Raw genomic sequence first — 116208 nt, forward strand, 5'->3', positions numbered from 1 at the left:
TCCTGATGAAGGTACGACCCAGACGTTCAGACACACCTGCGTCCAGGCCATTCACTTACTCTGTGTGTGCGTTAGAATGCAGATCTGGCAGGAATCCCTGACGCCGGGGCCTCTCAGGATGCTGCCGCTTCCCCGGCTCCTCTGTGCCAGACCGGTCGTCCCTTCCATCGCTCTTCACACCTGTCCAGGTAAACATGGAGGTGCTGATGTATTCGCAGAGGAGTGAGGAGTCATCGGTTTGTTTTCCTGCAGATACAACAGCTCGGTGGTGACGACCAGGAGGATCTACCAACCCTGAAGAATGAACTTAAGCTTTTTTCTTCATCATTTCTTCTATTTGTCTTTGATGATTATAGAATATTTTCCCTGCAGACATGAAGAATGTTGCTTATATTTGTTGTCACGGTGACATTAAACAGTTAAATTATCACTAAAATGTAATTTACTATTTAGTTTTATTGCTACATGACCGATTAACTAACAAAGACTGGATGAAAATCCGGATTAAATAGTTTTAGATGGATTATTAAGTCATTTTAACAAGATCAACTCCTGACTGGGAATAAACTCCAGAATGAACTCAGCCTGGACTGGAGCGCGGGACAAATCTCCATGGAAACCAAACCAAGGAGGAGTTTGGGGATAACTCCAGTTGTGGGCTTTGTAGATTTATATTGCACTATAAAGATAATAAATAAGGAGTCCCTGCTGTTTGCAGAGAGGGGGTTTATGTTCAGACACTGTTCCAACCTGCTCCTTACAGGACCAATCTCCTCATCCCTCCTCTGACACTAAAACACATTTTAACAGCACAGAACTGTCCTTACGCCTCCTGATCAGTTCAGGTCAGTTTCATTAATAATCATCATCTGACTTTTCATCTCCAGCAAGTTTTCATTGTTCTGATCAGCTGTTTGGTTCTGCATCTCGCTTCTCCCTCTGACTGCTGGTTTCCCATCAATCTAATATTTAAACTAGACCATAACTAAAACCCACGTCACGTGTTGAACATCATGTTTGATCATCTTTAGTTTGTTTCTGCAGATTTATCTGCTTTTGTTTCCAGAACTTTCTTATTTCTTATTATGTCTGTGGACGCGACCCCACGCAGCATGGGAGCTGCGTGATGACGTCAGCCCGAAATTAAATCATAAAATACTTGATAAACTGGAGAATCAGCGGCCCACTGGGAGTTCTCCCAGTCCTCCCATTAGAGGACTCTGGTTGTTGAGCTGGTTGGTGCGCGTGCTCGTGCGCGTGGCTGCAGCTCAGAACAGAACAAGAGCTGTTGTTCTTCATGGAAATGTTGCTGCTCGGTGTCACCGGCACCAACAACAACCACGTGCACGCGGCGTCCTCTGTGCTGCACGCGCCGCTGACTGTCCGCGTGCGTCCTCATGCATCCGTGCTCGACAGAAAGAGCCTTTAATGTTCCGGATCTGCGGGTTTTCTTTGCTTTTAGAGGAAAAACATTTAAATGAAAACAGAAACTGATGAGAAACTTTTCCCTCCTCGCGCCGCGCGTAACGGATACAGAACCGTCCCCCCCTCCACCGGTCCGGGGGGGGTGGAATAATGAGTAGATCTCCGCGGTGCGTCCTGGCGCTTGCGCGTTCCAGACCCCAGCAGAGCATCAGAGGTTTTCAGACCACTTCACCCTGAAGTCGCGGTTCTGCTGGAGGCTGTCCTCATGTCCGGACAGAAACCGTCTCTGAGGACCGGCGGCTCCGCGCAGAGCCGCTTCCAGGTGGATGTGGTGTCGGAGGCTCTGGCCCCGGCCCCTGGTCTGGCCCCGGCTGATGGCCCGCGGGACGAGCTCAGAGGCCGCTTCAGGGTGGGCTTCCTGGACCCCGGCGCGCTCGGCACCGCCGCCGACATCGGACTCCCTCCGGACGTGTTCCACGAGCCGGACCCGGCCAGAAGCGACTCGGTCAGCCTGCATTCCACGGGCACGGGGCACACGCACGTGTCGGACTCGCACTCCAACACCTACTACATGCGCACCTTCGGACACAACACGATCGACGCGGTGCCGAACATCGACTTCTACCGGCAAACCGCGGCGCCGTTCGGGGAGAAGCTCACGCGCCCGTCGCTGTCGGAGCTGCACGATGAGCTGGACAAAGTAATATTTCAGCTGTTTTAATACTTCTATTATCACTTCTCTCCATTTTTCTTAATTATTTGACATTTTGTTTTGTCATTTTAATGTTTTATTATTTCTGTTTATTTTATTTCATCTTAAATATTTCACTTAATTTTATATTTTATTATATGATTCAATTATTTTTATTTTATTTTATTTTTAGTTTTGATCATTTCAGTAATCAATTATTCATTTTATTTATTTAAGTTTGTCTTATTGATGCCATTTTAATTTTATTATTTCATTTAATTCATTTTTTAAAATATTGTCTTATAAAATTGTTCTCTATAATTGGCTCTTTTTTTACAGTTTTATATTTTATTTTTATTGTAATTTTTTTCTTTTATTAGAAATTTTTTAGATTTTTATATTATTTTATTAAACTTTTATTAGTTTAATCTGTTTTATTTCATTCTTATTTTTGGATTCGTCTGATTTTCCAGGAAAACGTTCCGATGACTCAGAGTCCTGTTAAATAAATGAATAATTAAATCCTGAAATGTTTCAACTGCTTTAGATTTATAAGATAAAGAGAAAATAAAAATGATCTTCATGTAAAACCTGACGAAGCTGCAGATCAGGGGTGTCCGGCGCCAGTCCTCCAGGTTTCCCTGCTCCAACACACCGACTCAGATCAACCAGACATTGATAGGCTGATGGAGCTATTATATCCAGGTGTGTTGGAGGAGGGACACGTGGAAAACCTGCAGGACAGCGAACAACCCTGCTGCCGACATTAAAGTCACTTCTTGTTTCAGAGCCTCGATTTAATCAATAAAACTTTATTTTATGTTTGTTTGTTTGTTTTTTTTAAAAAACTTGCTATTTAAAATCATTATTTTCTTCCAAAAGGTGATAAACTGAAAAAGTTCAGATTTAAGAAAGAAAAATGATTTTCCTTCAGTCATAAAACAAACTTGTTCTTCAGGTTTTCTTCTTCTCTCGATGATCTGCAGGATTTATTAGAAGGAAAACGTGGTCAAGTTTCTCCTCTTCTCTAAAACAACTCAGTCAAACATTAAACTTTGTTTATCTGACAAGTTTCTGAGACGTTTTGCATCATTTTATGTAAAAACTTTGCTGTCTGATGAGTCTCTTCTGCCCCTGGTGGACATGTTGGGAACTACAGTCATGTTTACACATCGTACATTTATAAACAGTAAATAAATAAATATTTATCTGATATTTATTCATGTTTAAGGTCCAGTTCAGTCTTTTCACTTTTTTAAATTCAGTTTTCAAAGGCTTGTATCCATTTAGCTGTAGAAATCACACATTTTTGTTCTAGTTCTTTTTTTAAAAAACTTTTTGTTATTTTAATAATATCTGAATCTTCTTTGGGTTAAAGCTAAAAGTCTGTAACATCAGATTTGGTGGAAACTTGTGAATTTAAGTGATCCAAACTGAACAGCAACATGTTTCTGCTGCAGAATAAAACTCGTATTTAAAACTTGGTCATTTAGCGTCATTTCCATCTTTAACTTTGTGTTTCTGGTCGTTTCTGATGATCAGAAAGGGAAATCTGAACAGGACGAATGAAAACTGCTTTTCAGTCTGCATCCTGAAGGAGTTATGTTGCAGACATCTCGCAGATTTCAGCGCTGGTTTCTTCTGGTTGCCCCCCCACCAGGAGCCGTTTGAGGACGGTCTGACCGGCGGAGAGGAGCCGTCTGCAGCCGAGGAGGCCGCGGCCCTCATGGCGAAGGAGGCGAAAGGTGGAACCGTCAAGTTCGGGTGGATCAAAGGAGTCCTGGTTGGTTTGGGGAAGATGAAACAAAGTCAAGCTCGCGCAGATGTTGGCGCAGATGTTGAGGTTTTCTGCTGTTTGTGCGACAGATCCGCTGCATGCTGAACATCTGGGGTGTGATGCTCTTCATCCGGATGTCCTGGATCGTCGGACAGGCTGGAATCGGTGGGTAAAGATAAGACGGTTTCGTCCTGCAGACGAGTTTTTTTTAAATCAAACTCAGTGGACAGATTAATGTGTTCGTCATGTGTGTGTGATATATAAAGTGGTGTGTGTGTGTGTGTGTGTGTGTTGTCGTCCACTTACCGCACAGTCCAACTTTTATCAGGACTACAGGTCCAGGACCATTTCTGAGTTGTCCTTCTCTGTCCTCATCCTCCCACGTTTCACGTCGCCATGTTGTTCAGTCAGTTCATCCACCAGGGGGCAGTGCTGAGCTCACAGTCCACTTCCACGTTCTGACACCAGTAGCGGTAACGCACCGCGACAAGAAAACCACAAAACTTCTGCGTCTTCTTCATTATTTATTTATTTATTTATTCAACGGTCGTCTCCTTCTCGTTCCTCTTCTTCTTCTCTGGTTTGTTTCTTTCTCCAGTTGCTTGTCAGCAGCTCCACACTGCCCCCCGTGGTTCCTGGTGGTATTGCTCCATTTTCTGCAATAAGTGACGGATAGCTAAGTTCTCAAAAATGGACCAAATAACGTACGTAACCGACACAGGAGACATCTGAAACTGATGCTTGTTGATTTTCTGGTACTGAAACAATAAATCTCTACTTGAGAATAACGTTGTTGTTGTTTACATGTTTATGAAGTTTGTTATATTCAGGACATTCAGACTGATTTCCAAAACCATACATAAAAAGAGTTCATGATTACGTGTCTCTTATGTTCATTAATGAAACCGTAACAAAAGAAACTGAGGCATTAAACTCACCTGCTGGTGGAACTCTTCATGGTTACCGATGATGAGACGACGTACATACCTGTCCAGATCAGGAACTTAAAATACGGGAAATTCTCTGGTAACCGCCCAGAGCGTTGTGGTGTGAGTAGGAGAAATGTCGTTCACCGTACATTCCCGATCGTAATCGGGAGCGGGGGCCTACAGTTCTTTCATTTTGGGAAATGAAGTTAAATGGTTGCTGAATGTTTATTCTACACAGGAGTGGGGTTTGTTTCTTCATATCAGTGTATTTATTTACTATATCACAATACGGGAGACTTACAGGAAAGTAAAGATACAGGCGGACGTTGGGAAACGGGGGAAAATACGGTAGTTTCCCAGCCAAAACGGGAGACTTGACAGCTAGGGGCATGTCCCCGGCCGATTGGACCGATTCTATCATCTCCCATCTTCTGTCTTCACATCGTTCTGACTTTAACTTTAAACTGAGCTGAGCTTAACAAACGTTTGCTGTTTTGTGTGGAACAGGACTCACCATCGCCATCATTCTGATGGCCACCGTGGTCACCACCATCACCGGACTGTCCACCTCTGCCATAGCAACCAACGGCTTCGTACGAGGAGGTGAGATTCTACCGTCTCAGAGCTTCAGGAGAGTCCACAGCATGTTTTTCTGGTTAGCATGCAGAGTTAAAGCAACGTGTTTTCACCTTAGTCATCACACAGATCAATAACAGAGACACATTTTTGTACTTCTATCCAGAAGAAACTTTATCCTGTTATCTGTTTGTGGCAGCCACTATCACATCTTACATATCAGATTTACATGTACGGTCAAACTCTCCAGGTGCATGTAGACCAGGAGTGACCAGTCCTGCAGGTTTTAGAGGTTTCCAGACTAACTGGCCAACGTGTTGGGGCAGAAGTTGATAACAAGCTGTAGAGAACTGCCATTCTGGAGGACCAGGGACGGACACGCCGGATCTTGACCGTCCGCTTGAAGGAACAACTGTTTCTGGAGCCTTAAAACGAGGACAAACAGACTTAGAACTCCTTTTATCCTGAAATACACGTTCTAAACGCTGCTTGTCCTGAGAACTAGTTCCTGCAGAATCCGAGGATCAGACCGCCGACGTCTCTGCATTCGACTGCTGCCAAGTTCACACTACATCTGACCCCTACGGTCCCTCCTGCAGGTGGTGAGTCCAGAGGAACAGGGCAATGTTACCTTTTCAGGCTAAACCCAACCAGGTACCGCCTCCAGGCTGGGCTCTAGAAGAGATCTAGGCAAGAAAAACCTGGATCCATTGTTTTTACTCATCATCGGGGTTCTTTGAGCCACGCTTGGTCTGTCCCCTAGAGACCTGTTTGCTATGGGGGACCCTACCCTGGAAGACCTAGCTCTTCAGGACGATCTTCGGGACCCAAGGAAGACCCAGGACGTGTTGAAGAGATTTCCTCTCTTGGCTGGCCTGGGATTTCTGTCGATCGATGTGAATGAGGAGCGAGTAAAACGACAGGAGGGGGACTTGGTGGTCAGGGTCACTGGCAGTCACTAGCAGGAGGCCATGAGGACTACCCGCCACTGAGCTGCTGATCTTATAATTCAAGGCAGATTCACCTTTCTTAAAGATGCTCTACAGAACTCAGCTGAAACACCACGCAACATCCTGGGGGAGAAGGTAGTGATGTGGTTTCTCAGCTCCAGGACACTCCAGATTAGCAGATATTAGATGCTGCTTCAAAGTCCAACAAGTTCAGAATACAGAGTTTCAAGATCGGAAAGGTACGTTTCCAACGTGTATGGCCATCGCTGCTCCTTAAAGTTATTTCTCTCAGATCTGGTTTCCTACCTACAAACTGCAGAAACAAACGAGACCAGATATCAATCTCATTGTTGTTTAGGATCAGCATGTCTGAGGATTTTAGGCAATCCACCTGACCAATGAAAAGCCTGATCTGTGTTTGCAGACTGGAGCCAGAAGGACGTGATTACGGGGGTGTCTGTAAAGTCTTAGCAAGCATCCATTCTGCACTCTGAGGGTCTGAACACGTCTCTGTTATGGACTGGCTGACCATCTGTTCAACAGCCTGTTTTTGATGAAGCCTAGTCGAGCAGGGTGGAATTACTGATACTACACCTGCAGTAACTCTTAATGAGCTCCAGCTGACACGTTAAAACCTTGCCTTCCAGGAGGAGCGTACTACCTGATCTCCAGAAGTCTCGGACCTGAGTTTGGAGGGTCTATCGGCCTCATCTTCGCCTTCGCTAACGCAGTGGCCGTGGCTATGTACGTCGTAGGCTTCGCCGAAACTGTCGTGGAAATGCTCAACGTAAGAAGTTCTTTAGCTCCTAACCCAACCGTCTGCGGAGAACGGATTTAACCTGGTTGTTTTTCTGCAGGATGTCGACGCTCTGATGACCGATGAGCTGAACGACATTCGCATCGTTGGGTCTCTGACGGTCATCCTGCTGCTGGGAATCTCCGTGGCTGGTATGGAATGGGAAGCCAAGGTAGGCCTGAAAACCACTGAAGTCCCCTGAAGAGGTTTTTAGAAGGTTTTAGTGTAGATCTGTGCAGTCCAGATGCCATAAAACATCAGAAATGTGTCACATAAAAAGTCAGATTTGGGCCATTTTGGTCTCCTGTGTGAATGCAGGCGTATGGATGGATGTGATGAGAAAAACTGTTAGTTTCAGACGTATCTCTATGTGTTCAACAGTCACAGATCTTTCTACTTTCTACTTGCAATTCCTCTTTTCAAAAGTCCTTGTTAGGCATTGATGTAAAGTAGCAGTCAGACACCGAACATGCGACTGGGACTGTCGTCAAGTCGGGAGTTACAGACAATAACAAGGAATATCTCCCCAGAAAACAGACCAACTTCCTGTAAAACAGCTTCATGTGAAGCGGAGCTCAAACCTCCGTAATTCAGCTTCCACGAAAAAGAAAAATCGTCCCGACAAGCTACGATTCTGTTCAGTTTTTGCAAAGTAACGGCGATTTGTCCGAAATTACGACAAAGTACAACTGCGATATGAATGGTGTTTCATGAACAAGCCGTGATTTTCATAAAATCTCGTCAACATGATGAGATTTTCTGAGAATTACGGCTTGTTCAGGTATCCAGGTAGTTTCAGGGTTTTGCTCTTTGTTTGTCTCTACCTGAAATGAACTGGTCATGTGACCCTCAACGCCACACCTGGCAACCTGTAAATGTGAATAAGTGTTTTGTTACACATGTTTTCACATGGACACATCTGGACAACCTCCTCCTGAGCGCGTAGAAACCTTTTAGTGATGTTTGAGAGGATTTTCTGAACGCAGGTGTTTCTGTTGGCAGTTTTTGCTGCAACGTTTTGAGCAGTTCAAGGAGCAATGGAAACAGAGGGTTGTTTGTTTTTACTGTTTGAGGAAGTTGTGTTTGCATCCTCCACCTCAGGCTCAGATCGTCCTCCTGGTTATCCTGCTGGGCGCCATCGCCAACTATTTCATCGGGACTTTCATGCCAACTGAGAGCAAAGAGCCAAAAGGATTCTTTGGTTACAACAGTCAGTCTGCGTCCTTCATCTTCTAAAAGCATTGTCTTCTTGTTTGTAAAACAACACGAATGAGTCCGGCTGTGTTCTGGTTCTCCGTCCCTGCAGCTGCCATTCTGGTGGAGAACTTTGGTCCAGACTTCAGAGACGAGGAGACGTTCTTCTCCGTGTTTGCCATCTTCTTTCCTGCAGCCACTGGGATCCTGGCTGGAGCCAACATCTCCGGTGACCTCACGGTGGGTTTGCATGGTTGTGTTGTATAAAAGCAAGGATGTACATGTCTCATTGCATCTCTTTTTGCTAAAACACAGTTTACCAATGCAAAGGCAAGAGAAGCAGATATTTACATGCATTTATTCCATGAGTTGATTCCATGTTGAGGCTTCACCTCGCTGGATAGTTTAACCACAAAACAAACGTTCGCGTCTCAGACACTTGGTTCATCATTTAGCAGCAGCTGCACAGAGAGTTTACTCTCTAAACACTATAAATCCCACACTATTTGAACACAGAACATTTGTGTATATATTGAAAACACAATATATACAACATTTGTTTATACAATTAATACAATATATACATTTACCAACAATAGAGTTGTTGGTAAAACCCTGAACTTGTTGACATCCATTTTAGGTTTAATAGGTCAGGTTTACCTTCATGACAACTGTGGGGGGAGTGGAGTTTTTTCTAACTCGCCCGTTTAAAAGTAATTTAATCTCGAAGTTGGGCATATTTAGGGGCGTGTCCTTTTGATTGACAGGTACCCCATCGCCCGCTTAAAGTAAGAAGAACGTAGAACAACCGTGGTTTTTAGCCGGTTAACAACGAGACTTAGCTTCAGCCCGCTAACCTCCGTTAGCTGGTTAGCTCCTGTTATCTCCGGGTTAGCTCGGTTAGCTCTTAGCTACAGAATGTTTGGAGTTCGCTCGATGTCAATCATCCACCATGACGCTCACAGCCCCCCTCTCAGCTCCACCTCTTTGCCCATATTTGTATTTTCCGGGCGAGACGACACGCATGCCCCTGCCAAGATGGTGATGGTAGGAACCGCCCACCGAGCTTCAATTCTGCTCTTCAGAAACCTACGGGTGACGTCACGGAGGCTCCGCCCATCTTTTATATACAGTTTATGTTTTAGACTCAGGACCAGATTCTTTTTTCTCTTTTGCACTGTAAAAATGGTTTTAGTATATTTAAATGTGTGAAAAAATAAAAAAATGTTTGTTTTAGTTCAGTTTGAAACTTTTTTATTCACTAATAAAATGTTGACAGTAAATGTAAACATCACCACGTCTCCATCTGCAGGATCCTCAGTCTGCGATTCCCAAAGGAACGCTGCTCGCCATCCTCATCACAGGACTCACCTATGTGGCGGTGGCCATCTCTACAGGTTCACGTTCACCAGTCTGGCCTCCAAACCTGACACTTCTCCCCCCTTTTCTGCTACAATCGGATTCTAACATGCGAGTTTAACCTCAGACTGACTTGTTGTCGTCCCTCAGGCGCCTGCATTGTGAGAGATGCAACCGGCGACCACAACGACACGGTGAGCGACACGGTGAACTGCACCGATGCTGCCTGCACGCTAGGCTACGATTTCTCTATCTGCAAGGAGGGAGGATGCCAGTACGGCCTGATGAACGATTTCCAGGTAACTGTCCCAGGTAACAGATCGTCCAGGTTGTGACGGTGGGGAGGACCATCAGGGTCCAGGACCTGCTGGACCTGCGGAACAAGCACAGACCTGCTGGATCAGCAGGAATAATGCAACAACTTACATTCTCAGACCGTTTAAAGAATCTAGTTTGGTCCGGTAAACCCTTGGCAACCGTACCCTCCCCTGGAAGGCGGCCTATCAGCCGGACGGCGATAGATCCGGGGATTCTGACATCACATCCTACGTAACTACGTAATAGTATGTTGTCATAGCAACGCAACACATTCCTTTAGTTATAAGGAAGAAGAACGCGACCCAGCCACGTGTCATGTGGTTTTAAGCAACGATAAATCCACTGTATATTTAAACATGGAGGCACACAGGAAATGGTTTCAACCAATCAACAGAAAGCAACGTGTCAAGCTCCACCCTTTCGGTTCAGATGGGTAAGATAGGGAGCAGTTCTGGTCGGATACTCCGGAGCCTTGACCAGTTCCTCCTGCAGAAACGTAAAAAGAACTGAGCCGGATCGGACCTGGTGGAAACGGGACTGTTGTCCAGGATGAAGACCAATAGCTGAGCTCTTTGTCCTCCATCACGCTCGTCTTGGCAGAGCAGCGAGACGTCGCTCTGCTGTCAGGCGATGGACAGACGACTTAAAGCCGACACAAAGAGACCAGAAGCCAAGAAGAGAAACGAAAAGACGACAACATGCAACATGTGAAGTCTCCTCCATCGCTTTCCTCTTCATCTGAATCTCAGCTTGAACTTCAGGAAGTGGTCTTCATCATGTCTACATGCTGCTGCGTAGCAGGAAGCGGAACAGGTGGACCAGTGGGAGCATCTGTAGCATCTTCAGACCAAAGGGCTTCCTGAGAAATAACGAACTGTAAAGAGAATCTGGGAGTTTACAGTCAAACATTCAGAAAAGTTCAGGAATGTGTGTCACATAAAGAGCAGCACACACTGGCAGAGAGTGACGTGCACCCACACCCACAGCCATTGTCTTCTGTGGAAGCCTACACAGTGGCGGTGATGCCGTGTCAGGATGCAGCTCTGTCCCGTTTCCCACAAATGCTGCAGTTGGATCCCGTTTGTCTGAACGATCCAGTTTCCTTCAGCTTCATCGTTACAAGCCGACTGCACTGCCTTCAATGCAGCGTGAAACTTTACTGGTTGGAGACAAACTTGTTGAAGTGGTGTTGTGGTTGTTTTAGGCTCACATGAATCAGTGATGCTGCTTCTCTGGATGAGGATGCAACATAGATGCTTGTCTTTCTGTACGTGAGAGACGGAGCTGTTCCCGAACAAAGTGCAAAGAGCAGCAGAGATAATAGCTGCTGTTGTTTCCAGTCACAAGGTCCTCGCTGCTCGGATCTGAATGAGAGCATTGACCATCCACCTACACGCACACACACGCACACACACACTGCTTACTGACACTGATATCTCTGGATTGTTGCACAAACTGCTGCATTGCCACACGCAGAATCAGCTGCTCTTGTTTTAGTATAATCTGCTCTGTAAAGACGTGAATCATCCTTAAAGGAGCAAATGTCACCTCCGTGTTGGACAGCTGACCTCTGACTTTGTTTTTATACATTCAGCGTCTCTGTCCACACTGAGGGACAGGTTAACCTGAAAACACCCGGTCAGCAACACGTTAGAAACTAATATTAACCCTGGTTCACCGTGCTACCTTCAGACAACAAAGCAGTTTCACAAATTCATGTCTTTGAATAACTGATTACTTTAGAAGACGAGTTAAATGGTTTAATATAATTTTTTCTGAGTTAAATAATGAAAACTTGTTAAAATGCAGCTGGAAAGTTACATAGTGTTGCCTTCAGGGAACATTGAAACATGTTGGAACCAACATGCTTCATGTTGCCTTCAGGGAACATTGAAACATGTTGGAACCAACATGCTTCATGTTGCCTTCAGGGAACGTTGAACTAGAGGGAACCAACATGCTGCAGGAAATGTTGGTTTTCATGTTTATCGAAAGTTTAATGTCAGAATATTTAAGATAAATTTTTTCTGATTTTCATGATTAAACAGAATAAATGATGTCAGTGCAGTAACTTCCTGTTCTGTAGGACATACAGTCGTTAACAGTTTCAGGTCCGGCGCCAGGACCCAGTTTCAGGTTAGGTCATTGATCGCTGTGGGTCTCACTTATCAAGTGAAGTTTAAATTAATAAGAAGCCAAATTATAGCTTCGTGATTTAACATTTATCACACATCAAATCAGATTAGATTAAAGCAGATTTTTGGTATTCTATCTCTAATCAATTAAAGAAAAAAGCTGACATTTGGTGTAAAATATGATAAAACTGACAGATAAAATAGAAAATTTGACATTTAATTCATGATTAGTAAATAAATTTAAGTTATGCCGAGCAATAACCAACAATCTTAATGAAACAACGACCTGAGACTGAGACCAGTGGTGTTATGAGCGCTATGGATCCTATTTCACACAGGATCTCTGTTTTCGTACTCTGTGTTTTTATTCCAGGTGATGAGCCTGGTTTCTGCCTTCGGACCTCTGATCACAGCAGGAATTTTCTCAGCCACTTTATCCTCGGCTCTGGCTTCGCTAGTCAGCGCGCCCAAAGTCTTCCAGGTCGGAAACTAGCCAGATTAATACATTTTTCTTCCAGCTGTTTGCCACCACCTGCCAGCTTTGATGCTTCAGTTGTTGGTTGTAAAGTCTTTTTGTTCATTTGGTGTAATTTCCCTCCTGGAACTCCACATGTAGATACTGAACAACAGGGGCCCAACATGGAGCCTGGTGGAACTCCACATGTAGATACTGAACAACAGGGGCCCAACATGGAGCCTGGTGGAACTCCACATGTAGATACTGAACAACAGGGGCCCAACATGGAACCTGGTGGAACTCCACATGTAGATACTGAACAACAGGGGCCCAACATGGAACCTGGTGGAACTCCACATGTAGATACTGAACAACAGGGGCCCAACATGGAACCTGGTGGAACTCCACATGTAGATACTGAACAACAGGGGCCCAACATGGAGCCTGGTGGAACTGCACATGTAGATACTGAACAACAGGGGCCCAACATGGAGCCTGGTGGAACTCCACATGTAGATACTGAACAACAGGGGCCCAACATGGAACCTGGTGGAACTCCACATGTAGATACTGAACAACAGGGGCCCAACATGGAACCTGGTGGAACTCCACATGTAGATACTGAACAACAGGGGCCCAACATGGAACCTGGTGGAACTCCACATGTAGATACTGAACAACAGGGGCCCAACATGGAGCCTGGTGGAACTCCACATGTAGATACTGAACAACAGGGGCCCAACATGGAGCCTGGTGGAACTCCACATGTAGATACTGAACAACAGGGGCCCAACATGGAACCTGGTGGAACTGCACATGTAGATACTGAACAACAGGGGCCCAACATGGAGCCTGGTGGAACTCCACATGTAGATACTGAACAACAGGGGCCCAACATGGAGCCTGGTGGAACTCCACATGTAGATACTGAACAACAGGGGCCCAACATGGAGCCTGGTGGAACTCCACATGTAGATACTGAACAACAGGGGCCCAACATGGAACCTGGTGGAACTGCACATGTAGATACTGAACAACAGGGGCCCAACATGGAGCCTGGTGGAACTCCACATGTAGATACTGAACAACAGGGGCCCAACATGCAGCCTGGTGGAACTCCACATGTAGATACTGAACAACAGGGGCCCAACATGGAACCTGGTGGAACTGCACATGTAGATACTGAACAACAGGGGCCCAACATGGAACCTGGTGGAACTGCACATGTAGATACTGAACAACAGGGGCCCAACATGGAGCCTGGTGGAACTCCACATGTAGATACTGAACAACAGGGGCCCAACATGGAACCTGGTGGAACTCCACATGTAGATACTGAACAACAGGGGCCCAACATGGAGCCTGGTGGAACTCCACATGTAGATACTGAACAACAGGGGCCCAACATGGAGCCTGGTGGAACTCCACATGTAGATACTGAACAACAGGGGCCCAACATGGAACCTGGTGGAACTCCACATGTAGATACTGAACAACAGGGGCCCAACATGGAACCTGGTGGAACTGCACATGTAGATACTGAACAACAGGGGCCCAACATGGAGCCTGGTGGAACTCCACATGTAGATACTGAACAACAGGGGCCCAACATGGAACCTGGTGGAACTGCATGACATCTTTGGGTGGCTGTTTAGTTACCAACAGATATTAAGTAGCTCCTGTACTTAAGTACGATTCAAACCAGTTCAATTGGTAGAAATAGAAACCAGAGTTATGTAAAAGACAGTGTTGGAATGTGGCAAAGTTCCAGTACTTTCTTACTGTATTTCAGTATGTTTTTTATGTGTCTGTACTGAAGTACATTTAGTTGTAGATACTTTAGGACTCAGGCTGATTCTCTAAAACAGTAATAAAAATCTAAATAAGATCTGTTGTTATTGCAGGCGCTCTGTAAGGACAAGATCTATCCAGGACTTGGTATGTTTGCGAAGGGATATGGGAAGAACAACGAGCCTCTTCGTGGTTACGTCTTGACCTTCTGCATCGGCCTCGCTTTCATCCTTATCGGTGCGTTGGAAACATTTGTGAGAGAGCAGAGAGAACTTTTTAAACCGTGAATCTTACTGTTTTTGTCCACCAGCTGAGTTAAACATCATCGCTCCCATCATCTCCAACTTCTTCCTGGCTTCGTATGCTCTCATCAACTTCTCGGTCTTCCACGCCTCGCTGGCCAACTCTCCAGGTACAGAATGGTTCTGGTCCCGTTGGGGGACCTGAGTTAACTTTTATATTCGTGATTTATTTTCTTAGAGCAGTCAATCCTACTGGGTTCATGGTGTGATGCTGGATGATGTTAAAAAGCTCCAGAAGGTTCTCACAGTTTCACTTTAACAAGTAAGAACCTGTAATGTTCAGGTATCTGTAAGAGAGGACAAAGCTATGAAGGAAAAGGTGGATTATTAACGTAACTGTTTATTCAGTAGTAAAGTTCTCTGAGCCTCGGGAACTGGTCTCAGTTCTGGTCCATTGACGTCTGCTTCACTCGGCTCTCTCCACAGGATGGCGCCCCAGCTTTAAATACTACAACATGTGGGTGTCTCTGGCCGGGGCCATCCTGTGCTGCGTGGTCATGTTCGTCATCAACTGGTGGGCAGCGCTGGTCACTCTGCTCATCGTGCTTGCCCTCTACATCTACGTCAGTTACAAGAAACCAGGTAACAACATGATGATGGCTTATCTTTCATTGTAAAACCCTGGCAGATGGACGGATGGACAGAAGGATGGAAACCCAATGAAAGGCTTAGGTTTCTGTTTTGTTTGTGTGGAAGTGTGTGTGTGTGTGTGTGTGTGTGTGTGTGTGTGTGTGTGTGTGTGTGTGTGTGTGTGTGTGTGCTAGTTTCCAGAATTGCCTTTGATTCTCCAAACCAGGAACGCTCTGACAACCACAGTAAAAGTTTCTGCAGTAAACAGATATTCTGGCCATCGTGTCAGACCAATGTTTCCGCTGCCTGAGAAGATGAAGAGATTCCTTCAACAAGCGACTTGCCTCCCAAATCAGCATGATAGACTTAATCCTGACTCCCCAACACACACACAGATACACACACAACCTTGTTCTTTTAGATATTATATCATATCATATATTTACACTTCATAATTTATATCGCGTATGAACATTTATTTCGTGTTATTTCGCTACATCATAAACTGCAGCATTTGGACTTTATTACATTGTAATTCAACATATTTTGCTGCCGATACGTTTATAGTTTATAATCTATGATAAATACATGTTGCTTCCATGTCTGAATCTTTCTACGTGAAGCTCTGAGCTAAAACAAATCCAGTATTTTGCAATAAAACGCTGATTTTTTGTAATCCAACTGTTCTGGCTGAGAATCTGCAGTCAACAGACCCAAACGGAAGGAATCCGCTTTGTGTTTCCTGCAGATGTGAACTGGGGTTCGTCCACTCAGGCGCTGATCTACAACCAGGCTCTGACTCACTGTCTCAGCCTGACCACCGTTGAGGACCACGTAAAAAACTTCAGGTTTGTCTTGTTTTCATTTCCTCTGTGACTGAAGCTGCAAAGACACCGAGATAGTCTGCCACCAGAGGAGGCGCTGCATTACTGAAGGACAAGACGAGACAACCAACGAAGAAGAAAACTAGTAAATCTCATGGTTAATCCAGAACAACTTTGTTTTCTGATAAAAAAACATCTAAACATGGAGCTCCATCAGATCCTGCCAGTCTCAGCTTGATCACATTGTCACCAGAACTTTTAGTGTTCCATTTTATTTGATTCCTATTTTCAGATTTGGACAAAGTACGTTTGTAAATGCAACAAAACCCATTTCTTTTACACTTTTGTGATATACTTCTAGATGGACACGTCTGAAAAACCACCTCGTCAGAGCTTTTTATTTATATTTGACCTTTTTTCCATTAGCAGTCTTTTCATTGCGATATTTAGGTTTTGTGCATTTTGGCGGGAAACAGAAATGCAGCGCGTAATTCCACAAACATCTCCAGACTTTATGTAACCAAAAAGCTTGTTAAAAGCACTGGAATGTGTTGATTCTTGGTGTTTCCAGACCACAGTGTCTGGTCCTGGTTGGTTACCCAAACTCCCGTCCCGCCCTGCAGCAGCTGGTTAACTCTTTCACCAAGAACGTCAGCCTCATGGTCTGCGGACACGTCAGGATCGTACGTACCGTCTGATGCTCTCATGTTTCCATGCCACGCTCTGCATGCTCTCCAAGCACATCTCCCTCCTGCTGCAGGTGACCCGTCGGCCCAACTTTAAGGAGTTGTCTCAGGATTACGCTCGCTGTCAGCGCTGGCTCATCCGGAAGCGCATCAAGGCCTTTTATGCTCCGGTTTTTGCTGATAACCTGAGACATGGAGCACAGCTGCTCCTGCAGGTATGAAAACCGTGATGTCCACCTCTGATCTCACAGTTCAAACCAGAAATACTTAACTTACATCATTTGTGGATGAAATTGTTCCATGATTAGCAGAATAATTCAGACTTGTTTCCTTTAGGCTGTTGGTTTGGGTCGTCTGAAGCCCAACACGCTGGTCATGGGCTTCAAGAACAACTGGGCCGACGGGGACATGAGGGATGTGGAGAACTACATCAACACCATACAGTAAGGACGGACATGGCCTTAAAATGTCCATCCATCCATCCATCCATCCATCCATCAATCTATCCATGCCTTTATCCATCCACCCACCCACACACCCGCCCAACCATCCATCTATCCATCCTCCACCCAATCTTCCATCCCTCCCTCCCTCCCTCCATCCATCTTTCGCTATGTGAATAAAAACCAGTTGAAGTCTCAGCAGGTCTTGGTCCTGAATCCAGGTTTAGAGTTTTTCTTCCATGAGGTCTCTACTGGTTGGATTCTTTATTCTCCAGTAAAACGTGATGATGAAGCTGCTGCTTCTGTTACATAAAATATACGAGTTTAATCCTGTTGTTTCGTTCCAGTGATGCGTTTGACCTGCAGTTTGGGGTGGTGATCCTCCGGCTTCAGGATGGACTGGACATCTCTCACATCCAGGGACAAGGTACACTCTCCTTTTAGTAAATTACTCATTTTCCACCTTTTCCATCAGCTATGATGCCATTTTAAAATGTTTGAAGGTTTTTTTATTATTATGTGAAACAGCAACTAAATAAACATAATCTAATATAAATTAAATATCTATCAGCTTTAGGAAGTTCTGATAAATATAACTATCATAATAAAAAGGACGTGATGGTTTTACTATTAAAATAAACATTCAGAAGAGTGTAAGCTTCTTTATGTCATCATCTGTCTCGTTGCTGCTCGGTGCTGATGAAGTTTCATGAAGCATTTACAAACAGACAACATGTCAGGAATGATCCTGTAACTGGAGGAAAATGTAGAAATTCTGAGTAAATAAGACTGAATCTTTGTAATAACTTGACGATACTGCACCAACGTCACATTTATGCTTTTTAGATTAGAAAGTTCAGAACTGAATTATCTGATTTTAAACACTAAATAAACTTAAAACCAATATTTCCTGAAGCATGTTGGGTCCAACATGGCTCAGTGTTCCCTGACGGCAACATTATCCACATTTTAAACAAGTATTTATTACCTAATTGACTAATGAACTATTAGAAATAAAGATATACTCCTGTTGAAGTGGGAAAATGTTTTTTCTAGATATAAGAAGGCATAAAATTTTCCTTTAATAAATAAAAAAAAAAAAAATCAAACTTCAGTTTGGCTTCCTGAGAGTCATGTGACCAATTAAAGCATTGCTATTGGTTCCCTCTGGTTTCCCTCCTTTTTGAAAGTATTGCATCATCCAAAGAGATGCATTTAGCAAATTTACAAACCTAAAACTATATGCACTTTCGTAGTAAGAGTTGTTTTTAAAGCTTCAGATGGGAACAGAAACAGTAAATGAATGAAACAGAAGAGTTTCAGGTTAGCGCTGAACTGTGAAATTCCCGCCCAGATGGACAGATCTTACTTGGTTTCTGTTGCATGATTAAGATATTTTTCTGCATAAAATCCAGTAATGAGAAGATCTTTTTCTCTGCGTCCCTGCAGATGAGCTGCTGTCGTCCCACGAGAAGCCCCCAGTCAACGGGAAGGATGGTATCATTTCCATCAGTGTGGTTAAAGATGCAGATTCGGACTCCTGTCCTCCAAAAACCGCCATCAACCAGAGCAGCCCGCTCATCATCAGAGGTCAGCATGGCGTTTCAGTCTGATGATCCCAGATCCAGAATCCAGGAAGATTTAAGGTCTTTTTTGCACTTTATTTAGGTTTAAAGTGGAACCTGAAGTGAGGAGCAAACAGCAGATGTTTTCATACCATAACATCCTTTTCTTTCAGTTCTGTCCATCAGCTTTAAAAGCACACAGCATCAAAATTACTCCCATCTCACGTTGAAATCGTGTATAACATTTAAACGAATAATGCAGAAGTCAGAGACATGACACATACAATGAAATCTGCTTCTCCTCTGGTGGAGCTGCAATGTTACCTGGTTCCAGTAGCTTCCATAGTTGCGGTAAACACCAGCTAACTGTAGCGGTAAAGCCGGACTAAAAGTTGGGGGGTAGGCTTTAAAAGCTGTGTTTACAGTGACCCTAAAAGCTGCTAAAACCACATAAACATACACTTCTGTAGCAACAAGGCTGCTGTGTTTTAGCAGTGTTATGCTGCGATGCTAACGAGCTACACTGTCGAACAAAACCCAATGAAAACAGTTAGCTTTAGGCGAACTTATCTGTGCAGGCGACTTACCAGAGGGTGGAGGGTTAACTTCAGCATCCCTTTTAACATCTTTCTCCTCCTTGAGCTCCTTCCTCCTGAGGAAGGCTAGTCTGATGATGATGCTCCAGTCACGCTGACTTTGAGGTTCCCGTTTTCTCTTTCCTGGTTTCCTGAAAACGTCTCCTACATTTCTAAACGACAATTGAACATATTTTTGTTACTGAGGTAGTAAGCATCTCTCTGGCCTTCCCCTCCAGCATTTTAATGATTATGTGTGCTGGTTTGCAGGGAAAACGCCTTCTTATTCCACATTGTTGCTATTTGTCCCATACCGGCTACTGTAGTTTCAGCATGGCCGACTGTAATGACACAAGACCAGAAAACAAACTGCATTTGGCGTCAGTAGCCATGTTTTCGTTAACAGTTATTCGGAAAATAAAAGTTATATTTTCTAAAATTTTGGCAAAGCCCAAGGTGTTTTCATTAAATGGTGTTTTGTGCAAAAAAGGTGTAAGTCTTATAAAATCTCATTTGCGAGAATACGTACAGCGCCATCTCAACCTGAAATGAACTGGTCATGTGACGCCCTACGCCACGTCTGGTGAAAGGTAAAAGTGGAAATAGTGTTTCCACTACACTTTAGTGATAAACTTTTACATGGACACATCTGTCCATGTAAAACTGTCTCATGAGAGTGTTTAATGGTTTTAGCGACACTTGAGAGGTTTTTCTAATCGTAAGATTTTCCATTAGAAGTTTTTTTTGTGATATTTAGATTTTGTATAATTTGAAGGGGTGATGGAAATGGAGCTAATGTATCCACACCGCAGTCTGCATTGTTGTTTTCAGCCTGTTTACTTTGATTGGAGGAACGATAAAGAAGCACATTCAGTTTATCCAGCTACATTCTCTCTGAACTCTTTTAGTTTTATAGACAGAGAAGTTTTTCTGTTGCAGGTCTGTAGACGGTTTAGAGACAGTCCTGGAAGTTCAAACAGCATCTTTACCTGCTTATGCTGCATTTAGCTGACGTTGAAGGGTTTAATAACCATTTAATAACAGTCACATGACTGAACTTGTCTGCTGACAGACGGTAAATCTCCTCTGAGTCTGACGGATCAGCGTCTGCTGGAGACCAGCCAGCAGTTCAAGAAGAAACAAGGCAAAGGAACCATCGACGTGTGGTGGCTGTTTGACGATGGAGGTCAGCTTCTACACGTTCAGATCAATCTTCTCATAAATCACATATATGAGCATGTTCCATCTCAACGGCCTGATGGAGAGACGGATGAAAGCGGTTTAAAGAAGCAGAGTCTTGTGTTTGCAGGTCTGACTCTGCTGATCCCCTACCTGCTGACGAACAGGAGTAAGTGGGGCGACTGCAGAATCAGGGTCTTCATCGGGGGGAAGATCAACAGGATTGACCACGACCGTAGAGCGTGAGTCCCACAGCTGCTTCCTCAACATCTGTTGACTATCTGTTGACGCCACGTGATGATCACCCCGTTTCCATGCCAACTAAAAATCTGATCAGGTTCCTGGAGTTCAGATGATAAAAAATACAATCTGAGTTGCACCAATGGGCCATGAGGGCTGTCATTTCAACAGATGACACAAGAGATATTAATCTGAGAAACGCGGTTGCAGTGCAACCTCCCACCACTTGGTGGCAGTAATCTGTCAGCTAGTTGTACTACAACACTTTTTTTATAAACTGCACCAGGAAAATGGTGGTCTGGCTTGCTTTGTTGTGCCCAACAATTTGCTTTGCCAATAGGACCTTTATGGATATCAGGCCCCTCATAACAATTTAAGTCTCATTCTTAATTTTTAACTTTGACAAAAGCTGAATTTGTATATTGATGCAGGACCTGACAAGTGGGTTTGGGGGGAGAAATAAAGGAGAAGAAAGGGAAAGAAAAAGAAAGAAACAGAGGCAAAGGGTATAGGGATAAACCAGACAGAAATCAACAGTTTGAGATGTTCAGTCTAAACCAGATAAGCAGCTGCTAAACCTGTAAGGAAACAGAACACCACCTCCGACATTAATTCATTTATTTTCCCAACCACTTAATCCAATTCAGGGTCGCGGGGAAGCTTGAGCCTATCCCAGCAGTCTTTGGGTGAAAGGCGGGGTACACCCTGGACAGCTGACCAGTCCATCGCAGGGCCCACCTGCAATATCTTCAAGAAAACAAAACATTGTCATGCGAACTTAAGACAGACAAGCTCTGAAATAAATTCATTCATCAAAACACATCCGTACGAAGAAAACATGAACATAGTTGGTGATTAAACTCACAGGATGTCGGAGTGGTTGGATCAGCATCGTAGACTGTATTAAAGATGGGCGGAGCCTCGGTGACGTAAAAACAAGAGGAAGTAATGTCACAACATGCGTGTATATGCTGAAGTTATTCTGATAACAGGGCCAACCGCATCAGCATATGGTCCCACAAGGGGTCTGAGGATCTCATCTCGGTACCTAATGGCAGTCAGGCTACCTCTGGCGAGCACATGGAGGGCTGTGCGGTCCTCCAAAGAAATGCCCCCCCACACCATTACTGACCCACTGCCAAACCGGTCCTGCTGGAGGATGTTGCAGGCAGCAGAACGTTCTCCAGACTCGGTCACGTCTGCCACATGTGCTCAGTGTGAACCTGCTTCCATCTGTAAAGAGCACAGGGCGCCAGTGGAGAATTTGCCAATCTTGGTGTTCTCTGGCAAACGCCAAACGTCCTGCATGGTGTTGGGCTGGAAGCACAACCCCCACCTGTGGACGTCGGGCCTTCATACCACCCTCATGGAGTCTGTTTCTGACTGTTGGAGCAGACACATGCACATTTGTGGCCTGCTGGAGCTCATTCTGCAGGGCTCTGGCAGTGCTCCTCCTGTTCCTCCTTGCACAAAGAAGGAGGTAGCGGTCCTGCTGCTGGGTTGTTGTCCTCCCACGGCCTCCTCCACGTCTCCTGATGTACTGGCCTGTCTCCTGGTAGTGCCTCCATGCTCTGGACACTACGCTGACAGACACAGCAAACCTTCTTGCCACAGCTGGTATTGATGTGCCATCCTGGATGAGCTGCACTACCTGAGCCATTTGTGTGGGTTGTAGACTCCGTCTCATGCTACCACTAGAGTGAAAGCACCGCCAGCATTCAGACCAAAACATCAGGCAGAAAGCATCAGAACTGAGAAGTGGTCTGTGGTCTCCACCTGCAGAACCACTCCTTTATTGGGTGTGTCTTGCCAATTGCCTATAATTTCCACCTGTTGTCTATTCCATTTGCACAACAGCAGGTGGAACTGATTGTCAATCAGTGTTGCTTCCTAAGTGGACAGTTCCATTTCACAGAAGTCTGGTTGACTTGGAGTTACATTTTGTTGTTTAAGTGTTCCACTATTTCTGCCTCTTTCTTTTAATTTCTTTGTGCAGGTAAAATCAGAACATAAAAATGCTATTTGATGCAGAAACCTAATAACTTGTGTTTGTTACCAGGATGGCCACGTTGCTCAGCAGGTTCAGGATCGACTTCTCTGATATCAACGTACTCGGAGACATAAACACCAAACCCAAAAAGCACAAGTAAGACTCATTTCTCTTTGCATGTGGGGTAAATGGTGATGGATATCTGACCTTCAGCTAATCTACTGAATCTACCATTGCTAGAACCCTGATCCAACCCACCTACCATTGCTAGAACCCTGATCCAACCCACCTACCATTGCTAGAACCCTGATCCAACCCACCTACCATCATCAGAACCCTGATCCAACCCACCTACCATTGCTAGAACCCTGATCCAACCCACCTACCATTGCTAGAACCCTGATCCAACCCACCTACCATCATCAGAACCCTGATCCAACCCACCTACCATCATCAGAACCCTGATCCAACCCACCTACCATTGCTAGAACCCTGATCCAACCCACCTACCATCATCAGAACCCTGATCCAACCCACCTACCATCATCAGAACCCTGATCCAACCCACCTACCATCATCAGAACCCTGATCCAACCCACCTACCATCGCTAGAACCCTGATCCAACCCACCTACCATCATCAGAACCCTGATCCAACCCACCTACCATCGCTAGAACCCCCCTACCATCATCAGAACCCTGATCCAACCCATCTACATTCATCAGAACCCTGATCCAACCCACCTACCATCATCAGAACCCTGATCCAACCCACCTACCATCTCTAGAACCCTGATCCAACCCACCTACCATCGCTAGAACCCTGATCCAACCCACCTACCATCATCAGAACCCTGATCCAACCCACCTACCATCGCTAGAACCCTGATCCAACCCACCTACCATCATCAGAACCCTGATCCAACCCATCTACATTCATCAGAACCCTGATCCAACCCACCTACCATCATCAGAACCCTGATCCAACCCACCTACCATCTCTAGAACCCTGATCCAACCCACCTACCATCATCAGAACCCTGATCCAACCCACCTACCATCGCTAGAACCCTGATCCAACCCACCTACCATCATCAGAACCCTGATCCAACCCACCTACATTCATCAGAACCCTGATCCAACCCACCTACCATCATCAGAACCCTGATCCAACCCACCTACCATCATCAGAACCCTGATCCAACCCACCTACCATCGCTAGAACCCTGATCCAACCCACCTACCATCGCTAGAACCCTGATCCAACCCACCTACCATCATCAGAACCCTGATCCAACCCACCTACCATCGCTAGAACCCTGATCCAACCCACCTACCATCATCAGAACCCTGATCCAACCCATCTACATTCATCAGAACCCTGATCCAACCCACCTACCATCATCAGAACCCTGATCCAACCCACCTACCATCGCTAGAACCCTGATCCAACCCACCTACCATCATCAGAACCCTGATCCAACCCACCTACTATCACCAGAACCCTGATCCAACCCATCTACCATCATCAGAACCCTGATCCAACCCATCTACATTCATCAGAACCCTGATCCAACCCACCTACTATCACCAGAACCCTGATCCAACCCACCTACCATCATCAGAACCCTGATCCAACCCACCTACTATCACCAGAACCCTGATCCAACCCCTGAGGCATTCCAGTTCTCAAGAGCCACCGTCTTGTAGGTTTTAGATGTTTCCCTGCTCCAACACTTTTGATTTAAATCTAATGGATCCATCAGTCTACTGGGTATTTTCACAATGACTCCTTCATATGAATAAGGTGTTTTGGAGCCTGGAAACATCTAAAACAGGGGTTACCAACTCCGGTCCTCGAGAGCTACCATCCTGCATTGATTCCCTGCTTCAACACAGTTGAATGAAATGAAAAGGTTCTCTAACAACTTGTCATCTTCTGTACCTGCCTGTTGATGAACCATTGATTTAGGGTCAGGTGTGTTGGAGTGGGAAAACACTAAAATCTGCAGGGTGGTGGCTTTCGAGGGTCGGAGTTGGTGACCCCTGACCTAAAGCCTGCAGGACATAGCCAAGGTTCCCCACCACTGGTCCATCACTGGTTCTAGATTAGGTTGATTCTGCAGCTTAATGGTTTTCTGACTGCAGAGTAGAAAGCTGGAAATCCTCCATCTCTGTTTTTAAACTGACGTTTTGAGACAAACTGGACATCCTGAGTCTATCATGGATGCTGATGTGGACCAGATCTTCATCACGTTCCCGTCTTTGACACTAAGGACACATTCACATCAGCCTTTCTGATACGAATCCAAGTCCGTTTGCTCGGTTCGCATAGATACACCGCTCTACAACTGGGCCCAAACTATACCGGACTTAGTCCCCAACCGGACCGAGTCCCCAATCGGACCGAGTCTTCAATTGGACCAAGTCTCCAATCGGACCAAGTCTCCAATTTGACAGAGTCCCCAATCGGACAGAGTCTCTAATCGGACCGAGTCCGCAATTGCACCGAGTCTAGTGGATAATCCTGATGTGAATGCACCCTAAAGCTGACATGTTTAGTTGTGGAATGTGTCGCAGGTCTTCAGCATAGAAAGTCCAGATTGTTGTGGGAACTTTGTCGTGAGTTTGAAAAAGTTTTAAATCTTGTTTGCAGTAAACTGACCTTTAAGGAGCTGATCGAGCCGTACAGGCTGAAGGAGGACGACATGGAGCAGGAGGCTGCAGAGAGGCTGAAGGCCCAGGAGCCCTGGAGGATCACCGACAATGAGCTGGAGCTGTACAAGGCCAAGGTCAGTCCGCGTACCGAGCCTGCTGGCCAATCAGGAAGCAGGAAAAACCACATCAACTTGTTTTTCTTTTTTACTTTCAGACCAACCGTCAGATCCGACTGAACGAACTGCTGAAGGAACATTCCAGCTCGGCCAAACTCATCGTCATGTAAGAACTTTGTTTCTTTTCACCATCTTCATCATGATTAATGAATTCCTGTTTGTACAAAACCAGGTCAGTCAGCTGATCGATTGATAATCTATACATGTTTATTAATCTATAAAGTCTAAAAGAAGCAGGATGTTTTCACCGCAGACCTTACTACACTGAGGTCTGGAACTGGACTGGACCCAGACAGGACCACACTGAGGTCTGGACCCAGACTGGACCACACTGAGGTCTGGACCCATACTGGACCACACTGAGGTCTGGACCCAGACTGGACCACTCTGAGGTCTGGACCCAGACTGGACCACTCAGAGGTCTGGACCCAGACTGGACCACACTGAGGTCTGGACCCAGACTGGACCACTCAGAGGTCTGGACCCAGACTGGACCACTCAGAGGTCTGGACCCAGACTGGACCACACTGAGGTCTGGACCCAGACTGGACCACACTGAGGTCTGGACCCATACTGGACCACACTGAGATCTGGACCCGGACTGGACCCAGACTGGACCACACTGAGGTCTGGACCCAGACTGGACCACACTGAGGTCTGGACCCAGACTGGACCACACTGAGGTCTGGACCCATACTGGACCACACTGAGGTCTGGACCCAGACTGGACCACACTGAGATCTGGACCCGGACTGGACCCATACTGGACCACTCTGAGGTCTGGACCCATACTGGACCACACTGAGGTCTGGACCCAGACTGGACCACACTGAGATCTGGACCCGGACTGGACCCATACTGGACCACTCTGAGGTCTGGACCCAGACTGGACCACTCTGAGGTCTGGACCCAGACTGGACCACACTGAGGTCTGGACCCAGACTGGACCACTCAGAGGTCTGGACCCAGACTGGACCACACTGAGGTCTGGACCCAGACTGGACCACTCTGAGGTCTGGACCCAGACTGGACCACACTGAGGTCTGGACCCAGACTGGACCACACTGAGGTCTGGACCCATACTGGACCACACTGAGGTCTGGACCCATACTGGACCACACTGAGGTCTGGACCCAGACTGGACCACTCAGAGGTCTGGACCCAGACTGGACCACACTGAGGTCTGGACCCAGACTGGACCACACTGAGGTCTGGATCCAGACTGGACCACTCTGAGGTCTGGACCCAGACTGGACCACACTGAGGTCTGGACCCAGACTGGACCACTCAGAGGTCTGGACCCAGACTGGACCACACTGAGGTCTGGACCCATACTGGACCACTCTGAGGTCTGGACCCAGACTGGACCACACTGAGGTCTGGATCCAGACTGGACCACACTGAGGTCTGGACCCAGACTGGACCACACTGAGGTCTGGACCCAGACTGGACCACACTGAGGTCTGGACCCAGACTGGACCACTCAGAGGTCTGGACCCAGACTGGACCACACTGAGGTCTGGACCCAGACTGGACCACACTGAGGTCTGGACCCAGACTGGACCACACTGAGGTCTGGACCCAGACTGGACCACTCTGAGGTCTGGACCCAGACTGGACCACTCTGAGGTCTGGACCCAGACTGGACCACTCAGAGGTCTGGACCCGGACTGGACCCATACTGGACCACTCTGAGGTCTGGACCCATACTGGACCACTCAGAGGCCTGGACCCAGACTAGACCACTCAGAGGCCTGGACCCAGACTGGACCACTCTGAGGTCTGGACCCATACTGGACCACTCTGAGGTCTGGACCCAGACTGGACCACACTGAGGTCTGGACCCAGACTGGACCACACTGAGATCTGGACCCGGACTGGACCACACTGAGATCTGGACCCGGACTGGACCCATACTGGACCACTCTGAGGTCTGGACCCATACTGGACCACTCTGAGGTCTGGACCCAGACTGGACCACACTGAGGTCTGGACCCGGACTGGACCCATACTGGACCACTCAGAGGTCTGGACCCAGACTGGACCACTCAGAGGTCTGGACCCAGACTGGACCACTCTGAGGTCTGGACCCAGACTGGACCACTCAGAGGTCTGGACCCAGACTGGACCACTCAGAGGTCTGGACCCAGACTGGACCACTCTGAGGTCTGGACCCATACTGGACCACTCAGAGGTCTGGACCCAGACTGGACCACTCAGAGGTCTGGACCCAGACTGGACCACTCTGAGGTCTGGACCCAGACTAGACCACTCTGAGGTCTGGACCCAGACTAGACCACTCAGAGGTCTGGACCCAGACTGGACCACTCTGAGGTCTGGACCCAGACTGGACCACTCAGAGGTCTGGACCCAGACTGGACCACACTGAGGTCTGGACCCAGACTAGACCACTCAGAGGCCTGGACCCAGACTGGACCACTCTGAGGTCTGGACCCAGACTGGACCACACTGAGGTCTGGACCCAGACTGGACCACTCTGAGGTCTGGACCCAGACTGGACCACACTGAGGTCTGGACCCGGACTGGACCCATACTGGACCACTCAGAGGTCTGGACCCAGACTGGACCACTCTGAGGTCTGGACCCAGACTGGACCACACTGAGGTCTGGACCCAGACTGGACCACTCAGAGGTCTGGACCCAGACTGGACCACACTGAGGTCTGGACCCAGACTGGACCACTCAGAGGTCTGGACCCAGACTGGACCACACTGAGGTCTGGACCCATACTGGACCACACTGAGGTCTGGACCCAGACTGGACCACACTGAGGTCTGGACCCAGACTGGACCACTCTGAGGTCTGGACACAGAATAGACCAGATTGAGGTCTGGACCCATACTGGACCACACTGAGGTCTGGACCCAGACTGGACCACACTGAGGTCTGGACCCAGACTGGACCACACTGAGGCCTGGACACAGAATAGACCAGATTGAGGTCTGGACCCAGACTGGACCACACTGAGGTCTGGACCCATACTGGACCACTCTGAGGTCTGGACCCAGACTGGACCACACTGAGGCCTGGACACAGAATAGACCAGATTGAGGTCTGGACCCTGACTGGACCACACTGAGGTCTGGACCCGGACTAGACCACACTGAGGTCTGGACTCATGCTGAACCACGTAGACCTCCTCCTGTCGGTCTGGTTCCTATAGTCAGGACAGGGTCTGGACTTGTACTGGACCCTGTAGACCTCCTCCTGCCAGTCTGGTTCCTACAGTCAGGACAGGGTCTGGACTCGTGCTGGACCACGTAGACCTCTTCCTGTTGGTCTGGTTCCTGCTGTCCGGACCGGGTCTGGACTTGTGCTGGACCACGTAAACCTCCTGTCGGTCTGGCAGACCAGATGCTGAGTGATGTGTGTGTGTGTGTGTGTGTGCAGAAGCATGCCTCTGGCCCGGAAAGGCACCGTCTCCAGCGCGCTGTACATGTGCTGGCTCGAGACCCTGTCCAAAGACGTCCCCCCGCTGCTGCTGGTCCGAGGAAACCACCAGAGTGTCCTCACCTTCTACTCATAACATAAACACCATCAGGCTTTTGGGTTTTTATTATTAATAACAGAATAAACAGATTCTTTAACAACCTGTTTACTGAATGAGATTAATGACAGTAAATATCTGATCATGTTTATTTATAATAACGATGCTCATCGTTTCGGATTGTGTGCTGCATTCAGGTGTCCTGTCATTAGTAGGACTATTTTTTTCATTGGTAAAACATTGAGTTACGTTAACTTCATTTTGTAGATTTTATTAAAATATTAACTGAACCTGTCTTTGGATCATTTACTATTCTTCCAACAGAGGACGTTGCAGCAAGTTCAGACCCAGATTAGACCGTGGAATTTAATCCAGTTCATTGTAGTCTAGATCCACATCAGAATAACTGTTCGTCTAATGTCACAATATCTATTGTTTCAAATTTCACGAGTTTAAATCGAATAAATGTGGTTTTCTTTTCATAACTAGAACTAAATATGATAACCATGAGGGATTATTTAATAATTATGACCAAATATAATGTTTTTTAACTTTATACATTTACCAAACTGAGATATTTTAACCAACATATTTAATTTTAAAGAAGAGCAAATGGGCTTCCATATGATCGTGATGTAAACTTTAAAATAAAAAAAGGAAACAGAAAGTGGGCAAGATTTTATTGACGCTCTGAGATACAACAGGAGTTGGTGTGCGTGAACGCAACACCGTTCTACTAAACGCCAGCGGTCCTTGAACGCAACTCGCCACCTTTACTCCAACAACCGGGTCGGAAAGGTGGGTCGGCAGGACACACGTTTAAGCAGGTGAGTCTTTTCCGAACCTCCAGCGGAACCTGGACCGCTTCGCCGGAGTGGACCGGGTCGAACTGCCGGGTTTTTACCGGAAAACCTGCCGCGGTCCGTCCGCGGTGTCCCGGCAGACGACGCCGTTCCTGCTTGCGTTTATACAGCTTGATCCGGATAGAAGACAGTAGAAGTCTGAACTGCTTCGTTCTGGGTTTACTGGAGCTTCAAACATTCCCAGTTTTTCACCAGTTTCATCTTTCTAACCAGTTTCATCTGGTCGCCGCGTTTTGTAACCGTCAATGACCTGGTGGGCGTGGTCACGTCATGATTGACAACATTGTGCTCCAATAGGAGAGGAGGAAGAAGATACTTTTCCTCTTTACTTTCTTTAAAGGAACTAAACGATCAAAATCAAATATGAATAAATATGTAACTTAATAAATATGTGTACTTTAAAACTTTCTAGTTATTCAGCTACTTTAAGAGTCTTACATTATAGTTTCTATATTTAACAGTATTCTTTAAAAGAATTGAATTTCCCTTTGTGGATTAATAAAGTATTTTTCATTTAATTTCATTCTACATTATAAAATGACGAATAATCACAATATAATAAATACTGATGCTGTTCATGATAATATTAATAAAAATAATTAATACATGCATTAATAAATACATACAAATACTGATGCAGACAATATCCTCCAGAAATATCAGTCATGAAGGAAATAATTGTCTGTTTGTATTTTTTTAAATTGATATTTGTATTAATTTGTCAGATTATTAAATCACACCAGATTTATTATTTCACCCACATAGATTTGATCATTATAAATCAATAACTTTATTTTTTATGGAAATTTTATACCAAGTAATACAAAATACTTCACACAGCAGCAATAAAGTCAAGTGAAAATAAGGATTAAACTGTGAAACAAATAATTGTTTATGATAGTTTGAATAAATGTTTGGGGGTTTTGCCTGAAGCTTATTGACAGATATAAGAAAATAGTAAAATAAAATTTTTTTATTTTTTTTTTATTTTTAGGATTTTTAGCTTAAATGAAGCAAACCAGAGAGGTTAGCTAGCTAAGACATGGCGTCAGAGCTGCGTGTTGTTACCTGATGTTGTGTTTACCTGATCAGAACACCTGGGATAGCCAACGTCCAGCCCACATGACCAGCCTCCAGCTCACTGCCAAGGAGGAGGTGCTGGAGAAGTTTCTGGACGCTGCAGCCAGAGGAGATCTGGACCAGGTGTCCACGCTGCTCGTCCACGCCCCCTCACTCATAAACCAATCAGGATACAGCGGCTGGACGGCGCTGATGCTCGCGGTGCGGAACGGACACTACGACATGGCGGAGAGGCTGCTGTCGCTCAGGTACGAAGTATTTTTACCATCCTCGAGTTCTGGTGTCGTCATCATCATCATCATCATCGTCATCATCATCATCACATGTCAGAAGGAGAAACCAGTAGAACCATAAAGACCTCCTGGTACCGGGTTGTCCTCTCCGTCAGGACCTTCCGGTACCGGGTCGTCCTCTCCGTCAGGACCTTCTAGAACCGGGTCGTCCTCTTCGTCAGGACCTTCTAGAACCGGGTCGTCCTCTCCGTCAGGACCTTCTAGAACCGGGTCGTCCTCTTCGTCAGGACCTTCTAGAACCGGGTCGTCCTCTTCGTCAGGACCTTCTAGAACCGGGTCGTCCTCTTCGTCAGGACCTTCTAGAACCGGGTCGTCCTCTCCGTCAGAAACTTCCGGTACCGGGTCGTCCTCTCCGTCAGGACCTTCCGGTACCGGGTCGTCCTCTCCGTCAGGACCTTCTAGAACCGGGTCGTCCTCTCCGTCAGAAACTTCCGGTACCGGGTCGTCCTCTCCGTCAGGACCTTCTAGAACCGGGTCGTCCTCTCCGTCAGAAACTTCCGGTACCGGGTCGTCCTCTCCGTCAGGACCTTCCGGTACCGGGTCGTCCTCTCCGTCAGGACCTTCCGGTACCGGGTCGTCCTCTCTGTCAGGACCTTTTGGTACCGGGTCGTCCTCTTCGTCAGGACCTCCTGGTACCGGGTCGTCCTCTCCGTCAGGACCTTCCGGTACCGGGTCGTCCTCTCTGTCAGGACCTTTTGGTACCGGGTCGTCCTCTCCGTCAGGACCTTCCGGTACTGGGTCGTCCTCTTCGTCAGGACCTTTTGGTACCGGGTCGTCCTCTTCGTCAGGACCTTCCGGTACCGGGTCGTCCTCTTCGTCAGGACCTTCCGGTACCGGGTCGTCCTCTTCGTCAGGACCTTCCGGTACCGGGTCGTCCTCTTCGTCAGGACCTTCCGGTACTGGGTCGTCCTCTTCGTCAGGACCTTTTGGTACCGGGTCGTCCTCTTCGTCAGGACCTCCTGGTACCGGGTCGTCCTCTCCGTCAGGACCGCCTCCTGTCATCTAACGTCTTCTTTGTCTTCTAGCTGTGACCAGTTCTGTGTCAACGGCTCGTCTCAGACCGCCTATGACATCGCCCGGTTCTGGGGCCACCGACACATCGCCAACCTGCTGAGCCGAACGGACGGCGCCAGCCAGCATGTTCTGCCGGGCAGCGAAGTCGTCCCGCAGGAGAACTACTTTGGCCGGGAGACGCTGGACCGGCTGAGCGGGAAGAGGACGGATGAGGTCTGGCTGGAGGCCAAGCAGAGACACCCAGAAACGGTCTACCTGCTGTTCGCCAACCTCAGCCCCATGCTCGCCAGATCCGAGGCAGGCGAGGGAGAATGGGTACGTCAGGACAAACGTTTCTGGCCTGGAAATCAGCCTTTAGCTGCAGGTCCGTACGACCCTGGTAGGCAGCCGGAGAACATGTAGGAGTCCCCGAGTCCGGTCCCGCAGACCTGCTACCCTGCAGCTTTTAGCGCTCCATAAAACACCAGAATCAAAGGAAAGTCTCGTTTCCAGGCCTCTGCAGAGCTGAACGGGTTCCAGGAGGGCATGGATGCGTTATAACTCGCCACCGTTTGAGCTTAATGAGAACAGAAGTCAAACGGTGGCGAGTTACTATCAGGGTTAATGGGAAAAACTGGACTTTCTTTCGCCTTGACCAGCGTAGCTCAGAGTCTCAGCTTCTTCACGGCCGAGATTCGCTTTAAGCCACTTATACTCGGGACGTGAACAACATTTGTTTGAGGGTAATTTTTCTTCTGGATTTTGAGCGAAACCTAAAGTGGAGCGGGAACAAAATGTAGAGGTGGGGCTGGACTTTGCAGCTGCGGCTAGAGAACAGAAAACGTTCTAACTTTACTCACCAAGAGTCCGCAATGCCACCAGAAAAGATGCTAAATGTTTTAATGCTCGTTTTGTGTTTAAACTCCCTGAAGGGTCTGAAACGTCGCCGAGTATCGCGCCGATGTGGCCAAGTTAGCAGCGAACGTAAAAGTGCATCAGTGTAAACGCCGTACCAAGAAGTTGTCCACGACAAACGTCCCGCAATTGAATGCGTTATTTCTTTTAGCGCATTTATTTTTTTGTAATTAATTTAAGGTAAGAGCACTGTGGCCTCACGGCAAGAAGGTCGCTGGTTCGATCCTTGGCTGGGGCAAGGTTTGGGCCTTTCTGTTTGCATGTTCTCCCCGTGTATGCGTGGGTTCTCTCCAGGTTCTCCGGCTTCCTCCCACCGTCCAAATACTTTCTTCCTCCTCTAACAGGGCGAGACGCGCTTGTGTCGGTTCAGACACGATGCCGTTCAGGACCTCCTTCTGAAACCTGCAACCATTCTCATCTTCCTTGGAGTGGAGAGAAAGAAGAATCCCTCATCTTCCTCCCGGTCTCAGACAGAAGACGGCCCCCAGGAGCCTCCGGCGTGGTTCGCCTTCAACACAGATGAAGATGCTGCTGAACTCCTGAAACGCTGCAAGGAAAAGAACTGCTTCTTCCCCAAGACCCCCACCAGAGACCTGCTGAAGCTCAGCGAGGACGAAGCCGGTGAGGAAGACGTGTCTGTCTTCATACTGCTGGTCTGGTTCTGGTTCTGACCCGGTCTGTCTCTTGTTCCAAGGCGTGGTGGCTCAGGCCCGATCGGTTCTGGCCTGGCACAGCCGCTACAGCTTCTGTTCCACGTGCGGCAGCAGCACTCGGCTGGAGGAGGGGGGATACAAGAGGAGCTGCCTGAACTCCAGCTGCAGGAGTCTGCAGGGGGTCCACAACACCTGCTACCCTCGAGTCGGTACGAAGTCCGATCCCGATCAGAACGGTGCTTCACGAGCTGAAACATCCACAGAAAGTCTGAAGTGGTGAAAAGTTCAGAGAAATCCATCGTTCCAGAAGTCAGATTCACATTTCTGCACATCTGGTCCGAAACACTGTGAAGTAAAGGTCATGTCCTCCGAACCGCTCCGGGTCAAATTAGTGGAGAAAATAAAACCAGAACTGAGTTATTAAAACATCTGGAACGTAGAAAATCTTGCAGAGCATCTCCTCGTCGCCACAGCTGCAGTAAGACGACGCAGCAAGCTGAAAACTAGTAAAGTCTGATTTCTCATCCTCAGGACGCTGCAGGAAGCTGCAGGAAGCTGCAGGAAGCTGTAGGACGCTGCAGGACGCTGCAGGACGCTGCAGGAAGCTGCAGGAAGCTGTAGGACGCTGCAGGAAGCTGTAGGAAGCTGCAGGAAGCTGCAGGACGCTGCAGGAAGCTGCAGGAAGCTGCAGGACGCTGCAGGACGCTGCAGGAAGCTGCAGGAAGCTGTAGGACGCTGCAGGAAGCTGTAGGACGCTGTAGGACGCTGCAGGAAGCTGTAGGACGCTGCAGGACGCTGCAGGACGCTGCAGGAAGCTGCAGGACGCTGCAGGACGCTGCAGGAAGCTGCAGGAAGCTGCAGGACGCTGCAGGAAGCTGCAGGACGCTGCAGGAAGCTGCAGGACGCTGCAGGAAGCTGTAGGACGCTGTAGGACGCTGCAGGAAGCTGTAGGACGCTGCAGGACGCTGCAGGACGCTGCAGGAAGCTGCAGGAAGCTGTAGGACGCTGCAGGACGCTGCAGGAAGCTGCAGGAAGCTGTAGGACGCTGCAGGAAGCTGTAGGACGCTGTAGGACGCTGCAGGACGCTGCAGGAAGCTGCAGGAAGCTGTAGGAAGCTGTAGGACGCTGTAGGACGCTGCAGGAAGCTGTAGGACGCTGCAGGACGCTGCAGGACGCTGCAGGACGCTGCAGGACGCTGCAGGAAGCTGTAGGACGCTGCAGGAAGCTGTAGGACGCTGCAGGACGCTGCAGGAAGCTGCAGGAAGCTGTAGGACGCTGCAGGACGCTGCAGGACGCTGCAGGACGCTGCAGGAAGCTGTAGGACGCTGCAGGAAGCTGTAGGACGCTGCAGGACGCTGTAGGACGCTGCAGGAAGCTGCAGGAAGCTGTAGGACGCTGTAGGACGCTGTAGGATGCTGCAGGAAGCTGTAGGACGCTGTAGGACGCTGTAGGACGCTGCAGGAAGCTGTAGGACGCTGCAGGAAGCTGCAGGACGCTGTAGGACGCTGTAGGACGCTGCAGGAAGCTGTAGGACGCTGCAGGACGCTGCAGGACGCTGTAGGACGCTGCAGGAAGCTGTAGGAAGCTGTAGGACGCTGTAGGAAGCTGTAGGAAGCTGTGGGACGCTGTAGGAAGCTGTAGGACGCTGCAGGAAGCTGTAGGACGCTGTAGGACGCTGCAGGAAGCTGTAGGACGCTGTAGGACGCTGCAGGACGCTGCAGGACGCTGTAGGACGCTGTAGGACGCTGCAGGACGCTGCAGGAAGCTGTAGGAAGCTGCAGGACGCTGTAGGAAGCTGCAGGACGCTGTAGGACGCTGCAGGACGCTGCAGGAAGCTGTAGGACGCTGTAGGACGCTGCAGGACGCTGCAGGACGCTGCAGGACGCTGCAGGACGCTGTAGGACGCTGTAGGAAGCTGCAGGACGCTGCAGGACGCTGTAGGAAGCTGCAGGAAGCTGCAGGAAGCTGCAGGACGCTGTAGGACGCTGCAGGACGCTGTAGGACGCTGCAGGACGCTGCAGGACGCTGCAGGACGCTGTAGGAAGCTGCAGGAAGCTGTAGGAAGCTGCAGGACGCTGCAGGACGCTGTAGGAAGCTGCAGGAAGCTGCAGGACGCTGTAGGACGCTGCAGGACGCTGTAGGACGCTGCAGGACGCTGCAGGAAGCTGTAGGACGCTGCAGGAAGCTGTAGGAAGCTGTAGGACGCTGTAGGACGCTGCAGGACGCTGCAGGACGCTGTAGGACGCTGCAGGAAGCTGTAGGAAGCTGCAGGACGCTGCAGGACGCTGTAGGAAGCTGCAGGAAGCTGTAGGAAGCTGCAGGACGCTGTAGGAAGCTGCAGGAAGCTGCAGGACGCTGTAGGACGCTGTAGGACGCTGCAGGACGCTGTAGGACGCTGCAGGACGCTGTAGGACGCTGCAGGAAGCTGCAGGAAGCTGTAGGACGCTGCAGGAAGCTGTAGGACGCTGTAGGACGCTGCAGGACGCTGTAGGATGCTGCAGGACGCTGTAGGACGCTGTAGGACGCTGCAGGAAGCTGTAGGACGCTGCAGGAAGCTGTAGGAAGCTGCAGGAAGCTGTAGGAAGCTGCAGGAAGCTGTAGGACGCTGCAGGACGCTGTAGGACGCTGCAGGACGCTGTAGGATGCTGCAGGAAGCTGTAGGACGCTGCAGGACGCTGTAGGACGCTGCAGGAAGCTGTAGGACGCTGCAGGAAGCTGTAGGACGCTGCAGGAAGCTGTAGGTTGCTGCAGGAAGCTGCAGGACGCTGTAGGAAGCTGCAGGACGCTGTAGGAAGCTGCAGGAAGCTGTAGGAAGCTGCAGGAAGCTGCAGGACGCTGTAGGAAGCTGCAGGACGCTGCAGGACGCTGTAGGAAGCTGCAGGACGCTGTAGGAAGCTGCAGGAAGCTGTAGGAAGCTGCAGGAAGCTGCAGGAAGCTGCAGGACGCTGTAGGAAGCTGCAGGAAGCTGTAGGAAGCTGTAGGAAGCTGCAGGACGCTGTAGGACGCTGTAGGACGCTGCAGGAAGCTGTAGGACGCTGCAGGAAGCTGTAGGTTGCTGCAGGACGCTGCAGGACGCTGTAGGAAGCTGCAGGACGCTGTAGGAAGCTGCAGGAAGCTGTAGGAAGCTGCAGGAAGCTGCAGGACGCTGTAGGATGCTGCAGGAAGCTGCAGGAAGCTGCAGGAAGCTGTAGGAAGCTGCAGGAAGCTGCAGGACGCTGTAGGAAGCTGCAGGACGCTGCAGGACGCTGTAGGAAGCTGTAGGAAGCTGCAGGACGCTGTAGGATGCTGCAGGAAGCTGCAGGACGCTGTAGGATGCTGCAGGAAGCTGCAGGAAGCTGCAGGACGCTGTAGGATGCTGCAGGAAGCTGCAGGACGCTGCAGGACGCTGTAGGAAGCTGCAGGAAGCTGCAGGACGCTGTAGGACGCTGTAGGAAGCTGCAGGAAGCTGTAGGACGCTGCAGGACGCTGCAGGAAGCTGCAGGAAGCTGTAGGACGCTGTAGGAAGCTGCAGGAAGCTGTAGGACGCTGCAGGAAGCTGCAGGACGCTGCAGGACGCTGTAGGAAGCTGCAGGACGCTGCAGGACGCTGTAGGAAGCTGCAGGACGCTGCAGGAAGCTGTAGGACGCTGCAGGACGCTGCAGGAAGCTGCAGGACGCTGCAGGAAGCTGTAGGACGCTGCAGGAAGCTGCAGGACGCTGCATGAAGCTGTAGGATGCTGCAGGAAGCTGTAGGACGCTGCATGAAGCTGTAGGACGCTGTAGGACGCTGCAGGACGCTGTGGGAAGCTGTAGGACGCTGTTGGAAGCTGTAGGAAGCTGTAGGAAGCTGTGGGAAGCTGTAGGATGCTGCAGAACGCTGCAGAACGCTGTAGGACGCTGCATGAAGCTGTAGGACGCTGCATGAAGCTGTAGGACGCTGCATGAAGCTGTAGGACGCTGTAGGACGCTGCAGGACGCTGTAGGACGCTGCAGGACGCTGCAAGAAGCTGTAGGACGCTGCAAGAAGCTATAGGATGCTGCAGGACGCTGTAGGAAGCTGTAGGAAGCTGTAGGACGCTGTAGGACACTGTAGGTCGCTGCAGGAAGCTGTAGGACGCTGTAGGTCGCTGCAGGAAGCTGTAGGACGCTGCAAGAAGCTATAGGATGCTGCAGGACGCTGCAGGAAGCTGTAGGACGCTGTAGGACACTGTAGGTCGCTGCAGGAAGCTGTAGGACGCTGTAGGTCGCTGCAGGAAGCTGTAGGACGCTGTAGGAAGCTGTAGGACACTGTAGGTCGCTGCAGGAAGCTGTAGGACGCTGTAGGACACTGTAGGTCGCTGCATGAAGCTGTAGGACGCTGCATGAAGCTGTAGGACGCTGCAAGAAGCTGTAGGACGCTGCATGAAGCTGTAGGACGCTGTAAAACGCTGTAGGATGCTGCAAGAAGCTGTAGGACGCTGCATGAAGCCGTAGGAAGCTGCAGGACGCTGTAGGAAGCTGTAGGACGCTGTGGGACGCTGCATGAAGCTGTAGGACACTGTAGGACGCTGCATGAAGCTGTAGGACGCTGCATGAAGCTGTAGGACGCTGTGGGACGCTGCAGGACGCTGTGGGACGCTGCAGGACGCTGTAGGACGCTGTAGGAAGCTGTAGGACACTGTAGGACGCTGCAGGAAGCTGTAGGACACTGTAGGTCGCTGCATGAAGCTGTAGGACGCTGCATGAAGCTGTAGGACGCTGCATGAAGCTGTAGGACGCTGCATGAAGCTGTAGGACACTGTAGGACGCTGCATGAAGCTGTAGGACGCTGCATGAAGCTGTAGGACGCTGTGGGACGCTGCAGGACGCTGTGGGACGCTGCAGGACGCTGTAGGACGCTGTAGGAAGCTGTAGGACACTGTAGGACGCTGCATGAAGCTGTAGGACACGGTAGGACGCCGTAGGATGCTGCAGGACGCTGTAGGACGCTGTGGGACGCTGCAGGACGCTGTAGGACGCTGTGGGACGCTGCAGGACGCTGTAGGAAGCTGTAGGACACTGTAGGACGCTGCATGAAGCTGTAGGACGCTGCATGAAGCTGTAGGACGCTGCAGGACGCTGTAGGAAGCTATAGGATGCTGCAGGACGCTGTAGGAAGCTGTAGGACGCTGTGGGACGCTGCAGGACGCTGTAGGACGCTGTGGGACGCTGCAGGACGCTGTAGGACGCTGTAGGAAGCTGTAGGACACTGTAGGACGCTGCATGAAGCTGTAGGACACGGTAGGACGCCGTAGGACGCTGTAGGACGCTGTAGGAAGCTGCATGAAGCTGTAGGACGCTGCATGAAGCTGTAGGACGCTGCAAGAAGCTGTAGGACGCTGTAGGACGCTGTGGGACGCTGCAGGACGCTGTAGGACGCTGTAGGAAGCTGTAGGACACTGTAGGACGCTGCATGAAGCTGTAGGACACGGTAGGACGCCGTAGGATGCTGCAGGAAGCCGTAGGACGCTGCATGAAGCTGTAGGACGCTGCATGAAGCTGTAGGACGCTGTAGGACGCTGCATGAAGCTGTAGGACGCTGCATGAAGCTGTAGGACGCTGCATGAAGCTGTAGGACGCTGTAGGACGCTGTAGGACGCTGTAGGAAGCTGCAGGACGCTGCATGAAGCTGTAGGACGCTGTAGGACGCTGCAGGACGCTGTAGGACGCTGCATGAAGCTGTAGGACGCTGCAGGACGCTGTAGGACGCTGCATGAAGCTGTAGGACGCTGCAAGAAGCTGTAGGACGCTGTAGGACGCTGCAGGACGCTGTAGGACGCTGCAAGAAGCTATAGGACGCTGCAGGACGCTGCAGGATGCTGCAGGACGCTGTAGGACGCTGCATGAAGCTGTAGGACGCTGTAGGACGCTGCAGGACGCTGCAGGACGCTGTAGGACGCTGCATGAAGCTGTAGGATGCTGCAGGACGCTGTAGGACGCTGCAGGACGCTGTAGGACGCTGCATGAAGCTGTAGGACGCTGCATGAAGCTGTAGGACGCTGCATGAAGCTGTAGGATGCTGCAGGACGCTGTAGGACGCTGCAGGACGCTGTAGGACGCTGCAGGACGCTGTAGGACGCTGTAGGACGCTGCATGAAGCTGTAGGACGCTGCATGAAGCTGTAGAATGCTGCAAGAAGCTGTAGGACGCTGTAGGATGCTGCAGGACGCTGCAGGACGCTGTAGGACGCTGCATGAAGCTGTAGGACGCTGCAAGAAGCTATAGGACGCTGTAGGACGCTGCATGAAGCTGTAGGACGCTGCATGAAGCTATAGGACGCTGTAGGACGCTGCATGAAGCTGTAGGACGCTGCATGAAGCTGTAGGACGCTGCAAGAAGCTGTAGGACGCTGCAGGACGCTGCAGGACGCTGTAGGACGCTGCATGAAGCTGTAGGACGCTGCATGAAGCTGTAGGACGCTGCATGAAGCTGTAGGATGCTGCAGGAAGCTGTAGGACGCTGCAAGAAGCTGTAGGACGCTGTAGGACGCTGTAGGACGCTGCAGGACGCTGCAGGACGCTGTAGGACGCTGTGGGACGCTGCAGGACGCTGTAGGACGCTGTAGGAAGCTGTAGGACACTGTAGGACGCTGCATGAAGCTGTAGGACACGGTAGGACGCCGTAGGATGCTGCAGGAAGCCGTAGGACGCTGCATGAAGCTGTAGGACGCTGCATGAAGCTGTAGGACGCTGTAGGACGCTGCATGAAGCTGTAGGACGCTGCATGAAGCTGTAGGACGCTGCATGAAGCTGTAGGACGCTGTAGGACGCTGTAGGACGCTGTAGGAAGCTGCAGGACGCTGCATGAAGCTGTAGGACGCTGTAGGACGCTGTAGGACGCTGCAGGACGCTGTAGGACGCTGCATGAAGCTGTAGGACGCTGCAGGACGCTGTAGGACGCTGCATGAAGCTGTAGGACGCTGCAAGAAGCTGTAGGACGCTGTAGGACGCTGCAGGACGCTGCAAGAAGCTATAGGACGCTGCAGGACGCTGCAGGATGCTGCAGGACGCTGTAGGACGCTGCATGAAGCTGTAGGACGCTGTAGGACGCTGCAGGACGCTGTAGGACGCTGCATGAAGCTGTAGGATGCTGCAGGACGCTGTAGGACGCTGCAGGACGCTGTAGGACGCTGCATGAAGCTGTAGGACGCTGCATGAAGCTGTAGGACGCTGCATGAAGCTGTAGGACGCTGCATGAAGCTGTAGGATGCTGCAGGACGCTGTAGGACGCTGCAGGACGCTGTAGGACGCTGCAGGACGCTGTAGGACGCTGTAGGACGCTGCATGAAGCTGTAGAATGCTGCAAGAAGCTGTAGGACGCTGTAGGATGCTGCAGGACGCTGCAGGACGCTGTAGGACGCTGCATGAAGCTGTAGGACGCTGCAAGAAGCTATAGGACGCTGTAGGACGCTGCATGAAGCTGTAGGACGCTGCATGAAGCTATAGGACGCTGTAGGACGCTGCATGAAGCTGTAGGACGCTGCATGAAGCTGTAGGACGCTGCAAGAAGCTGTAGGACGCTGCAGGACGCTGCAGGACGCTGTAGGACGCTGCATGAAGCTGTAGGACGCTGCATGAAGCTGTAGGACGCTGCATGAAGCTGTAGGATGCTGCAGGAAGCTGTAGGACGCTGCAAGAAGCTGTAGGACGCTGTAGGACGCTGTAGGACGCTGCAGGACGCTGCAGGACGCTGTAGGACGCTGTGGGACGCTGCAGGACGCTGTAGGACGCTGTAGGAAGCTGTAGGACACTGTAGGACGCTGCATGAAGCTGTAGGACACGGTAGGACGCCGTAGGATGCTGCAGGAAGCCGTAGGACGCTGCATGAAGCTGTAGGACGCTGCATGAAGCTGTAGGACGCTGTAGGACGCTGCATGAAGCTGTAGGACGCTGCATGAAGCTGTAGGACGCTGCATGAAGCTGTAGGACGCTGTAGGACGCTGTAGGACGCTGTAGGAAGCTGCAGGACGCTGCATGAAGCTGTAGGACGCTGTAGGACGCTGTAGGACGCTGCAGGACGCTGTAGGACGCTGCATGAAGCTGTAGGACGCTGCAGGACGCTGTAGGACGCTGCATGAAGCTGTAGGACGCTGCAAGAAGCTGTAGGACGCTGTAGGACGCTGCAGGACGCTGCAAGAAGCTATAGGACGCTGCAGGACGCTGCAGGATGCTGCAGGACGCTGTAGGACGCTGCATGAAGCTGTAGGACGCTGTAGGACGCTGCAGGACGCTGTAGGACGCTGCATGAAGCTGTAGGATGCTGCAGGACGCTGTAGGACGCTGCAGGACGCTGTAGGACGCTGCATGAAGCTGTAGGACGCTGCATGAAGCTGTAGGACGCTGCATGAAGCTGTAGGACGCTGCATGAAGCTGTAGGATGCTGCAGGACGCTGTAGGACGCTGCAGGACGCTGTAGGACGCTGCAGGACGCTGTAGGACGCTGTAGGACGCTGCATGAAGCTGTAGGACGCTGCATGAAGCTGTAGAATGCTGCAAGAAGCTGTAGGACGCTGTAGGATGCTGCAGGACGCTGCAGGACGCTGTAGGACGCTGCATGAAGCTGTAGGACGCTGCAAGAAGCTATAGGACGCTGTAGGACGCTGCATGAAGCTGTAGGACGCTGCATGAAGCTATAGGACGCTGTAGGACGCTGCATGAAGCTGTAGGACGCTGCATGAAGCTGTAGGACGCTGCAAGAAGCTGTAGGACGCTGCAGGACGCTGTAGGACGCTGCAGGACGCTGTAGGACGCTGCATGAAGCTGTAGGACGCTGCATGAAGCTGTAGGATGCTGCAGGAAGCTGTAGGACGCTGCAAGAAGCTGTAGGACGCTGTAGGATGCTGCAGGACGCTGCAGGACGCTGTAGGACGCTGCAAGAAGCTATAGGACGCTGTAGGATGCTGCAGGACGCTGCAGGACGCTGCAGGACGCTGTAGGACGCTTCAAGAAGCTGTAGGATGCTGCGTATTGCTACTTTCATGCCCGACTGAAATAATCAGCAGAACCAGAGAAATGTAACAGGATACGTCAGAATCGTAGAGCTAAAGGTTCTCCACCAGGGGGCAGAAGACATTGTGTAGCAAAGTTTTTGCTTTAAACTATAAAATACGACACTTTATACGTTAAATGCGAAAGATTTAAGAGGCATCATGCTGCTGTTCTTCCTGAGAAGGCAGGACGTCCGTTTGTCTCGGCGGTCTGATGTCCAGGCCCGGTCTCAGATACGAACCAGTCAAACAGGACGTGCGGAGGACGTTCTGGTGTTTCCACTGATTCTGTCTGTTTGCAGACCCGGTGGTCATCATGCTGGTGGTCCATCCTGATGGAAACCAGTGTTTACTGGGGAGGAAGAAGATATTCCCTGCAGGAATGTTTTCATGTTTAGCTGGATTTATAGAGCCCGGTAATATACACACACACACACACACACACACACACACACACTTCGGCCTTTAACCGCGACTTGTCGGAAGTGTTGAGGCCTTGTGATGTGACGTGGCTGCAGGGGAGACGATGGAGGAGGCGGTGAGGAGGGAGGTGGAGGAGGAGAGTGGCGTGAAGGTTGGTCCGGTCCGGTACGTCTCCTGCCAGCCCTGGCCCATGCCCTCCAGCCTCATGATTGGCTGCCTCGCCATCGCCATTTCAACCGACATCAAAGTGGATAAGAGCGAGATCGAGGAGGCTCGATGGTTTCCAAGGCAACAGGTAAAACCCAACCATTAAGACTAAAACCAGTAATAAACAGGGATCACAGAGGAAACGGTCTGGAATGTTTTCACATAGACGAACCCGCAACAGGCGACGAAACGACGGTGAGTTTTCATCACGAAGGAAAATATGTTCCTTCCTCCAAATCTGAGACCATGGTCCTCACCCGGAATAGGGTGGATTGTCCTCTCCGGGTCGGGAGTCAGGTCCTGCCTCAAGTGGAGGAGTTTAAATATCTCTGGGTCTTGTTCACGAGTGAGGGAAGGATGGAGCGTGAGATGGACAGACGGATCGGTGCGGCGTCTGCAGTAATGCGGGCTCTGCGCCGGTCTGTCGTGGTGAAGAAGGAGCTGAGCCAGAAGGCGAAGCTCTCCATTTACCAGTCGATCTACGTTCCTACCCTCACCTATGGTCATGAGCTGTGGGTCGTGACCGAAAGAACCAGATCTCGTATACAGGCGGCTGAAATGAGTTTCCTCCGCAGGGTGGCCGGGCTCTCCCTTAGAGATAGGGTGAGGAGCTCGGTCATCCGGGAGGAGATCAGAGTAGAGCCGCTGCTCCTCCGCATCGAGAGGAACCAGTTGAGGTGGCTCGGGCATCTGGTCAGGATGCCTCCTGGACCTCCCTGGTGAGGTGTTCCAGGAACGTCCCTCTGGGAGGAGACCCCGGGGAAGACCCAGGACACGCTGGAGGGATTATATCTCTCGGCTGGCCTGGGAACGCCTCGGGACCCCCCCCGCAGAGTTGGCAAATGTGGCTGGGGAGAGGGAAGTCTGGGCTTCCCTGCTTAGGCTGCTGCCCCCGCGACCCGACCCCGGATAAGCAGCAGAAGATGGATGGATGGATGGAAAATCTGTTTGTCTGCAGTTTTACTAGATTTCCTGACAATTCAGAGAGTTTAGTTTTAAAGAGGAAATAAACAACTGGAGCCTAAATTTAGGCAAAGGTTTGTTTGGTCCACATTTACTGTGGTTATGACCGCGGGACTTATCTGGGGATGGAGAACTGGTCCACACTTCCTGTACTGGGGTAACTGGGGCTCAAACATTGTGTTTCTGTGTAGATTCAGTCTAATTTCTACTCTAAACTTTCCTTCAGGTGATTGACTCATTCAGAGGAACCCATCCTGCCTTCGTCTTCCCTCCCAGACAGACCATCGCCCACCAGCTGATCAGACACTGGATTGGGATTAACGCTAACCTTTGACCTGAAACCTTCATCCTCCATCAAATGGATCTGAATCTTCGGTTAAAACAAGCTTCCTACACTGCAGTTTGCCACGTCAGACGCTGCAACAGGATGAAGAGAAGAAGAAATGTTAGAAAGTAAAATAGAGAAAACTGTCATCTGCAAACAGCAGCAGCTTATTTCCTCCAGGAAGTTTAATCATATTTATAAACTAAAACAGCTTTCACAAGATGAGAAGCAAAATGTACAATGAAGTTTTCCTGATTAAACTCAGAACCCAACTATGGATCTCCATCTTTCCACACCAGCATGGATCACCAGTATCACCAGACCAGTTTGAATTATAAACTAGTTTCTAGCTAGTCGCTCCTGTTCATTTCTAGGAGATTTTGTCCCTTTGCAGCTAATATGATGTTGGCATTCAGCTACATAGCACTGCTAATCTGGTTCTATGCTAGCACTTGATTAGCTTTAAGCTAATGCTGGGAAACCATGTTGTATAGTTTTCAGTGAGTGATTTAGAGACGACACATCAACTCTGTCCATCAAGACTTTACCATTGGAGCTGAAAATAAGCTGTTACGGTGCTTAAACAGTATCTTAACGCTGACTAAGCTAGCACTACATGATCCAATTTCATTTAAACAGATGGCTAGCAAAGATGCTAGCTGGTTGGAAAGTAGCGACAGTATAAAGATGTGGGGAAATACATCCTGTCACCACATTCTGTAGAAAAATATGTAAGAAAGACGAGGAAGAAGATATTTCACACTTTTTAGTAAAGATGAAGAAAACAGATTGAAATAATTCAGTGGTTTACATAAAACATTAAGGCAAGACAGCAGGAAGCAGAAACGGCATTAAAACAAATGTAGTGTGTAAACTACATTTGTTTTAACCAGTTAGGCAAGTTGGCCGGGTAGACAGAGCCTGTGTTTATTTTTTTATATGTCCAATGCCTTCCTCTGGTAAGTGTTAAAGGGTTTTCTCTTTTTGTTTTTCTATGTACTAACAAAATATTGTGAATGCAAGTATTAGCCCTGAGTCCTGTTCATTCTGGACACTAGCCTGTAGATTGGTGGTTGCATCTGGGGGACTAGTGTTATCTTAACATTACACAAACAAATTAAACTAATTAAATGAACATAAAAGTTAAAAACAAAAAAAAAAACAAGGAATAAAAGTTCCTGTGTGGAAAATCAACATGTTTTATTAAAAAGCAGCAGTTTTTACCTGATTTACAGCAGCAGAGTTTCAGCGGACCTGCAGGTTTCTGGGACTTTGCTTCAGAAACTGAACCAGGTTTAGTTCTGGATCTGGGACCAGAGTGATCTGGTTGGAGCAGAACAAACCAGAAGATCTTGAATGGATTTTTGCCCCGAAGCGTTTGGAGCGGACAGGAAGGAAAGAACTGACTGTAGTTCTATGATCCACTTTCCTGGTCTTAGTGAAGACTGGACCACCAGGGTTCTGGACCAGCTGCCTGACCCAGAAGGACCAGATCACAGTTGTCTCGTCTATTAAAGATAAATGCAAAAATCCTTCCCAGTTATCAGTCCTTTAATCCTCCAGATGTTCTTTTTTTTTTTTTTTTGTCTTGTCCAGCATTAAGGCAGCAGAATGATGGTCTGGATGTTCTGCTGAGCAAATTTCCTCTGCCAAGGGAAGCTTTATAGATATAATGATCCCCTTGACTTTCTGAATTTTTATTTTATTTCTATATTTATTTTGTATTGTTGTTTGAATTGTAGAGTTTGTACTGCTGGACCAGAGAGGACAGATGAAAGACAGAAAGAGAAAGGAGAAAAAACACCTCATAAGAAAAGTGAAAGAGATAAAGGGAGAGAAAAAACCCCAAAAAACTAAAAAATAACCCAAAAACAAAAAGAAAGAAAACAACCTACAGATGTATACACACACACACATACATATACACACACACACATATATATATATATATATATATACACACACACATATATATACATATACACATACATACATCCAGATGTTCTTTAAGTGATGAAAGACCAACTAAATCAGTTTGAGCCCAGGACTACACCCGATCAATACAGCTGATCAGTACTAGGATCGGACTATAGTCTCCTAGTGAGATTGTTATGTAGATTTGTGAGTCATCAGCGTAACTATGGCAACATATTTAGTTGTTTTTCATGATCTCGGGGCGAGGAGGAGCCTGCAGATGTAAAACAGCAGAGGATCCAAGATGGAGCCTTGTGGAACTCCATGTTTGTTTGGTTTCACTCAGATCCAGACTAGCGGTCAGGACTCTGCGACAAATTCACAGGTCAGGAACTAAGATGTAAACGTTTTAACATCATATTTTCTGTATTATTGTTTCATTGTTGTAAGATCTGCAGCTCTTGGTGCAGGAACGCAGATGCAAATGAGCTGGTTAGCCACGATCTAACGTGCCATCATCTCATGTTCATCAGCATGTTCTGCTCCAATTTCACTAATAAATACAACAAAAGAAATCATTTTGATGTCATTTATAGATTATTGTTGCTAAAACATGTTTATTTGAACAAACTTGTCTTCCTCAGAAGAATATCTGGAGTTTAAGACAAGATGAAGCATCCCTCCTGTTTCTGCAGGTTTATCATGGTTTTTTTGCTTTGCATGAACTACCTGCACCTGGTGGGCGGGGCTAAGGTTTTAACAGGAGCTCAGGTGTCTCACATGAGATGCAGGAGGATTTCACCTGACTGGAGAAAGTTGCATCAAAGCAGGAGTCGCCGTCACTCCGGAGATCAGACCATGGTTCATCAATGATCAGCAGAAATGTTGCCACGGTGATCAGCAACAACACAAAAACATTCGGATAAAATTAATCTTTACAACACAACAAATAAACACAACAAACACTCTAGTATTTTTAAAACAAGTTCAGCAAACATGCAGATTTCTGTCCCAGCTCAGAAAAGTCAGGAAGAAAAATGGGCGGAAAAACAAAACAAATCGTTTCATAAACAGAATAAAGTAAAAATCTTTCCTGTAAAGTTTCTATCTTCATCACTTTTCGTGTCACAATTCTTCACAGAAAACAGTGAAAACATGACAGCAGTTGCAAAGAAGCAGTAAATGGTACACGAAGCAAAATCTGGAGATGGAAAACAACTAAAACTGAATGTAAAGTAGACCTGAGTCCAGGAAGTAGACCTGAGTCCAGGTAATAGACCTGAGTCCAGGAAGTAGACCTGAGTCCAGGTAGTAGACCTGAGTCCAGGTAGTAGACCTGAGTCCAGGATGTAGACCTGAGTCCAGGTAGTAGACCTGAGTCCAGGAAGTAGACCTGAGTCCAGGAAGTAGACCTGAGTCCAGGATGTAGACCTGAGTCCAGGTAGTAGACCAGAGTCCAGGAAGTAGACCTGAGTCCAGGATGTAGACCTGAGTCCAGGAACCTGACCCTGATGACCCAACGGAGCAGACTGGTTCTTACGGAGCCAGAAGGTTTTACCGGACAGGAAGTGGTGTAAGGAATGAAGCAGAATACCATAAAAGAAGGACGGTAGCGGTTCCGCTGGACCTCTGAGTTCACGCCGTACTGACTGCCTTCTCTTCTTCTGTGGTTTGTGCTGTGCAGCAGCTGTTGGACAGATACTCGTCTTCGCACATCAGATAGGAGCTTCCAGCTTCGAGTTTTCTCAGAAAAGTCATCTGATAAACGCTGCCGTCCAGGATGTCCTCAGACGTCTCGCTGCGTTGCGAAACCTGACACGCGTCTTCCCCTTTCTGAGGAAAGTAGCCGTTAGCTTCCCGCTGATTCAGAACGTTTACGGCCTGTCGGCTCATCTCTGAGTCCTGCTCTGTGATTGGTGGAGCTTCACAAACCCGCACCGTGTCCAGCCTGATGATGGACATCTGGACCATGATGCTGCTAACTGACAGCGAGGACGTGTCCTCACGCAGATCCTCCTCTGATGACAGCGGATCAGTCGGATGGAGGATAATCAGACTTTTCTCTCCAAGCACCTGGAAGTCCTCCAGATCCAGGATCTGGGGCTCTGCAGAGTCCTGTTGACGGACGGAGGAACGGGTAAATGTCCTGAAACCACCAGAGAGGACAAGACTGCAGGCATCTCATCTAAAACCAGCATTTCATGCGTTATTGTTGTTTCTGCTTCATCTCTGCATCAGTTTTTCTTTTGCCAACTTCATTTTGATATTGAAACATTTTAACAAACTAGAAGAAATTTTACTTTATTCATTTTATTTGTATTTGTTATTTTCAAACTATTTATTTTTATATCTGAACAGTTTTTTTTTGTCTTGTCCAGCATTTAAGCAAGCAGACTGATGTTCTGGATGCTGTGTTCTGCTGAGCAAGTTTATTTTGCCAAGAGGAACTTTTATAGATGTAATGATCCCCTTGTATTTCTTGATTCTTATTTTATTTTTCTATTTGCTTTGGATAATAGCTTGTATTGCAGAGTTTATGCTGCTGGACCCGACCGGAAAGGACAGGGAAGGGGCAGAAAGAGAACAGAAAAGAGAACATAGAAAACAAAAGAAAGAGATCAATGCATACACGTATATGCACATACATACCCACCTACATATATATGTATATACACTCGCATATACAGTATATATATACATATATACATACACACACACACACACATATATACATACGTATATACACACACACACATATATATATATATACATATATACATACATATACACACACACACACACACACACACACACATATATATATATATATATATATATATATATATATATATATATATATATACACACACATATCCATACACATACATACATACATATACATACATACATATGTACACATGTACACACACATACCCACCCACACACACAAATATATACATATCCATACATATACATACATACATATGTACACACACATACCCACCCACACACACAAATATATACACCCACACAAGCCAACTCTAGAGTCATGGTCCCTGTGGAGAGCAAAACCATTGACAATCAGGAGGACCAGAAACTAGCAAGTTAAGTCAAAAAGACAGAAAGAGAGCTACCTGCTGTTAGTGAATAAACTTGCTGGATGACTCAGTGACTGTGACACATGCAGAACATTCATGCAGAACATTCAGAGTGGAACGTGTTCAGAGAAGAGTGATCATTCCAACGTGACCCCGCCCGCCTAGGGCTAGAGGCAGGCCAGGAGAACCCAGAGACCCGGGTAACCGACAGTCACCCCCAGGTACAGATCCCAACCCCCCCACTCCAGAGCCAGCCATGCATCCGCCCAGGAGGTGGCGAAGGAGGGCCCCAACCAGAGTCCCCCGCAGTCAGGGGGAACAGGCCCCAGCAGGCCCAGGCCGGCAAGGGCCGATCCCGCCGGGCACCGGCCACCCAGGGCAGACAGAGCGCAGGCCCCAGGGCCCCAAGAGCCAGAGAGCAGCCCCCCACCCCCGCAGTCAGGGGGAACAGGCCCCAGCAGGCCCCATCCCTCTACTTCTACCCAACCACACATGCCCCACCAAACACCCCTCCACCACCCACAGCCCCCCCTCCAAACTTCACCCTCACTCACACATCCCATTCCGCATATACCCCCCCCCACACACACACACACCCTCACTCCTCCAACACAGACACACCCCATTACATACAACCCACCCACCAACATACCCCTCCACACACACACACACACACACACACATCTACTCATCCGCACACATCCCTATCCCTTCACCCCCCTACCCACCTATATCCCCAACCCTAATCCCCCCCCAGCCATCCCACCATCCATCTGTAACCCCATACACCCGCTCCCACACATCCTCACCTCACCCCTCCATCATGTCCCATGTGAGATACCTCAGAGGGGGCAGAGGACAGGATGGCCCCGATCAGGGCCCCCATAATTGCCGCCCACCACTCCCAGCGTCCCCCCCACCACTCCACAGATGCAGCCGACCCAGCACCCCCCCAGGGCCGGCGACAACCCTCCTACAGCCAGGCCAGCCCAGACTTAGGTCTAATGGATGGCACTCTTCCCCCACTCGTACCCCCCCCCCCCCCCCCCCCCCCCCCCCCAGTAAAGCCCCGAGAATAGGGGCATGAGAGGACCCTATCGCCCCTGCCTCCCCCCCGCTTATGACTGATTGTGAAGTATGTATTAGTTGCAATTAAAATTGAGGGAAGTGCCACGCGGTGTTGGGAGAGGGACCACCTAAGCAGCCCTGCCCACCATACACCGCATGCCCTTCCCCCTAATCATGTGAGTTGTCAGTGTTTTGGTGTTTTGATGTCTAAGTGTAATTAAAACTGGGAGGTGAGCCGAGGCTGGGTGCAGCGATCAAGACCACCTTGATGGCCTTTCTCACCACCCAGCGCCACATGCACACCTCCCAATACCCTGCCTGTGTGTGATGGGGAGCGGGGAGGAAGAGGGGTTGAGGGATTTAAGTCTGGAGGAAAGTGAGCTTTCCTCCAGAAGGTGAGCCGCCCACGGCACTAGGCATGACCCCCCCTCCTAGGGCCTCACAAGGACCAGGACAAGCCAGGGGCAGCCATCCCCGTAACCAGAGCCTTCGGCGACTCTAACCAGAGAGTCATCACCGACCCAAGAGGGGACCAACTCACTGGTCCCCTATATCTGAACAGTTTTTGAGGGGTGGCAGAGGCTCTGGTGGTAAAGCTGCCTATCTTGTGACCCGTTGGTCAGTGGTTTAAGGCAGTTTGAGGTGGTTTGAGGCGATTCGAGACGATTCGAGGTGATTTGAGGCGATTCGAGGTGGTTTGAGGTGGTTCGAGGCAATTCAAGGCAATTCAAGGCAATTCAAGGCGGTTGGAGGCGGTTCAAGGTGGTTTGGGGCAGCTTGATAGGGTTTGAGGCGGTTAGAGGCAATTCGAGGTGGTTTGAGGCGATCTGGGGCGGTTGGAGGCGGTTCAAGTCCTGCCATAATAGACGTAGGGGGATTGTTTTATGGTTGTCCTCCGTGGGCCGGTCCCAAACCCAGATCTCGTTCTCCGGATCCAGGAGACGGTCCCGATTCCCGGATCCAGGAGACGGTCCCGATCCCCGGATCCAGGAGACTCGATCCGACCTCCAGATCCAGGAGATAGATCCAACCTCCGGATCCAGGAGACGGATCCGACCTCCAGATCCAGGAGACTCGATCCTCCTGTTTGCAGATGATGTGATTGTGTTTGTCTCTTCAGCATGAACCAGACCACTTCAGGTTGGGATCCATAAGGTTTCTGCGGTTATTTTTTACTTTTTTTAGCTACTTCATTTTTTGTCTGTTTTTAGTCCTTCCATGTCTTTATTTATGGTGTAACTTTTTTTATTTATTGTTGCTGTTATTGATTTATATATCGTTTTTCTGTGGATCCCATCAGCAGACGTTGAGTTTTCTTATTTGTTTTAAATAATTTTCAGCCTGTTTTGCTGCTTGTTTGGTTCAGAGGATGATCCAGATATAAAATCAGATTACCTGACGGCTTGGATCCATCAGCCACCGTCCTGCCAGGCTTCCTTTAGGACTGGAAATGGGCGGGAAGAAGTAGGACTTGTATCTGTACAGGAAAATTACACCCAGTCATCTGGAGGAAGAAACCCATCTTTCTTCTTGTTTGGGCAGATTTACAAAGTTAATAATAATTTCCTGACAACTTTTAGCTGGACAGCAATAATCTGGAGTATAAATAAACTACATGGAACTGGGTTATAACTGGACTAAGATTAACTGGATTGAATCGACTGATTAGTCAGTCCTCTACGAATCAAACCGAAATGAATCAAGCCAAACTGAATCAAACCAAACTGAAACAAACCGAACTGAATCAAACTGAACTGAATCAAACAAAACTGAATCAAACCAAACTGAATCAAACCAAACTGAATCAAACAAACCTGAATCTAACAAAACTGAATCTAACAAAACTGAATCAAACAAAACTGAATCTAACCAAACTGAACCAAACCAAACTGAATCAAACCAAACTGAATCAGACAAAACTGAATCAAACAAAACTGAATCTAACAAAACTGAATCACACCAAACTGAATCAAACCAAACTGAATCTAACAAAACTGAATCTAACAAAACTGAATCACACCAAACTGAATCAAACCAAACTGAATCAAACAAAACTGAATCAAACAAAACTGAATCTAACAAAACTGAATCAAACAAAACTGAATCAAACAAAACTGAATCTAACAAAACTGAATCAAACAAAACTCAATCAAACTGAACTGAATCTAACCAAACTGAATCAAACAAAACTGAATCAAACAAAACTGAATCAAACCAAACTGAATCTAACAAAACTGAATCTAACAAAACTGAATCAAACAAAACTGAATCAAACAAAACTGAATCTAACAAAACTCAATCAAACAAAACTCAATCAAACTGAACTGAATCTAACCAAACTGAATCAAACAAAACTGAATCAAACAAAACTGAATCAACCAAAACTGAATCACACCAAACTGAATCAAACCAAACTGAATCAAACCACACTGAATCTAACAAAACTGAATCACACCAAACTGAATCAAACCAAACTGAATCAAACAAAACTGAATCAAACTAAACTGAATCTAACAAAACTTAATCTAACAAAACTGAATCACACCAAACTGAATCACAACAAACTGAATCAAAACAAACTGAATCAATCAAAACTGAATCAAACAAAACTGAATCAAAACAAACTGAATCTAACAAAACTGAATCACACCAAACTGAATCAAACCAAACTGAATCAAACAAAACTGACTCACACCAAACTGAATCAAACAAAACTGAATCAAACCAAACTGAATCTAATAAAACTGAATCACACCAAACTAAATCAAACCAAACTGAATCAAACAAAACTGAATCACACCAAACTGAATCAAACAAAACTGAATCAAAACAAACTGAATCAAAACAAACTGAATCTAACAAAACTGAATCAAACCAAACTGAATCTAACCAAACTGAACCAAACCAAACTGAATCACAACAAAACTGAATCAAACAAAACTGAATCTAACAAAACTGAATCACACCAAACTGAATCAAAACAAACTTAATCAAACAAAACTGAATCAAACCAAACTGAATCAAACTGAACTGAATCTAACCAAACTGAATCAAATCAAACTGAATCAAACAAAACTGAATCTAACCAAACTGAATCAAATCAATCTGAATCAAACAAAACTGAATCTAAAAAAACTGAATCAAACCAAACTGAATCAAACTGAACTGAATCTAACCAAACTGAATCAAATCAAACTGAATCAAACAAAACTGAATCTAACCAAACTGAATCAAATCAATCTGAATCAAACAAAACTGAATCTAAAAAAACTGACTCACACCAAACTGAATCAAACCAAACTGAATCAAACCAAACTGAATCTAATAAAACTGAATCACACCAAACTAAATCAAACCAAACTGAATCAAACAAAACTGAATCACACCAAACTGAATCAAACAAAACTGAAACAAAACAAACTGAATCAAAACAAACTGAATCTAACAAAACTGAATCAAACCAAACTGAATCTAACCAAACTGAACCAAACCAAACTGAATCACAACAAAACTGAATCAAACAAAACTGAATCTAACAAAACTGAATCACACCAAACTGAATCAAAACAAACTTAATCAAACAAAACTGAATCAAACCAAACGGAATCAAACTGAACTGAATCTAAAAAAACTGAATCAAACCAAACTGAATCAAACTGAACTGAATCTAACCAACCTGAATCAAATCAAACTGAATCAAACAAAACTGAATCTAACCAAACTGAATCAAATCAATCTGAATCAAACAAAACTGAATCTAAGAAAACTGAATCACACCAAACTGAATCAAACAAACCTGAATCAAAACAAACTGAATCAAACAAAACTGAATCACACCAAACTGAATCACACCTAACTGAATCACACAAAACTGAATCACACCAAACTGAATCAAACAAAACTGAATCTAACAAAACTGAATCACACCAAACTGAATCAAACAAAACGGAATCAAAACAAACTGAATCAAACAAAACTGAATCTAACAAAACTGAATCACACCAAACTGAATCAAACAAAACGGAATCAAAACAAACTGAATCAAAACAAACTGAATCTAACAAAACTGAATCAAACAAAAGTGAATCTAACCAAACTGAACCAAACCAAACTGAATCACAACAAAACTGAATCTAACCAAACTGAATCTAACCAAACTGAATCAAATCAAACTGAATAAAAAAAAACTGAATCTAACAAAACTGAATCACACCAAACTGAATCAAACAAAACTGAATCAAACCAAACTGAATCAAATCAATCTGAATCAAACAAAACTGAATCTAAAAAAACTGAATCAAACCAAACTGAATCAAACTGAACTGAATCTAACCAAACTGAATCAAATCAAACTGAATCAAACAAAACTGAATCTAACCAAACTGAATCAAATCAATCTGAATCAAACAAAACTGAATCTAAAAAAACTGACTCACACCAAACTGAATCAAACCAAACTGAATCAAACCAAACTGAATCTAATAAAACTGAATCACACCAAACTAAATCAAACCAAACTGAATCAAACAAAACTGAATCACACCAAACTGAATCAAACAAAACTGAATCAAAACAAACTGAATCAAAACAAACTGAATCTAACAAAACTGAATCAAACCAAACTGAATCTAACCAAACTGAACCAAACCAAACTGAATCACAACAAAACTGAATCAAACAAAACTGAATCTAACAAAACTGAATCACACCAAACTGAATCAAAACAAACTTAATCAAACAAAACTGAATCAAACCAAACTGAATCAAACTGAACTGAATCTAACCAAACTGAATCAAATCAAACTGAATCAAACAAAACTGAATCTAACCAAACTGAATCAAATCAATCTGAATCAAACAAAACTGAATCTAAAAAAACTGAATCAAACCAAACTGAATCAAACCAAACTGAATCAAACAAAACTGAATCTAACCAAACTGAATCAAATCAATGTGAATCAAACAAAACTGAATCTAAAAAAACTGACTCACACCAAACTGAATCAAACCAAACCGAATCAAACCAAACTGAATCTAATAAAACTGAATCACACCAAACTAAATCAAACCAAACTGAATCAAACAAAACTGAATCACACCAAACTGAATCAAACAAAACTGAATCAAAACAAACTGAATCAAAACAAACTGAATCTAACAAAACTGAATCAAACCAAACTGAATCTAACCAAACTGAACCAAACCAAACTGAATCACAACAAAACTGAATCAAACCAAACTGAATCTAACAAAACTGAATCACACCAAACTGAATCAAAACAAACTTAATCAAACAAAACTGAATCTAACCAAACTGAATCAAATCAATGTGAATCAAACAAAACTGAATCTAAAAAAACTGACTCACACCAAACTGAATCAAACCAAACTGAATCAAACAAAACTGAATCTAATAAAACTGAATCACACCAAACTGAATCAAACCAAACTGAATCAAACAAAACTGAATCACACCAAACTGAATCAAACAAAACTGAATCAAAACAAACTGAATCAAAACAAACTGAATCTAACAAAACTGAATCAAACCAAACTGAATCTAACCAAACTGAACCAAACCAAACTGAATCACAACAAAACTGAATCAAACAAAACTGAATCTAACAAAACTGAATCACACCAAACTGAATCAAAACAAACTTAATCTAACAAAACTGAATCAAACCAAACTGAATCAAACAAAACTGAATCTAACTGAACTGAATCAAATCAAACTGAATCAAACAAAACTGAATCAAACAAAACTGAATCACACCAAACTGAATCAAAACAAACTGAATCAAACAAAACGGAATCTAAAAAAACTGAATCAAACCAAACTGAATCAAACTGAACTGAATCTAACCAAACTGAATCAAATCAAACTGAATCAAACAAAACTGAATCTAACCAAACTGAATCAAATCAATCTGAATCAAACAAAACTGAATCTAAAAAAACTGAATCACACCAAACTGAATCACAACAAAACTGAATCAAACAAAACTGAATCTAACAAAACTGAATCACACCAAACTGAATCAAAACAAACTTAATCAAACAAAACTGAATCAAACCAAACTGAATCAAACTGAACTGAATCTAACCAAACTGAATCAAATCAAACTGAATCAAACAAAACTGAATCTAACCAAACTGAATCAAATCAATCTGAATCAAACAAAACTGAATCTAAAAAAACTGAATCAAACCAAACTGAATCAAACTGAACTGAATCTAACCAAACTGAATCAAATCAAACTGAATCAAACAAAACTGAATCTAACCAAACTGAATCAAATCAATCTGAATCAAACAAAACTGAATCTAAAAAAACTGACTCACACCAAACTGAATCAAACCAAACTGAATCAAACCAAACTGAATCTAATAAAACTGAATCACACCAAACTAAATCAAACCAAACTGAATCAAACAAAACTGAATCACACCAAACTGAATCAAACAAAACTGAAACAAAACAAACTGAATCAAAACAAACTGAATCTAACAAAACTGAATCAAACCAAACTGAATCTAACCAAACTGAACCAAACCAAACTGAATCACAACAAAACTGAATCAAACAAAACTGAATCTAACAAAACTGAATCACACCAAACTGAATCAAAACAAACTTAATCTAACAAAACTGAATCAAACCAAACTGAATCAAACTGAACTGAATCTAACTGAACTGAATCAAATCAAACTGAATCAAACAAAACTGAATCAAACAAAACTGAATCACACCAAACTGAATCAAAACAAACTGAATCAAACAAAACTGAATCTAAAAAAACTGAATCAAACCAAACTGAATCAAACTGAACTGAATCTAACCAAACTGAATCACAACAAAACTGAATCAAACAAAACTGAATCTAACAAAACTGAATCACACCAAACTGAATCAAACAAAACTGAAACAAAACAAACTGAATCAAAACAAACTGAATCTAACAAAACTGAATCAAACCAAACTGAATCTAACCAAACTGAACCAAACCAAACTGAATCACAACAAAACTGAATCAAACAAAACTGAATCTAACAAAACTGAATCACACCAAACTGAATCAAAACAAACTTAATCAAACAAAACTGAATCAAACCAAACGGAATCAAACTGAACTGAATCTAAAAAAACTGAATCAAACCAAACTGAATCAAACTGAACTGAATCTAACCAAACTGAATCAAATCAAACTGAATCAAACAAAACTGAATCTAACCAAACTGAATCAAATCAATCTGAATCAAACAAAACTGAATCTAAAAAAACTGAATCACACCAAACTGAATCAAACAAACCTGAATCAAAACAAACTGAATCAAACAAAACTGAATCACACCAAACTGAATCACACCTAACTGAATCACACAAAACTGAATCACACCAAACTGAATCAAACAAAACTGAATCTAACAAAACTGAATCACACCAAACTGAATCAAACAAAACGGAATCAAAACAAACTGAATCAAACAAAACTGAATCTAACAAAACTGAATCACACCAAACTGAATCAAACAAAACGGAATCAAAACAAACTGAATCAAAACAAACTGAATCTAACAAAACTGAATCAAACAAAAGTGAATCTAACCAAACTGAACCAAACCAAACTGAATCACAACAAAACTGAATCTAACCAAACTGAATCTAACCAAACTGAATCAAACAAAACTGAATCTAAAAAAACTGAATCAAACCAAACTGAATCAAACTGAACTGAATCTAACCAAACTGAATCAAATCAAACTGAATCAAACAAAACTGAATCTAACCAAACTGAATCAAATCAATCTGAATCAAACAAAACTGAATCTAAAAAAACTGAATCACACCAAACTGAATCAAACAAACCTGAATCAAAACAAACTGAATCTAACCAAACTGAATCAAATCAATCTGAATCAAACAAAACTGAATCTAAAAAAACTGACTCACACCAAACTGAATCAAACCAAACTGAATCTAACCAAACTGAACCAAACCAAACTGAATCACAACAAAACTGAATCAAACAAAACTGAATCTAACAAAACTGAATCACACCAAACTGAATCAAAACAAACTTAATCAAACAAAACTGAATCAAACCAAACTGCATCAAACTGAACTGAATCTAACCAAACTGAATCAAACCAAACTGAATCAAACAAAACTGAATCTAACCAAACTGAATCAAATCAATCTGAATCAAACAAAACTGAATCTAAAAAAACTGACTCACACCAAACTGAATCAAACCAAACCGAATCAAACCAACCTGAATCTAATAAAACTGAATCACACCAAACTAAATCAAACCAAACTGAATCAAACAAAACTGAATCACACCAAACTGAATCAAACAAAACTGAATCAAAACAAACTGAATCAAAACAAACTGAATCTAACAAAACTGAATCAAACCAAACTGAATCTAACCAAACTGAACCAAACCAAACTGAATCACAACAAAACTGAATCAAACCAAACTGAATCTAACAAAACTGAATCACACCAAACTGAATCAAAACAAACTTAATCAAACAAAACTGAATCAAACCAAACTGAATCAAATCAATCTGAATCAAACAAAACTGAATCTAAAAAAACTGACTCACACCAAACTGAATCAAACCAAACTGAATCAAACAAAACTGAATCTAATAAAACTGAATCACACCAAACTAAATCAAACCAAACTGAATCAAACAAAACTGAATCACACCAAACTGAATCAAACTGAACTGAATCTAACCAAACTGAATCAAATCAAACTGAATCAAACAAAACTGAATCTAACCAAACTGAATCAAATCAATCTGAATCAAACAAAACTGAATCTAAAAAAACTGAATCACACCAAACTGAATCAAACAAACCTGAATCAAAACAAACTGAATCAAACAAAACTGAATCACACCAAACTGAATCACACCTAACTGAATCACACAAAACTGAATCACACCAAACTGAATCAAACAAAACTGAATCTAACAAAACTGAATCACACCAAACTGAATCAAACAAAACGGAATCAAAACAAACTGAATCAAACAAAACTGAATCTAACAAAACTGAATCACACCAAACTGAATCAAACAAAACGGAATCAAAACAAACTGAATCAAAACAAACTGAATCTAACAAAACTGAATCAAACAAAAGTGAATCTAACCAAACTGAACCAAACCAAACTGAATCACAACAAAACTGAATCTAACCAAACTGAATCTAACCAAACTGAATCAAATCAAACTGAATAAAAAAAAACTGAATCTAACAAAACTGAATCACACCAAACTGAATCAAACAAAACTGAATCAAACCAAACTGAATCAAATCAATCTGAATCAAACAAAACTGAATCTAAAAAAACTGAATCAAACCAAACTGAATCAAACTGAACTGAATCTAACCAAACTGAATCAAATCAAACTGAATCAAACAAAACTGAATCTAACCAAACTGAATCAAATCAATCTGAATCAAACAAAACTGAATCTAAAAAAACTGACTCACACCAAACTGAATCAAACCAAACTGAATCAAACCAAACTGAATCTAATAAAACTGAATCACACCAAACTAAATCAAACCAAACTGAATCAAACAAAACTGAATCACACCAAACTGAATCAAACAAAACTGAATCAAAACAAACTGAATCAAACAAAACTGAATCTAACAAAACTGAATCACACCAAACTGAATCAAACCAAACTGAATCAAACTGAACTGAATCTAACCAAACTGAATCAAATCAAACTGAATCAAACAAAACTGAATCTAACCAAACTGAATCAAATCAATCTGAATCTAACCAAACTGAATCAAATCAAACTGAATCAAACAAAACTGAATCTAACCAAACTGAATCAAATCAATCTGAATCAAACAAAACTGAATCTAAAAAAACTGAATCAAACCAAACTGAATCAAACAAAACTGAATCTAACCAAACTGAATCAAATCAATCTGAATCAAACAAAACTGAATCTAAAAAAACTGACTCACACCAAACTGAATCAAACCAAACCGAATCAAACCAAACTGAATCTAATAAAACTGAATCACACCAAACTAAATCAAACCAAACTGAATCAAACAAAACTGAATCACACCAAACTGAATCAAACAAAACTGAATCAAACCAAACTGAATCAAAACAAACTGAATCTAACAAAACTGAATCAAACCAAACTGAATCTAACCAAACTGAACCAAACCAAACTGAATCACAACAAAACTGAATCAAACCAAACTGAATCTAACAAAACTGAATCACACCAAACTGAATCAAAACAAACTTAATCAAACAAAACTGAATCTAACCAAACTGAATCAAATCAATCTGAATCAAACAAAACTGAATCTAAAAAAACTGACTCACACCAAACTGAATCAAACCAAACTGAATCAAACAAAACTGAATCTAATAAAACTGAATCACACCAAACTAAATCAAACCAAACTGAATCAAACAAAACTGAATCACACCAAACTGAATCAAACAAAACTGAATCAAAACAAACTGAATCAAAACAAACTGAATCTAACAAAACTGAATCAAACCAAACTGAATCTAACCAAACTGAACCAAACCAAACTGAATCACAACAAAACTGAATCAAACAAAACTGAATCTAACAAAACTGAATCACACCAAACTGAATCAAAACAAACTTAATCTAACAAAACTGAATCAAACCAAACTGAATCAAACTGAACTGAATCTAACTGAACTGAATCAAATCAAACTGAATCAAACAAAACTGAATCAAACAAAACTGAATCACACCAAACTGAATCAAAACAAACTGAATCAAACAAAACTGAATCTAAAAAAACTGAATCAAACCAAACTGAATCAAACTGAACTGAACCTAACCAAACTGAATCAAATCAAACTGAATCAAACAAAACTGAATCTAACCAAACTGAATCAAATCAATCTGAATCAAACAAAACTGAATCTAAAAAAACTGAATCACACCAAACTGAATCAAACAAACCTGAATCAAAACAAACTGAATCAAACAAAACTGAATCACACCAAACTGAATCACACCAAACTGAATCACACAAAACTGAATCACACCAAACTGAATCAAACAAAACTGAATCTAACAAAACTGAATCACACCAAACTGAATCAAACAAAACGGAATCAAAACAAACTGAATCAAAACAAACTGAATCTAACAAAACTGAATCAAACAAAAGTGAATCTAACCAAACTGAACCAAACCAAACTGAATCACAACAAAACTGAATCAAACAAAACTGAATCTAACCAAACTGAATCTAACCAAACTGAATCAAATCAAACTGAATCAAACAAAACTGAATCTAACAAAACGGAATCACACCAAACTGAATCAAACAAAACTGAATCTAACAAAACTGAATCTAACAAAACTGAATAAAAAAAAAACTGAATCAAAACAAACTGAATCAAACAAAACTGAATCTAACAAAACTGAATCTAACCAAACTGAATCAAACAAAACTGAATCACACCAAACTGAATCAAACAAAACTGAATCTAACAAAACTGAATCTAACAAAACTGAATCACACCAAACTGAATCAAGCCAAACTGAATCAAACAAAACTGAATCAAACAAAACTGAATCGAACAAAACTGAATCGAACAAAACTGAATCAAAACAAACTGAATCAAACAAAACTGAATCTAACAAAACTGAATCAAAACAAAACTGAATCTAACAAAACTGAATCTAACAAAACTGAATCACACCAAACTCAATCAAACAAAACTCAATCAAACTGAACTGAATCTAACCAAACTGAACCAAACTAAACTGAATCAAACCAAACTGAATCAAACAAAACTTAATCAACCAAAACTGAATCACACCAAACTGAATCAAACAAAACTGAATCACACCAAACTGAATCAAACCAAACTGAATCAAACCACACTGAATCTAACAAAACTGAATCACACCAAACTGAATCAAACCAAACTGAATCAAACAAAACTGAATCAAACAAAACTGAATCTAACAAAACTGAATCTAACAAAACTGAATCAAAACAAACTGAATCAAACAAAACTGAATCAAACCAAACTGAATCAAACTGAACTGAATCTAACCAAACTGAATCTAACCAAACTGAATCAAATCAAACTGAACTGAATCTAACAAAACTGAATCACACCAAACTGAATCAAACAAAACTGAATCAAACAAAACTGAATCTAACAAAACTGAATCAAACAAAACTGAATCAAAACAAACTGAATTGAACTGAATCAGAGTTTTGTCGTTGCTCACATGGTCCTGGACAGGATTGAGATGGTCATCACGGTGACGGACAGCAGCAGCAGAGGAATCACTGCCGCCACAGTGGGAACCTCATCTGGACAAAAACCACTTCCTTTAGACTCAGTAGCAAACTAGAACCACACTGGTACCAGTCAGTTACTGGAACCAGGCTGGTACCAGTAACTAGAACCACACTGGTACCAGTCAGTGACTGGTACCATGCTGGTACCAGTGACTGGAACCAGGCTGTTACCAGTCAGTTACTGGAACCATGCTGGTACTGACTGCTGTCCTGATTTCAGGCTGTGGAGGATTTTTATCATCTTTTCATGTGAACTCACCAAACTCAGTCGCGACTGTCAAGATGTTTCTAGAAACCTCATCAGCCAATAGGAGCAGAGAATACTCTGTGTAGGGCGTTAGACCTGAGAAGGTGTGCTGCGATTGGTCCGGCCACAGGGACACCGCTGGAAAAAGACGATTCCCTTGTTTCTACAGACGTGTGATAAACATGTGGGACATCGCAGGAGGAAACTTACATCGTCTGTCAGAGTCCCCTCGTAGCATCACGCTGTAAACGTCCACTCTTATTGGACCAGACTTCCGTTGCCACGCCCACATGATGGTCACCGTCGTCTTGGTCACGTTAATGACCTTCAGACTGACCGCCTCCATTAGAGCTGAGGAGACAAACAGGGTCAGGTCGCTAGGAGACAGGTCAGAGGTCAGCTGACCTCTAAAACCAGGTGATGGGATGTTTACCTCCCTGCTGCAGACTGGCGGACAGAGTCTGAGGAGGTCCAGTCTGCCGGCTGTAGAGCGGGAACACGCTGACCATGTAGGACTCGTCAGGATCCAGATCTGGAAAGACCACACACATGCTGGACGACAAAGCAGACCTGAGGACGTCTTCAGGATCGATCTGAGGACGGTTCTGCAGACCTGAGGACGGATCCGTCTTTAGATCCACAGACCTGAGGACGGTTCTGCAGACCTGAGGACGGATCCGTCTTTAGATCCACAGACCTGAGAACGGTTCTGTAGACCTGAGGACGGATCCGTCTTTAGATCCACAGACCTGAGGACGGATCATTCACAGCTCTTCAGAAGACTGTCCATTTGTGGTCCAGAAGGACCGCGGACCTGCAGGTTTTAGATGTTTCCATAAATTGACAGATATAATTCCAAGAACACGGATCTCCGGGTCCATTAGTTGTCCACATGATCCGATCATCAGAGTCTGGAAAACATCTAAAACCTGCAGAACCTCATGGAGCAGAAAAACCTTTATCTGATTCAATTCAATTCAATTCAACTTTATTTATATAGCATCAAATCACGGCAATGCCATCTCAAGACGCTTTACAGACAGAGGGGAAAACATAATGAAGGCCAATTCATAACAGCCTATATAAGGAAACCAACAGATTGAGTTGAGTCCAACTCAATCTCCCATCCTGAGCAAGCACACTGGCGACAGTGGGAAGGAAAAAACTCCCTTTTAACAGGAAGGAAACCTCCGGCAGAACCCGGCTCAGGACAGGCAGCCATCTGCCTCTGCTGTGTGGGGGGAAGAGGACAGAAAGACAACAGACAACAGGAACTGCTACTCCCGGCCAGGGAGACCTGCTGAGACAGGAGACATACATGTTAATGATGCAACACTGTTATGGGGGGGGGGGGGGGGGGGGGGAATAAGAGAGAGACAAAGAGAAAGAAGCTCAGTGTATCAGGAAATGTCCCTCAGCAGTCTAAACCTATAGCAGCATAACTAAGGGATGCTAACCATCCCTAGCTATAGGACTTATCAAAAAGATAAGTCTTCAGCCTAGTCTTAAAGGTGGGGAGGGTGTCTGCTTCCCTAACACTAACTGGGAGCTTATTCCATAAGAGAGGGGCCTGATAACCAAAGGCTCTGCCTCCTGCTCAGCTCTTTGAGACTCTAGGAACCACAAGTAAGCCTGCAGTCTGCGAACGAAGTACTCTGCTTGGTATATAAGGAACAATGAGGTCTTTGATATATAGTGGTGCCTGGTTGTGGAGGGCTTTATATGTAAGGAGAAGGATTTTAAATTCTATTCTAGATTCAACAGGCAGCCAATGAAGAGAGGCTAAAACTGGAGAAATATGATCTCTTCTGCTGGTTCTGGTCAGGACTCTGGCTGCAGAATTCTGGATCAGCTGAAGGGTTTTCAGGGCATATTTAGGACAGCCCAGTAATAGAGAGTTACAGTAATCTAGTCTCGAAGTAACAAAAGCGTGAACCAGTTTTTCTGCATCACTCCGAGACAGAATGTCCCTAATTTTGGCTATATTACGTAAATGAAAGAAGGCTGTTTTAGTAACCTGCTTAATATGTGGACCAAAGGACAGGTCAGGGTCAAATATTACTCCAAGGTTTCTCACTGTAGCACTGGAAGCTAAAGTAATGCCATCCAGGTTCATTACAAAACCGGAAAATTTAGCTCTGAGTTTTTCAGATCCAACGAGAATTACTTCAGTCTTATCTGAGTTTAAGAGGAGAAAATTTCTAGACATCCAAGTCTTTATGTCTATGAGACAATTTTGTAGCCTATTGGGCTGATTTGTTTAATCTGGTTTAAAGGATAAGTATATCTGAGTATCATCTGCATAACAATGAAAGTTTATTCCATGCTGTCTAATAATTTTGCCTAAAGGGAGCATATATAGCGTGAAGAGTATTGGTCCAAGTACAGAACCTTGAGGAACTCCATGACTTACTGTAGTTTGGGAGGAGGACTTGTCATTTACATGAATAAACTGAAGTCTATCAGATAAATATGATTTAAACCATCTTAACGCTGTACCTGTAATTCCAACCACCTGTTCTAGTCTTTGTAACAGAATGTTATGATCGACTGTATCAAATGCAGCACTAAGATCAAGCAGGATAAGTACGGACACAAGTCCTTTGTCTGAGGCCATAAGAAGGTCATTAGTAACTTTCACCAATGCCGTCTCAGTGCTATGATGAGCTCTAAATCCTGACTGAAACTCCTCGCATAAATTATTTCTGCTCAGGTGGGCATGTAGCTGAGCGGAAACTGTTTTCTCCAGAATTTTGGACATAAACGGGAGGTTAGATATAGGTCTATAATTTGCTATCACCTCTGGATCCAGAGATTGCTTTTTAAGTAAAGGCTTGATTACAGCAGTTTTAAATGATTGTGGTACATATCCTGTCACTAAAGACATATTGATCTGATGTGGATAACAAGACCTGTTGGAGAGAGAACCTGATGGACCGAGAGACGGTTTAGGTCAGGACTTACGGTCCACCGTCAGGACCTTGTTTCCATGATGATGGGTTAAATCATCAACTGAAGGACAGACAGGAGAAGAGGTTCAGGTCCTGATGGAGGTTTTCCTTCCTGGTTCTGGTTCTGATGGAGGTTTTCCTTCCTGGTTCTCGTCCTGATGGAGGTTTTCTGTCCTGGTTCTGGTGCTGATGGAGGTTTTCCTTCCTGGTTCTGGTCCTGATGGAGGTTTTCCTCCCTGGTTCTGGTCCTGATGGAGGTTTTCTGTCCTGGTTCTGGTCCTGATGGAGGTTTTCCATCCCGGTTCTGGTCCTGATGGAGGTTTTCCTTCCTGGTTCTCGTCCTGATGGAGAATTTCCTTCCTGGTTCTCGTCCTGATGGAGGTTTTCCTTCCTGGTTCTGGTCCTGATGGAGGTTTTCCTCCCTGGTTCTGGTCCTGATGGAGGTTTTCTGTCCTGGTTCTGGTCCTGATGGAGGTTTTCCATCCCGGTTCTGGTCCTGATGGAGGTTTTCCTTCCTGGTTCTCGTCCTGATGGAGGTTTTCCTTCCTGGTTCTCGTCCTGATGGAGGTTTTCCTTCCTGGTTCTGGTCCTGATGGAGGTTTTCTGTCCTGGTTCTGGTCCTGATGGAGGTTTTCCATCCCGGTTCTGGTCCTGATGGAGGTTTTCCTTCCTGGTTCTCGTCCTGATGGAGAATTTCCTTCCTGGTTCTCGTCCTGATGGAGGTTTTCCTTCCTGGTTCTGGTCCTGATGGAAGTTTTCCTCCCTGGTTCTGGTCCTGATGGAGGTTTTCCCTCCTGGTTCTCGTCCTGATGGAGGTTTTCCTTCCTGGTTCTGGTCCTGATGGAGGTTTTCCTCCCTGGTTCTGGTCCTGATGGAGGTTTTCCCTCCTGGTTCTCGTCCTGATGGAGGTTTTCCCTCCTGGTTCTGGTCCTGATGGAAGTTTTCCTTCCTGGTTCTGGTCCTGATGGAAGTTTTCCTTCCTGGTTCTCGTCCTGATGGAAGTTTTCCTTCCTGGTTCTCGTCCTGATGGAGATTTTCCTTCCTGGTTCTCGTCCTGATGGAGGTTTTCCTTCCTGGTTCTGGTCCTGATGGAAGTTTTCCTTCCTGGTTCTCGTCCTGATGGAGGTTTTCCTTCCTGGTTCTCGTCCTGATGGAGGTTTTCCTTCCTGGTTCTCGTCCTGATGGAGATTTTCCTTCCTGGTTCTCGTCCTGATGGAGGTTTTCCCTCCTGGTTCTGGTCCTGATGGAAGGCAGCAGGGTGCACGACGCGGGACTGGACAGGTTTTGCGGATTGTGGTGTCTGTAGGAGACAGGAACCGGTCTGAACCGGATCCAACAGGAAAGTCCGAACCACACTGCGTGTTCGCGTGGTTGTGAGGAAGTTGTTCGTGTCTTTGCAGGTAGACTCGCCGGTCTTAACCCGACACTTCAACCGATGTGGTAAACACAGCTGATGTCACCTTTGTGCGTTGCCCCGAGCAACCGGCTGTCTGACTGAATCATGTGACCTTCTGGGATCATGTGACCTTCTGGGATCATGTGACCGTATGGAGTCATGTGACCGTCTGGGATCATGTGACCGTCTGGGATCATGTGACCTTCTGGGATCATGTGACCGTATGGAGTCATGTGACCTTCTGGGATCATGTGACCGTCTGGGATCATGTGACCGTCTGGGATCATGTGACCTTCTGGGATCATGTGACCGTCTGGGATCATGTGACCTTCTGGGATCATGTGACCTTCTGGGATCATGTGACCGTATGGAGTCATGTGACCTTCTGGGATCATGTGACCGTCTGGGATCATGTGACCGTATGGAGTCATGTGACCTTCTGGGATCATGTGACCGTATGGAGTCATGTGACCTTCTGGGATCATGTGACCGTCTGGGATCATGTGACCTTCTGGGATCATGTGACCTTCTGGGATCATGTGACCGTATGGAGTCATGTGACCTTCTGGGATCATGTGACCTTCTGGGATCATGTGACCGTATGGAGTCATGTGACCTTCTGGGATCACGTGACCTTCTGGGATCATGTGACCATTTTAGCTGCTTACACACACAAACATCATGGTGAACAGTCAGACCTGGTACTGCCACGCTGGAGGCGGTTACGTTGCCAACTCTGAACCAGCGGCTGGAAGACAGACTCGTCTCCGACCGCCACCGAACGATGACATGGGAGAGAGGCGGGGCGGAGGGTGGAGCGCTGGGAAGCATCCACTGGACCTGCAGCGTCTTGTTTCCCGGGAAACAGCTGGAAATCCACAGGTTTCTGATGGAGGGGAGGGCTGCAGGACACAGAAACCAGATTAACAACGTACATCCTGACAGAACCGACGTTCGGACTGAAACCGTGTGACAGGAAGCTTCTATCTGAACATCATGTTTCCAAACCGCTGCTTTCTGCGCTGATATGAAACTCAAACTTCTGCAGGAAGTTGCACAACTGCAGGAGTTTCTGCTCTACGTGTCTCACCGCGTTCTAAATCATCACTGAACTGATAAGAAAATACCGTAAAAGTAGCAGAAAAAAAGTTTGAGTCACAACCAGAACTAAACCCGACCAAGAGGAAAAAATCATAGAGATGATGAGCTGATGGAGAAATTATTATTATTTTTCTGTTTAAAATTGGTTTTATTAGAGAATCATGTCTGGTTTAGTGTAGAAGATCACCAGCACGCCCCATGCATACAGAGATTCCTTCTGATTCTCTGAATCTGTAAATATTTTACTAGATGGTGGGATCCTCCATGTCTGCACAGCTTTATGTTGACCAATATTTTCTAAATAATTTAAAATTTAGACCCATTTCTTTTGCAGATGGTGTAACGACTGTCCAGCTGTCCCTTCTGAGGCTCCGCCTCCAGCATGCAGCCTTGTCCCCCGCATACAGAGATTCCCTCTGGTGGGAATTTCTGTGTCTGAAAATCATTTATCTGATATTTTAGATTAATTTTGTCTCAAACTGTTGAAGTTCTGTAAATCGTTTCATCTGAAAGACTCTGAAATGCACCGTTTATACCCAGTCATGGTACCGACCTGTTCCCAGTTAAACCAGTCCCCTTACTGACCTGGTCCCAGTTAAACCAACCCATTCCCAGTTAAACCAGTCCCCTTACTGACCTGTTCCCAGTTAAACCAGTCCCCTTACCGACCTGTTCCCAGTTAAACCAGTCCCCTTACCGACCTGTTCCCAGTTAAACCAGTCCCCTTACCGACCTGTTCCCAGTTAAACCAACCCATTCCCAGTTAAACCAGTCCCCTTACCGACCTGTTCCCAGTTAAACCAGTCCCCTTACCGACCTGTTCCCAGTTAAACCAACCCATTCCCAGTTAAACCAGTCCCCTTACTGACCTGTTCCCAGTTAAACCAGTCCCCTTACTGACCTGTTCCCAGTTAAACCAACCCATTCCCAGTTAAACCAGTCCCCTTACTGACCTGTTCCCAGTTAAACCAGTCCCCTTACCGACCTGTTCCCAGTTAAACCAGTCCCCTTACCGACCTGTTCCCAGTTAAACCAGTCCCCTTACTGACCTGTTCCCAGTTAAACCAACCCATTCCCAGTTAAACCAGTCCCCTTACTGACCTGTTCCCAGTTAAACCAGTCCCCTTACCGACCTGTTCCCAGTTAAACCAGTCCCCTTACCGACCTGTTCCCAGTTAAACCAGTCCCCTTACCGACCTGTTCCCAGTTAAACCAGTCCCCTTACCGACCTGTTCCCAGTTAAACCAGTCCCCTTACCGACCTGTTCCCAGTTAAACCAGTCCCCTTACCGACCTGTTCCCAGTTAAACCAACCCATTCCCAGTTAAACCAGTCCCCTTACTGACCTGTTCCCAGTTAAACCAACCCATTCCCAGTTAAACCAGTCCCCTTACTGACCTGTTCCCAGTTAAACCAGTCCCCTTACCGACCTGTTCCCAGTTAAACCAGTCCCCTTACCGACCAGTGTTGCTGCATGAGATACTTACTGGTCTGTGTGTGTGATACTTACTGGTCTGTGTGTGTGATACTTACTGGTCTGTGTGTGATACTTACTGGTCTATGTGTGATACTTACTGGTCTGTGTGTGTGATACTTACTGGTCTGTGTGTGTGATACTTACTGGTCTATGTGTGATACTTACTGGTCTGTGTGTGTGATACTTACTGGTCTGTGTGTGTGATACTTACTGGTCTGTGTGTGTGATACTTACTGGTCTGTGTGTGTGATACTTACTGGTCTGTGTGTGTGATACTTACTGGTCTGTGTGTGTGATACTTACTGGTCTGTGTGTGTGATACTTACTGGTCTGTGTGTGTGATACTTACTGGTCTATGTGTGATACTTACTGGTCTGTGTGTGATACTTACTGGTCTGTGTGTGTGATACTTACTGGTCTGTGTGTGTGATACTTACTGGTCTGTGTGTGTGATACTTACTGGTCTATGTGTGTGATACTTACTGGTCTGTGTGTGATACTTACTGGTCTATGTGTGTGATACTTACTGGTCTATGTGTGATACTTACTGGTCTATGTGTGATACTTACTGGTCTGTGTGTGATACTTACTGGTCTGTGTGTGTGATACTTACTGGTCTGTGTGTGATACTTACTGGTCTGTGTGTGTGATACTTACTGGTCTATGTGTGATACTTACTGGTCTGTGTGTGATACTTACTGGTCTGTGTGTGTGATACTTACTGGTCTGTGTGTGTGATACTTACTGGTCTATGTGTGTGATACTTACTGGTCTATGTGTGATACTTACTGGTCTGTGTGTGTGATACTTACTGGTCTGTGTGTGATACTTACTGGTCTGTGTGTGTGATACTTACTGGTCTGTGTGTGTGATACTTACTGGTCTGTGTGTGATACTTACTGGTCTGTGTGTGTGATACTTACTGGTCTATGTGTGATACTTACTGGTCTGTGTGTGTGATACTTACTGGTCTGTGTGTGTGATACTTACTGGTCTGTGTGTGTGATACTTACTGGTCTGTGTGTGTGATACTTACTGGTCTGTGTGTGTGATACTTACTGGTCTTTGTGTGTGTGTTTATCCTGAGCTGTGCAGCAGGTCCCATGCTGGCTGCGCTGAAGGCCCGAATGCTGACGGTGCAGTTCCCCTCCTCCACCACCAGGAGCACCGTCGCCTCTGTGACGTTTTCCATCTTCCCACCTGGACTGACGGTCACCTCGTATCCAAGGATACGGCTTTCAGGGTCCAGAGGCTGAAAAGAGAAAAGCGCAAAATCTTCACCACTGATGTTTATTCCTGCTGTAAACATGTTTATTTCTTCTGTAAACATGTTTATTCCTGCTGTAAACAATATTTATTTCAGCTGTAAACGTGTTTATTCCTGCTGTAAACAATATTTATTTCAGCTGTAAACGTGTTTATTCCTGCTGTAAACAATATTTATTTCTGCTGTAAACGTGTTTATTCCTGCTGTAAACAATATTTATTTCTGCTGTAAATGTGTTTATTCCTGCTGTAAACGTGTTTATTCCTGCTGTAAACATGTTTATTTCTGCTGTAAACGTGTTTATTCCTGCTGTAAAGATGTTTATTTTTGCTGTAAACGTGTTTATTTCTGCTGTAAACATGTTTATTCCTGCTGTAAACATGTTTATTCCTGCTGTAAACGTGTTTATTCCTGCTGTAAACATGTTTATTCCTGCTGTAAACATGTTTATTTCTGCTGTAAACGTGTTTATTCCTACTGTAAACATGTTTATTTTTGCTGTAAACATGTTTATTTCTGCTGTAAACATGTTTATTCCTGTTGTAAACGTGTTTATTTCTGCTGTAAACGTGTTTATTCCTACTGTAAACATGTTTATTTTTGCTGTAAACGTGTTTATTTCTGCTGTAAACATGTTTATTCCTACTGTAAACATGTTTATTTCTGCTGTAAACATGTTTATTCCTACTGTAAACATGTTTATTTCTGCTGTAAATGTGTTTATTCCTGCTGTAAACATGTTTATTCCTGCTGTAAACATGTTTATTTCTGCTGTAAATGTGTTTATTCCCGCTGTAAACATGTTTATTCCTGTTGTAAACATGTTTATTTCTGCTGTAAATGTGTTTATTACCGCTGTAAACATGTCTATTCCTGCTGTAAACATGTTTATTTCTGCTGTAAACATGTTTATTCCTGCTGTAAACATGTTTATTTCTGCTGTAAACATGTTTATTTCTGCTGTAAACATGTTTATTCCTGCTGTAAACATGTTTATTCCTGTTGTAAACATGTTTATTTCTGCTGTAAATGTGTTTATTTCTGCTGTAAATATGTTTATTCCTGCTGTAAACATGTTTATTTCTGCTGTAAACATGTTTATTTCTGCTGTAAACATGTTTATTTCTGCTGTAAACATGTTTATTCCTGCTGTGAAGTTGGTCTTTTTAACATGGGAGTCTATGGGGATTTGTTCTGTTTTGCAGCCCCTAGTGGATGAAGGGGGATCTGCAGGGTTTGGTGCTTCCACATAGGCTTCACTTTTAACTGCTGGAGGTTGCCGCTTGGTGTCCGCACTAATAGCTTTTCACAAAGCTGCTGGAGGAACGGTTACTAAGGGCGGAGTTGACCCCGTTGCTATGGATGATGTAATGTTTCCTGACTCTGTGATTGGCTGGGTCGGGTCTTTCCTAGGTCTCTGTCAGAAAACTCATGACAGAGATGCAGGATGCAGATAAAGATATGAAATATAATTTAGGCATTAAGTGCTTTGTTTTTAAACTAGATTAATTAGATTCCAAGAATTAGATTAATTTCTCGCTGGTTATTTTTATTCGCTCATTCTTTCTTCTTTCCACACGTTTCCTCAGGAGGAAGAGCTCATGATGAAGAACATGATGAAGAAGGACGAAGTAATGACTTAAAACTCAGAGATTGACCTTCCACATGAGATGAAGTCGAGTAGATCCTCCAGGTCCAGTTTCCTCCAGTCTGTAACACATGTTTGAAGGTCTGGATGGAACTGGGAAAGAACCAGGATGAAGTGTAAACTGGAAGTCGCGTCTCCAGAACCGGATATGTGGATGTGAACATTCACCTCTGTCCAGCGTCTCCGCGGTGACGTCGGCGCTCCAGTCGCTCATCCAGCTGAACTTCCCCCTGCAGGCCACAGCGGCTCGGTACACGGTGAACGGCTGCAGCTCGCCGATGCTGTACTTTATCATCTGATAATGGACGTGTACGGGGATGGAGTCCTGGACCTGGAAACAGATAAACCTGAGTCTGGAGGTCTGCAGGCCAGCCCATAAAAAGATGAACTTTCTTTTACCTTCAGTTCAGTGTCAAAACAAAAGGAAGTTAAAAAAAAAAAAAAGAAAACATCCTTCCTCATTTCAGAAAGGCAAAGGATTATTTTCTGATGAAATAGTAAAGTTGAGAAGAAGAATATGCTGAGTCATCAGTTTTACACATCTTCACCTTCAGCTCAAAATTTCTCCGTTAATCTGCTGAAAAGTACATTCATCTGTTGGAAATATTTAATCTGAAGTTGGAATTTTATACTTTTTCCTTTCAGCTTTTATGTTTTGATGGATTTTCATGTAAAGCAGCTTGTCGTCAAACTTTTATTTTATTGTAAATTTTGCTGTTTGCTGCTTCGTTTTACTGCTTTACCTTCTGTAATGATTTAATTTTCATAAAAATACTCAAGAAATGTTTTGGAATTTCTTAAAATTTTCCAAAATAATTTCTAAAAAGTTTCAGAAATTTCCCAGAAGTATTCCTGAACTGTTTTAGGTTCACCTGAAATATTCCACAAAACGTTCTTGAAATATTCCTGAAATTATTCTTGACATATTCCAAAAACATTCCATAAATATTCCTGAAATTTTTCTTGACATATTCCAGAAATATTCCATAAATATTCCTGAAATTTTCCTTGACTTATTCCAGAAATATTCCTGAAACGTTCCTGAAATATTCCTGAAATTATTCTTGACATATTCCAGAAATATTCCAGAAACATTCCAGAAATATTCCTGAAACGTTCCTGAAATATTCCTGAAATTATTCTTGACATATTAAAGAAATATTCCAGAAATGATCCAGACATGTCCCTGGAATATTTCAGAATTTTCCTGGAAACGTTCAGGTCCGTGGCACGTATGAACACATTTGTTCCACAAGTTCTGTGGAGCGTTTCCACACCGTCTCCATCCTGTAATCCCACAGCGTGTTCTCTATGGTGAGAAAACCTTCCACCGTATCGGAAAGTATCTAAAAGGTGACCAATGCGGATGCGACCTGGGTCCACGTGGAGGTGCTGGTGGGTCTGTAGCGAAGCCAACAGCTGCCGGGAATGCTGCTTCTCCATGACAGCACCACTGAGTCCTCCGTGGAGCCAAGTACAGTTAAAACCGGCTGAAAAGGTTTGACTGAGGAGAAGAAAGAAGAAGATGGAGGTTTGATTTTCATTTGAGCTTTCTGTGCTACTTATCCATCAAAGAGGTTTGGAGGACTAACATGCATAATACAGAAAAACTGAATGAGGCTGAGACCAGATCTCGGTCCTGGTCACGTGGTTCCTTATCCTGGCTGTCACGTTGAGGGTGGCGGCTGGATTAAAGATGCTCTGACATGATGAGACTGTATTCCTGCTGAAGAACAAAAGGAAACAGACGAACGTTAACATGGAGATGTAAATGTGAATGCTGAGCTGTGCTCACCTAGTGAAGATCAGAGAAACTCTGGACTCGGTGCTGGACTCTGGAGTCCAGCCACATGTCATGGATCCGGTCCGGTCTGCATTCTGGTAGTAACATGACATGTTCAGGGTCTCTGCAGGAAAGCAACCAGAATTAAATGAATAAAAAATACTTCTGAATTTTTCAGCTCCATGCTGATTTAATTTAGCTGTTATGGTCATATTCCAGATGATTTTACACACCTCTCACACCCATTTCCACCACTTAAAATATAAAAATCTCATAATTATGAGATTAAAAAGTCCTAATACGAGTTTAAAAGGAGACATGTTGCATGCTTGTTCGTCTGCAGCTAAGACAGAAACAGAGAATATTTTTATTCAGCTCATGAATATTGTGCCTTTTTTTTAGTAAGTTGTGAACACATTGAAGAGTATTTGAGAAGCTGCTTAACTAATGATGAAATCCTTGCTTTACTGAGTTTAAGAGGAGAACATTTCTAGTCATCCAAGTTCTTAGCAAGTAACAAAACAAAAGCATAACAGCAAGGTTAAGACGCAACTAAATAAATAAAAGTACTTTAATAATACCAGAAAAAGCTAAAATAGAATTAGTTAAATATAACGTTTATGTAGAAATATTTGTAGAAAGCTGTTAGCAAGATGACGCTAACTCAACTTTTTATTCACTAAATCGACAGCAGTCACATTTAGATCCCTGTTCATAAGCACAATGTATGAGATGATGCTAACTCATCTTTGCATTCAGTTAAGCCAGTTGGATTTCTGACTGGGAACTCAGATCACATTACTTCCAAGTACATACTCAACAAGTACTCAACACAGCATGAGTTTGGACAGCATAATGAGCATAATGATGCTAACTCATATTAGCATTCAGCTAGCTGACAGCAGTTAGAAGTTAAAGAGCTGTTAGCATAATGAGCAAGATGGTGCTAATTTATGTTAGCATTCTCTATCGTTTACATGGAGCATTTTTTATCTGATCTGAAAGACTTTTTTATCCAATTGAAAAGTTTCTGCGCATGCTGGAACTACTTAAAGGTTACGTTCATTATGGGTTTCCAGGCAAGACTTGAAAAATGGCGGCAGCCGAGCGGTAACTTTAACAGATACTGTGCTGTTATTGGAAACTGAGCAATTCAACGGTCTGAAAAGGTTTGCAGAATGTTGCTGAGAACAGGAAAGTTAATTTTTTGGCCATTAGCTTTCAGCAAGAAGATTAAGTGTCTGCCATTCAGTTATTCCACATATGTTATTGTATATTTTAAGCGTAAAGGGACAATAGGTAATATTTAGGTTTAGACTGATTTTGTTTTACAACATCTCAGATGTAAAATTGTGAGGTAACTGAATTTATTGAGAATAAAGAACGGTGTGTGTTCTCACGCTGCACAGATGAAGATGTTGGGGGGCTACAGTCTGCAGGGTCGCTGACACACACATGGTCATCTTCATCGCACAGCATCAGCTGACTGCCGTTCACCGTCACCTCTAACAGACACAGAAAACCAAGTTTTAGATCCTCTTTATTTCCCCGCAGCGTCTTCAGCAGTTTGTTTTTATGACGTGTTCACCGTGTTCCAGGCTGCAGACCAAAACACACACAACTTTGACCTGATCAATAAAACTTACAGATCAGAGAAGCAAAACATTAAATACCTGCTGCTGATTTAACCCTTTAGAGTCCAATCCGAGAAAAGGATGGGGACAAAAGTCTCATTTTTAATATAAATATGGAGTCTTTGTTTGGCCCTTTAATAAAAAGTAAAAGCAAAGGCAAATTCTGTATTATTACAGTTTATTCTGGAATATATAAAAATGATTGTAGTGCTAATGGTGTCTCCCAGTTGGCAGAAAAGCAGCATCTGATTGTGTTCAACACGGTTTCTATTGAAATTTTTAACATAAAATGATTTTAAAACGTCTCAGAAACTAAGAGAATAAAGCAAAACCTAAATAAGAAAACACTTCCTGAAACATCAACATCTTAAGTCCACACAAATATCTCAAAACTGAAGTATGAGAACTGATTTATAAATATAAATTAAAATTTAAAATCAAAGACATTTTGCATTAATCTTTCTGTAGTAAATCTGTTAAATCAGAATCTTAATGTCTTTTTATGGAGGCTTTTGGTAAACTCACCCAGAGAAAATGCAACAGAAAAGCAGCTCATCATCATCCAGGTAAAAGACCAAAGGTCCATGTCTACAGGTAAAAACTAGCCATGCACCCAGATCAGCTGCACATCTGATCAGCTGTGTGCTGAAGGACCTACAGGACTGGCTGGAAACCACGTCGGAGGAGTGGCGGTGAGCTCGGTTCCCTCAGACTGGAGCTGATCAGGAAGTTGCTCTGCTCATGTAAACAGTGGCGGCCGCCACCACACCGTCATGTCAGACAGCCAGCACACAGCCTGCCATGAACCAGATGACTGCAGAGAGAAAAGCCGCCAGTGTGGAACACCTGCTTTTAAACTGTGTTGACAGAAACTGGCTTTTAGGAAAGCTCCACTCAAATATTAAACAAAATGAAGAACATGTCACATTACAAACTGTACATCACATAGATCACATGACAGGATCATCCTGAAGCAGGTGGTGCGTTCAGGTGCAACAAGCCAGCATGGTGGACCAGTTCTACCTGCAAAGTTCTCACTGACAACTCGTCCAAGAGCAAGAAAGACGTGTTTTAATAAAGCTTTTTTAAAAAAACAGAAAGCGTAGCAGACATCTTATCAGGTATTGACCAGCTTCTGTCCCAGGAACTGATCATGTGTCTGAATAAATTCACATGTAGTTCAATTTCAGACCGCTGTTGTCAGATGTCCGTTTCTCAAACTTTGCAATGTTTAAACACCAGTTAGAGCTGGTGTTTATCAGTTGTCCTCATCATGCTGTTCACATTTTGACATCATGAGACCAAGACGACACCTAACAATGGAACAACAGTCCCTTGCCATTGCCATGCTTCAAACAGGACGTTCTCAGACAGAAGTGGCCACTGAGCTTGGAGTGTCACAGAGTGTCATCAGCAGGTTGCAACAGAGATATGGAGAGACTGGAAGAGTCACAGAAAGGCCTAGAAGTGGACGTCCTTTGGCCACATCCCGTGCTGATGACCGCTACATTGTGAACACTGCCCTGAGAAACCGGATGATGAATGCCACTCAACTCCAGGCACGTTTAAGAGAGGTGAGAGGCACCCAAGTGTCACGTCAGACCATTCCAAACCGTTTCCATCAGCGTGGTCTGCGTGCTAGACGACCTGCACGGGTACCTGACCACACCACCAGGCACAGGCATCATCGTCTTGCATGGGCCAGGGAGCATTTACGCTGGACGAGGAACCAGTGGGCCTCAGTGCTGTTCTCTGATGAAAGTCGATTCACACTGAGCAGAAATGATGGCCGGCAACGATGTTGGAGACGTCAGGGAGAGCGCTATGCATCAGCCACTGTTGTCACCAGGCCAGCTTTTGGTGGTGGCGGTGTTACAGTGTGGGCAGGGGTGTCCACTTGGTACAGAACTGCCCTACACTTTGTGAATGGTACAGTGACAAGCCCATACTACCTGAATAACATCATTAATCCAGTGATTGTGCCCCTACATGAACAGCACAGGCCTAATTTCATCTTCATGGACGACAATGCTCCTGCTCATCGAGGCCGCATCATCAGGGAACGGCTGTTGGAGACTGGTGTACCTCAAATGGAATGGCCTGCACTCTCTCCAGACCTGAATCCCATTGAAAACCTGTGGGATCAGCTGAGCCGTCGTGTAGAGGCTCGAGACCCTGCACCCCAGAACCTCAATGACCTGAGGGCTGCCCTTCAAGAAGAGTGGGATGCCATGCCTCAGCAGGCAATAAGTTGCCTTGTGAACAGCATGAGACGTCGTTGTCAAGCTGTAATTGATGCTCAAGGGCACATGACCAGATATTGAGACGTTCAAATTTTTTGTTGTGGTGTAACTACCATTGTTGTTACCTTTTGTGTTGAATGAATTTTTTGAGATGAGGAAATCAGTAGTGCATCCTTCTACTTAAATGTCTTACTTTTATGATATTATATCACTGTAGCATGAACATATTGCATTTTTCATAAATTTCACCTGAAAGCCAAATATCCCTAACTTTTTGTGAGTAGTGTATATGATTTAGAAACAAGTTTTTCTTTGGATCTGATTAAACTAGTGTGAACACGCACCGGTTCACCAGAGATTCTGAGTCTCCAGAACGGAGCCAATTCCAGAACAAGGGCCGTGTCCAAAAGAATTTAGTGAACTAACAGCGGCTAGAGGTTGGAGAGCTGTTAGCATAATTACCACAATGAAGCTCAGTCATGCTAGCGTTCAGTTAACTGACAGCAGAGGTTGGCGAGCAGTTAGCATTATGACGCTATAGCATGGCAGCGTTAACTGACAGCAGAGGTTGGCGAGCAGTTAGCATTATGACGCTAAAGCATAGCAGCGTTAACTGACAGCAGAGGTTGGCGAGCAGCTAGCATTATGAGGCTAAAGCATTGTTGCGGCTTCCTTTTCCTAAAGCCGCTGAGAGGTGTTGGGTCCTGTAATGTTGGTGGCGCGCTTCGTCCTTCTAAAGAGATGGATTCAGTTGCGTTTAAGATGGTTTATTTTTCATAGGATCGGCATATCTTTACATTTACAGAGAATGTGCTGTGATGACTTGACAGAAAATAAACCGGAATAATATTGAAGTAAAGTGAAAAGGGAAAAGCAGTCAACAAAAATTATGGCTACCCGGCTGCCTTTCCCAAAACATTTCCCCAAGTGAAAGTGCACCTTTTAAAACTTTGTGCCAACTTTGTGCACTTACACTTAACCACACCCACACACACTAACACCTGTATACGCCCCAGAATACATGTCTTCTATAAGCATAGTAGCGTAAACTGACAGCAGAGGTTAGCGAGCAGTTAGCATTATGAGGCTAAAGCATAATAGCATTAACTGACAGCAGAGGTAGGTGAGGCATTAGCACACAGATGCATCCGTTTCAGAAAATGCTTTTATTTATGATTATATAATAAATGTGATAAATGTGAAGTCTTTACTCTGTTGTACCGCTGACCTCTTGTGGTAGAGTGGGGAATTACATGTTTGAGCACTGAACAGATGCTAGTTAGGGTAAGTACTTCCAGGAAGACAGGAAGGACTAGAACGAGGCTGCATGGTCGCAGTGAAGTGTCTCTTGTAAAATTCAAGAAAATTTCCGAGCGTGTTTTCATCTTGTGTCCAGTAATGTCTGGTCTGTTTCACTTCCCCAGTATGTGATGTCGACCTACCTACCTACCTATCTATTAATTAATCAAATTCAGGCTTTTTTCTCCTTCTGGTTGAAACTGATAGTTAACTTTTCTTTTAACACCTTCACCACGTGTTTTCTACTCACCACATCCCCCGATTTTAATTTCACAACGTTGATAGTTTCCTTTATCTGGAATCTGGTTTCTTTTCAGCAGAGTAAAGAAAAGGAGAAAACTCCGACATCCGACTATGTTTCACATTTAATTTCCTCTTTTTCTTCCAAAGAAAAATTTCACTTCATGTTGAAAAACAAAAACTTCATAAACACTTAAAAATGACAGCATAGAAATAAACCAACCAAAAGGAAAAGCTGTACAGAAGGATTCATGAGTCCTGCAACGTGGACCAGTTTCCACACAAAGTAGGCAGGAACGCCGGGAACGTTGGAAACACTTGGAAAATTAATTCCTGCCTTCAGTGTCAGCACCTGTCAAACCCGATCTGATGTCAAGCTGACGGACGGCAGAAGAATGAAAATGAATGCTGTCCTGATGTTTCTGCAGGGGAAATTCCTGGAAACACTCCCAGACATACACAGATCGGACTTCTGGATTTTTACCGGACAAATGGATCTCACAAGTTCGCATGATTTAAACATTTCCTCTCATTTCATGATTTTTCCTGCTTCTCAGACCGGATCAGGTGTCAGGTGTGTATGGAGTGAACCGGTCCAGTTCCTGTTCCAGCTTCCAACGGACAAAACTGGACCTGTTCGCATTTCGGTCTTTGTCGGAGAAAACTGAAGCGGCTCGTGATCTGGTTTCGTTGGAGGGAACCGGACCGGATCGTGTTCTGGACATTGCCTGAGGAAACTGGAGTTGATCGTGTTCCGGACTTCGTCGGAGGAAACCGGAAAGGATTGTGTTCTGGACTTTGTTGGAAAAACCGGCACGGATTGTGTTCTGGACTTTGTTGGAAACCAGATCTGATAGTGTTCTAGACATTGTCTGAGAAAACCGGAGCAGATTTTGTTCCAGACATCGTTGGAGGAAACCAAAGCGGATCGTATTCTAGACATCATCGGAGGAAACCGGAAAGGATTGTGTTCCGGACTTTGTTGGAAACCAGATCTGATAGTGTTCTAGACATTGTCTGAGAAAACCGGAGCAGATTTTGTTCCAGACATCGTTGGAGGAAACCAAAGCGGATCGTATTCTAGACATCATCGGAGGAAACCGGAAAGGATTGTGTTCCGGACTTTGTCGGAAAAACCGGAACGTATCGTGTCCTGGACTTTGTCGGAGGAAACGGAGGAGCGGATTGTTTTCTAGACATTGTATGAGAAAACCAAAGCAGATCGTGTTCCGGACTTCGTCGGAGAAAACCAGAAAGGATTGTGTTCCGGACTTTGTTGGAAAAACCGGAGCAGATTGTTCCTGGACTTTGATGGAGGACACTGGAGTGGATTGTGTTCCGGAATTCGTCGGAGGAGACCGAAGCGGATCATGCCACAGACTTTGGCGGAATAACCGGAGTGGAATGTGTTTCGGACTTTGTTGGAAAAACCAAAACGGACCGTGTCGTGGACTTTGTTGGAGGAAACTGGAGCAGATTGTGTTCCAGACTTTGTTGGAAACCAAATCTGATGGTGTTCTAGACATTGTCTGAGAAAACCGGAGTGGATTTTGTTTCGGACTTTGTCGGAAAAACCGGAACGAACCGTGTCCTTGACTTCTTCTGAAGGAACCGGAGCGGATTGTGTTCGAGACTTCGTCAGAGGAAACCAGAGCGGAGCTTGCTCCAGTCGTAGGAAACTGGAAAACTGCTTTAATGGCAAAGTTTCAGATTGTTGAAGCATTTTAAAGACACAGTTGAAGTTTTTCCCTCATCAGGAAAAGGCGTCAATCCTGGACCCGCCCCCTTTTACAGGATGCAACGAGGAAAACGGAAAGACATCGACTAGAAAGTGAACAAATCCGATTCAGCAGCTAGGGCAGAATACAACATGATGATACAATAAAACAAGAGATGCGTTCACTGACCCCCCTGTTTGGCGTTAACAACATGATCACAACCAGAGGAAGGAAAAAAAAAAAAGTTCTTTTTGTTTTTTTACTTTATTTCTCCGCCGGACACGGCGTTCTGATCGGCTCAGCAGACGTCCTGTCATCCGGATGATAAGTGCTCTCTCTCTCCGGGTTGGATGTAAATCAGCTGCATTTCTTCTCCCTTGTGTCTCCGTTTCCCAGACGTCCATCCAGAATTCCAGTTCCGAGCGGGATGTTCGGCCGTTCCTAGGACCTGCTTTGGGACCAACGTTCACCCATGATGATGCTGGTTCACCACAATCAGGTCCACAACATTTCATTCAGGTTCTCCATTGCTGCATCATGGTTGGTCGGGTTGGAGGTCAGAAAACAAAACAAACAAACAAACAAACAAATGTTCCTCTGAGAGCGGCGGCTCTGAAAAAAGCACCGTGGGCGTGACGTCACACCCGGGTCGTTTTTCAGGTCTGAGTTGCAGCGGTCGGTCAGAGTTCATCCGGACCGGACCGAGCCGAGCCGAGCGTGCCACACTGGCTTCAGTTCATGTGCACGTGTGTGTGGGTCTCTGAGTGTTTTAGTGAGTGTTATTTGTTGCGCAGCAGCTCCAGCTGATCCTGGTACTCAGTGAAGAGTCTCTGGAAGCGCAGGTTTTCCCCGATGACCGGAAGAACTTCCCGCAGTAATTCCCGTTTCCGCAGACCCTGGACACACGAGACAGGAAGGATGAGTCTAGATCGGATCGGATGGGTTGATCACAGCCGAAAGAAAATCACCATTAGCAACAATTACTTTACTCGTTGCTAAGATTAGCCTACTCATTGCTAAGATTAGCCTACTTGTTGCTAACATTAGCCTACTCGTTGCTAAGATTAGCCTACTCATTGCTAAAATTAGCCTACTCGTTGCTAAGATTAGCCTACTCGTTGCTAAGATTAACCTACTCATTGCTAAGATTAGCCTACTCGTTGCTAAGATTAGCCTACTTGTTGCTAACATTAGCCTACTCGTTGCAAAAATTAGCCTACTCGTTGCTATCACCACCTCGGATTACTTCAGCTGTTCTTACAATTACTTGATTCAGTGCTAAGATTATCTTACTTGTTGCTAAGATTAGCCTACTCATTGCTAAGATTAACCTACTCGTTGCTAAGATTAGCCTACTCGTTGCAAAAATGAGCCTACTCGTTGCTATAACCACCTCGGATTACTTCAGCTGTTCTTACAATTACTTGATTCATTGCTAAGATTAGCCTACTTGTTGCTAAGATTAACCTACTCGTTGCTAAGATTAGCCCACTCGGTGCCAAGATTAACCTACTCGTTACCAAGATTAACCTACTCGTTGCTAAAATTAGCCTACTCGTTGCTAAAATTAGCCTACTCGTTGCTAAAATTAGCCTACTCGTTGCAATGACCAGCTCTGAGTACTTCAGCTGTTCCTGTTTACTTTACTCGTTTTAGGCCATTACGTAACAGTACCGTTAGAGTAAGAGGAATTAAAACTTCCTGCATCACAACAGTCTAAACAGAAAATTATTTTTCTGGCATAAAATGTTAAATTTACATTTTTTAATCATTTGTTTGCTTTCTTCATTTAAAGCTCCCATATTATGCAAATTCACTTCCTAAACGTTTTCCAGCAGTCATGCATCTCAACAGCCTGTGCAAGAAAAATAAAAATGAGAACATTCTCTCTTGTTTGCTCCACTTTTTAGTGAAAGTTTGCTCAAACAAGTGAGTCTGAGATTTTTCCCTTTGTGACCTCACAAAGGGAAATCATCCTGTCCCGGAGAGGGTTGTGAAAAGGCAACGCTCAGGAACATTAAAAGCTTCTCAGTAGAGCCACGTTTAGAACGACTGAAATAAAACACTTACATAACGATATTTTTGGACTTCTGACACTCAGATAAAAATGCTGAAAGTAGAATATGGAAGCTTTAAATTCTGATAAACTCCCAGAAAAGTTACAGGAAACGGTCTGGTTTGAAGAAATGAAAGAAAAATGGAGTTTGGTGAGAGAAAGTCAGGTTCCATCCTCCAGATGAATTTCTCCAGCTCAGCACAACCATCTCTCCTCTCATTACCAGAAAGCTCGAACTGGAACCGTTTTTCTTCGTACATTATCTGATGGCTGCGGACAGGAAGCACGCAGAGCGTTTGGGACGTACCAAAGTGGTCGGCTCCCAGGACGAAGCCGCCGATTTGTGGACAGGACCCAGCAGCTCCTTACAGAGTTCCCGGAGACGAAACTCTGAGCCTGGAGGAGAAACAGAAAACATAAAACTGTCTGAAAAACACAAGAAATACAAGAAACTGAGCGTCTTTCAGGTGATTAAATTCACTGTGAAACATCTTCACTGGTCTCATCATCAATGTTCTTCATCGCTGCACATCATCACTCTCTTCATCAATGCAAACAAGCAGTCAGATCAACATGAACACATGAGCAGAAATCCATCTTTAGTCCCGATGCAGATAAACGTAAACATGTAAACAATGATGTTGTCTTTAGCACCGAAAAGTTGCGTTTTGTCCCTCTGGGCTTTCCGTAGCCAGTCTAGACAGACAAGGAAGAAGTTTTTCATGTTAAGGGAACAAAAAACCACTGCTGTTTATTTACATCCTGAATGTTGTGTTTCACCTCTGTGGCGACAAATTTCACCCGCCGCTGTGCGTCAAGCCCATCAGTTAGCTCACGCATGCTAACCGTTAGCCTATGGTATTTCCTATTGGCATGAGCCTTAAGCTAACTTATCGTTCCGACATGTTTTGATGCAGCGTTACGTGATGTCACACGAATGTTGTTTTCCTTTTCGCTGATCACATGATGAGAATCTTCAGGTTTCATGAACCGTGGTGTTTCATGCCTGACATCAAGCAGCGGTGAAGTTCTAAGTGTGAATTTGTGGTTTCAGACCTTCGTTGACGAGGAAGCGGGCGTAGATGAGCAGCCAGTAGCGATACTCCTGAGCCGACAGCAGCGTCATGGCGGCGGCCAGCTGGTTCTCCAGGAAGGCCAGTGTCATGCTCTGCTGCAGGTGATGAGGCGTGGAGGAGAAGCGGGATGCCAGCCGGCCGGCGCTGCAGGAACAACAGATTTTGTAAAGCAGTTTGTGTAGAAGAGACGGAGGTTAAAGGTGAAACTCATACTTCAGGTTTCGTCCCTGCATGGCGGCCAGCGGCCCCGAGGACACAGGTGCATTGTGGGAAGGTAGGCAGCTCCTGAAGTCGGCGCACTGGACCAGAGAGTCTCCTTTATCTGCGATCAGAGTCCTGAGAAACGGAGCAGAACCATCAGGACTCATCAGGTTTATGGAGTCGCTGCCGACTGGCCGCGTTCTCTGGTTCCTCACCATGTCTCCAGCGAGGAGCTGAAGCAGTACGACTTCCCGTTGGAGAGTCCGATGATGGGAACACCCTGCTGGGTCAGCAGAGACTGGGACACGGTGGTGTCAGAACCTGAAGGCAAAAACCAGATCACGTTCCATCCCAACAGCAACAAACCAGTTTAAACCATCTGCTGGAAACGTTTGTTTTTTGTTTTTTTTGTCCAGCATTTTGCAGGCAAAATAGATTTTCTGGATGCCGTGTTCTGCTGGGCAGATTTACTTTGCCAAGGAAAGCATCATAGATATCATGCTCCCCTTAATAATTTTTTGTTTTTCTATTTATTTTGCATAATTGTTTGTATTACAAACTTTGTACTGCTGGACCGGACCGGAGAGGACAGAAGAGGGACAGAAAGAGGAACGAAAAGAAGAGAAAACAGAAAACACCTTGAAGAGAGTAACCGGTTAAACCAGAGTTTAACCAGTAACAGGTCAGTAACGTGACCAGTTTAACTAGAAACAGGTTGGTAACATGACCAGTTTAACCAGTAACAGGTCTGTAAGGTGACCAGTCTAACTAGTAACGGGTTGGTAACATGACCAGTTTAACAAGTAACAGGTTGGTAAGGTGACCAGTTTAACAAGTAACAGGTTGGTAAGGTGACCAGTTTAACCAGTAACAGGTCTGTAACGTGGCCATTTTAACTAGTAACAGGTCTGTAAGGTGACCAGTTTAACCAGTAACTGGTCGGTAAGGTGACCAGTTTAACCAGTAACAGGTCTGTAAGGTGACCAGTTTAACCAGTAACAGGTCGGTGAGGTGACCAGTTTAACTAGTAACAGGTTGGTAACGTGACCAGTTTAACTAGTAACAGGTTAGTAATGTGACCAGTTTAACCAGTAACAGGTCTGTAAGGTGGCCAGTTTAACAAGTAACAGGTCTGTAACGTGAACAGTTTAACAAGTATACGGTCTGTAACATGACAAGTTTAACCAGTAACAGGTCTGTAAGGTGACCAGTTTAACTAGTAACAGGTTGGTAACATGACCAGTTTAACCATTAACAGGTCTGTAACGTGAATAGTCTAACCAGTAACAGGTCTGTAACGTGGCCAGTTTAACAAGTAACAGGTCTGTAACATGACAAGTTTAACCAGTAACAGGTCTGTAAGGTGACCAGTTTAACTAGTAACAGGTTGGTAACATGACCAGTTTAACCAGTAACAGGTCTGTAACGTGAATAGTCTAACCAGTAACAGGTCTGTAACGTGGCCAGTTTAACCAGTAACAGGTCTGTAACGTGGCCAGTTTAACAAGTAACAGGTCTGTAACGTGAATAGTTTAACCAGTAACAGGTCTGTAAGATGACCAGTTTAACCAGTAACAAGTCGGTGAGGTGACCAGTTTAACTAGCTACAGGTCGGTAAGGTGGCCAGTTTAACAAGTAACAGGTCTGTAACGTGACCAGTTTAACAAGTAACAGGTCTGTAACATGACAAGTTTAACCAGTAACAGGTCTGTAAGGTGACCAGTTTAACTAGTAACAGGTTGGTAACATGACTAGTTTAACCAGTACAGGTCTGTAACGTGAATAGTCTAACCAGTAACAGGTCTGTAACGTGGCCAGTTTAACCAGTAACAGGTCTGTAACGTGAATAGTTTAACCAGTAACAGGTCTGTAACGTGACCAGTTTAACAAGTAACAGGTCTGTAAGGTGACCAGTTTAACTAGTAACAGGTCTGTAAGATGACCAGTTTAACCAGTAACAGGTCTGTAAGGTGAATAGTTTAACTAGTAACAGGTCGGTGAGGTGACCAGTTTAACTAGTAACAGGTTGGTAACATGACCAGTTTAACTAGTAACAGGTCTGTAAGGTGGCCAGTTTAACAAGTAACAGGTCTGTAACGTGAACAGTTTAACAAGTAACAGGTCTGTAACATGACAAGTTTAACCAGTAACAGGTCTGTAAGGTGACCAGTTTAACTAGTAACAGGTTGGTAACATGACCAGTTTAACCAGTAACAGGTCTGTAACGTGAATAGTCTAACCAGTAACAGGTCTGTACCGTGGCCAGTTTAACAAGTAACAGGTCTGTAACGTGAATAGTTTAACAAGTAACAGGTCTGTAAGGTGACCAGTTTAACCAGTAACAGGTCTGTAAGATGACCAGTTTAACCAGTAACAGGTCGGTAAGGTGACCAGTTTAACTAGTAACTGGTCGGTAAGGTGACCAGTTTAACCAGTAACAGGTCGGTGAGGTGACCAGTTTAACTAGTAACAGGTCGGTGAGGTGACCAGTTTAACTAGTAACAGGTTAGTAACGTGAATAGTCTAACCAGTAACAGGTCTGTAACGTGAATAGTCTAACCAGTAACAGGTCTGTACCGTGGCCAGTTTAACAAGTAACAGGTCTGTAACGTGAATAGTTTAACCAGTAACAGGTCTGTAACGTGACCAGTTTAACAAGTAACAGGTCTGTAAGGTGACCAATTTAACCAGTAACAGGTCTGTAAGATGACCAGTTTAACCAGTAACAGGTCGGTAAGGTGACCAGTTTAACTAGTAACAGGTCGGTAAGGTGACCAGTTTAACTAGTAACAGGTCGGTGAGGTGACCAGTTTAACTAGTAACAGGTCGGTGAGGTGACCAGTTTAACTAGTAACAGGTTAGTAACGTGACCAGTTTAACCAGTAACAGGTCTGTAACGTGGCCAGTTTAACAAGTAACATGTCTGTAACGTGAATAGTTTAACCAGTAACAGGTCTGTAACGTGACCAGTTTAACCAGTAACAGGTCTGTAAGATGACCTGTTTAACCAGTAACAGGTCGGTAAGGTGACCAGTTTAACTAGTAACAGGTCTGTAACGTGGCCATTTTAACAAGTAACAGGTCTGTAACGTGACCAGTTTAACCAGTAACAGGTCTGTAACGTGACCAGTTTAACAAGTAACAGGTCTGTAAGATGACCAGTTTAACTAGTAACAGGTCGGTGAGGTGACCAGTTTAACCAGTAACAGGTCTGTAAGATGACCAGTTTAACCAGTAACAGGTCGGTAAGGTGACCAGTTTAACTAGTAACAGGTCTGTAACGTGGCCATTTTAACAAGTAACAGGTCTGTAACGTGACCAGTTTAACCAGTAACAGGTCTGTAACGTGACCAGTTTAACAAGTAACAGGTCTGTAAGGTGACCAGTTTAACCAGTAACAGGTCGGTAAGGTGACCTGTTTAACCAGTAACTGGTCGGTGAGGTGACCAGTTTAACCAGTAACAGGTCTGTAACGTGACCAGTTTAACAAGTAACAGGTCTGTAAGGTGACCAGTTTAACCAGTAACAGGTCGGTAAGGTGGCCTGTTTAACCAGTAACTGGTCGGTGAGGTGACCAGTTTAACCAGTAACAGGTCGGTAACGTGACCATTTTAACAACAGGTCTGTAAGATGACCAGTTTAACAAGTAACAGGTCGGTAAGGTGACCAGTTTAACTAGTAACAGGTCGGTAAGGTGACTAGTTTAACCAGTAACAGGTCGGTAAGGTGACCAGTTTAACCAGTAACAGGTCGGTAAGGTGACCAGTTTAACCAGTTACAGGTCTGTAACATGACCAGTTTAACCAGTAACAGGTCAGTAAGGTGACCAGTTTAACTAGTAACAGGTTGGTAACATGACCAGTTTAACCAGTAACAGGTCGGTGAGGTGACCAGTTTAACCAGTAACAGGTCTGTAACGTGACCAGCTTAACAAGTAACAGGTCTGTAAGATGACCAGTTTAACCAGTAACAGGTCTGTAACGTGGCCAGTTTAACAAGTAACAGGTCTGTAACGTGACCAGTTTAACCGGTAACAGGTCTGTAACGTGGCCAGTTTAACAAGTAACAGGTCTGTAACGTGACCAGTTTAACAAGTAACAGTTCTGTAAGGTGACCAGTTTAACCAGTAACAGGTCTGTAAGATGACCAGTTTAACCAGTAACAGGTCGGTAAGGTGACCAGTTTAACTAGTAACAGGTCTGTAACGTGGCCATTTTAACAAGTAACAGGTCTGTAACGTGACCAGTTTAACCAGTAACAGGTCTGTAACGTGACCAGTTTAACAAGTAACAGGTCTGTAAGGTGACCAGTTTAACCAGTAACAGGTCGGTAAGGTGACCAGTTTAACCAGTAACTGGTCGGTAAGGTGACCAGTTTAACCAGTAACAGGTCGGTAACGTGACCATTTTAACAAGTAACAGGTCTGTAACGTGACCAGTTTAACCAGTAACAGGTCTGTAACGTGACAAGTTTAACCAGTAACAGGTCTGTAACGTGACCAGTTTAACCAGTAACAGGTCTGTAAGGTGACCAGTTTAACCAGTAACAGGTCGGTAAGGTGACCAGTTTAACCAGTAACTGGTCGGTAAGGTGCCCAGTTTAACCAGTAACAGGTCGGTAACGTGGCCAGTTTAACAAGTAACAGGTCTGTAAGGTGACCAGTTTAACCAGTAACTGGTCGGTAAGGTGACCAGTTTAACCAGTAACAGGTCGGTAAGGTGACCAGTTTAACCAGTAACTGGTCGGTAAGGTGCCCAGTTTAACCAGTAACAGGTCGGTAAGGTGACCAGTTTAACCAGTAACAGGTCTGTAAGGTGACCAGTTTAACCAGTAACAGGTCGGTAAGGTGACCAGTTTAACCAGTAACAGGTCGGTAACGTGACCAGTTTAACCAGTAACAGGTCTGTAAGGTGACCAGTTTAACCAGTAACGGGTCGGTAAGGTGCCCAGTTTAACCAGTAACGGGTCGGTAAGGTGACCAGTTTAACCAGTAACAGGTCTGTAACGTGGCCATTTTAACCAGTAACAGGTCTGTAACGTGACCAGTTTAACCAGTAACTGGTCGGTAAGGTGACCAGTTTAACCAGTAACAGGTCTGTAAGGTGACCAGTTTAACCAGTAACAGGTCGGTGAGGTGACCAGTTTAACTAGTAACAGGTTGGTAACGTGACCAGTTTAACTAGTAACAGGTTAGTAATGTGACCAGTTTAACCAGTAACAGGTCTGTAAGGTGGCCAGTTTAACAAGTAACAGGTCTGTAACGTGAACAGTTTAACAAGTATACGGTCTGTAACATGACAAGTTTAACCAGTAACAGGTCTGTAAGGTGACCAGTTTAACTAGTAACAGGTTGGTAACATGACCAGTTTAACCATTAACAGGTCTGTAACGTGAATAGTCTAACCAGTAACAGGTCTGTAACGTGGCCAGTTTAACAAGTAACAGGTCTGTAACATGACAAGTTTAACCAGTAACAGGTCTGTAAGGTGACCAGTTTAACTAGTAACAGGTTGGTAACATGACCAGTTTAACCAGTAACAGGTCTGTAACGTGAATAGTCTAACCAGTAACAGGTCTGTAACGTGGCCAGTTTAACCAGTAACAGGTCTGTAACGTGGCCAGTTTAACAAGTAACAGGTCTGTAACGTGAATAGTTTAACCAGTAACAGGTCTGTAAGATGACCAGTTTAACCAGTAACAAGTCGGTAAGGTGACCAGTTTAACTAGCTACAGGTCGGTAAGGTGGCCAGTTTAACAAGTAACAGGTCTGTAACGTGACCAGTTTAACAAGTAACAGGTCTGTAACATGACAAGTTTAACCAGTAACAGGTCTGTAAGGTGACCAGTTTAACTAGTAACAGGTTGGTAACATGACTAGTTTAACCAGTACAGGTCTGTAACGTGAATAGTCTAACCAGTAACAGGTCTGTAACGTGGCCAGTTTAACCAGTAACAGGTCTGTAACGTGAATAGTTTAACCAGTAACAGGTCTGTAACGTGACCAGTTTAACAAGTAACAGGTCTGTAAGGTGACCAGTTTAACTAGTAACAGGTCTGTAAGATGACCAGTTTAACCAGTAACAGGTCTGTAAGGTGAATAGTTTAACTAGTAACAGGTCGGTGAGGTGACCAGTTTAACTAGTAACAGGTTGGTAACATGACCAGTTTAACTAGTAACAGGTCTGTAAGGTGGCCAGTTTAACAAGTAACAGGTCTGTAACGTGAACAGTTTAACAAGTAACAGGTCTGTAACATGACAAGTTTAACCAGTAACAGGTCTGTAAGGTGACCAGTTTAACTAGTAACAGGTTGGTAACATGACCAGTTTAACCAGTAACAGGTCTGTAACGTGAATAGTCTAACCAGTAACAGGTCTGTACCGTGGCCAGTTTAACAAGTAACAGGTCTGTAACGTGAATAGTTTAACAAGTAACAGGTCTGTAAGGTGACCAGTTTAACCAGTAACAGGTCTGTAAGATGACCAGTTTAACCAGTAACAGGTCGGTAAGGTGACCAGTTTAACTAGTAACTGGTCGGTAAGGTGACCAGTTTAACCAGTAACAGGTCGGTGAGGTGACCAGTTTAACTAGTAACAGGTCGGTGAGGTGACCAGTTTAACTAGTAACAGGTTAGTAACGTGAATAGTCTAACCAGTAACAGGTCTGTAACGTGAATAGTCTAACCAGTAACAGGTCTGTACCGTGGCCAGTTTAACAAGTAACAGGTCTGTAACGTGAATAGTTTAACCAGTAACAGGTCTGTAACGTGACCAGTTTAACAAGTAACAGGTCTGTAAGGTGACCAATTTAACCAGTAACAGGTCTGTAAGATGACCAGTTTAACCAGTAACAGGTCGGTAAGGTGACCAGTTTAACTAGTAACAGCTCGGTAAGGTGACCAGTTTAACCAGTAACAGGTCGGTGAGGTGACCAGTTTAACTAGTAACAGGTCGGTGAGGTGACCAGTTTAACTAGTAACAGGTTAGTAACGTGACCAGTTTAACCAGTAACAGGTCTGTAACGTGGCCAGTTTAACAAGTAACATGTCTGTAACGTGAATAGTTTAACCAGTAACAGGTCTGTAACGTGACCAGTTTAACAAGTAACAGGTCTGTAAGGTGACCAGTTTAACCACTAACAGGTCTGTAAGATGACCAGTTTAACCAGTAACAGGTCGGTAAGGTGACCAGTTTAACCAGTAACAGGTCTGTAAGATGACCTGTTTAACCAGTAACAGGTCGGTAAGGTGACCAGTTTAACTAGTAACAGGTCTGTAACGTGGCCATTTTAACAAGTAACAGGTCTGTAACGTGACCAGTTTAACCAGTAACAGGTCTGTAACGTGACCAGTTTAACAAGTAACAGGTCTGTAAGATGACCAGTTTAACCAGTACAGGTCGGTGAGGTGACCAGTTTAACCAGTAACAGGTCTGTAAGATGACCAGTTTAACCAGTAACAGGTCGGTAAGGTGACCAGTTTAACAAGTAACAGGTCTGTAAGGTGACCAGTTTAACCAGTAACAGGTCGGTAAGGTGACCTGTTTAACCAGTAACTGGTCGGTGAGGTGACCAGTTTAACCAGTAACAGGTCGGTAACGTGACCATTTTAACAACAGGTCTGTAAGATGACCAGTTTAACAAGTAACAGGTCGGTAAGGTGACCAGTTTAACTAGTAACAGGTCGGTAAGGTGACTAGTTTAACCAGTAACAGGTCGGTAAGGTGACCAGTTTAACCAGTAACAGGTCGGTAAGGTGACCAGTTTAACCAGTAACAGGTCGGTAAGGTGACCAGTTTAACCAGTTACAGGTCTGTAACATGACCAGTTTAACCAGTAACAGGTCAGTAAGGTGACCAGTTTAACTAGTAACAGGTTGGTAACATGACCAGTTTAACCAGTAACAGGTCGGTGAGGTGACCAGTTTAACCAGTAACAGGTCTGTAACGTGACCAGCTTAACAAGTAACAGGTCTGTAAGATGACCAGTTTAACCAGTAACAGGTCTGTAACGTGGCCAGTTTAACAAGTAACAGGTCTGTAACGTGACCAGTTTAACCGGTAACAGGTCTGTAACGTGGCCAGTTTAACAAGTAACAGGTCTGTAACGTGACCAGTTTAACAAGTAACAGTTCTGTAAGGTGACCAGTTTAACCAGTAACAGGTCTGTAAGATGACCAGTTTAACCAGTAACAGGTCGGTAAGGTGACCAGTTTAACTAGTAACAGGTCTGTAACGTGGCCATTTTAACAAGTAACAGGTCTGTAACGTGACCAGTTTAACCAGTAACAGGTCTGTAACGTGACCAGTTTAACAAGTAACAGGTCTGTAAGGTGACCAGTTTAACCAGTAACAGGTCGGTAAGGTGACCAGTTTAACCAGTAACTGGTCGGTAAGGTGACCAGTTTAACCAGTAACAGGTCGGTAACGTGACCATTTTAACAAGTAACAGGTCTGTAACGTGACCAGTTTAACCAGTAACAGGTCTGTAACGTGACCAGTTTAACCAGTAACAGGTCTGTAACGTGACCAGTTTAACCAGTAACAGGTCTGTAAGGTGACCAGTTTAACCAGTAACAGGTCGGTAAGGTGACCAGTTTAACCAGTAACTGGTCGGTAAGGTGCCCAGTTTAACCAGTAACAGGTCGGTAACGTGGCCAGTTTAACAAGTAACAGGTCTGTAAGGTGACCAGTTTAACCAGTAACTGGTCGGTAAGGTGACCAGTTTAACCAGTAACAGGTCGGTAAGGTGACCAGTTTAACCAGTAACTGGTCGGTAAGGTGCCCAGTTTAACCAGTAACAGGTCGGTAAGGTGACCAGTTTAACCAGTAACAGGTCTGTAAGGTGACCAGTTTAACCAGTAACAGGTCGGTAAGGTGACCAGTTTAACCAGTAACAGGTCGGTAACGTGACCAGTTTAACCAGTAACAGGTCTGTAAGGTGACCAGTTTAACCAGTAACGGGTCGGTAAGGTGCCCAGTTTAACCAGTAACGGGTCGGTAAGGTGACCAGTTTAACCAGTAACTGGTCGGTAAGGTGACCAGTTTAACCAGTAACAGGTCGGTGAGGTGACCAGTTTAACCAGTAACAGGTCTGTAAGGTGACCAGTTTAACCAGTAACGGGTCGGTAAGGTGACCAGTTTAACCAGTAACGGGTCGGTAAGGTGACCAGTTTAACCAGTAACAGGTCGGTAAGGTGATATCTGGAGAATCAATAAATCTAAAGGAATCTCTGTATGCCGGGACAGGGTTGGGTACTGGTGACCTCCTGCTGGTGATCACGGCTGACATGATTCTGCACTGGAAACCAGTTCAGAGACTCAGGAAGGTTCCAGAAATGATGAAATGTTTCTCACCGGATAAAACGCTGAGCAGAGACTCGTTCTTCACCAGAGCTTTCTGCCGATGAACGTCCCTGCAGAGACACATCATCACCATCATCATCATCGTCATCATCATCCTCATCGTCATCACCATCATCATCATCACCATCATCGTCATCGCCATCATCATCATCATCGTCATCTTCATTGTCATCACCATCATCGTCATCACCATCATCATCGTCATCGCCATCATCACCATAATCATAAACATCACCATCATCACCATCATCACATCACCATCATCATCGTCATCTTCGTCATCTTCATCGTCATCGCCATCATCATCATCATCGCCATCATCACCATAATCATAAACATCACCATCATCACCATCCTCATAATCATCATCATCACATCACCATCATCATCGTCATCTTCATCGTCATCACCATCACATCACCATCATCATCATCATCATCATCACCATCATCACCGTCATCATCATAAACATCACCATCCTCATCATCACCGTCATCCTCATCACCATCATCCTCATCCTCGTTATTACCGTCATCATCATCATCACCATCATCACAATCACCATCCTCATCATCACCGTCATCATCATCACCACCACCATCATCCTCATCACCGTCATCATCATCATGATCACCATCATCATCATCACCATCCTCATCATCACCATCATCCTCATCCTCGTTATTACCGTCATCATCATCACCATCATCACAATCACCATCACCATCATCATCATCATCACCATCATAATCATCCTCTTCATCGTAGATCAGCTCAAAATGAAAGAAAAACTGACCAGACGGAGAGCGTTGCACCGGCGGTCAGAGCCATGACGAAGTGGGCGGAGCAATGGAGGGCCGATACGGGCGTGGCCAGCTGGATGGGTGGGAGGAGTCTCCGCCCACAGGAAGAGAACACAGACAGCATCCTGTCCTCACAGGCAACGGCGAGGACGTCACTGAGGAAGAGGAGGGACAGGAATCACAATCACTTGTTCAGGATCTTAATTTGATGAATTAAAAAAAACAAAACGCTTTAAAATAAATAACGAACAAAGAATGAAAATAAATTAATAAATAAACTGGGAAATTTTAAAAAATGTAGAAACTGCAGGAATGTAAAACTTTAAAGGAAACAAGAAATTAATTTAAGGATAACCAATAAATTAATGGAAAGATTGACAAGTGGGGAAAATGGAGGATAAATTAATTAATAAAAGAGAAAAGATGGAAAATGAAATTAAATTAAAATGTAAGAAAAAAAACGTGAAAATTATTTTCCATCTTCATGCAGCCACAGTTAAACGATCCTGAACTGGGAACGTTGCAGAAGTTTCCACCTGCTTCCTGCGGCGACGACCACCGAACTGGGAAGCAGAGTATTCCAGTCCCGTCCGTCTCTGGAGCATCGCAGCTGGCTGAGCTTGGAACCGGCAACCACGGAAACCTCGTTCTCCACCTCCAGGAACACAGACGGCTCCATGCTCACCTGCACACAAACACAGCTTCCGCTCAGGGACACGGAGAGACCAGGACCGGGATACTGGTTCAGACTGGAACGGGGACGGAAAGGAAGCAGCTAAAGAAAACAGAACTCTGCTGAAGCTCTGATTAAAGGTGGAAGAAGGAATTCTGGGATTTATGTTTATCTGGGAATGCAACCGGATTCAAGTCCTGGAGGGTTTGGATCCTCCAGAATCAGCTGGTCCCAGATCCGGTTGCCTATGGCTGTCCCGCCTTCTACCACCTGCTTTAGTGTTCAGCGTTTAACAGACGTTTCGGGGAAACAGGAATAACACGTTACGGGGAAACGGGAATAACGCGTTACGGGGAAACGGGAATAACACGTTACGGGGAAACGGGAATAACACGTTCCGGGGAAACGGGAATAACACGTTCCGGGGGAACGGGAATAACACGTTACGGGGAAACGGGAATAACACGTTCCGGGGGAACGGAACTAACACATTCCAGGGAAACGGAATTAACACATTCCAGGGAAACTAAACTAACACGTCCCAGCTTTAAACGGGAATAACACGTTCCGGGGAAACGGGAATAACACGTTCCGGGGAAACGGGAATAACACATTCCGGGGAAACGGGAATAACACATTCCGGGGAAACGGGAATAACACGTTCCGGGGAAACGGGAATAACACATTCCGGGGAAACGGGAATAACACGTTCCGGGGAAATGGGAATAACACTTCCTAAGGGGAAACAGGAATAACACATTTCAGGGGAAACGGGAATAACGCGTTCCGGGGAAATGGAACTAACACATTCCAGGGAAACGGAATTAACACATTCCAGGGAAACTAAACTAACACATTCCAGGGAAACGAAACTAACACGTCCCAGCTTTAAACGGGAATAACACGTTCCGGGGAAACGGGAATAACACGTTCCGGGGAAACAGGAATAACACGTTCCGGGGAAACAGGAATAACACGTTCCGGGGAAATGGGAATAACACATTCCGGGGGAAACGGGAATAAAACGTTCCAGCGCTAAATGGGAAAAACACGTTCCGGGGAAACGGTTATAACGCGTTCCAGGGAAACGGGAATAACGCGTTCCGGGGGAAACGGGAATAACACGTTCCGGGGATATGGTTATAACGCGTTCCGGGGAAGCGGTTATAACACGTTCTGGGGGAAACAGGAATAATACATTTCGGAGGAAACGGGAATAACACGTTCCAGCTTTAAACGGGAATAACACGTTTCGGGAAAACAGGAATAACACGTTCCGGGGAAACGGGAATAACACGTTCCGGGGAAACGGTTATAACACATTCTGGGGGAAACAGGAATAATACATTTCGGAGGAAACGGGAATAACATGTTCCAGCTTTAAACAGGAATAACACGTTCCGGGGAAACGGTTATAACACGTTCTGGGGGAAACAGGAATAATACATTTCGGAGGAAACGGGAATAACGTGTTCCAGCTTTAAACAGGAATAACGCGTTCTAGCTGTAAACGGGAATGACATGTTCCGGGGAAACAGGAATAACACGTTTCAGCTTCAACGCGCTGCTTTTCCAGACACACACAGGAATACTAGGATTGTCGCCAAGTTGACGGAGCAGACCTGCAAACTGAAGGCCTTCTGGGCGCTCGGGGTCGGGAGTTTCAGAACGACTGTGGGAGCTTGAGGAGGCGCCACCCTGCTGGGCTCCCGGTCTGAGGGAGGAGTTATCTGAGGAGGAGGAAGAAGAGGAGAAAACATCCAGTTATCCCAGCTGCTCACACCGTCCATCATTCCATCACCGTTCTGTCATTGCCCCCCCCCTTCTCTACCTGGGTGAACGGTTGTGCGGCGGCGGCGGTCATCTTGTCCTTCCTTGGCCGGCCCTTCTTGCGTTTCTCCACCACCTCTCCTCCCTCCATCAGCAGCTCGCCTTTCCTCTTCCCGAACGCCAGGTTCTTGTTGATGGCGGCCATCTTGTCTTCGCTGTCACTGCTCGTCTCCTCCTTGGCTTTGGCGTCCTTCAGGGCGGAGACGGCATCCTTCGGCCTGCTGGAGAAACAGAAGACGACACTCAGCCTGTCCTCCGTGTTTCCATCAGCTGATCGTCTCATCCAATCACCTGTCCAGAGGTGTTATTCCGGCGGTGGAGGCGATGGCGGCCGTGACGCCCGGCGTCGCCTTGGAGCGCTCCGTGAACCGTGAGTCCAGAGCTTTCATCGGCTCGATCTTGGAGGCAGAAGTGATCAGCAGACTGGACTTCACCCTGCCACCACAGAAGAAGAAGAGCAGTGTAAACGGGAAGTGGTGGATGCCAGAGCGGCGTGGTCGGCGTCCTACCCGTCCTTGTTGTCCTCCAGGACTTTGCTGGCGCCGCTGGGTGGAGGCGAGGTGAGCATGGCGTCCGGGCCGGGCCGCAGACCCAGAGAGGACCCGGGAGCTGGACTGGAGTCGGAGTTGAGCTGCGGGGGGAGCTGGTTGGACATGGAGGAGCCGGACGGGAGGATGGGAGCGCTGTTGAAGAGAGCGGGAGAGAAGTCCCTGCAGAGACATGGACAGCGTTCATCCAGGCGATGCCATCAGCGTTAAATCTACGCTTTTAAACCAAATCCCATTTCAATCAAACAGTAAAGAAAATAAATTACAAATAGTTAAAATTTTTATTTTTTGCCGTCAGTCTGGACGTCTGAAGTGCAACTAAAGAAGCTAGTGAAGAGATGCTGTGAACAGTAAACATGATGTTTACACCCACTGCTTTATAAGTTTCACTTGTGTAACTTTATTCTAACAGAAAAAACTAATAAATAAAAGTGACTCCTTTGAGAGTTTTTTTTACAATAAATAAAAACAATTTCCCATTTTGGGAATGAGGTGATAAAAATTAAGGTTTCATTCCACTCAACTTGTGTTTCAGGAAAAATTAACATTTTTTATCCAAAATGCTGCTTTAAGAAATCCATGAACAGAATTAAAGCTAAATTTCAAACAAATTTAATCTCATTTAATTTAATCTAATTAATCGATTAAATCGATCAATTGATCAGCCCTACATTCATGTTTCCTGGACCGATGGCTGACCTGGATGCCTTCGTCTGGATCAGACCCGCAACCCGTCGTTTACCCTGCCAAGTCAGCAGATCTGTTCACCTGACATTATTTCATCTTTTAACCTTTTCATGACTTTTCCATCTTGTCAGGTGTTTCTGTTATTCTATCAGTTTTAAATAAACTTTATTCTGGTCGTTATGGTGACCGTTGCGGCTTGTTCAACCCTCAGAGGTCGACGAACACGTCACGTCTTCTAAGGCTGAAAGGTACTTGGATAATCGACTAATCGCCGTAATTATCGTGCCGATTAGTTCATGAATGGGATCTGATGTAGCTTAACGGCGTGCAGCAGCTCTTATAAATCACTAGCTTCCAGCTTCAACGGTTATCTCTACGCGTTTCTAAGACTAAAGACGATTAAGACGATCGCTCAGATATACGGAAGACGAGGGACTTCTTTCAGTTCCTCTTCATGTGTTATTAAACGGCTGAAACCAACAAAACATCACCGACAAAACGAAAGTTGTAGCTCGCTGTCAATGCTAACAGCTAACTAGCCAGTTAGCTTCCTGAGACGACGTGTCCCCGTTCATCAGAACCGCCGCAACAAACTGAAATAAAACCCAAATGATGCCTCAGACGGTCTGGAGATTTGGGATTTTCTGCCTGGGATGTGATGTGTGAGGATCCCTGCAGCAGATCACCATGAAGGCGTGTCCTCACCCCGTGTCCAGCTGGGCGATGCAAAGCGGAGTGATCCGTCTTCTCCCGTCTGCCGTCCTCGTCTCCACCTGCTTCTTCAGAAGGTTCTGGAACATGAAGGAACCAACATGGAGATCAAACAGCAGAAACATGACGTCTGGTCCGTCCGGATGACACCAGACTAGTCTCTTAAGCCTCTTCTTGCCTCGCCGCGGTCTTTAAGATGTTCATTTATTTCATATTTTATGCTTCCAGTTGTGTTGCGCTGCTGGTTTCTTGTGTATTAAAGGAAATCTGATGATCCGAGCCTCTTATCCCGTCCTACTCGGTTGCTTCTCACCTTCCTGATGTCCTCCAGAGACTCTCCGTTCATCACGCTGTTGACTTTGGGAGCCGAGGATTCGGCTCCTGTGCTTGTCGTCCCCGCGTTAGCCTGGGCCGAGTTCTGCCGCTCCTGCTGGTACTTCAGCATCTCGGGGTTCTCGATGATGGTGGTGGACAGCTGGGCCTCGGTGTTGGTGATGGCCAGACTCTTACCGTAGATGTTTTGGTGTATGCTGTTCTGCACATCAATAAAGACCAGAGCAAATCGTCACGGAAACGTCATCCTGCCATACAAACAGCTGAACAGCAGCAGATAGCTGCATCCCTGCAGGAGAGCTGCATCCCTGCAGGAGATAGCTGCATCCCAACAGAGGACAGCTGCATCCCAACAGAGGACAGCTGCATCCCAACAGAGGACAGCTGCATCCCAACAGGGGACAGCTGCATCCCAACAGGGGACAGCTGCATCCCAACAGGGGACAGCTGCATCCCAACAGGGGACAGCTGCATCCCAACAGGGGACAGCTGCATCCCAACAGAGGACAGCTGCATCCCAACAGAGGACAGCTGCATCCCAACAGAGGACAGCTGCATCCCAACAGAGGACAGCTGCATCCCAACAGAGGACAGCTGCATCCCAACAGGGGACAGCTGCATCCCAACAGGGGACAGCTGCATCCCAACAGGGGACAGCTGCATCCCAACAGGGGACAGCTGCATCCCAACAGAGGACAGCTGCATCCCAACAGAGGACAGCTGCATCCCAACAGGGGACAGCTGCATCCCAACAGGGGACAGCTGCATCCCAACAGGGGACAGCTGCATCCCAACAGAGGACAGCTGCATCCCAACAGAGGACAGCTGCATCCCAACAGGGGACAGCTGCATCCCAACAGGGGACAGCTGCATCCCCGCATGAGACAGCTGCATCTCCATTATAACCTTCAGTTTTCCGTAATAAACTAAATATCCAGACAACCTGGAAATGCAGACGTTTTAACTGGTTGCTAGGCAACATCATGCAGTAACATGAGGGAAACTATCAGCAGGAACCAGTTGGAGCGATTATAAACATCACGTGATCTTACCTTCTCCTCCTCATTCAGAGGATCTCCCAGCTCGTCTAGAGAAAAGTCCAGGTAGGCCACCGTCCCGTCCATCGAACACACCAACATCCCCAGACCTGTCAGAGTCCTGACACACACACACACACACACACACACACACACACACACACACACACACACACACACACACACACACACTTTTCTCACTGCTCAAATAAGAAACCACAAACCTGAAAACACAGCAGAGAAACAAAGCCCAAATGTCCCACGGCACCTGAACTCACCAGGAAATGTCCATGATGGATTTGTCGAACAGGTCGTGGATGACCACCAGAGGGCGCTTCAGCGAGGTGAGCTGGATGGAAGAGAGAAACTTTATGTGGATTTGGTTCCACGGACAAACCGGTCGGTAAAGAACGAGGCGGGACTGACCCAGACGGACAGGGACCGGTCTTTGCTCCCGACGGCGCAGCAGCAGTACGGACAGCTGGGCTTTGGAGAGCTGCCGTTCTTCTGCTTCTTCTTGAAGATCTTTGGGTTGAATTTCTACGACGACATGATGAGTCAGAGGATGGGGGGTGGGATGGTGGGGGGGGGGGGGGTGTCTAAGAACCGGTCCAGATCTGCCTCACCACCACAGTGACGGCTTTTCGGTGGCCCACAAAGTCCATGTTGGTCTTCCAGCCATCGCGCTCCACGATCTGAGCCGTGGGGCCGGAGTTGTTCATGGCGTGAGCAGACACCAGGTACTGACCGTCCGGAGACCAGGACAGACGCAGGACGTGGGTCGTCCCGCCGCACTGATGGACAGGACACAATTCCAACCGTCAGTCTGATAGAAGAAAAGAAGACAACCCGGGAGATGAAGAGCTCCTACCTCGCTGAAGGGTTTGGTGATGTTGGCCTCCATCTGCCAGTCCACCGTCCTCCAGACCTTCAGGCTGTGGTCGTCGGCTTGGGAGGCGATGTACTTCCCCACCGGGTCCCACGTCAGGCCTTTCACCAGCCCGGTGTGGCCTCGCAGGCAGGTGACCATCTCTGAGGAGTCAACCGGAACAAGAGCGCTCTGACGCCAGGATCTGCAGGTTTAACACTTTTCCATGTTTCGTGACGATACGGGAATCGTGTTTCCGTGACGATACGGGAATCGTGTTTCCGTGACGATACGGGTTCATGTTTCCGTGACGATACGGGTTCATGTTTCCGTGACGATACGGGAGTTGTGTTTCCGTGACGATACGGGAATCGTGTTTCCGTGACGATACGGGAATCGTGTTTCCGTGACGATACGGGATCATGTTTCCGTGACGATACGGCAATAGTGCTTCCGTGGTGATATGGGATCATGTTTCCATGACGATACGGGAGTTGTGTTTCCGTGGCAATATGGGATCATGTTTCCATGACGATAGGGGAGTTGTGTTTCCGTAGCAATATGGTATCATGTTTCCGTGACGATACGGAAATCGTGTTTCCGTGACGATACGGAAATCGTGTTTCCGTGACGATACGGGAGTCGTGTTTCCGTGACGATACGGGAGTCGCGTTTCCGTGACGATACGGGAGTCGCGTTTCCGTGACGATACGGGAGTCGCGTTTCCGTGACGATACGGGAGTCGCGTTTCCGTGACGATACGGGAGTTGCGTTTCCGTGACAATACGGGAGTTGCGTTTCCGTGACGATACGGGAGTTGCGTTTCCGTGACGATACGGGAGTTGTGTTTCCGTGGCAATATGGGATCATGTTTCCATGACGATGCGGCAATAGTGCTTCCGTGGCAATATGGTATCATGTTTCCGTGACGATACGGGATCATGTTTCTGTGACGATACGGGAGTTGTGTTTCTGTGACGATACGGGAATCGTGTTTCCGTGACGATACGGGATCGTGTTTCCGTGACGATACAGGATCGTGTTTCCGTGACGATACGGCAATAGTGCTTCCGTGGTGATATGGGATCATGTTTCCATGATGATACGGGAGTTGTGTTTCTGTGGCAATATGGGATCATGTTTCCATGACGATAGGGGAGTTGTGTTTCCGTAGCAATAAGGTATCATGTTTCCGCGACGATACGGAAATCGTGTTTCCGTGACGATACGGGAGTCGTGTTTCCGTGACGATACGGGAGTCGTGTTTCCGTGACGATACGGGAGTCGCGTTTCCGTGACGATACGGGAGTCGCGTTTCCGTGACGATACGGGAGTCGCGTTTCCGTGACGATACGGGAGTCGCGTTTCCGTGACGATACGGGAGTTGCGTTTCCGTGACGATACGGGAGTTGCGTTTCCGTGACGATACGGGAGTTGCGTTTCCGTGACGATACGGGAGTTGTGTTTCCGTGGCAATATGCAATCATGTTTCCATGACGATATGGGAGTTGTGTTTCCGTGGCAATATGGTATAATGTTTCCGTGACGATACGGAAATCGTGTTTCCGTGGCAATATGGGAGTTGTGTTTCCGTGACGATACGGGAGTTGTGTTTCCGTGACGATACGGGAGTTGTGTTTCCGTGGCGATACGGGATCATGTTTCCGTGACGATACGGGATCATGTTTCCGTGACGATACGGGAGTTGTGTTTCCGTGACGATACGGGAATTGCGTTTCCGTGGCGATACGGGATCATGTTTCTGTGACGATACGGGATCATGTTTCCGTGACGATAACGTTGGAAAAAAGACTCTTAAACAGCTTCATATTTATTTATTTGCTCTAATTTACGAAGTGTAAACATAACGTAATCAAGGAATCCTGGAAAAGTTTGCTCTCAGTGTCCTTTCCACCGCTTCCGACTCAGATCGGGAATTCCTACCTGGGAATTTGCGAGCGTTCCAGATGACGATGGTGTTGTCCACGCTGCAGGAAGCTAGCCACACGTCGTGAGGCGACCACGCCACATCCATCACGTCTGCAAAGCAAACACAGCGGTGAGACGGGAAGGAGACGCGAATCCGGCTCGCGGTCAGAACGCCGTACCTCCAGTGTGGTTCCTCAGGATGGTCACGCACCTCCACTGCTCCACGTTGGCCAGCTTGCTGCTCGACCCAAACACGGTGCTGGGTCCAATCAGCCTGCAGACAAAACCAACCAATCAGAACACTGATGACCATCAGTCATCCAGCAGAAGGCGGAGTCTGTACTTACGCGGCACGTTTCCACACCATGACCAGCTTATCGTCTCCTCCGGACGCCAGATACAGGCCGTTGTTGGACCAGCGGACGCAGTTCACACACGCTGCACACACACAGGAGGAGGTCAGCATGGAGCACTGGGAGGAGGTCTGGGAGAAGGTCTGGGAGGAAAGGAAGAGAGCTGGGAGGAAAGGAGGAGGTCTGGGAGGAGAGGAGGAGGAGGTCTGAGAGGAGAGAAGGTCTGGGAGGAAAGGAGGTGGTCTGGGAAGAGCAGGGAGGAGGTCTGGGAGGAGATCTAGGAGGAGAGGAGGAGGTCTGGGAAGAGGTCTGGGAGGAGGAGGAGCGGAGGTGGTGTACCAGGTGGTTACCTAGGTGATTGTCCATCTGGCAAAGCATCTTGGGAATGCCGTCGTTCTTCTCGTCCTCCTCTCTGAGGACCGGCGCCATGTTCCAGATCATCACCTTCCCAGAATCCTCTCCTGAAAACACATCAGCAGCGTCTTAATCTCATCTCCCAGTTTAGCCTGTTCCATCTTCCACGAGAAGCGAGAACTTTTTTCTTGTTCTCGAGGCTCCGAGAAGAAAATGACGTCATTTTGTTCTCGTGGATGTGTTTGAAGACAGTTCTTGACACGCCGGGCTGGCAGAACTTTTTTCTTTAAGGGCTGCGAGAAGTATCGTGTGATTGGTCGGACATTGGAGGTGGGCATGGTTAACACGGAGAAAGCATGAAGCGGAGTTGCTGCTTCCGCGTGTTTGCTGTTGCAGGTAAAACGGATTGTTTTGATAAAACAACTGATCGAGGTGGTGAGAAAGTACGAACATTTTTACATCATGTGGCATTAAAACACTCGGACCCAGCCACGTGCACGACCCGCCCCGCCGCGTGCACGACCCGCCCCGCCGCGTGCACGACCCGCCCCGCCGCGTGCACGACCCGCCCCGCCATGGACAAAGCTGCTCGTTAAATATGAAACTAGAAAAACAGAGCGGAGAGCGGAAACCTCCACCAAGCACAATGTTAAAGAATCCTTTTAAAACATTCCTGGATCCAAACGGTGATCCTGATCACCACCAGAATTTAATCACTTCTTTATTTTTACATTTGCAACAACTCTTGAAATATTTATAAAATCCCTCCGTAACCTTTTAAGTTATCTTGAGCAAAAAGACGCCGGGAAAACAACCTCCTCGGCGGATGTAACAACCGGGTTCATTGCACATAAAGCAGACATCTTTAGGCTGTGGTCGTCGGCTTGGGAGGCGATCCCCCCCCGCAGTGATCCCTACCCGCTGCACACGTGCTTCTCGTGTAGTATGTATGGACCCTGCCAAACAAGGCGTTTTTTCTTGTTCTTGCAGCCTCAAAAACAAGAACTCAGTTCTTGCATCTCGTGGAGTATGTAACAGGCTTTAGTCCGGCCGGGAACGCTGGGAACAACGTCTTACCTTGCCCCCCCGTGGCAAACTTCGTCCCGTCAGGATGAATGTCCACTGAAAATATGGGTTTGCCTGGAAAACACACCAAGGTTCCATCAGTTTCCATGGATTCAGGAAGTTCCGGCAGAACCAGCGTTCCTAAAACAGGAACTGTAGAAACTTCCGGAATCTCCCATCATTTTCCACAGCTGGGCCCAACCAGAACCAGAACCTGCTTTCACCATTTGTCTGGTGGGAGTCTCCGAGCACCAACACGCTCGCCATCTCAGAATTCCTGGAGAAACCTGGAAAATCCCGACATCGGATTACGGAACTCAAACCGCATAAAAACACTGAAAATGAAATAAAAACATCTTCCTGGCTTCATTCCAGCCATAGAGGACCATTATTTTCCTGCTTTTCTCATCACTTGTTGATCTTTGGCTGCTCCTGATTGGACGTTACCATCAGTTTAAGCTCTCTGATTGGTGGAAAGTCTGACAGGAAGTGTCTTCATCATCATGTCCAGGTGGAAATAGAGGTCTCTTAGCAACATGGTGGTGATGGTGATGAAGATGTGATAAATAATGGTGGATTTACCATCTAGAGTCTCTGAATAAACACTACATGTTGCGTCTGGATTGTAAACCTCCTGGACGGATAGAAACGCTGGAAAACCTCCGTAGACCAGCTGGAGGGTCACATGACCATCTGGAGGGTCACATGACCATCAGTGCTGGTCCTGAGACGCTGATGGAAGACGTGGTAGTAATTTGCAGAAAATGTACAGCACTTAACGTCAACCTAAATTTATTAGACCACCTGTTAATATTTTAGCATCAAAACTATTGAAGTTAAAATGCGTCCTCATTATGGATAAATATATACATTTTTATTATATTCATTAATTTATCTTGATGATTTTACTGTTTCTGACATGATCCTGAGATGTTACCCTATTATCCTAATGTTTCTCTGTTCTTATCTGTTATAAGGCGGCGCTGGGAAAACTGGCTGCGTGGCATTGAGCTTCAGCTTGGTTCTGTATTTTTCTTTTGTCATTAATGTTACATGTCTGTATGTCAAACCTTGGACAAGCTGGCTTGAACTTTGAATTTCCCGTCTGGGATGAAAAAGTATCTTTGATTTGATTACCCATTAAAATAGTTCTACATTCAGCTCCTGTGCACATAAACAAGTGGATGAATTAAAATAAAAGTCATATTTATATTTCATTTTCCCATTTTTGCTGCTTTCTGTAGACACACATCTGTTTGCTTTAATCATTTAAACATCTCAGTTTTAAATGCTGGTTCAATTCAGCCAAATTTAACCACCTGCAAGTGTTCCCACTTAGTTCAGATTCATGTTTATCCAGGAAAATCTGCGTTTGTGCATTTCTGCAGGAAATTTAACGCCTAAATCTGCGTTTCTGTGCATTTCTGCAGGAGGTTTAACACTAAAACCTGCCTTTCTGTGCTTTTCTGCAGGAGGTTTAACACTAAAACCTGCCTTTCTGTGCATTTCTGCAGGAGGTTTAACACTAAAACCTGCAATTCTGCAGGAGGTTTAACGCCTAAATCTGCGTTTCTGTGCATTTCTGCAGGAGGTAACGACCTAACTGGCAGCGTGTTAGCCGCAGATGCCATCCAGGCCATTTGCTCAACAGTTAACTTTCCCAACTGACATGTTGGAGGTTTCACCAACACATGTTAGCTTCATGGAAAAACTCTCACTAAACCACCACGTCTTCGGAAAAATGTCTAAATAATCCTCAACAGCACGACAGATTGAGATAACAGGTGATTTGACAGTTTGAGTTAGCATCAGAGCTAGCCGGTGAGGGGGCTAACTAGCTAGCCAGGCTAGCCAGTTTAGAAGCGTTTAGGAAACAGAAAAATGGGATTAGACTTGAAAAACACATTAAATAGTCGGTGGTGGAGCAGTTTGTTGTGTATGACTGACTTTTAAGTGGGAAACAAGTGAGGTAAGTATCCAGCATCCCCAACAGCATGTCTGCTGAACAGGTCCCCCCCCCCGACAACAAAAGCCCGACTTGGTCGCGCAGGGTTCGGATTGTTCCTGCAGCAGCTCACCGTTGTGGCTCACCCAGCTCGGCTTCAGCAGCTTCATGGCGACAGTTTAAATTCCTGACTGAGCCTAAAATCACTTTAAATCCACGCGGCGGTCGGGTCCATAGCAAAACTCGCCCCCCCCCTCTTTGTCTCAAACTCTGCCCAACACTTTGCTGCTTCTGAGCTCCATCTCTGCAGCATCCCCACGCAGGCTGACACGGACCACAAACACTGTGACACTGCACAGGAACAGTTTCCGGTGTTTTTTTTTTTACCGCGGACCGGAAGGGACTGCAGCTTTCACAATATTTACACAAAAAGACTCTTTCTAAACTCATAAAGTTACGATGAGAAACAATTCTCAATAGCAGCTTTTAATTCGTTTTGTGCTTCATTCAGTTTTAATTCATGGGAACTTTATTATATTTTATCACATAAAATCTGTGATGACTGCGAAGACTTCAACGGAAGAAGGTTTTTGGGGTTTTTTTCTTTTCTTTTTTTTTTTTTTTTTAAACGTCACCTAAACCTCAGTGCGCAAACTCAGAATTTAAACTACAAAAGGTTGGCTCCAACATAGACATCATATATACGTAGACGTCTCATTGAGCGCTGGAGAGTGAACCAGCGTCGCCGCCATATTGGATGGGTCTCCGCTGTCGAATTTTGCTGCAGCGTCAGTTTCCCCACAAAACTCTTTTTTGTGGAACAACGCGTATATATTACACACTAAAAAAAACACTTTTCGACATAATTGGTTGATAAATAATATTAACACAGTGAATAATCTCAAGTGAATTGCAAGTGAATTGTTAGAATTATTATGATATTATTATTAGAATTATTCCTACACACCAAGAACCCAGTAGAGGCAACACAGAATTAAAAAGTAGAAGTAGAAAAAATAGAGTCCCAGTGCTGTGCAAGTAAACACCTTTCAGGACCCATTCCAGTTTGCATATCGTAATGGACTTGGGGTTGAAGATGCCATCATATACCTGCTCCAGAGAGCACAGTCTCATCTGGACCATTCAGGCAGCACTCTGAGGGTCATGTTCTTTCATTTCTCAGTGCTTTTAATACCATTCAGCCTGCTTTGTTATGTGAGAAGCTCCATAAATTCCAGGTGGATACCTCCACAACCACCTGGATATATGACTACCTCACAAACAGACCCCAGTTTGTGAGACTGAAAGGTTGTGTGTCTGAGATGGAGGTCAGCAGCACTGGTGCACCACAAGGAACTGTACTCTGGCCATTCCTCTTCACTCTGTACACCTCAGACTTCCAGTACAACTCTGAGTCCTGTCATCTGCAGAAATACTCTGATGACTCTGCAGTTGTGGGGTGTATCAGGGATGGACAAGAAGCAGAGTACAGAGAACTGGTCAGTCAGTTTGTTAAATGGTGCGGTGACAATCATCTCATATTAAATAGCAGCAAAACAAAAGAGATGATTGTTGACTTCAGGAGGAAGAAGAATAAACAAAGCACTGTTTCCATCCTGGGAGAGGAGGTGGAGGTGGTGGAGGAATACAAGTATCTTGGAGTTCAGCTGGACAACAAACTGGACTGGAAATGCAACACTGACTACATCTACAAGAAAGGGCAGAGCAGACTGTACTTCTTAAGGAAGCTGAGATGGTTTAACGTCTGCACCAAGATGTTGCATATCTTCTAGAAGTCTGTTGTGGAGAGTGCAGTCAGCTTTGCAGCATCTGCTGGGGTAGTAGCATCAGAACCAGAGACTTGAAGAGAATCAACAAACTGATCCAGAAAGCTGCTTCTGTGGACAAGAAGCAGAGCCTCCGGAACAAGACCTCCTCAAGTTAACTATCTACTACAATATTAAGTTTTCCTTTGGGGATTAATGAAGTATTTTTAATTTCATTTAATTTTTCATTTAATTTCATTAAATGCTTCCCTTTATGAATCAGAAAAATGGCATAAAAATCAATCCTTTTGTACAAGATTGTAAACTTAATGGAAACGACACGTGTCATATTTATTTTATTATTTCATTTAGTTCATCCTCAGTGTGTCCCTTTCTTATTGTATTACTGTCTCTATCAATTGTCAATAAAAACAAGAATTTAAAGAGACGACGGCGCGAGACAATCAATGCAGGAAAAAGAAATCTGTTTTAAATCCGTTTCAGCATCAGCCAACATTTTTTAATCATTAAAGACAAAACAGCTGAAAAATACACAGAGCAAATTATGCCATTTTACAATTAGAAAATATTTATATAAAAGCAATAAAACAACAAAAACAAGGGAATAAAACTTAAAAACAGTTAGAAATGAGGAAATATGAAAACTTATAAAGGACATAACTGATAATGAATACAGATAACGCTTTTCTTCTCCACACCATGCCAGTAGTTTAGAGGAGCTTTTTGTCGATACCAAGACAGATATCAACACTTATCACCTCTTAAAGTGTAATCACTGTATGAATGATCATTTTTGCAAAAGCAAAATGGAATATAAAAGCGTTTCCTTAAAGTTCGGATGTTTTTAATTGATGTTTATATTCCATTTTGCCGTTGCCACAAATAGATCGATGCACACTGTGGAAAAGTACAGATACTGTTATGTTTATGGTTTCAACCACCAACTTTCCAGTTAATTATTGTGCAACACAGCATGTTTAGTAAAAACATGTATTTTTGTTCATAGTCAGTTCATAATAAGATTTAACATCTCAGTAAATAAAGTTTCTCAGATTTTTTTTCCCATCAATTTCAAATCAAACGACGTAAAAACGACTTTCCCCCCGAAGAGAAATGGTAGGAAGGAAAAGGAAAGAGTTCAGAGGTAAAACGTGTCCAACATGCTTCAAACATTCCCATTAAAACACCAACAATTCTTACAAAACATACAAAAATAAACCTGATGAACAACTAATCGCACCGCTTCTCACCTGTAGCATCAACGCTAAGTCGCGCTTAGCCAGAGCGCACAGTCAGCAACGTTAATACAGTTCGGAGGATTCAGCCTGAATATTATTCAGAATTATCCTGAGGATAACATTAAGGTCCAGACGGTGTTTAAGGTCACGCTCAAACCGGGTCAGAACAAACCAACACTGATATGAGACGCTGAGTCAGCACATTAAACTTTACTGGAAACCGTTAAACTCATGTTTGGTTCCCAGATCAGAGCAGTCGGAGCCCAGCAGGGGGCAGTATGGAGTCGTGTCAGAGCCCAGCAGGGGGCAGTATGGAGTCGTGTCAGAGCCCAGCAGGGGGCAGTATGGAGTCGTGTCAGAGCCCAGCAGGGGGCAGTATGGAGTCGTGTCAGAGCCCAGCAGGGGGCAGTATGGAGTCGTGTCAGAGCCCAGCAGGGGGCAGTATGGAGTCGTGTCAGAGCCCAGCAGGGGGCGGTATGGAGTCGTGTCAGAGCCCAGCAGGGGGCAGTATGGAGTCGTGTCAGAGCCCAGCAGGGGGCAGTATGGAGTCGTGTCAGAGCCCAGCAGGGGGCAGTATGGAGTCGTGTCAGAGCCCAGCAGGGGGCAGTATGGAGTCGTGTCAGAGCCCAGCAGGGGGCGGTATGAAGTCGTGTCGGAGCCCAGCAGGGGGCGGTATGGAGTCATGTCAGAGCCCAGCAGGGGGCGGTATGGAGTCGTGTCAGAGCCCAGCAGGGGGCGGTATGGAGTCGTGTCGGAGCCCAGCAGGGGGCGGTATGGAGTCGTGTCGGAGCCGAGCAGGGGCGGTATGGAGTCGTGTCAGAGCCCAACAGGGGCGGTATGGAGTCGTGTCAGAGCCCAGCAGGGGCGGTATGGAGTCGTGTCGGAGCCCAGCAGGGGGCGGTATGGAGTCGTGTCAGAGCCCAGCAGGGGCGGTATGGAGTCGTGTCAGAGCCCAGCAGGGGCGGTATGGAGTCGTGTCGGAGCCCAGCAGGGGCGGTATGGAGTCGTGTCGGAGCCCAGCAGGGGCGGTATGGAGTCGTGTCGGAGCCCAGCAGGGGCGGTATGGAGTCGTGTCAGAGCCCAGCAGGGGCGGTATGGAGTCGTGTCAGAGCCCAGCAGGGGGCGGTATGGAGTCGTGTCGGAGCCCAGCAGGGGGCGGTATGGAGTCGTGTCAGAGCCCAGCAGGGGCGGTATGGAGTCGTGTCGGAGCCCAGCAGGGGCGGTATGGAGTCGTGTCGGAGCCCAGCAGGGGCGGTATGGAGTCGTGTCAGAGCCCAGCAGGGGCGGTATGGAGTCGTGTCGGAGCCCAGCAGGGGCGGTATGGAGTCGTGTCAGAGCCCAGCAGGGGCGGTATGGAGTCGTGTCGGAGCCCAGCAGGGGCGGTATGGAGTCGTGTCAGAGCCCAGCAGGGGCGGTATGGAGTCGTGTCAGAGCCCAGCAGGGGGCGGTATGGAGTCGTGTCGGAGCCCAGCAGGGGCGGTATGGAGTCGTGTCAGAGCCCAGCAGGGGGCGGTATGGAGTCGTGTCAGAGCCCAGCAGGGGGCGGTATGGAGTCGTGTCGGAGCCCAGCAGGGGCGGTATGGAGTCGTGTCAGAGCCCAGCAGGGGCGGTATGGAGTCGTGTCAGAGCCCAGCAGGGGGCGGTATGGAGTCGTGTCAGAGCCCAGCAGGGGGCGGTATGGAGTCGTGTCAGAGCCCAGCAGGGGCGGTATGGAGTCGTGTCAGAGCCCAGCAGGGGCAGTATGGAGTCGTGTCAGAGCCCAGCAGGGGCGGTATGGAGTCGTGTCAGAGCCCAGCAGGGGCGGTATGGAGTCGTGTCAGAGCCCAGCAGGGGCGGTATGGAGTCGTGTCAGAGCCCAGCAGGGGGCGGTATGGAGTCGTGTCGGAGCCCAGCAGGGGGCGGTATGGAGTCGTGTCGGAGCCCAGCAGGGGGCGGTATGGAGTCGTGTCGGAGCCCAGCAGGGGCGGTATGGAGTCGTGTCGGAGCCCAGCAGGGGCGGTATGGAGTCGTGTCGGAGCCCAGCAGGGGCGGTATGGAGTCGTGTCGGAGCCCAGCAGGGGGCGGTATGGAGTCGTGTCAGAGCCCAGCAGGGGCGGTATGGAGTCGTGTCAGAGCCCAGCAGGGGCGGTATGGAGTCGTGTCAGAGCCCAGCAGGGGCGGTATGGAGTCGTGTCAGAGCCCAGCAGGGGGCGGTATGGAGTCGTGTCGGAGCCCAGCAGGGGCGGTATGGAGTCGTGTCGGAGCCCAGCAGGGGGCGGTATGGAGTCGTGTCAGAGCCCAGCAGGGGGCGGTATGGAGTCGTGTCAGAGCCCAGCAGGGGCGGTATGGAGTCGTGTCAGAGCCCAGCAGGGGGCGGTATGGAGTCGTGTCGGAGCCCAGCAGGGGCGGTATGGAGTCGTGTCAGAGCCCAGCAGGGGGCGGTATGAAGTCGTGTCGGAGCCCAGCAGGGGGCGGTATGGAGTCATGTCAGAGCCCAGCAGGGGGCGGTATGGAGTCGTGTCAGAGCCCAGCAGGGGGCGGTATGGAGTCGTGTCGGAGCCCAGCAGGGGGCGGTATGGAGTCGTGTCAGAGCCCAGCAGGGGGCGGTATGGAGTCGTGTCAGAGCCCAGCAGGGGGCGGTATGGAGTCGTGTCAGAGCCCAGCAGGGGCGGTATGGAGTCGTGTCGGAGCCCAGCAGGGGCGGTATGGAGTCGTGTCGGAGCCCAGCAGGGGGCGGTATGGAGTCGTGTCAGAGCCCAGCAGGGGCGGTATGGAGTCGTGTCAGAGCCCAGCAGGGGGCGGTATGGAGTCGTGTCGGAGCCGAGCAGGGGCGGTATGGAGTCGTGTCAGAGCCCAACAGGGGCGGTATGGAGTCGTGTCAGAGCCCAGCAGGGGGCGGTATGGAGTCGTGTCGGAGCCCAGCAGGGGGCGGTATGGAGTCGTGTCGGAGCCGAGCAGGGGCGGTATGGAGTCGTGTCAGAGCCCAACAGGGGCGGTATGGAGTCGTGTCAGAGCCCAGCAGGGGCGGTATGGAGTCGTGTCGGAGCCCAGCAGGGGCGGTATGGAGTCGTGTCAGAGCCCAGCAGGGGCGGTATGGAGTCGTGTCAGAGCCCAGCAGGGGGCGGTATGGAGTCGTGTCAGAGCCCAGCAGGGGCGGTATGGAGTCGTGTCAGAGCCCAGCAGGGGCGGTATGGAGTCGTGTCGGAGCCCAGCAGGGGGCGGTATGGAGTCGTGTCAGAGCCCAGCAGGGGCGGTATGGAGTCGTGTCGGAGCCCAGCAGGGGGCGGTATGGAGTCGTGTCAGAGCCCAGCAGGGGGCGGTATGGAGTCGTGTCGGAGCCCAGCAGGGGGCGGTATGGAGTCGTGTCAGAGCCCAGCAGGGGCGGTATGGAGTCGTGTCAGAGCCCAGCAGGGGCGGTATGGAGTCGTGTCAGAGCCCAGCAGGGGGCGGTATGGAGTCGTGTCAGAGCCCAGCAGGGGCGGTATGGAGTCGTGTCAGAGCCCAGCAGGGGCGGTATGGAGTCGTGTCAGAGCCCAGCAGGGGGCGGTATGGAGTCGTGTCGGAGCCCAGCAGGGGGCGGTATGGAGTCGTGTCGGAGCCCAGCAGGGGGCGGTATGGAGTCGTGTCGGAGCCGAGCAGGGGCGGTATGGAGTCGTGTCAGAGCCCAACAGGGGCGGTATGGAGTCGTGTCGGAGCCCAGCAGGGGCGGTATGGAGTCGTGTCGGAGCCCAGCAGGGGCGGTATGGAGTCGTGTCAGAGCCCAGCAGGGGCGGTATGGAGTCGTGTCAGAGCCCAGCAGGGGCGGTATGGAGTCGTGTCAGAGCCCAGCAGGGGGCGGTATGGAGTCGTGTCAGAGCCCAGCAGGGGCGGTATGGAGTCGTGTCAGAGCCCAGCAGGGGGCGGTATGGAGTCGTGTCAGAGCCCAACAGGGGCGGTATGGAGTCGTGTCAGAGCCCAGCAGGGGGCGGTATGGAGTCGTGTCAGAGCCCAGCAGGGGGCGGTATGGAGTCGTGTCGGAGCCCAGCAGGGGGCGGTATGGAGTCGTGTCAGAGCCCAGCAGGGGGCGGTATGGAGTCGTGTCGGAGCCCAGCAGGGGGCGGTATGGAGTCGTGTCAGAGCCCAGCAGGGGCGGTATGGAGTCGTGTCAGAGCCCAGCAGGGGCGGTATGGAGTCGTGTCAGAGCCCAGCAGGGGGCGGTATGGAGTCGTGTCAGAGCCCAGCAGGGGCAGTATGGAGTCGTGTCAGAGCCCAGCAGGGGCGGTATGGAGTCGTGTCAGAGCCCAGCAGGGGGCGGTATGGAGTCGTGTCGGAGCCCAGCAGGGGGCGGTATGGAGTCGTGTCGGAGCCCAGCAGGGGCGGTATGGAGTCGTGTCAGAGCCCAGCAGGGGGCGGTATGGAGTCGTGTCAGAGCCCAGCAGGGGGCGGTATGGAGTCGTGTCAGAGCCCAGCAGGGGGCGGTATGGAGTCGTGTCGGAGCCCAGCAGGGGGCGGTATGGAGTCGTGTCGGAGCCCAGCAGGGGGCGGTATAGAGTCGTGTCAGAGCCCAGCAGGGGGCGGTATGGAGTCGTGTCAGAGCCCAGCAGGGGGCGGTATGGAGTCGTGTCAGAGCCCAGCAGGGGGCGGTATGGAGTCGTGTCAGAGCCCAGCAGGGGCGGTATGGAGTCGTGTCGGAGCCCAGCAGGGGGCGGTATGGAGTCGTGTCAGAGCCCAGCAGGGGGCGGTATGGAGTCGTGTCAGAGCCCAGCAGGGGGCGGTATGGAGTCGTGTCATAGCCCAGCAGGGGGCGGTATGGAGTCGTGTCAGAGCCCAGCAGGGGGCGGTATGGAGTCGTGTCAGAGCCCAGCAGGGGGCGGTATGGAGTCGTGTCGGAGCCCAGCAGGGGGCGGTATGGAGTCGTGTCGGAGCCCAGCAGGGGGCGGTATGGAGTCGTGTCGGAGCCCAGCAGGGGGCGGTATGGAGTCGTGTCGGAGCCCAGCAGGGGCAGTATGGAGTCGTGTCAGAGCCCAGCAGGGGGCGGTATGGAGTCGTGTCAGAGCCCAGCAGGGGCGGTATGGAGTCGTGTCGGAGCCCAGCAGGGGGCGGTATGGAGTCGTGTCGGAGCCCAGCAG

At 46.2% G+C, this 116208-nt stretch overlaps 4 protein-coding genes across 6 annotated transcripts; 2 read left to right on the forward strand and 2 right to left on the reverse strand.

Annotated features, from left to right (window-relative positions):
* The first annotated feature begins 1646 nt into the window (after positions 1-1646).
* On the forward strand, positions 1647-29299 carry LOC306763848 (solute carrier family 12 member 2). 2 transcript variants are annotated; one of them, XM_079250792.1, is made up of 26 exons: positions 1647-2125; positions 3777-3899; positions 3983-4058; positions 5330-5425; positions 6996-7135; positions 7206-7316; positions 8246-8354; positions 8451-8578; positions 9651-9735; positions 9848-9996; positions 12524-12631; positions 14512-14635; positions 14709-14810; positions 15127-15282; positions 16019-16118; positions 16666-16777; positions 16855-16995; positions 17117-17223; positions 17571-17650; positions 18673-18813; positions 20436-20549; positions 20673-20784; positions 22842-22928; positions 25428-25563; positions 25644-25711; positions 29017-29299. In XM_079250792.1, the coding sequence occupies exons 1-26, from the start codon at positions 1691-1693 to the stop codon at positions 29150-29152; spliced, it is 3276 nt and encodes a 1091-aa protein (XP_079106918.1). In that variant the 5' UTR covers positions 1647-1690; the 3' UTR covers positions 29153-29299. The 2 variants fall into 2 exon arrangements, with proteins under 2 accessions (XP_079106918.1, XP_079106919.1); XM_079250793.1 differs by lacking the exon at positions 12524-12631.
* A 518-nt stretch (positions 29300-29817) lies between these two features.
* nudt12 (nudix (nucleoside diphosphate linked moiety X)-type motif 12) lies at positions 29818-47248 on the forward strand. The gene is made up of 8 exons (XM_079250745.1): positions 29818-29940; positions 31069-31304; positions 32375-32678; positions 33602-33878; positions 33952-34119; positions 43195-43308; positions 43411-43610; positions 44712-47248. The coding sequence occupies exons 2-8, from the start codon at positions 31099-31101 to the stop codon at positions 44817-44819; spliced, it is 1377 nt and encodes a 458-aa protein (XP_079106871.1). The 5' UTR covers positions 29818-29940; positions 31069-31098; the 3' UTR covers positions 44820-47248.
* An 86-nt stretch (positions 47249-47334) lies between these two features.
* Positions 47335-77334, reverse strand: LOC306763809 (interleukin-6 receptor subunit beta). The gene is made up of 15 exons (XM_079250744.1): positions 77292-77334; positions 76533-76637; positions 75145-75256; positions 74942-75075; positions 74723-74853; positions 73518-73680; positions 73360-73442; positions 71494-71686; positions 68556-68759; positions 63944-64042; positions 63721-63861; positions 63523-63648; positions 63191-63275; positions 52286-52367; positions 47335-48839 (listed from the first exon to the last, which is right to left on the reverse strand). The coding sequence occupies exons 1-15, from the start codon at positions 77326-77328 to the stop codon at positions 48360-48362; spliced, it is 2175 nt and encodes a 724-aa protein (XP_079106870.1). The 5' UTR covers positions 77329-77334; the 3' UTR covers positions 47335-48359.
* A 4172-nt stretch (positions 77335-81506) lies between these two features.
* On the reverse strand, positions 81507-108399 carry hira (histone cell cycle regulator a). 2 transcript variants are annotated; one of them, XM_079252160.1, is made up of 25 exons: positions 108230-108399; positions 106164-106226; positions 105083-105193; positions 104727-104817; positions 104559-104653; positions 104395-104490; positions 102454-102614; positions 102209-102376; positions 102009-102122; positions 101861-101931; positions 101598-101703; positions 100526-100747; positions 100207-100292; positions 98776-98976; positions 98558-98701; positions 98268-98487; positions 98059-98166; positions 96300-96448; positions 95757-95918; positions 94952-95010; positions 85815-85920; positions 85612-85734; positions 85379-85542; positions 84630-84718; positions 81507-83162 (listed from the first exon to the last, which is right to left on the reverse strand). In XM_079252160.1, exons 1-25 carry the CDS (start codon positions 108264-108266, stop codon positions 83046-83048), a joined length of 3063 nt encoding a protein of 1020 aa, XP_079108286.1. In that variant the 5' UTR covers positions 108267-108399; the 3' UTR covers positions 81507-83045. The 2 variants fall into 2 exon arrangements, with proteins under 2 accessions (XP_079108286.1, XP_079108285.1); XM_079252159.1 differs by having other exon boundaries at positions 96276-96448.
* Positions 108400-116208: the final 7809 nt, after the last annotated feature.

This window comes from Telmatherina bonti (genome assembly GCF_933228915.1).
Source record: "Telmatherina bonti genome assembly, chromosome: 13".
Lineage (NCBI taxonomy): Eukaryota > Metazoa > Chordata > Actinopteri > Atheriniformes > Telmatherinidae > Telmatherina > Telmatherina bonti.

Coding starts and splice junctions, on each gene's coding strand:
- LOC306763848 (XM_079250792.1), top strand. CDS start 1,691: ATGTCCGGACAGAAACCGTCTCTGAGGACCGGCGGCTCCGCGCAGAGC. Junction 9,997..12,523: donor GCCTGATGAACGATTTCCAG/GTAACTGTCCCA, acceptor TTTTTATTCCAG/GTGATGAGCCTGGTTTCTGC. Junction 16,778..16,854: donor TCTGCGGACACGTCAGGATC/GTACGTACCGTC, acceptor CTCCTGCTGCAG/GTGACCCGTCGGCCCAACTT.
- nudt12 (XM_079250745.1), top strand. CDS start 31,099: ATGACCAGCCTCCAGCTCACTGCCAAGGAGGAGGTGCTGGAGAAGTTT. Junction 33,879..33,951: donor GCTCAGCGAGGACGAAGCCG/GTGAGGAAGACG, acceptor TCTTGTTCCAAG/GCGTGGTGGCTCAGGCCCGA. Junction 43,309..43,410: donor AGCTGGATTTATAGAGCCCG/GTAATATACACA, acceptor ACGTGGCTGCAG/GGGAGACGATGGAGGAGGCG.
- LOC306763809 (XM_079250744.1), bottom strand. CDS start 77,328: ATGATGATGAGCTGCTTTTCTGTTGCATTTTCTCTGG. Junction 73,443..73,517: donor CGCGGAGACGCTGGACAGAG/GTGAATGTTCAC, acceptor GTTCTTTCCCAG/TTCCATCCAGACCTTCAAAC. Junction 63,276..63,522: donor GACAGTCGCGACTGAGTTTG/GTGAGTTCACAT, acceptor GTTTTTGTCCAG/ATGAGGTTCCCACTGTGGCG.
- hira (XM_079252159.1), bottom strand. CDS start 108,266: ATGAAGCTGCTGAAGCCGAGCTGGGTGAGCCACAACG. Junction 100,748..101,597: donor CTCTGAATGAGGAGGAGAAG/GTAAGATCACGT, acceptor ATTGATGTGCAG/AACAGCATACACCAAAACAT. Junction 100,293..100,525: donor CTCTGGAGGACATCAGGAAG/GTGAGAAGCAAC, acceptor TTCATGTTCCAG/AACCTTCTGAAGAAGCAGGT.